The following is a 144179-nucleotide window of genomic DNA, read 5'->3' as shown; positions in this document are numbered from 1 at the left end:
CCAGACAGCTGACACTGAACCACAACACCCCTCTGTCATCACAGCAGACTGCAAACAGAAAGGCCATGAGGGCAAAGGGCACCAGCACCAGTGGAATATACAGACTCATAATGACCAGAACCCTGAGGATATCCACTAATACACCAGCGGTGGTAGCCATGTGGTTGTGTTGATCATCACAGGTAACTCCAACATCTTGTCCCTGGAGGCAGAAGTTGAAAGGGCTGATGTTGGCCTCACTAGAGCTGACCAACTGGCCTTGTAACACGATGAGGGCGTAGAGCTGCTGGGTGAGGATGAAGACGAGGAAAAGAGCCACCGGAGGCCAGCAGCGTGGAGGTCTTCTGGTGCTGTGCTCCATGGTTGAGAGAACCATCACGAGGAGCCTGTAGGAGTCAGTGCACTTTCACTACCTCTTCTTGCCTCGAGTTGGGGTACTGTGGAGAAAGTAAATAAATAAGATAGAGGGGTCTATACTTGGACATGAGAAAAAGTTAAACCTAACATTTTTCTCAGTCTCAAAATGTGCATCAACCAATTACAATCCTGAACGTAGTTGCATGCGATGGGACCAGCTACAATGTAGTGTTCTATCAGATAACCTGCCACATGTTAGCCCTATGCTAACCTCACCAGCTGACAGTGATTTCCTGTAACAAATTACACATCAGCCTATCAAAGATCTTAAAGGCCCAGTGCAGTCAAAAATGTGATTATCCTCTTTCCACACTACGAGGTTAGAATAATACTGCGATTAAGATGATAATGCCCTCAGTGTACGAGCCGTTTGAAAAGACCAACAAAAATTTCAGCACTTTTTGGTGTGATGGAGTTTTGGCCTGCCTAGTGGCCAGTGATGTAGTGCAATTCCTTTAGGTGTTTTCATCAAGCTGTCATCAAGGCTGGCTACTTTGAATGATCTCAAATATATTTAGATTTGTTTCACACTTCTTTGGTTTCGACATGATTCCATGTGTTATTTCATAGTTTTGATGTCTTTACTATTACAGTGGTTCCTCCTTTAAAAGTTGCGTCATACTGCGGCACACCTTGCGGGCTGTTGCAGCATTCCGTGGAACGTTATCTATTTGTCAGCCATTTTTTCTGTTAACGCAAGTTATTGCTAGTTTGACCACCAGAGGGCATCTTTGAGAAGCATTTGGTAGTCTTCCATATTGGCATTACCAGAGAATTTAAGACCTTTTTTTGTAATAACATAGTATATGGGATTGATTTTAAGAAATTTTGCTTAATTAATTTGATTAATATTGTGGTGTTTCTATTCAGAGAAAAACAAAAACCATCAGGGTTTCCATTAGGATGGGAATGGAAAATATGGTGCTGTACAACAGGAGGAAGGATTAGGCTGTCCTTGTAAATAATCATTTGTTCTTAACTGACTTTCCTAGATAAATAATGGAGCGTAAGAGCATAACATTTCTGCACCCTAATTTTCTAATTATTGTCTAGCCAATACCCAAACGGAGATTAAGTGAAAATCAAAATCAAGACTAGTCCCCATGCTTGCCCCAGAGCAGAGCGAAACAGCGCAAAAAAAAAACAGTCCTAACCTCAACATCCTCTTTAAATAAATACCATTTAACAGCACATTACTCAACACTAGTGAGACTAATTTCGCCTACAGAATATCGAAAAAAAAAAAACTGTTTTTCAATGACGTGACTCTCCTCCAATAATTACATTTAGAGGATTGGAGGACACAATTATTATCTATATTCTCAGATATTCTCACAGATCTTAAAGGGGTGTTTATATAATTCTAAATTAATTCATAATTATAAAATCGCTTTGTCTAAAAAGTAACGATATTTTGGAGATTTCATTTTAATTTTAGAGTGAGAAAAAGGCAATTCTTGAACATGGGGTGAGACATTCTCACTAATTTGTAAATAAAGACAGTTGTTATTTCAAATTATTTATTTCAGGAGAAACCTAAATTGATTATTTAGCAGACATCACTTGCTTATGTTCATGAAGACGACGAGCAATCGGCAAAGGCAATCTGCTGGCATTACGGCACAACATCACTCTAATTACAGTCAGAAGACATTTGAAGAAACTTGCATGGACTCATGGAAAGGCTCGGTAAGAAATTATATATATATATATTTTTTAAAATCAGAACATTAACCCTGTGTGTTCGCTTGTTTTGTACTGTTCTGTAGTTTCAACCCTACGATTTGTCTGACAAACAAAGAACTTTGCGTCCTGCAGGCCCAGATCAAAACTTGCGAGACATTCAAGAATGTCATCTTCACAGACAAATCATCCGTGGCCCTTGAGCAATTTTCTCAAAATTGCTACAGAAATAAAGGGAACGATCAAGAAGGTTAACGGAAGCATAAAGATATCGATGAAGAAATGCTGTTTTGAGTTAGATATGTAACACTTTAGAGTACTTAAGCATCGAATACATTACATTGCAAGTTGAGAGATTTCCACAACAGTAGCCGGGCTATAAAAAGTCTATTGTCCTGCTAATAGGAAACATTTGCATGATGTGTTTACAATAAAGAATGTAGCCCAATGTCACACACATTGTGTTTACACAAACTTTTAGAGTTTGAGATTTACAAATGTGCGCTTTCATTATTAGTTACATTGTTTCAGTTCGAACGTGCAGACTTTTTTTCTTTAAATTATTGTTTTATGTAGGATGCTACATTTTTGACCAGTTGCAATTGTAAGTAGGACAAATTTAAAAAATCCTACTTCTATTAGGCTGTTATGCCTCAGACTATCTCAGCCAGTTAAGTTATTTTATATAGGTCTAGGCTCCAAAGAAATAGACTCCAATTAAGCCCTCTTGTTGTTTGTAAAGTAAAATTAAAATGAAGATTGTTGAAATGAAATGCTCAACTGGTGTAGGTTTTCTCCATCTGTTGGTGTGCAACACCTGCATAAAACAAGTTATCTATATTTTTAGGCACCAGCCACTGTTCACCCTCCTATTGATTGTGCTGCAGTTGCCACCAGTTGTTTTTATAAATGGAACCTTTATTTAACTAGGCAAGTCAGTTAAGTACAAATGCTTATTTACAATGACGGCCTACCCTGGACAAACCCGGATGACGCTGGGCCAATTGTGAGCTGCTCTACGGCACTCCCAATCACGTTCGGATGTGATACAGTCTGAATTCAAACCAGGGACTGTAGTAAAGCCTCTTGCACCAAGATCCTGCGCCACTCGGGAGCCATGACAAATATACAGTTGAAGTTGGAAGTTTACATACACATAGGTTGGAGTCATTAAAACTCGTTTTTCAACAACTCTACAAATGTCTTGTTAACAAACTATAGTTTTGGCAAGTCGGTTAGGACATCTACTATGTGCATGACAAGTCATTTTTCCAACAATTGTTAACAGACAGATTATTTCACTTATAATTCACTGCATCACTCTAGTGGGTCAGAAGTTTACATACCCTAAGTTGACTGTGCCTTTAAACAGTCAACTTAGGGTATGTAAAATTCCAGAAAATGATGTCATGGCTTTAGAAGCTTCTGATTGACTCAAATGATGTCAATTAGCCTATTGGAGGTGTACCTGTGGATGTCTTTCAATGCCTACCTTCAAACTCAGTGCCTCTTTGCTTGACATCATGGGAAATTAAAAATAAATCAGCCAAGACCTCAGAAAAAAATTGTAGACCTCCACAAGTCTGGTTCATCATTGGGAGAAATGTCCAAATGCCTGAAGGTACCACGTTCATCTGTACAAACAATAGTACGCAAGTATAAACACCACGGGACCACGCAGCCGGCATACTGCTCAGGAAGGAGATGCGTTTGGTCTCCTATAGATGAACGCACTTTGGTGCGAAAAGTGCAAATAAATACCAGAACAGCAGCAAAAGGCCATGCGAAGATGCTGGAGGAAACAGGTACAAAAGTATCTATATCCACAGTAAAATGAGTCCTATATCGACATAACCTGAAAGGACGCTCAGCAAGGAAGAAGCAACTGCTCCAAAACCGCCATAAAAAGCCAGACTACGGTTTGCAACTGCACATGGGAACAAAGATCATACTTTTTGGAGAATTGTTCTCTCGTCTAATGAAACAAAAATAGAACTGTTTGCCCATAATGACCATTGTTATGTTTGGAGGAAAAAAGGGGGATGCTTGCAAGCCGAAGAACACCATCCCAACCGTGAAGCACGGGGGTGGCAGCATCATGTTGTGGGGGTGCTTTGCTGCAGGAGGGACTGGTGCACTTCAGAATATAGATGGCATCAACAGGCTGGAAAATTGTGTGGATATATTGAAGCAACATCTCAAGACATCAGTCAAGAAGTTAACCTCTCTGGGATCGTTCGGGACGCTAGCGTCCCACCTCGCCAACAGCCAGTGAAATTGCAGGGCGCCAAATTCAAAACAGAAATCTCATAATTATAATTCCTCAACCATACAAGTATTTTACACCATTTTAAAGATACACTTCTCATTAATCCAACCAGTGTCCGATTTCAAAAAGGCTTTTCGGCGAAAGCAGAACATGTCATTATGTTAGGTCAGCAACTAGTCACAGAAAGCATTCAGCCATTTTCCAACCAAAGAGAGGTGTCACAAAAAGCAGAAAAATACACTGCTCAAAAAAATAAAGGGAACAGTTAAACAACACAATGTAACTCCAAGTCAATCACACTTCTGTGAAATCAAACTGTCCACTTAGGAAGCAACACTGATTGACAATACATTTCACATGCTGTTGTGCAAATGGAATAGACAACAGGTGGAAATTATAGGCAATTAGCAAGACACCCCCAATAAAGGAGTGGTTCTGCAGGTGGGGACCACAGACCACTTCTCAGTTCCTATGCTTCCTGGCTGATGTTTTGGTCACTTTTGAATGCTGGCGGTGCTTTCACTCTAGTGGTAGCATGAGATGGAGTCTACAACCCACACAAGTGGCTCAGGTAGTGCAGCTCATCCAGGATGGGACATCAATGCGAGCTGTGGCAAGAAGGTTTGCTGTGTCTGTCAGCGTAGTGTCCAGAGCATGGAGGCGCTACCAGGAGACAGGCCAGTACATCAGGAGATGTGGAGGAGGCCGTAGGAGGGCAACAACCCACCAGCAGGACAGCTACCTCCGCCTTTGTGCAAGGAGCAGGAGGAGCACTGCCAGAGCCCTGCAAAATGACCTCCAGCAGGCCACAAATGTGCATGTGTCTGCTCAAACGGTCAGAAACAGACTCCATGAGGGTGGTATGAGGGCCCGACGTCCACAGGTGGGGGTTGTGCTTACAGCTCAACACCGTGCAGGACGTTTGGCATTTGCCAGAGAACACCAAGATTGGCAAATTCGCCACTGGCGCCCTGTGCTCTTCACAGATGAAAGCAGGTTCACACGGAGCACATGTGACAGACGTGACAGAGTCTGGAGACGCTGTGGAGAACGTTCTGCTGCCTGCAACATCCTCCAGTATAACCGGTTTGGCGGTGGGTCAGTCATGGTGTGGGGTGGCATTTCTTTGGGCGGCCGCACAGCCCTCCATGTGCTCGCCAGAGTTAGCCTGACTGCCATTAGGTACCGAGATGAGATCCTCAGACCCCTTGTGAGACCATATGCGGGTGCGGTTGGCCCTGGGTTCCTCCTAATGCAAGACAATGCTAGACCTCATGTGGCTGGAGTGTGTCAGCAGTTCCTGCAAGATGAAGGCATTGATGACATGGACTGGCCCGCCCGTTCCCCAGACCTGAATCCAATTGAGCATATCATGTCTCGCTCCATCCACCAACGCCACGTTGCACCAGACTGTCCAGGAGTTGGCGGATGCTTTAGACCAGGTCTCTGAGGAGATCCCTTAGGAGACCATCCGCCACCTCATCAGGAGCATGCCCTGGCGTTGTAGGGAGGTCATACAGGCACGTGGAGGCCACACACACTACTGAGCCTCATTTTGACTTGTTTTAAGGACATTACATCAAAGTTGGATCAGCCTGTAGTGTGGTTTTCCACTTTAATTTTGAGTGTGACTCCAAATCCAGACCTCCATGGGTTGAAAAATTTGATTTCCATTGATAATTTGTGTGATTTTGTCGTCAGCACATTCAACTATGTAAAGAAAAAAGTATTTAATAAGAATATTTCATTCATTCAGATCTAGGATGTGTTATTTTAGTGTATAAAAGCTGAAATAAATAACTCTACTATTATTCTATTATTCTGACATTTCACATTCTTAAAATGAAGTGGTGATCCTAACTGACCTAAACGGAATTTTTACTAGGATTAAATGTCAGAAATGGTGAAAAACTGAGTTTAAAAAACGTATTTGGCTAAGGTATGTAAACTTCTGACTTCAAATCAAATCAAATTTATTTATATAGCCCTTCGTACATCAGCTGATATCTCAAAGTGCTGTACAGAAACCCAGCCTAAAACACCCAAACAGCAAGCAATGCAGGTGTAGAAGCACTTCAACTGTATATATATATATATTTTTTAATCTTTCAGAACATTCAAACTTCTTAGGGCTGCAATCCCGTTAACGGGATCGATATGACAACAGCCAGGGAAAGTGCAGGGCGCCAAATTCAAAACAGAAATCTCATAATAAAAATTCCTCAAACATATGTATCTTATACCGTTTTAAAGGTAATCTTGTTGTTAATCCCACCACAGTGTCCGATTTCAAATAGGCGTTTACAGCGAAAGCACCACAAACGATTATGTTAGGTCACCACCAAGCCACAGAAAAACACAGCCATTTTTCCAGCCAAAGATAGGAGTCACAAAAAGCACAAGAAATAAAATGAATCACTAACCTTTGATGATCTTCATCAGATAACACTCATAGGACTTCATGTTACACAATACATGTATGTTTTGTTTGATAAAGTTCATATTTATATACAAAAAATCAGTTTACATTGGCGCGTTACATTCAGTAGTTCCAAAAACATCCAGTGTTTTTGCATAGCCACATCAATTTTACAGAAATACAGCAAACAGTAAAAAATAAATGAATGAGTAGGTGTGTCCAAACTTTTGACTGGTACTGTACATCCATGTGTTTTTATAGCGAAAAGGTGGTCTATACAATATTTAAGTTGATAGTAGATCGTAAAAAAACATTCCTGGTGGCACACACCATTAATGTGATTGACTCGAAAACAACAGGTCATTAACACTCGATTCAAGCATTTTTGTTAAGAAAAACACTGTTCACTGCTGGTCCATGCATATGTGACGAATTGGAGGATTATAATAGTGCATATGAAACATTGTAAGTGTAGGCTTACACGTCTATGTAATATAGCCTATAGTTACAAAAATTATTTAAGTAGCAGTGTACTAATCTGCAAGAGCGGCTCCAACAAGAAGCTCCTCATTAAATGTACTTGTAATCCCCCCCCCAAAAAAAAAGAAATCACCAGGCGCCAGGCTCACAACACTGTGAGCTAATCTTCCAGGGCCCGGTTTCCCGATAGAGTTGGAACAAAAGGCATCTGTATTAGAGGTAGACCGATTATGATTTTTCAACGCCGATACCGATACAGATTATTGGAGGACCAAAAAAGCCGATACCGATTAATCGACCGATTTTTATTTATTTATTTGTAATAATGACAATTACAACAATACTGAATGAACACTTATTTTACCTTAATATAATACATCAATAAAAATCTATTTAGCCTCAAATAAATAATGAAACATGTTCAATTTGGTTTAAATAATGCAAAAACAAAGTGTTGGGGAAGAAAGTAAAAGTACAATATGTGCTATGTAAGAAAGCTAATGTTTAAGTTCCTTGCTCAGAACATATGAAAGCTGGTGGTTCCTTTTAACATGAGTCTTCAATATTCCCAGGTAAGAAGTTTTAGGTTGTAGTTATTATTGGAATTATAGGACTATTTCCCTCTATAGCATTTGTATTTCATTAACCTTTGACTATTGGATGTTCTTATAGGCACTTTAGTATTGCCAGTGTAACAGTATAGCTTCCGTCCCTCTCCTCGCTCCTCACTGGGCTCGAACCAGGAACACAACGACAACACCCACCCTCGAAGCAGCGTTACCCATGCAGAGCAAGGGAAACAACCAATGCAAGGCTCAGAGCGAATTCATGTTTGAATTCATGTTTACTCGCCTGCTTCTGCCTACCACCGCTCAGTCAGATACTTAGATACTTGTATGCTCAGTCAGATTATATGCAACGCAGGACACGCTAGATAATATCTAGTAATATCATCAACCATGTGGGGTTAACTAGTGATTATGATTGATTGATTGTTTTTTATAAGATAAGTTTAATGCTAGCTAGCAACTTACCTTGCTCCATTCTCGTAACAGGCAGTCTCCTTGTGGAGTGCAACGAGAGAGAGGCAGGTCGTTATTGCGTTGGACTAGTTAACTGCAAGATTGGATCTCCCGAGCTGACAAGGTGAAAATCTGTCGTTCTGCCCCTGAACGAGGCAGTTAACCCACCGTTCCTAGGCCGTCATTGAAAATAAGAATGTGTTCTTAACTGACTTGCCTAGTTAAATAAAAGTTTTTTTTTTTTTTAAATACCGATTTCCGATTGTTATGAAAACTTGAAATCATTCCTTAATTAATCGGCCATTCCGATTAATCGGTCGACCTCTAATCCTTATACATAGGTTCGGTTTGCTCCTAGCAGAATTTGGCTAGGCGAAGTGAATGTCTGTGCTCGCAGACTCCCTTAAAATACCCTTGCTTGAAAAATGAAATATTACTGCCGTAGCCAGCACACTTCCTCAAAATAGTCTGATTTAATCTAAGATAACTCAAGAAATCTAATTAATTTCAACGGTTTGCAGAGCAGGTCTTAGTCGCTCAATTTACATCTAACTAAGATGTTTGGTGCAGTATTTCTCAAGTGAAGAAATGTGCATGAAAACTAGTCATCTGCCGTTGAATTAATTGAAGAATCCCTACTGTTGACCAATCACTCACGAAGGGGCGTAGACTTCAGCTACTGAATTCGACAAGCCTCAAAACAGCTGAAGAAACCCCCTGCCGAACACCAAAACGTCATCATAATATATGCATTAACTGTTCTGACTGGAAAGCATACGGTAAAGCTTTAGACTTTTAAGTGTTTTAACGATGCATCTTTCCTGCCCTGGCTGAAGATGTAACCAGTTTTTCCCAAAACACCATACAGGAAGAACGTTTGAAAATCGAAAGAAAGGCAGCACTGCTCTCAGATCATCTTTCTTAATTTAAATCTTACCATAACATTATAATTATTCCACAATGGAGACAGATTGTTCAGACATGATTTTACCTCGTTTTTATCTGAGTTTCTGAGAAATGCTGCATTCATGTCCTAGTCCCAACTAGGAAACTCTGACATTACCAACTTCCTAACTGGTTGTAATTATACACGTGCATTCAATGAATTAGCAAGTCAGAAATGTCTGAGTTCTGACTAGCATGTGAATGCGGAAATGGCACCATAAGGAGGATCCCACATATTTTCTAAACCAAGAGGAGCAACATCACAAGACTTATGGGAACACTTGCGAAGCAGACCAGGGTTTGGAGATAGAGAAGTCAATATGAGAACTGAAACATTCTTCCGCTAATACAGGAGTTGTGTTTGTCCTATCAAATGAGAAGAAGAAAAATGCATCTCCAAATTGAAGCGTAGGACTGGCTCTTGGGCTGCATTTACACATTTTGCCACTATTTGGTATTTTGACCAATCAGGGTTCCCTGTGTAAAGGCAGCCTTAGAGCCACAGTCTGTATGATTTTCAGTCACTTCATAAAAAAAAAATATATATATATATATATGCAATCACTTTATATATCCCTTGAAAATGCCTACCAGGACTATTTGCATTGTCCTCCTTAGCAGTCAGAGACCACTATGATGACGCACCAAACAGGTTTGATGGATCGCAGGAAAAGAGCAGGAATAGGTTTTTGTAGGCCACGGTCCAAGCTATGTCTTCCAATGGTATGACTGCAGTTGGCATCCAAAGATTATCCAACTTGAATAAATGCTTGGAGTTAAGTATGACAGCAGTGGTGTAGTCTATGGCGATATGGATGTCACTTATTATTGCTATCTACATAGCACATTGATGTGACTCACTGCTGCTCTCATTTAGCTATTTGTGCCTTACGGATTGTGGTTGTTGTGGATGGCTGTTCACAAATATAAATATTTGAACCCAATAATGGTTGATTTCAAGAAGTTGACGGCCTAACTTAACGGCCTACCCTGGCCAAACCCTCCCCTAAACCAGACGCCGCTGGACCATTGTGCACCGCCCTATGGGACTCCCAATCATGGCCGGTTGTGATACAGCCCAGGATCGAACCAGGGGCTGTAGTGACACCTCTAGCACTGAGATGTACCGCTGCGCCACTCAGGAGCCTATCAATATTTTTTTTAAATATATTTTTCACAGCCAGTGAAAAATGTGCTCTTACAAACAACTGCACAATGCCGATCCCAGCCTGTGGAATTCAAGTGGGCCTTTTATTGCACAATCTAATTCATGCTGACAAAAACATTAAATCCATAGGCCTAATGGACACATGTTCAAACTCGCACACTTTTGATAGACTTAAAAGGGCAATCTGTAGTTGCTACATCCATTTCTGGACTTGGATATATTTTTATCCATTGCTTCTTGAAGAATATAACTTATAAATGCCCCATGAGCTTAGTTCAACTGTCACACTCCACGAGAACTCAAAATATCAGCTTGTTTTTCTTCAATGTTTGTAAACATTGTAAATGTAAACAATGTATAACATGGTTAAAACAATCATTTTGATATCATGGATGGTCAGTCATTGTATCCATAGTTCTGTCTATTCTCTGAGTGGTTAAATTTCTCCATGCCCATCCCTCAGTTTTTTTTTATTACCAAAACAGAGGTGGGGCGTTCGTCTTGTTATTTTTTAATCTGTGGATTTGCCCTTTAAACAGCTGCATATTATCAAGATATCAAAGCGTCACCAACAAAAAGTTAAACAATAGACCTATAACAAATGCAGAATTCATTTTTCACATGTAAATAGCACTTTCAGAAATGCTCAAAGCGCAGCATTTATTTTTCAACTCGTATCAATGAGCCCAATCAGTCCTCTGTAACAACAAAATCCAAAACAACAGAGTAGGGCTGGCTAATAAATCCTTAGTTTTGGTGTTATGCTCAGGTAAAACAATTAGGCTAATCTATACTTCCAGTCATTCCAATAAACGTTATACTCCTTGATCTTGTAAATATGGAATTCTGATAGACTTTGGTTATTCATGTAAAGATATAATGTAATCGTATTATTATTATATGTAGTAGAAAGCAATAGGTTAGAAGAAGCCTACATAACCAACCCATGTGTCACGTTCGTCATAACGAGGAGACCAAGGCACAACGTGATTGGAATACATTCTTATTTTATTTAACGAAAAACACTTAAACGAACAAAATGACCGTCACATTATAAACAACTAGTTCTGACATGCAACTACACATAGACAATAACCCACCAAACCGAAATGGACAATGGCAACCTAAATTGGATTCCCAATCAGAGACAACGATAAACAGCTGTCTCTGATTGGGAACCAATTCAGGCCACCATAGACCTACATTTACCTAGACAATACCAAAACCCCATAGATAAACAAAAATACCTACGTGTGTCTTCTAATGTCGCTTAAGGGGAAAGTAATCTAAAAGTAGCTGAATGTAATCAGATTACGTTACTGGGTTTGGGTAATCCAAAACTTGTCACTGACTACAATTTTGGACAGGTAAATAGTAACTGACATTACATTTAGGAAGTAACCTACCCAACCCTGGCTATCAATCATGTTAACATTATTCAAGCATGTGATAAAATGCCATATAATAATAGCAATGTAATAAAATACCAATAAAGCTAAAAGGCTAGTGGGGCGTTCATATGCTATTGGAGTTATCGGAAGCTCAGAGTTCATACTGGAAAGTTTCACTTGAACGACCTTCCAAATTGTATTTACAAGTGGGAAACTTGGAGAAAATGTTGTTACCCAAGTTGCCGAGCCGAGTTGTGACGTTTCACCTTTTTAACGGTTTGACAACAAATCGGTTTTTGACAGTTATCAATGTGGATAATGCAGCTAATTTGACCGTATTGTGAATGTTAGGTAAGCTAGCTAAATGTATATAGTTGAAGAATTGGCCCAACCTCAAAAGTACTTAGTCATGTCGGTCTTATGACTTCCCACAAACGCCCCAGCTCAGCACAGCTGAAATCTCATTCTTGTAGGCTAATTAGCTATATACTTAAATGTACCACTTGCATGTAAAAAATGTCCTGGGATAGACTACATACAGTAATTTGTGGCGCTTAAAAAAACCGAACCTGTTGAGGACATATTATGCATAAAATAAACTATAACCGTATGAAATAGGGATTGTATTTGTGTCCGGACAATAAATATAGGCAGAAGAACAATGACATGCTTCAAAAGCTACTTTCACATTATTTAGGCAGGCGCCAAATTCCATAAAAGGATGATCATTGGATTGGGTCCAAGACTCATAACAGAGCAACAGCTAGGTTTAACCGCTGAATTGCATTGATTTCTACGACGGGCAGAAATCTTAGTTTGAGTCAGGAAGGCTTCCTCGCAATCTATACATGTCAGAATGTTGAATAAAATGGCATGCTGCTTTACCGGTTGCCCATGCAGCTGGTCCTTTAGGCCGTGGGCGCGTGAACACAAATCCACAAGAAAGTATAAATACATCCAACTTTTCAAAGCACTGGTAGTGCATTCAGATTTAGATCACCTGGAGCATGAGCACAAGATCCAAATACATGAGACTCATGCATTCCTGCCGAACACATGCACACATCGTTCTGCGCATGCTTCAATGTCGGGTTTCAAAGCAAGTTTAACGGAAATATACTGTGTTATAAATACTTCCATTTAAAGGTGTTACCACATCAAAATAAGGTGTGCATACAACTTACCTAGGTAAATAATAAGGATCGTGAGGCAAGTTGAGGTAGTCAACATCTTTCTTTAAACAATGCTCAGCAGGTGTTAAGAGCACTCAAAGTTGAGCATTAGTGCACTTTCGACTGAACCAGTTGACTGGATTAGTTAAATTTCACTTTGAGAGGTCTCATCATGTGCTAATATTTAGCTTGTGTCAGCTGATCATCATAATAACTGCGTGGCGAACATCAACGGGACTTTCCTTGTAAACAGGGTTTGACTTGGGCTTTAAAGTGGTCCAGCAGTCAAATTGGTGAAATGCTCGCTTGATTTACTTTCACCCAGCCAACTAACGTCAACTTCATAAATGGCCTAAATTTCAACAGTATAGAAGAAACAACACAGAAAAGGTTTGTAGGCCATTCTATGTCCTACACATGAGAAACATGAGCTGTCAGAGCTGCCAATTCTCATGCATTGGTCGTGATATACGCATGTGACCATCTTCTCATGCTCTCACAGCACACCTCTTATATATCATTGAAAATTACTTATTTTATTTTTTTAATTATTCCATTAACTTTTCAACTATGCACCAAATGGTTTTGAAAATCGGAGCATCTGCGCCTGCAATTTAACATAACTAGCGGAATCTCTATCATTGTCTTGTCTTCCCAAAGCACTGTGAAACGAGGCACATTGAAGCATATGACTGGTCAAGTTATGTATTGCATCAAAGTGATTGGATGCATGTTTTAAAGAAACGCTCCATCGAGATTAGAGTGGCGTTGAATGGAGAGAAATCATGTTCCCGCTGAGTTTATAGAACTATAAAAAGAGCAGCACGGCAGCGCTGTTTTATTTACAATGTTGTACAGCATGGACGAAAGTCGATTTAATCCACACTTGAATTAGTCACCTCGTTTGGTGATTGACATTTTGGCTGTGACACCGAAAAGGCAGCAGACAGACCTACAGTAGGTTTTAGCAGGGAAGTTTGGTAGGGTGACGGACCTTATTTGTAACTATGAAACACATTTTGTCAAACAGATTGTAAACCGAAAAGTGTACATTTGATTCTTGAGGGGGGACAATGAATATACAAATAATTTGGTTAGCTGTAGGGACAGATTTATGTGATTTTATCTTCAAGAGATTTTATTATCCCCTCCCAAGTGGCTCAGCGGTCTAAGGCGCCGCATTGCCAGTGTTGCCAACTCCTCAGTAAGGAAAGTAGCTATTGGCTGTCCTAAAAGTCACTAGAAGTCGCTAAATGACGTCATCGCCTAATTTGCATAAATTGGCAATGTGCATGTAATTGTGATGGACGCTGTAGGAGAGAAGAACATCGTCGTGGGAGAGATAAAAAGTGAGTAAAAAACACTCTAAATATGTTTAGCACTACAAATGAACTTTCTTCTGTACATTCTTTTTTTTAATGTCACAATTCCAACCCTCCTCCTTTATCCAGGCTTGGGACCGGCAAAAGTGACCGAAAGAGACGCTCAAACAGAGGGACTTTTTTTTTTTTTGTTGTTAATTTGTTTTTAACCTTATGGTCCACTTAGGAGCCTACAACAAGTCACAGTAAAACATGAACATTTTTAACCATAACATTTTTTGTTGTATACAATCTACATTCACAGTCTAAATGGACCAAAAAAAGACAATAGAAAAAAACTATCAATGGCTATGTGAGAAAATTATGGCAACTAGTCTGGCCCTAATTCAGGGAAATTGTTTTTTTAAAACGTAAGTCAGGATGGGATCAGCATGCGTGAGTCATTTGCAGTCTAGACGCAGCGCGAGGACTGGGCCGCCTGTGAGTGCTAGAGGGGTCTGAATACTCGCTAAATATAGCGACACAGTCACTAAGTTTGGTAACACTTAGCATTGCAATGTTGCGGTGTCATTACAGCCTGGGGTTCATTGACCAGGAGTTCCAATGAGGCGGCACATAATTGTCCGGGTTAGGGGAGGGTTTGGCCTGGGGGGGGCTTTACTTGGCTCCCCATGCTCTAGTGACTCCTTGTGGCAGGGCTGGTGCCTGCAGGCTGACCTTGATCATCAGTTGAACAGTGATTCATCCGACACATTGGTGCAGCTGGCTTCCGGGATAAGCGAGCAGGTGTTAAGAAGTGCGGTTTGGTGGGTCATGTTTCGGAGGAAGCATTACTTGACCTTTGCCTCTCCCAAGCCCGTTGGGGAGTTGCAGCGATGAGACAAGATCATAATCACGAAAAAGGGTGTCAAAAATCTATTTATTAATTTAGTTTGATCAGTGGAATAATTCTCATTCTTAACAGTGGACTAAATAATAGGGTAATTACCGTCAGCAAGAACACTACTGTTATTCCCCACACTTATTTTATTCCACTTCTTCCCAATTTTCCCAGTGTAATCACATATTTGAAATCTGATATGCCTACTTGTGTCTTTGAAAATGAATGATATGAAGCTATGTATTATTGCAACTATTTATGGAAAGTTTTGGATAAGTCTTACAAAAAAAGCATTGGATATGAAATGCTCAAGGAATCAAATATAATTTGACATTTTAGTATTGTGCACAAGCTAGGCAGTAAGTAGGGGGACTCAACTCATAAACACATCATATTTTGTCTATGTCGAGTAAAATGATGGCAAGGATCTTCAACTAGAGGCATAATTACCTTGACTATCCTGTACCCCCGCACATTGACTTGGTACTGGTACCCCCTATATATATAGCCTCGTTATTGTTATTTTATTGTGTTACTTTTAATTTTGTAAATATTTTCTAAACTATTTCTTGAACTGCATTGTTGGTTAAGGGCTAGAAGTAAATAAGCATGTCACGTTAAGGTGTTGTATTCGGCACATGTGACAAATAAAATTTTATAAGTAGTAAGTAAGTAGCTTTGCACGAGCCTTCCCAGTGGGCAAAACCTGGTTGAAAAGATGTCAGTATTACATATTTTTATGAACTTATTCTGGTCACAAACTTGTTGAATTAAAAAAAAAAAAATTTTACGTCTTTTTATTGAACAGCACATGATTCTTCTGACCGCCGTAAGACCAGTTGGTCATAATTGCTATATTATGTAGCCTACTGGTCATAGTTAAAACATCATATCCTGGTAACTTGACTACAGTTTATTACCTGCACTCTTAGAAAAAAGGGTTCCAAAAGGGTTCTACAGCTGTCCCCATAGAAGAACCCATTTTGGTTCCAGGGAGAATACTTTTTAGTTTCCATGTAGAACCCTCTGTGGAAAGGGTTCTACCTGGAACCAAACAGGGTTCCCCTATGGGCACAGCTGAATAACTACTTTAGATTTTAGATAGAAAAAAAGGTGCTAGGAGTGTACTGTAACAATTATTGCCGCGAATAAAGTTGGGCATTGAAAATATTGTTCATTACATTTCTATTTGTTTCCATAATCAACAATTAAAGTTAATCTGCAACACAGTCTTACATTTAAAATAGATCAAGCAATGGCAAAAACAAAAATCGAAATGTTTTTTTCACACATCTGCATACAGTAATTGTTTCATAATTCACCCACAGCAATTGCAGGCATAGAAATACTGGGAATATATAAAGACCCAATGTGTCACGTTCTGACCTTTATTTCCTTTGTTTTGTCATTATTTAGTATGGTCAGGGCGTGAGTTGGGGTGGGCAGTCTGTTTGTTTTTCTATGATTTGGGTATTTCTATGTTTCGGCCTAGTATGGTTCTCAATCAGAGGCAGGTGTCATTAGTTAGTCATACTTAGGTAGCCTGAGTTTCACTGTGTGTTTGTGGGTGATTGTTCCTGTCTCTGTGTTTGCATCAGAGGGCTGTTTTTTGGTTTTTCAAGTTTCTTGTTTTGGTAGTTTGTTCATGTGTAGAGTCTTTATTAAAGAACCATGAATAGAAACCATGTTGCATTTTGGTCCGCCTCTCCTTCAAGTCAAGAAAACCGTTACACAATGTTTATGATAAATAAGAGTGGTAATATGGGGTAGATCCTCATCAAGGACCTCTGCGCACAGAAGGCGATCAGGAGTGTCGTGGCCCCCTTGAAGAGTCGTGTGATGGGTCAGATATGCAGTGAAGAGAATCAGCGCATAACGACTTTATCCATTTGAAAAGTACAAACTAGAAAAGGACATTCTTGAAGAAACTTCGTGGACTCAGCTGGATAAAAGTATTTCCAACTACTTCAATCATTTTGTGGCAGTTGTAGCTTAGATGTCTTTAGAAAATAGTACCTTGCTCATATACTTTACAGTTGAAGTCAGAAGTTTCCATACAGTCAGAAGTTTCCATACTCCATACATTTACACTCAGTTTTTCACAATTCCTGACATTTAATCCTAGTAAATGTTCCCTGTTTTAGGTCAGTTAGGATCAATTTATTTTAAGAATGTGAAATGTCAATAATAGCAGAATCATTTATTTCAGCTTTTAGTTCTTTCATCACATCACATTCCCAGTGGGTCAGAAGTTTACATACACTCAATTAGTATTTGGTAGCATTGCCTTTAAATTGTTTAATTTGGGTCAAACGTTTTGGGTAGCCTTCCACAAGCTTCCCACAATAAGTTGGGTGAATTTTGGCCCATTCCTCCTGACAGAGCTGGTGTAACTGAGTCAGATTTGTAGGCCTCCTTGCTCGCACATGCCTTTTCAGTTCTGCCCACTAATTTTCTATGGGATTCAGTCCAATACCTTGACTTTGTTGTCCTTAGGCCATTTTGCCACAACTTTGGAAGTATGCTTGGGGTTATTGTCCATTTGGAAGACCCATTTGCAACCAAGCTTTAACTTCCTGACTGATGTTTTGAGATGTTGCTTCAATATATCCACATAATTTTCCTCCTTATGAAGCCATCTATTTTGTGAAGTGCACCAGTCCCTCCTGCAGCAAAGCACCCCCACAACATGATGCTGCCACCCCCGTGCTTCACGGATGGAATGGTGTTCTTCGGGCTTGCAAGCTTACCCCTTTTTCCTACAAACATAACAATGTTCATTATGGCCAAACAGTTCTATTTTTGTTTCATCAGACCAGGACCAGGACATTTCTCCAAAAAGTATGATCTTCGTCCCCATGTGCAGTTGCAAACCGTAGTCTTGCTTTTTTATGGCGGTTTTGGAGCAGTGGTTTCTTCCTTGTTGAGCGGCCTTTCAGGTTATGTCGATAAAGGATTCAGTTTACTGTGGATATAGGTACTTTTGTACCTGTTTCCTCCAGCATCTTCACAAGGTCCTTTGCTGTTGTTCTGGGATTGATTTGCACTTTTCGTACCAAAGTACGTTCATCTCTAGGAGACAGAACGTGTCTCCTTCCTGAGCGGTATGGCGGCTGCGTGGTCCAATGGTGTTTATACTTGCGTACTATTGTTTGTACAGATGAGCGTGGTACCTTCAGGCGTTGGGAGATTGTGGACTTGTGGAGGTCTACAATTTTTTTTCTGAGGTCTTGGCTGATTTCTTTTGATTTTCCCATGATGTCAAGCGAAGAGGCACTCCGTTTGAAGGTAGGCCTTGAAATACATCCATAACTCCAATTGACTGAAATGATGTCAATTAGCCTATCAGAAGCTTCTAAAGCCATGACATAATTTTCTGGAATTTACCAAGCTGTTTAAAGGCACAGTCAACTTAGTGTATGTAAACTTCTGACCCACTGGAATTGTGATACATTGAATTATAAGTCAAATAATCTGTCTGTAAACAATTGTTGGGAAAATTACTTGTGTCATGCACAAAGTCGATGTCCTAAACGACTTGCCACAACTATAGTTAACAAGAAATTTGTGGAGTGGTTGAAAAGAGTTTTAATGACTCCAACCTAAGTGTATGTAAACTTCCGACTTCAACTGTACATACTTGCGTCCTTCTCCAACACGGCTCAGTGGCATATTTCGGGACTTTCCAGAGAGCCTGCAACACATCAACCTCCTGAGTTTTCTGGCTTTTCATGACACTTACTGTAAGATAATTATTATTATATATTTTTTACGATTGGCATATTGTGGGCATGCAACACATAACAGTAACGCACAATAAAATATCTTTAACAGTCAGAATCTACTAAAAGTGGTAGCAAGGCATGTTTGCTCCTTTGTCCCTTCATATTGAAGTGGGACATCAATCTGAAACATTTTAAGAAAGATGAAATCAAAATTAGACAGTTGGATAATGAAAATGCTTAACTCCTCTCTAAATGGTAAAATTTTGCTTAATCCTAATACATGTTGTAATATTCAAACCACTTATGATAAACACACCGTTCTATAATCCTGAGGACATTGTCCCGGACAGAGGTTCCCCAATTGAGGACAGCCCGGCAATTAAAGTATGTGTAAAGAGGCAAAGAGATAATAAAATATTATATTGTTCAAAAGTTGTGTCCGTCATATCATTCCTGCAACAAACATTGTTAGAAATGGGTGTAATTTGCAAATCTCTTCATCTTCTCTGCAATTGCACACGTGTGATAGTTTGAATGAGCGACAGAGAGAAATGGGAGAAACTTTACAGGACTCACCTGGGGGAAAAAGGCGAGTTATAATTGTATTTGATTTGCTTTACAATCTTATATTATTAGAAGCTGTGCTATTTCAATTGGATCTACTTACACAAGAGTTCCAAAAGGGTAGAACCATTTTTGGTTCCAGGTAGAACCCTCTGTGCAAACGGTTCTACATGGAACCCAAAATAGTTATATCTGGAACCAAAAAGGGTTCTCCTATGGGGACAGCTACTGTATGATAGCTAGCAAATTAATTAGCTAACTAACGTTAGCCTGCCTAGCTGGAACTTCTGAAGAAGGAAAATGTTTTATTTCTACAATTACCAAAATGTAACCAAACAAAAACAATTACGAGACGTGTTTGTGCATTAGTAGCACAATTTCTAACATGGGATGGCTGAGGATTTTAACAAAGCAAATTTGAGGAAAAGGCTGCTGACGTTCTATCAACATATCGACTATAGTGCTTTGAGAGACTAGTCAAGGATCATATCACCTCTACCTTACCTGTCACCCTAGACCAACTTCAATTTGCTTACCACCCCAATAGAGCCACAGAAAATGCAATCGCCATCACACTGCCCTATCCCATCTGGACAAGAGGAATACCTATGTAAGAATGATGTTTATTGACTATAGCTCAGCATTCAACACCATAGTACCCTCCAAGCTCATCATTACGCTCGAGGCCCTGCATCTGAACTCCGCCCTGTGCAACTGGACTCTGGACTTCCCGACGGGCCGCCCCCAGGTGGTGAAGGTAGGAAACGACACCACTTCACTGATCCTCAACACTGGGGTCCCGCAAGGGTGCTTGCTCAGCCCCCTCCTGTACTCTCTGTTCACCCATGACTGCGTGGCCAAGCACGCCTCCAACTCAATAACCAAGTTTGCAGACAACACAACATTAGTAGGCTTGATTACCAACAATGACAAGACAGCCTACAGGGAGGAGGTGAGGGCTCTGGGACTGCGGTGCCAGGAAAATAACTGCTCACTCAACGTCAACAAAACAAAAGGAGATGATAGTGGACTTCAGGAAACAGCAGAGGGAGCACCCCCTATCCACATCGGAGGGACTGCAGTGGAAAAGGTAGAAAGCTTCAAGTTCCTCGGCGTACACATCATTGACACACTGAAATGGTCCACCCACACGGACAGTGTGGTGAAGAAGGCGCAACAATTTGGCTTGCCACAATTTGGCTTGGCACTTAAAACCCTCACAAACTTTTACAGATTCATAATTGAGAGCATCCTGTCGGGTTGTATCACTGCTTGGTACGGCAACTGCATCGCCCGCAACCGCAGGGCTCTCCAGAGAGTGGTGTGGCCTGCCCAATGCATCACCGGGGGCAAACTACCTGCCCTCCAGGACACCTACAGCATGTCACAGGAAAGCCAAAAAGATCATCAAGGACAACAACCATCCGAACCACTTCTTGTTCATCCCGCAATCATCCAGAAGGCGAGGTCAGTACAGGTGCATTAAAGCTGGGACAGAGAGACTGAAAAACAGCTTCTATCCCAAGGCCATCAGACTGTTAAATAGCCATCACTGCTGCCTATATACATAGACTTGAAATCACTGGCCATTTTAAGAAATGGAACACTAGTCACTTTAAAGTTTACATATCTTGCATTACTCATATGTGTATATACTGTATTCTATATCTTAGTCTATGCCGCTCTGACATTGCTCGTCCATATATTTATATATTCTTAATTCCATTCCTTTACTTAGATGTGTGTGTATGTTGTGAAATTGTTAGATATTACCTCACTGTCGGAGCTAGAAACACAAGCATTTTGCTACACCTGCAATAACAACCGCTAACTAAACACGTGTATGTGACCAATAAAATATGATTTGATTTGAGAAGGAGGCAAGGAGAGAGGATGTGAGGAATCAAGGAAATGCAATTGAGATTCTCCACTTTCCCCCATTCCCTCACCTCCCTCTCAAAGTACATTGGAGGAGAGGAGTGAAGGTTCCTCCCCTTAGGCTACAATGCACTTTCATGGGTTAAACAAGGACAGAGGAAGCAAGAATTTGCTAGCTAGTTTTTAGACCCAGACACACAATGCTTGAAGTGTTTACTGATTATAATGATTTCATAATTGGTTATTATTGTCAATGATTTTGTTGACAGAACCCATTGTAATTATATCAACTATTAAAACATAAAAATGCTATCTTTTTAATTTTTCAGGAATGTTTAGCATGGCTGTAAATGATAAAGAAGTTGACCTGTCAACTAGTCATGACAAAGAAACATGTGGTATCCATGTTTCTTGTGACATGTTTTGTTGTTGCTAGGTGGAGTTACGGTCTTATTGCACCTACAGTGCCTTGCAAAAGTATTCATGCCCCTTGGCGTTTTTCCTATTCTGTTGCATTACAACCTGTAATTTAAATAGATTTTTATTTGGATTTTATGTAATGGAGATACACAAAATAGTCCAAATTGGTGAAGTGAAATGCTAATTACTTGTTTCAAAGAATTAATAAAATTAAGTAAATGGAAAAGTGGTGCGTGCATATGTATTCACCCCCTTTGCTATGAAGCCCCTAAATAAGATCTGGTGCAACCAATTACCTTCAGAAGTCACATAATTAGTTAAATAAAGTCCACCTGTGTGCAACCTAAGTGTCACAAGGTCTGTCACATGATCTCAGTATAGCTCCACCTGTTCTGAAAGGCCCCAGAGTCTGCAACACCAGTAAGGGGCACCACAAAGACCAAGGAGCTCTCCAAACAGGTCAGGGACAAAGTTGTGGAGAAGTACAGATCAGGTTTGGGTTATAAAAAAATATCCGAAACTGAACATCCCACGGAGCACCATTAAATCCATTATTAAAACATGGAAAAAATATGGCACCACAACAAACCTGCCAAGAGCGTGCCGCCCACCAAAACTCACGGACCAGGCAAGGAGGGCATTAATCAGAGGCAACAAAGAGACCAAAGATAACCCTGGAGCTGCAAAGCTCCACAGTGGAGATTGGAGTATCTGTCCATAGGGCAACCTTAAGCCGTACACCTCACCGAGCTGGGCTTTACGGAAGAGTGGCCAGAAAATGCCATTACTTAAAGAAAAACAGTGTTTGCCAAAAGGCATGTGGGAGACTCCCCAAACATATGGAAGAAGGTACTCTGGTCAGATGAGACTAAAATCTTATTTTCTGGCCATCAAGGAAAACACTATGCCTGGCACAAACCCAACACCTCCCATCACTCTGAGAATACCATCGGCAGGGACTGGCAAACTGGTTAGAATTGAAGGAATGATGGATGGCGCTAAAAACTGGGAAATTCTTGAGGGAAACCTGTTTGTTGTCCAGAGATTTGAGACTGGGATGGAAGTTCACCTTCAAAGCAGGATAATGACCCTAAGCATACTGCTAAAGCAGCACTTGAGTGGTAAAAGGTGAAACATTTAAATGTCTTGGAATGGCCTAATCAAAGCCCAGACCTCAATCCAATTGCAAATCTGTGGTATGACTTAAAGACTGCTGTACACCAGCGGAACCCATCCAACTTGAAGGAGCTGGAGCAGTTTTGCCTTGAAGAATGGGTAAAAATCCCAGTGGCTAGATGTGCCAAGTTTATATTGACATACCCCAAGAGACTTGCAGCTGTATTTTCTGCAAAAGGTGGCTCTACAAAGTATTGACTTTGGGGGGTGAATAGTTATGCACTCTCAAGTTCTGTTTTTGTCTTATTTCTTGTTTGTTTCACAATAAAACATATTTTGCATCTTCAAAGTGGTAGGCATGTTGTGTAAATCAAATGATACAAATCCTCCAAAAATCTATTTTAAGGCAACAAGAGGAAAAATGCCAAGGGGGTGAATACTTTCGCAAGCCACTGTACCTATACTTTTATTCCTGTAACTACACATGTGAAGCTGCAAGAAACAATCAAACCATTTTGAACTTTTGACCTTGATGTCACACATTGGCCCCTTTATTTATAGAAAGACCCACATACAATAATTGCACATTGACCCACTTATGTGGCTTGATTTGTGGGCTAAATTTGTGGGCTGAAAATATAGCTGCTTATTTTGGTTTTCAGTCGTTAAATGATTTAGAATTGCTTTCAGACTTTGTCCCAGATACCTAGAACAGTTTGTCTTTATGTGTTCTCCCTCATGTAAAGTAAAAAGTGGACTGTCAGAGGTGGGTGCTGGAAACACTTCCAGAGGTGGGTGCTGGAAACACTTCCAGAGGTGGGTGCTGGAAACACTTCCAGAGGTGGGTGCTGGAAACACTTCCAGAGGTGGGTGCTGGAAACACTTCCAGAGGTGGTTGCTGGAAACACTTCCAGAGGTGGTTGCTGGAAACACTTCCAGAGGTGGTTGCTGGAAACACTTCCAGAGGTGGTTGCTGGAAACACTTCCAGAGGTGGTTGCTGGAAACACTTCCAGAGGTGGTTGCTGGAAACACTTCCAGAGGTGGTTGCTGGAAACACTTCCAGAGGTGGTTGCTGGAAACACTTCCAGAGGTGGTTGCTGGAAACACTTCCAGAGGTGGGTGCTGGAAACACTTCCAGAGGTGGGTGCTGGAAACACTTCCAGAGGTGGGTGCTGGAAACACTTCCAGAGGTGGGTGCTGGAAACACTTCCAGAGGTGGGTGCTGGAAACACTTCCAGAGGTGGTTGCCAAAACTTTTCCAGAGAAGTTTGTCTGCAGATTTGACACATTTCCCGTAGTCCTAGTCCTAGAGGAGTTGGAACTTGATGTTTTATCTATTGTATTGTGGTACATGTTTGCTCCCATCTAGTGTACTTTTTATATTTTATATATGGCTCCCCTGTTCTCACTATTTTTGCCAATTCTTATTCAAGGCTACACATGTTGTGTATCTCTATACTTCTAACCTTAAAATTCATTTTAATATAATATATATATTTCACAATAAAAAAAAAAATATATTGCTTATTGTTGTTTACTATGTACTGTCCACCAATGAACATTCTGTAACAACTCCCTCTTCAATCAGGGTTGATTGGATCATTCAAAAGAATGCATGTTGTGTCATAGTATCATTGTACTCCCTGACTAAGGCCATGCTGCTGAAACATGTCAGAGTTTCATGTCAGACATGAAACATGTCAAAACAATAAAGACATTTTAATTAAATGAAGTGAGTGCCCTAACATAAAAAGTGCCTTGGTCCTCTTTTTTGGGGGTAATTTAAAACCCCTTTACCAAAGAGCACTTTCAACCTACAACGTTCTACTGTATTGTGGCAGTCATGAAACTTTGTCTCACGGTAATTGACCACTAATTAACATAAACATGTTTAGCATCTCCAGGCTCCACTCATACAAGCAGCATACAAGCCTCTGATGCATGCCATTGGAACATCTACATTTAAAAAAGTATAATATATACATCATTTATTTTTGGCAGGTCTAAAGAAACAACATGATATTGTTGGGTTCTGAGAATATGAAAATATACTTATTCATGTCACTGATGGAGTGCTAAGGTTTAGAGGGTCTATACCAGAGGTCAAGGGTTATGGGAGGAAGGTATATAGTGGGTGCAACTAAGCTTGGAATGTGAGTGCAGGGAAGCGGTTACATGTGGCAGGCATTGATAAGGGCAGAGAGCCATGAATTAGTAATGGAGTGGGGTTGAGGTCAGGTCACCTTAAGGGAGAAATAGAAGTTTATGGCCGTATCACTAGTGTCCTGCCTAGCAGTAAAGAACAATGTTTGTACAGATGGGTAGGAAGAGACTCAGCCTAGGAGAAAGGGTTAAATATCAGTGCTTGTGTGAAATGTTTTTTTGTCTGAATTACAGCTGTATCGACCCTTTGGGAAGAATTCAACTTGGTTAAGCTTCTCTAGTGTCCGTGAGTTATTTACTCTGAAAATAAGAACCTAACAATATGAAGAAAATGTGAACCTAACAATATGAAGAAAATGTATTTCAGAAGAACAAAACATGAGTTGGCCTACTGTATGTTGTCTGGCTACAAGCCATGCTGTAGGCTTGTTCACATTTGGCAGACAAGATATTCATATAAGTACAGTGCCATTATTTTATATTATATGATTTTATAGTAAGAAGAATATAATTGAACTTAGCTGAATAAAATAGAATGGATATTTTTCCCATTCCGGAGCGAGTGTGCGCATATGAAGTGGTTATGTTGAGCGTAAATGTGATCATTTGAAGCAGGTCCTATGTGCTAGATTTTTTATTTGGCAAATTTAGTTGTGAATGACACAAACCTTAGAATGCCTTAGAAAAAAAAGATGATATGGGCTGCATGATGCGTTTTATAGGCTATTTAAGCAATACGGCACGATGGGGTGTGGTATATGGCCAATATACCACGGCTAAGGGTTGTTCTTATGCATGACCCTAAGCGGAGTGCCTGGATACAGCCCTTAGCCTGAGTCTGTTATTTATGAAAATAACAAAAATGCCCTATTACTTAGCTATTCAAAATCTAAGTCACAGAAATGTTTAACTGCTGCTCAGAGTCAGCTGGCTGGCTTCACTCTGTCAAAGTACTGGACAGCAGTATTACAGACAGGAAAGAGAGACATTTAGAAACGTAGGAGTAAAATAATGGCATGTTATAGGAAATTTGTCGCAACTACCTTATTGGAGGAGCAATTTTCTCAACAGCTCTTTTTTTCTCCAACTCTATCGATCACCATGTCAGTATCCAGGGCCATTAGGATGCCCTTCTCAGTGGCCATCAGCATGAAGGCCTCTAGGTGTTCTTGTGAGATTGCTCCTGAGTCTGCTCTTGATATACTTTAAGGTAAAGAAACTTTGCTCACAAGCTACCTGGGTAACTGAGAAAGTGAGTAGGAACTTGTATCCAAGGCCGAGAATATGGTGTGCATCAGTCAGCACGTTGTACCGTCTCAGCATCTGGTAACAACACAGTGGACATTCTTTGCAGGATGAGCAGCATTTATTCTTCATTTCCATCAGGGACATCCTCCACTGTCCTGGTCATGTAGTCCTCCAATCCTGAACTTTTCAGTCTTTTCCACTGTACAGCGAGGCTCCTCAGCTCACACTGCAAATTGTCAACAGTTGCTCGGCCATCAAATCGAAGCAAACATTTGCTGAAGCTCTTGAAGGGCCGTCTCTGGAAGACCATTGGATGTTATTTGGGAGAAGTTTCTAGGGTCCAAAAGGGCTAGGTCAGCATATAGAGTGCCATGAGACACAAATCGCCTGTGGATACTATCTGTGACTGTATCCATAATTTGGATTGTGGACTTTATAGGCACTCTCTGCCTCTGTCAAAGCTTAATCTTGAGCCATCTCTCCAGACATGATTTTCTTCTTTCTTGCCCTTTTCTGTGGCAGAGTTGCTTCCACCTCCTTCAACTCTGTGTCCTCATCCTGTTCTTTTATCTTCTTATTTGTAAACTGAACAAATGTATCTGTAGCTGCTTTAATGGTGTCAGTCCCTTCACATGCCTTTTCAGGGTTTCCTGTGTAGCCACAACCATTCGATGGGCAGACAGGATGTCCATCCCACTTGTCTGCAGGTATTTGGACAGTGGTGACGTGTTCTCAAATATCCGAAGAAATATTTGAGCTGTCAGTTTTGTCTCATACCGGAGAAGAGCCTCAGTAAATCGTCTTGCCTTCACCCGAACAGTTGTCTTCATGTTGGCCTGTCCTTGTATGGCTGAGAGTGTGAGGAGTACTTCAACATAGAGACCCTGGTCTGGTTTTCCAAAGGATCCAAAGACCTTCAAAGCACTATCCTTAGCCCACCAGCGTGTTTCTCCGATTGAAGATAGGCGTCTCTGTCGCCTGTCCTGGCTCTTCTTCTCCCACACATCCATCCTTTGGTAGGATTCACGGAGTAACACAGCAATGTCGCTAAGGAGAGCAAACAGTGACCCACTTACTAAGATTTCAGTTCAATTTCAGTTGTCAGACAAAACCAGATTAAGAACATATGCTTAGCACCATACATGCACTTGATTGTGGGACTTTGAGGATAACAGAGTAGAGAAGCCCTTATTCTTGCCCTGCATATTGGATGCTCCATCCGTAGCATTGCCAATGCACTTGCTCATGTCAAACTTTAGTTTATCTACGACATCTGTCAACAACTGGACAATGTACTGTCCAGTGGATGCCTCACACTTCACAACAGCCACAAGCCTCTCTTGTACGACGTCTGTCACATGTGTCACAATGACAGAGCACTGGTCTTGAGAAGTTATGTCCTGAGTTGTGTCGATCTGGACAGAGAACATTCCAGCCTGCTCAATTTCACTTGACATGGTCTCTTGGATAATGCTCTGAATTGTGTGAATGACGGTGTTGAACGTCTTCAACACCGTGTGTGATTAGAGAACCTCTGCCTCTTGCCCCAGACTGATGTAGGTTCTTGCTTTTCTCAATGCATTCGGTGAGATGTTCTTTCAAGCAGACGTCATACTTTCCAAGGCGGTATTATAATCTCCAAGAAATGACTGTGATCGATACTGGTGTCCTCTAATGTATACGCAGCCTCAGACTGCATCCCCCTGTAACTGAGCCCCCATCTTGCCATTGACTTTCACTCTGTCTATGACACGTCCAAGCACCTGCCTTCTCCTGCATACCTGCTCTGTGTGGGCAGACACCTGCCTTCTCCTGCATACCTGCTCTGTGTGGGCAGACACCTGTCTTCTCCTGCATACCTGCTCTGTGTGGGCAGACACCTGCCTTCTCCTGCATACCTGCTCTGTGTGGGCAGACACCTGCCTTCTCCTGCATACCTGCTCTGTGTGGGCAGACACCTGCCTTCTCCTGCATACCTGCTCTGTGTGGGCAGACACCTGTCTTCTCCTGCATACCTGCTCTGTGTGGGCAGACACCTGTCTTCTCCTGCATACCTGCTCTGTGTGGGCAGACACCTGCCTTCTCCTGCATACCTGCTCTGTGTGGGCAGACACCTGCCTTCTCCTGCATACCTGCTCTGTGTGGGCAGACACCTGCCTTCTCCTGCATACCTGCTCTGTGTGGGCAGACACCTGTCTTCTCCTGCATACCTGCTCTGTGTGGGCAGACACCTGTCTTCTCCTGCATACCTGCTCTGTGTGGGCAGACACCTGCCTTCTCCTGCATACCTGCTCTGTATGGGCAGACACCTGTCTTCTCCTGCATACCTGCTCTGTGTGGGCAGACACCTGTCTTCTCCTGCATACCTGCTCTGTGTGAGCAGACACCTGTCTTCTCCTGCATACCTGCTCTGTGTGGGCAGACACCTGTCTTCTCCTGCATACCTGCTGTGTGGGCAGACACCTGACTGTCACTGAGCAGACTTTGAATGTCTGCTTTGGAGGACCTTAAGTATGCCTCAGCACTACTTCTGTGGATGTTGCCCTTCTCGTGCTCTTCTCCCCTTTGGTGAACATGTTTCCAATCTGTCATTCCACTCATAAAAATACTGCTGTCAGCAGGCTTCGCAAATGCCATACAAATTGAACAGTATAACGCATGGCTTTCTTCATTGTATGACCGCAGATTTCCGATTGGTTCCGTCTTTAAAACAGAAAACCCTCTACCACAGAGTTTTTTTGATTTCTGCCAAAATATGTTTTTAGGTCATCTGACAGGGGTCTCTTGAAATAATCAAAAGTTGGTCTGGCATCCTGGCATTCCCTTTGATAAAATAATTTATATGTTTAATGATTAAATAATTCCACCCTGAAACCATAATTGTATGACATTTATTAGAATCATAAAACTATAATCTGATGTGTGTAGTTTTAGTCAGAATTAGAACAAGGACCTTTTGTTCCTTTTTAGTCTGTAAGCAGGGTGCAAGTGTGAAACAAATGATAAGAGGAGCTGTCGACAGACGAGCTGTACTACTGTGTTCCTTACAGGACATTCTGTCGCCACACGTGGAGAGGAGAAACTGTTAGGCTTGCAGAAAATTATGAAACATGTTGCAGATTAAACAATGTATCTGTGTAGTGGAAAAAAACACTGACTGTCTGAGCATGGCGTAGCTTAAGATTTCAACTTGTTTGAGTGTGTTATAAAGACAGTTTGTATTCTTGACTTTGGAATGTTCCTGTGAATAAACATGTTTGACTATTGTAAGCTGGGACTCTTGTCTATCATTCAACCATAATCTTACAAACTCTGGGTTGCAGACTGAGTAGATTAATTGAAGTAAAAATTCTCATAACACTCTTCCACTGACACTGGACTGGGCCTGTCATCTACCCAAAGGTCCTCTCTTCCACTGAAGCTGGACTGGGCCTGTCATCTACCCAAAGGTCCTCTCTTCCACTGAAGCTGGACTGGGCCTGTCATCTACCCCAAAGGTCCTCTCTTCCACTGCAGCTGGCCTGGTCCTGTCATCAACCTCCAAGCTCTCTTCCACTGAAACTGGGCTGGGCCTGTCATCTACCCAAAGGTCCTCTCTTCCACTGAAGCTGGACTGGGCCTGTCATCTACCCCAAAGGTCCTCTCTTCCACTGCAGCTGGCCTGGTCCTGTCATCAACCTCCAAGCTCTCTTCCACTGAAACTGGGATGGGCCTGTCATCTACCCAAAGGTCCTCTCTTCCACTGAAGCTGGACTGGGCCTGTCATCTACCCCAAAGGTCCTCTCTTCCACTGCAGCTGGCCTGGTCCTGTCATCAACCTCCAAGCTCTCTTCCACTGAAACTGGGCTGGGCCTGTCATCAACCCCAAAGGTCCTCTCTTCCACTGAAGCTGGACTGGGCATATCATCAACCCCAAAGGTCCTCTCTTCCACTGAAACTGGACTGGGCCTGTCATCAACCTCCATGCTCTCTTCCACTGAAACTGGACTGGGCCTGTCATCAACCTCCATGCTCTCTTCCAGTGAAACTGGACTGGGCCTGTCATCAACCTCCATGCTCTCTTCCAGTGAAACTGGACTGGGCCTGTCATCAACCTCCATGCTCTCTTCCACTGAAACTGGACTGGGCCTGTCATCAACCTCCATGCTCTCTTCCACTGAAGCTGGACTGGGCCTGTCATCAACCTCCATGATCTCTTCCACTGAAGCTGGACTGGGCCTGTCATCAACCTCCATGCTCTCTCCTACTGAAACTGGACTGGGCCTGTCATCGACCTCCATGCTCTCTTCCACTGAAACTGGACTGGGCCTGTCATCAACCTCCATGCTCTCTTCCATTGAAACTGGACTGGGCGTGTCATCAACCTCCAAGCTCTCTTCCACTGAAACTGGGCTGGGCCTGTCATCAACCCCAAAGGTCCTCTCTTCCACTGAAGCTGGACTGGGCCTGTCATCAACCTCCATGCTCTCTTCTACTGAAACTGGACTGGGCCTGTCATCAACCTCCATGCTCTCTTCCACTGAAACTGGACTGGGCCTGTCATCAACCTCAATGATCTCTTCCACTGAAACTGGACTGGGCCTGTCATCAACCCCAAAGGTCCTCTCTTCCACTGAAGCTGGACTGGGCCTGTCATCAACCCCAAAGGTCCTCTCTTCCACTGAAGCTGGACTGGGCCTGTCATCAACCCCAAAGGTCCTCTCTTTCACTGAAACTGGACTGGGCCTGTCATCAACCCCAAAGGTCCTCTCTTCCACTGAAGCTGGACTGGGCCTGTCATCAACCTGAATATGAATAAAATAGTGTAACAACCCTGGGTTTATAAGTGCAGATATCGACTCTGCTGCTGGAGCATGCTTTTGCGGCACAGTCGATAGCGCGCTGGACTTCGGGCTAGAAGGTCGAGGGTTCGAGACCTGCTCCCTGCGGTTTCATTACATTGGTGTCAGAAGTGATCGGACCTCGCATCCACCACAGTGCGTGTGCTTGGCCGGTGAGCACGTTCCTGTAAGACGTAGAGTCGCAAGCTAGCGCGAGGACGCGCTCTTTGAAAGGAGGGAGTAGTGTAACGACCCTGGGTTTATAATCACTGATATCGACTCTGCCACTCGAGCATGCTTTTGCGGCACAGTCGATAGCGCGATGGACTTCGGGCTAGATGGTCGAGGGTTCGAGACCTGCTCCCTGCCGTTTCATTACAATAATATATAAATGAACTAATAAAAGCGACATTTTGAAAAACTATAACACAGCATTAGCCAACTATTTCATGTCAAGTGAATGAATGACAAGCTTTACTCGCCATTCACACCGGACTGTTGGCATAATGATGAGTTTCAATGCATTGTCTAGTAAGAGGTGAAATAATAAGAACCGTGGCGATGAGGATCATAGCTAGCAAATCACTGTAGCCATATATTCTCCCGCACAAAATATGAATTTGAGAGGGAAAGGACTTGATTCGATTTACAATATGTATACTATTTGCAACCAATGGCTGTATAGACATTAAATAAAATTAGCTAATTAACGTTTGTATATGTCTAATGCAATTTAGCGTTTAGAACGACAAGGCAAAAGCAATCAATCAAGTAAAAGGATACGACAGAAAAATCACTGAAACTCAAGTGATTGCCATTTCCCACAAAATCCCCACAGGACGGCGAAATCTAACATTAGGCATTCAGAGCTTTACTAGGTGTCAAAATTTGAGTTTTTCCGCTGGCCGGTTTGAACACCAGTAACTGTACGTCTTTACTTCAATTCTTTCTTTCTGGTACATTTACACATCAGTAGCTGACCAATAGTATTTGCATTTCACTAATAAATTCTGATATAACATGTTGTATTTGTAACACATTTAGACACATATCTACCGCTTCAGCTGCACTGTCTTTGGCTTCGCTGTCCTCTCCCTCTACTCTTTTACCTGCGAACCGGGTTGTGGCATCTTCCTCTTGCCAGTCTAGCACTTCGATGTTAGTGTCGGTGGCAATGATACTAGTACTACTACTACTACCGAATAAGTCGGTAAGTTTTTTGCATTTGAGTGAAGACTTTTGTCTCTTAACTTTTCAGCCCCACCCTTACGTTTTTTTTACTCTGCTTTTCCATTGTCTATTGTAGCTAGTTTTCGAGCTGTCACTGTCAATGTGGGCAGGGCTAAGGGTTGCATAGACGTTTGTTTTCAATAGACCATAGGGCCTGGGGGAAAGGAGCCGGTTGGCCCGTGTCGCTCAACCTTCAGCCAACTTTTTTATTAGTAGTAAAACATGTATAAGGCAGGACCAATTGGTCCCATGCTGTGTTACAGCCGGCTGTGACCGGGAGACCCATGAGGCAGCACCCAATTGGTCCGGGTTAGGGGAGGGTTTAGCCGGCCGGGATTTCCTTGTCCCATCGTGCTCTAGAAACTCCTTGTGGTGGGCCGGGCGCCTGCAAGCTGTATTCGGTCATCAGTTGGACCGTGCTTCCTCCGACACATTGGTGCGGCTGGTTTCCGGGTTAAGCGATCAGTGTGTCAAGAAGCAGTGCGACTTGGCAGGGTCGTGTTACGGAGGACGCATGGCTCTCGACCTTTGCCTCTCCCGAGTCCGTATGGGAGTTGCAGCGATGAGACAAGACTGTAACTACCAATTGGGGAGAAAGAGGTAAAAGGTTAAATAATTGGGCTGCCTGTGTAAACACATGCATGCACATTAGACATACACAAGGAGACAACATTATTAATGAGGGAAGAGAAGCTTTATACCAGCATATTCAAAACCCATGTAGTACTTCTCAGTGTATTTACAAAACATAAAGAGGTAAAAATAAAAGAATAACAGAAAAAGGAAGAAAATGAACACATCACAAATGGAAACAAACAACCAACATTTGGAATCCAAAAATGTGTAAATGGTCAAATTTAAAAAGAAAAAAATATTCATCTTTCATTATTCATACTTGTGACTTTAAACTAACATTAAAACAAACGGCTCTGTATTGGTGTCCCCTAGTTAATCTTTCCCCTCTCTCTTTCGTTCTCTCTTTCTGTCCATCCCTCCATGTGTTTGATACATAAAGAAGAGGAGTTAGATTTATGAGTTTTAGATCTACGGGAGGGAATAGTAAAATCCTGGACTAAATAATAACGTCATGGACTAAATATTATCATAATAAAACTAACATGGGCTGAGGAGTAGGTTTAAAATAATACAAAACACAGCTATTTTACCTCTACACATACTCTCCAAAATACATTAAGATCACAGTTTTTCCGGATGACAATAATAAATTAATTAAGAGAATGATTTAAATGCATGTTTTTAATAATACCTTCACACAAAAATCCCTACAACCATTGTCACCAATTGCTGCACTTTTAGTTTTCCTTTTTCGTTCAATCTACAGTCTTGCATTCTTTGAAAAATCATAACACATTGCATCCTTTTGACAAGGCAGAAAATAGTTATCTTTCAGACAACCAACTGCTTGCATTTTCTCTGTTCTCTCCATCTCAGATGTGTCATCGTTAGATTGGCAAATCTCTTTGTTTTTAGGTGTTGATGCTCGTAGTCAAGACATAGATATAAGGATGGACATTGCTCCCAGTAAATGATAAGATGTGGCCTTACAGTACTCTCTAGCCAGTACACTTACACAGTGTACAGCTCAACAAACAGGTGTATATTCTCAAACCAATCACCATGCCAAACAAAATCAACCAACCAATAAAAAACAACATTGAACACATGGCCCATACTGTACTGAATGATCTCTCTCAACATAGCACATCAGATTCAAGTGTATGAAGGTGAAAAAAACAAAAAAACATTGGTGAATGTTCACTGTGGGACAAAGATCTCAAATCACTGAAGCTGTTGCCCCTCTCCAATCAAAGACTGTGGTTGCCATAATCTTCATCCAATGAGAGACGGAGGATACCATTAAATAGGCTTTATTCCAGGTTGTTGTATATCCAATGAGACTGAAGTTGTCATCTCAATTCATCCAATCATAGACTGTGGTTGCCATCATGCCCATCAAATCTAAAGACTCATAACGAATGCAGGTGGGGAGCCAGAAAGCTACCTGCTCAGATTTCTTTACACTTGAGGGTTTTCAGTGTCTTTTCCACAAGATGGTGGAGCATGGTACATCTTTCTGTGTTAGCATGACTGAGAGTATGCACAGTGACATACATTTATAAATATACAGAGATTTTTTATTTCCTGGTTTGTTAGAATGGAGGTTCCTTTCATACAGTCTCTGATGGTAGGTGATGAACGAAGCAGAAGGTCACAAGTGTAAAAGTGAGAGGAAACAGAAGAAGAGAACAAACACAAATAGAGGCCAGGGGGAGAACGAGGCCTGGGTCCACTGTCCTGGTAGAGAGGGCACAGAGAGGAAGAGCCACTGGGCATAGATGACATCACGTCCTGTCTCTTCCACCAATCCACACCACTAACTGACCAGCTGGCGGAGCCTTCACACACTCATCGTCATGTTTGGAGAATACTACAGAGAGAGGGATGGACAAAGGGGGTTATGTAAATATTATCAATACTCTTATGAAGCCAAACATCACTTTTTATGGGATGAACAAATAGGGAACACACACTGAAAGTCCCCTGCACACACCTGAGGAGGTTGGTGAAACATTGTGTTGGTAATGGAGCCTTTCAGTGTCCAGGCCCTTTAATATTTATAATCAACACCATGTAAAACATGTATAGTTGGTAGGCTAATGTTCATTTTGAAAGTTGGTAAAGATAATCTTCAGTCCTACTGCTACAATGTGTGTCTCTGGCCCTTTGAATAACTTCTGTGGGTATGAGTATGGACTCACGCTCTCGTTCTGAAAGGGGTTGAGGAAGTTGCCCCCCATCTCGCCGTCATCTCTGGGGGTCCCCGGCTGGTTACTCATACTCAGGTTACCAGGAGAGTTCTGATCAGAACCAATCACACAACATAGAAATATAATCTATCTGTATACCATACATACGCAATAGGGTAGATTAACCATTAACGGTAGTACCAATATTTCAACCACATACAAATCACTACAAAAGTCTGTCTGATAATTGATTGTTGCAAATTACTAATGGTATGGGTTGGGTTGGAGTCTTCTCCTACCTTAGGGAGGCTATCCATGTCACCAGACCCTGGGTAGTTGGGAGAGAGAAGGGCATTACTACTATACAGTCTCAGTAAACACATCAATTGACCCTTCAAAAGACTAGTGTAGTGAGTTAAGAACAAGCTCAAAGCATGTGTGTGTGTGTGTGTGTGTCTGTTTAAGGGTTCTATTCAGCTTCATAGCGTGATTGAAATTCAAAAGGCAATGTTCCTGCTTTAGCACAGACTGCATTCATGGTAAACGCTCCATAAATGCTTCAGCTTTACAAATGGAATAGGGCCCTAAGTGTTACCTAGTGATCCATTCATGTGATGTGGCTCCATTCCTGCCATCCCTCCCATTGGACCGTCTGCACCGGCACCCATTGGAAACTAAAGGCCAAAACACAAGCAAACAGCATTAAACAGTTAAATCACACACACACACACACACACACACACACACACACACACACACACACACACACACACTGATGGTTAAGTTATCTTACATTTGGTCTGTTTCCACCAGGGGGGACTGTGTTGATCATGGTGTATATGTTGTCACCGGAGTTAGTCGAGTCTGACAGGAAACACAGTATACACAACTCATACATACAGTATACATATGTACACACACACACACACATGTATACATACAGTACACAAACACACATCCCCTCAGGTTAAGTACCCACTAGAAACTTGAACATACTATAAGCCAAATAGGCAACTGACTTGAGGTAAAGTCACACTTTAGGTCAGATATATATAGTTAAGTTGTTTCACAGACCAAATCGCTAAAGTCAGTTTGTAACATTGTGAATGCATCCCTGTCTAACCCCACACATACAGTGCCTTGCGAAAGTATTCGGCCCCCTTGAACTTTGCGACCTTTTGCCACATTTCAGGCTTCAAACATAAAGATATAAAACTGTATTTTTTTGTGAAGAATCAACAACAATCATGAAGTGGAACGACATTTATTGGATATTTCAAACTTTTTTAACAAATCAAAAACTGAAAAATTGGGCGTGCAAAATTATTCAGCCCCCTTAAGTTAATACTTTGTAGTGCCACCTTTTGCTGCGATTACAGCTGTAAGTCGCTTGGGGAATGTCTCTATCAGTTTTGCACATTTCCCATTCCTCCTTGCAAAACAGCTCGAGCTCAGTGAGGTTGGATGGAGAGCATTTGTGAACAGCAGTTTTCAGTTCTTTCCACAGATTCTCGATTTGATTCAGGTCTGGACTTTGACTTGGCCATTCTAACACCTGGATATGTTTATTTTTGAACCATTCCATTGTAGATGTTGCTTTATGTTTTGGATCATTGTCTTGTTGGAAGACAAATCTCCGTCCCAGTCTCAGGTCTTTTGCAGACTCCATCAGGTTTTCTTCCAGAATGGTCCTGTATTTGGCTCCATCCATCTTCCCATCAATTTTAACCATCTTCCCTGTCCCTGCTGAAGAAAAGCAGGCCCAAACCATGATGCTGCCACCACCATGTTTGACAGTGGAGATGGTGTGTTCAGGGTGATGAGCTGTGTTGCTTTTACGCCAAACATAACGTTTTGCATTGTTGCCAAAAAGTTCAATTTTGGTTTCATCTGACCAGAGCACCTTCTTCCACATGTTTGGTGTGTCTCCCAGGTGGCTTGTGGCAAACTTTAAACAACACTTTTATGGATATCTTTAAGAAATGGCTTTCTTCTTGCCACTCTTCCATAAAGGCCAGATTTGTGCAATATACGACTGATTGTTGTCCTATGGACAGAGTCTCCCACCTCAGCTGTAGATCTCTGCAGTTCATCCAGAGTGATCATGGGCCTCTTGGCTGCATCTCTGATCAGTCTTCTCCTTGTATGAGCTGAAAGTTTAGAGGGACGGCCAGGTCTTGGTAGATTTGCAGTGGTCTGATACTCCTTCCATTTAAATATTATCGCTTGCACAGTGCTCCTTGGGATGTTTAAAGCTTGGGAAATCTTTTTGTATCCAAATCCGGCTTTAAACTTCTTCACAACAGTATCTCGGACCTGCCTGGCGTGTTCCTTGTTCTTCATGATGCTCTCTGCGCTTTTAACGGACCTCTCACAGTGCAGGTGCATTTATACGGAGACTTGATTACACACAGGTGGATTGTATTTATCATCATTAGTCATTTAGGTCAACATTGGATCATTCAGAGATCCTCACTGAACTTCTGGAGAGAGTTTGCTGCACTGAAAGTAAAGGGGCTGAATAATTTTGCACGCCCAATTTTTCAGTTTTTGAATTGTTAGAAAAGTTTGAAATATCCAATAAATGTCGTTCCACTTCATGATTGTGTCCCACTTGTTGTTGATTCTTCACAAAAAAATACAGTTTTATATCTTTATGTTTGAAGCCTGAAATGTGGCAAAAGGTCGCAAAGTTCAAGGGGGCCGAATACTTTCGCAAGGCACTGTACATCCATTAGCCCCACTCAGGTCAAGGCCCCCCAAACACACACACACACTACCTGCTGGGCTGGGCATTATTGGAGTACCAGGTGGCCCCCCTCCTCCCGGCGGACCCTAAAATGAGAGTTGATAATTGGGAGATTAATGCCTCATAGCAACTACACACCAACAATACAATGCTCCTAATATCTATAAAGACAATACACTATATAGTGCCTTGTAACTAACAGGCAAATACAGACAACCAACTTCCAGTCACATAGTTTCAAGTATCAAGTTTTAATGTCACATGCTCAAATACAGTGAAATGCTTTTCTTGCAGCTCTAATCCCAACAATGCAGTTATCAATAACAATGTAATGCCAAAAATAACAGGGTAGAACAAAACACAAGATATAAAAACAACAAGAACACAATAATGTAAATAAGAATACTATATACAGGGTCATACTATAGAGGGTCATACTATATACATACCACATAACTTCCTGGAGACGCAGAGGAGTAGGGGATCTACAGACAGACAAAGAGAGAGAGAGAGTGAGAAAATAGCATTTCTCTTTATTCAAATCCTCTCTTCAGGAAATGTATGTTTTTGTTTTTTAAATTAAAATATTTGCTGTTTTATTGTTATTTTGGTATATTTAGGTATCTGTCTTGGTGGTTGTGTTAAAGTTTGTTTTTCTGGTTACTCACTGAGTTGGCGTTTTGAGGATTTGGCCAAGGTCTACCCCCACCAGGTCCCCTAAAATATACACACACACACACACACACACTTTAGTTCACTCTGTTCTTACACAGTCCTGGGTTGTTCTATTTCCCGTCAACAGTATTGGCAAGAACACATCATTTAGAGGCCAGAGAAAGGAAGAGAGGACAGCACATCCAATCATAATCAGCTCTGAGGGTAGTGATCGTATCTAGTGACGGATTGAGGAAATATTGTTTTTATAGAGCTCTTGCGTAACCACATCCTTTGGGGGGGAAGAGTTAAAGGACGGTGTGGATTGTATGTTTACAGTGCCGTGTCTGTTCATTGTGTGTTTGTGTGTGTGTGCACATGTTTTTGTGTGTAGTGTGTGTATGTATATAGGGAGGTGCACAATTGGCCCAGCGTCGTCCAGGTTTAGCCGGGGTAGGCAGTCATTGTAAATAAGAATTTGTTCTTAACTGACTTGCCTAGTTAAATAAAAATAAAATGAATACAAATGTACAGTGCCTTTGGAAAGTTTGGACTTTTCCCACATTTCTGTTACGTTACAGCATAATTCTAGATTTTATTTTATTTTTTAAGTAAAAAAATCCTAGGGAATCTACACATAATACTCCATAATGACAAAGTGAAAGGTTTTTGGGAAAAACAGAAATACCTTATTTACCGTATTCAGACCCTTTGCTATGAGACTCGAAATTGAGTTCAGGTACATCCTATTTCTATTGATCATCCTTGAGATGTTTCTACAACTTGATTGGAGTCCACCTGTGATAAATTCAATTGATTGGACATGATTGGAAAGGCACATACCTGTCTATAAGGTCCCACAGTTGACAGTGTATGCCAGAGCAAAAACCAAGCCATAAGGTCGAAGGAATTGTCTGTAGAGCTTTGAGACGGGATTGTGTCAAGGCGCAGATCTGGGAAAGGTTACCAAAACATTTCTGCAGCATTGAAGATCCCCAAGAACATAGTGTCCTCCATCATTCTTTTAATGGAAGACGTTTGGAACCACCAAGACTCTTCCTAGAGCTGGCCGACCGGCCAAACTGAGCAATCAAGGGAGAAGGGCCTTGGTCAGGAAGGTGACCAAGAACCCAATGGTCACTCTGACAGAGCTCTAGAGTGCCTCTGTGGAGATGGGAAAACCTTCCAGAAGGACAACCAATCAGGCCTTTATGGTAGAGTGGCCAGACGGAAGCCACTCCTCAGTAAAAGGCACATGACAGCCCGCTTGGAGTTTGCCAAAAGACACCCAAAGACTCTCAGACCATGAGAAACAAGATTCTCTGGTCTGATGAAACCAAGATTGAACTCTTTGGCCTGAATGCCAAGCGTCACTTCTGGAGGAAACCTGGCACCATCCTTACCTACGGTGGCAGCATCATGCTGTGGAGATGTTTTTCGGCAGGGACTGGGAGACCAGTCAGGATCGAGGGAAAGATGAACCTAGCTGAGTACAGAGAGATGCTTGATGAAAACCTGCTCAAGAGCGCTCAGGACCTCAGACTGGGGTGAAGGTTCACCTTCCAACAGGAAAACAACCCTAAGCACAGAGCCAAGACAACACAGGAGTGGCTTCAGAACAAGTATCTGAATGTCCTTGAGTGGCCCAGCCAGAGCCCGGATTTGAACCTGATCAAACATCTCTGGAGAGACCTGAAAATAGTTGTGCAGCAACGCTCCCCATCCAACCTGACAGAGCTTGAGAGGATCTGCAAAGAAGAATGGGAGAAACTCCCCAAATACATGTGTGCCAAGCTTGTAGCATCATACTCAAGAAGACTTGATGCTGTAATCACTGCCAAAGGTGCTTCAACAAAGTACTGAGTAAAGGTTCTGAATACTTATGTAAATGTGATATTTCATTTATTTATTTTTTTAATATAAATTAGCAAAAGTTTCTTAACCTGTTTTTGCTTTGTCATTATGGGGTATTGTGCATAATACATTTTAGAATAAAACTATAACGTAACAAAATGTGAAAAAGTCAAGGGGTCTGAATACTTTCCGAATGCACTGTATGTGTGTGTAGTGTGTGTATGTGTTTGTGTGTATCGATGACAGAGTGCTCACATGTTCATGCCAGGCATCCCAGGGCCAACGAGTGCATTTAGAGGAGGTCTCATCCCCCCACCGTAGTTCTGGAAAAGAGAAACCCAAGGTCAAACTACTGTAAAGTAATGTACACAACTCAAACAGGATCCACAGGTGGAGAGTAGAAATACTACTATTGTATACTACCACACATAAAAACAAATATATTCACCCACCTACAAACACAAACAGCCAAACATACGCTAATGTTACCGAAGGAGTTTAAACTTACGCAAACCTGGAGATTTCATCCAATCACATACCTGTGGCGCAAGAGGGACCATCCCTCTGGGTGGAGTCATTCGCTGCATGGGCCCGCCCATATTTGGATGCCCTGAAAAAAACAGAGCGCTATCAGCTCGCAGTCCTTGTATGTGAGTAAGACTCTGTGGTGTGTATGTGTGACACACACCTTGCTGTCTTGTGGGGTCCATTCCGCTGGGTAGCATAGGCTGGTTACCATGGACCCCCATTGCCTGAGCCGAAATCGTCATCATCATCACAAAATATAACACAAAATCATTAACATAGAGTAAAGCTAAGGGGCTATACACATAATCATGTCCAAACCTGGTCAAAGAGGGTAAGACAAGACAATATAATGTAGTCAAATAAGATATACAGTGGGGCAAAAAAGTATTTAGTCAGCCACCAATTGTGCAAGTTCTCCCACTTAAAAAGATGAGAGAGGCCTGTCATTTTCATCATAGGTACACTTCAACTATGACAGACAAAATGAGAAGAAAAAAAATCCAGAAAATCACATTGTAGGATTTTTAATGAATTTATTTGCAAATTCTGGTGTAAAATAAGTATTTGGTCAATAACAAAAGTTTATCTCAATACTTTGTTATATACCAGAGGTCAAACGTTTCCTGTAAGTCTTCACAAGGTTTTCACACACTGTTGCTGGTATGTTGGCCCATTCCTCCATGCAGATCTCCTCTAGAGCAGTGATGTTTTGGGGCTGTTGCTGGGCAACACGGACTTTCAACTCCCTCCAAAGATTTTCTATGGGGTTGAGATCTGGAGACTGGCTAGGCCACTCCAGGACCTTGAAATGCTTCTTACGAAGCCACTCCTTCGTTGCCCGGGTGGTGTGTTTGGGATCATTGTCATGCTGAAAGACCCAGCCACGTTTCATCTTCAATGCCCTTGCTGATGGGAGGAGGTTTTCACTCAAAATCTCACAATACATGGCCCCATTCATTCTTTCCTTTACATGGATCAGTCGTCCTGGTCCCTTTGCAGAAAAACAGCCCCAAAGCATGATGTTTCCACCCCCATGCTTCACAGTATGGTGTTCTTTGGATGAAACTCAGCATTCTTTGTCCTCCAAACACGACGAGTTGAGTTTTTACCAAAAAGTTATATTTTGGTTTCATCTGACCATATGACATTCTCCCAATCTTTTTCTGGATCATCCAAATGCTCTCTAGCAAACTTCAGACGGGCCTGGACATGTACTGGCTTAAGCAGGGGGACACGTCTGGCACTGCAGGATTTGAGTCCCTGGCGGCGTAGAGTGTTACTGATGGTAGGCTTTGTTACTTTGGTCCCAGCTCTCTGCAGGTCATTCACTAGGTCCCTCCGTGTGGTTCTGGGATTTTTGCTCACCGTTCTTGTGATCATTTTGACCCCACGGGGTGAGATTTTGCGTGGAGACCCAGATCGAGGGAGATTATCAGTGGTCTTGTATGTCTTCCATTTCCTAATAATTGCTCCCACAGTTGATTTCTTCAGACCAAGCTGCTTACCTATTGCAGATTTAGTCTTCCTAGCCTGGTGCAGGTCTACAATTTTGTTTCTGGTGTCCTTTGACAGCTCTTTGGTCTTGGCCATAATGGAGTTTGGAGTGTGACTGTTTGAGGTTGTGGACAGGTGTCTTTTATACTGATAACAAGTTCAAACAGGTGCCATTAATACAGTTAACGAGTGGAGGACAGAGGAGCCTCTTAAAGAAGAAGTTACAGGTCTGTGAGAGCCAGAAATCTTGCTTGTTTATAGGTGACCAAATACTTATTTTCCACCATAATTTGCTAATAAATTCATTAAAAATCCTACAATGTGATTTTCTGGATTTTTTTTCTTCTCATTTTGTCTGTCATAGTTGAAGTGTACCTATGATGGAAATTAGAGGCCTCTCTCATCTTTTTAAGTGGGAGAACTTGCACAATTGGTGGCTGACTAAATACTTTTTTGCCCCACTGTAAATAGAAGCAGATTCAAGTGAAGGGAAATAAAAAAAAGATGAGGGTACATATCCTATTGTAGCCTGAGGAGCGTGTCTGTGCATCAGTGATCTTACCTGATTAGGTATTCTGAGGGGAGGTCTGGGCCCACCAGGATAACGAGGTGACATGAACGACTGTGAAGGTACACACGCGCAAACAAACACACACACAAAACATACACACAGGGTTACAAGCATGCACACACATACCAGTACACACACAAAGAGAGAGGGGGGATAGAGGACGATAGAGTTAGGGAGAGATAAAGTCTGATGGAAAGAGATAAAGTATATGATAATGAATGCTAGCAATGTTAGTATGACAGTCAGTTATGACACTTCTACACTCCCATGACTAACTACTATGCATGTTTCAGTGTGTTACCTGTAGGATTAACATGTTTGTGTTCTGTGATTGAAATATAATGTTGCTATTGTGTGTGTCTGCTATCCAATGTCTTCACCACACACAATGAACTGTCCCATAAATGTTGGGGTCAATTCAAACTAAACCAAACCAGTTGTGTGTATTCATGGATGCCAAGGGAAGGCTTTGCAAAATATTTGACAAATTCAAAAATAAAAAGGATAAAATAATTTATCTTTAGAATCTCTGTGTTTTCATAATTTCCCTTCAATTCGCAAGTAGCTGAATCTCACCGGAAAAGTCATCCGAGCAAGGGAAACAGCGTCCCTCTGTCTCAGTATGGGTAGCCCATGTATTTGATGCTGTCTGGACCAAAAGAGTATGACTCCATAACATTTGATTGATTGATGCCAGCAAGCATTTGGCTTCCCTTGATAAAAAAAAGTATAAAAGAATTAGCCAATCAGCGTTCAGTTGAGCTCAACGTTGGGTTGTCCTGGCACAGTAAAACACCCCCCAAGGGTTGGCAGTTTGGATTTGGCTTCACACCAATCAAATCACATCCAACGCAAACATTATTTTATTTTTTTATGTTTCTGGGCTGCTTTTGTTGTTGTCCTGTAGTAGCTAGCTTGCTAAAATGACCTTTTCCTAAGACATGGATGGAGATGGGGATTTGAACTTGTGGTTTTGACTTAATTCTCTGTACATTCTCTGTATGATTATGAAGGTGATTCTGATCTAACCATAAATGTATATATTGTGCCCCTGGCCTGAGACAAATTAAGTTCAATATGTAGCCTAGATGTAGACTAGGCTCAAGTTAACTAGCTAGCTAACTTAGCTGGTTCATTGTTGACCATGCAAGGAAGTTAGGCTAGCAAGATATTTTTGCTAGGTAGCCTATGATAACAAAAACTAAAAACATACTGTATGACAAAGGAGTAGACCATTTTGCCAACATGAAAGAGAGGTGGATGGCATTGGTCTACAAGTAGGATGAGTCAACATTTTTTACTTGCACACGCACACACACACAGAAAGAAAGAAATCAGTACCATGGACAGCCACATGATATTTAGGAAGATTGATTGGACTAAATAATTGTTGGTATCTTTAAGTTTGTTTTCACTGTATTATAGCCTAGTTGATTTGATAATGTTTAAGTTGAAATGGTGCTAGAATAGCGCAGGCAGTGCTCCTGTTGTCTTTATGCTGACTTGCGGCAACTCCGTTGTTCTAAAATCAGTAGTTACTTAGTAAACTGTCTAAAACATGCCTGGCTGACCATGCTGTGGGTCATGTAACTGTTTGTTACATGCAATATGTTGCTCTCTGGTTTTGTGATAAAAACAAAAAACAAATGTGTAGTTGAATTTATTCCGCCTCTGTGTGACTTTTGTCTTTTTGTTGTCTCGGCTTTATTGTATATCATGGTGGCATATGAACGAATGGGTTATAGAGAAAATAACACAATTATCACAACATAGGTTGGAATATGGCTTTTTTACTGGCTTGGCTTCCACAGGGATTTTACCCACGCACCGCTATTGAACCAAACCCAACCAATGATGTGAGCTACAGAGAAGCAGTACCATAACACACCACTAGGGAGCAGTATAATAAGACACCACTAGGGAGCAGTATCATAAGACACCACTAGGGAGCAGTATTATACCACTAGGGAGCAGTATCATAAGACACCACTAGGTAGCAGTACCATAAGACACCACTAGGTAGCAGTACCATAAGACACCACTAGGGGCAGTACCATAACACACCACTAGGGAGCAGTATCATTACACACCACTAAGTGGCAATACCAAAACGCAACGCTAGGACGCCGTACCATAACACACCACTAGGTGGCAGTGACATCCAGTTGACATCCAGTCCCTCTGCTACCTACTTTCCTCTCTGTTTGGATCCAAATTAAATGGACATAGACTTTACAACACAGAGATTATCATGTACTATTATGTTTCTTATTGTCTTATGTGTATTTCAGCCCAGGTGTATTTCAGCCCTTGAAAAGGTAAAAAGAGAATAGCAGAGTCTAAGAAATAATATAAGTGTATACAGATGAATTAATATATTATTACATTTATTTGTGAATGAGCAAAAGTGCAAAGAAGTGAGTAAATTAGAGTAAGTCAAAAGACATGAATGAATATGGATTATGGAGCCAGTTGGGTTGTGTGTGCATGTGTGTGTCTGCCAGTCAGTGCCTGTGTTGTGGCTAGTTTGTTTGTTGATTCAAAGCTGCATAGGCATGTGTTGATCATTCAGTTTGGCCTCTGTAAGAATCTCAGGGAGGAACTAGTCTGCTCTGTCTCAGACCCTGATTGGCCTTGACAAGAAATCCTCTTCAAAGACGGCTCCAAACAACAACAATGATTGATTTTCAGCAAGGATCGGGGGACCAGGAGTTGGTGGAAAAGGGTGTGTTTTGACTCAAGTTTGAGATTTCTGAAAAGCTGATCTGAAATATTGCCACGAAGGCTATTGATCTAAGTGTCAGACGTGAGCTACTGAGTTTGACTGTTAATGACATTTAATCAATGCGCTACCAGCCGACTGACTAATGTAATGGAGAGACTGACTGCCTAAGAGAGGAAGCTCATACTGCTCAGACACACACACACACCTGTGCACCAACACACACACACTAACATGCACATATTCAGTACCAGTCAAATGTTTGGACACACCTACTCATTCAAGGGTTTTTCTTTATTTGTATTATTTTCTACATTGTAGAATAATAGTGATGACATCACAACTATGAAATAACACACATGGACTCATGTAGTAACCAAAAAAGTGTTAAATCAAAATAGATTTTAGATTCTTCAAAGTAGCCACCCTTTGCCTTGATTACAGCTTTGCACACTCTTGGCATTCTCTCAACCAGCATCAACAGTCTTGAAGGAGTTTCCACAAATGCTGAGCACTTGTTGGCTGCTTTTCCTTCCCTCTGCAGTCCAACTCATCCCAAACCATCTCAATTGGGTTGAGGTCGGGTGATTGTGGAGGCCAGGTCATCTGATGCAGCACTCCATCACTTTCCGTCTTAGTCAAATAGCCCTTACACAGCCTGGAGGTGTGTTGGGTCATTGACCTGTTGAAAAACAAATGATCGTCCCACTAAGCACAAACCAGATGGGATGGCTTATTGCTGCAGAATGTTGTGGTTGCCATGCTGGTTAAGTGTGCCTTGAATCCTAAAGAAATCACAGACAGTGACACCAGCATAGCACCCCCACACCATCACACCTCTTCCTATTCTTCACGGTGGGAACCACACATGCGGAGATCATCCGTTCACCTACTCTGAATCTCACAAAGACACGGTAGTTGGAATCAAAAATCTCAAATTTGGACTCATCAGACCAAAGGATAGATTTCCACCAGTCTAATCTCCATTGCTCATGTTTCTGGGCCCAAGCAAGTCTCTTCTTCTTATTGGTGTCCTTTAGTAGTGGTTTCTTTGCATTTGACCATGAAGGCCTGATTCACGCAGTTTCCTCTAAACAGTTGATGTTGAGATGTGTCTGTTACTTGAACTCTGTGAAGCATATATTTGGGTTGCAATTTCTGAGGCTAGTAACTCTAATGACCATATCCTCTGCAGCAGAGGTAACTCTGGGTCTTCCTTTCCTGTGGCGGTCCTCAGGAGAGCCAGTTCATCAATTTCATCATAACGCTTGATGGTTTTTATGACTGCACTTGAAGAAACTTTCAAAGTTCTTGAAATGTTCCGCATTGACTTACCTTCATGTCATAAAGTAATGATGGACTGTCGTTTCTCTTTGTTTATTTGAGCTATTCTTGACATAATATGGACTTGGTCTTCTACCAAATACCAGCTTCTGTATACCAAATACCAGCTTCGGTATACCAAATACCAGCTTCTGTATACCAAATACCAGCTTCTGTATACCAAATATACTTCTGTATACCAAATATACTTCTGTATACCAAATATACTTCTGTATACCAAATATACTTCTGTATACCAAATATACTTCGGTATACCACCCCTACCTTGTCACAACACAACTGATTGGCTCAAACATTTTAAGGAAAGAAATTCCACAAATTAACATTTAACAAGGTACACCTGTTAATTGAGGTACACCTGTCACTCCAGGTGACTACCTCATGAAGCTGGTTGAGAGAATGCCAAGAGTGTGCAAAGCTGTCATCAGGGCAAAGGGTGGCTACTTTGAAGAATCTCAAATACCAAATATGTTTTGATTTGCTTTTTGGTTATGACATGATGCCATATGTGTTATTTCATAGTTTTGATGCATTTACTATTATTCTACAAAGTAGAAAATAGTAAAAAAAATGAACAACCCTGGAATGAGTAGGCGTGTCCAAACTTTTGACTGGTACTGTACACAAAAGCAAATCAACTCCCTGCTACAGAGCGTAACGTCCATGTATTGCTAAAACATACACAAATGGAAAGATGATTAAATTAGTCTCTGTGAACATGCAGTGTTGTTGTAAGAGGATGAAGTACAGGTAGCCTCCTCTAACCCAACCAGCACACATACAAACACACAAACAGTTACCATCTAATGCAGCTGGTAGGAGGGTCTGTGGAGGGACATGGGTATTGAAGATGGGCTCTGTTATAAGTACAACTAGCGGGGATGATCTCGATTCTACTTCAATCCAGTCAGTTTAGCAGAAGATTTTTGTTTTTTCTGCAGTTCCATGGTAACTCCCCACTCAACTCCTCTAGCCTCTTCTGCTTCAATTCAAAAAGTCCTGAAGACAAGGGGTTGCCATTAATGACGCATTGGACAACAGTGAGAGTACCTGCCTGGTGTCAGTGGTATCTGTTCTGGCTATAGGACAGAATGTTCTGTTGGTCATAATCTGTAGCTACTAATCTGATAGAAAATGGTTGTCTGTCTCCCACACACACACACAAGATAACACAGCAGGAACTGTGTGGCCACCGCAATGACGCACAGCAATCGGCTGAGTGCCATGTTAAATACTTCCCTGTAGCCCGTTCAGCCAGAGCACAGGGAAGACCCCTTTCTGCTTTATAAATTCAACAATGTGTGTGTGTGTACCTGGAAGAATCCTGGAGGTACAGGACCCACTGGCATTCCCTCTCCTGTGGGAAGGTTCCCAAGGATGGGACTGGGTGCTGCTGCTGCACTCTGGAAGATACACGCACGTGCGCACACACACACACACACACACACACACACACACACACACACACACACACACACACACACACACACACACACACACACACACACACACACACACAGTAAGTGAGGTTAGACCATGGTGGTGGTGGTGTATCAGTGACACACCAATCTAACAATGCTCCAAAGGCATCCAACATCCCACCAACAGGAGACCAAAATAATTGCCACCAATATCCCACAATATCTTGGCAAACTCAACCTCCCAGAACCCTAGTAAAATCCATAATCCAGCGCATGACTCTACTTATTATACAGGAGCAAATCATAACAGTATCCCAGTTTCTTTGCTATCATGTCATGATCAAACGAGCCTCCCTCCTCTGTCTCGGTGGTCTCTTTCCTGTGTGTTTCTGCCGGCCTCCCTGGTTATTTTTACTCCTTATTTGTTTTCCCCCAGACAGGCGGTGCGGGCACATTTCAACACTGCCTCGGACTGCTTCCTGTGCTATTTTACAAACTCCCCAATATTACCAAGTCCCAAACATACCACCAGACAATGGCTATGGGCAGGGAGGCAGGGAGATGGCCACAGACAGGAGCGTATTTAAGGGTAGAGGAGGGAAGCAAAATGCTGGTGGTCTGCAAAGAGGTGTTATCAGTGGTGAGTGACAGTAAAGATAGTTACCGCCCTTCAGTTGTCCTCTCTCTCCCTGTACATTCATCCTCTCTCTCTATCTCTCTCGCTCTCTCTTTCTCTCCCTAGGCATAGACTGGGTGTAAAAAGCTGCTGTGAGACAGACCCAAACTCTCTGAAGTTTCCGCTGGCTGACTTTTTAGGTCAGACTGCAACACAGTTACCCCCTTTCCTCCCCACACTCCCATGTCATCCTCTTTTGTCTCTCCCACTAATGTTTGGGGACAGCATACATATAATTCTTGTTTTGAAATAGCCATTTAATTTCATAAGGTACTGCTCTATGTGTAAACAGAGTTTGTGTACTGTGCTTAAACAGATGAAGGTATGGAATGATGGCTCAGTGGTGGAGAACATTGTTCAGGAAAGGTGTGTTAAATACTTGTGTGTGTGTGTGTGTGTGTGTGTGTGTGTGTGTGTGTGTGTGTGTGTGTGTGTGTGTGTGTGTGTGTGTGTGTGTGTGTGTTCAAAGTAATGCACTCTGGAAGTGTTACTGTTTTTTCCCCCTGCCTCTGTTTCTCCTCTAACTCCGGTTTACCCAGCATGCTTTTCACTCACTGGCAGCCTGGAGGTCTGCTGAGTCTGCTGAGAGTAAGAGAGAAAGAAAGAGCGAGAGAGAGAGAGCGAGAGAGAGCGAGAGAGAGAGAGCGAGAGAGAGCGAGCGAGAGAGAGCAAGCGAGAGCGAGAGACAGCGAGCGAGCGAGAGAGAGCGTGTACCTGTGTTCATGTGCGCAAGAAAGAGGGGGGGAGAGAAATATCTACCTGACCTGCTGACAAGGCAGCCTTTGCCAAATAAAGCAACAAGAAAAACATTACCAAGATATTCCCTGCCCCCACAGCACAGCAGCCTCCTCCATGGGGATAAACAAAAACAATAACCTCCCAGCCCCAAAGCCCCTGCAACACACTACATAGAGGGTCTCTACACAACAAGCTCCCAGCCCCAAAGCCTGTGCAACACACTACACAGAAGAGTCTCTACACAACAAGCTCCCAGCCCCAAAGCCCCTGCAACACACTACACAGAGAGTCTCTACACAACAAGCTCCCAGCCCCAAAGCCCCTGCAACACACTACACAGAGAGTCTCTACACAACAAGCTCCCAGCCCCAAAGCCCCTGCAACACACCACACAGAGTCTCTACACAACAAGCTCCCAGCCCCAAAGCCCCTGCAACACACAACACAGAGAGTCTCTACACAACAAGCTCCCAGCCCCAAAAACACACTACACAGAGTGTCTCTACACAACAAGCTCCCAGCCCCAAAGCCCCTGCAACACACTACACAGAGAGTCTCTACACAACAAGCTCCCAGCCCCAAAGCCCCTGCAACACACTACACAGAGAGTCTCTACACAACAAGCTCCCAGCCCCAAAGCCCCTGCAACACACCACACAGAGTCTCTACACAACAAGCTCCCAGCCCCAAAGCCCCTGCAACACACAACACAGAGTCTCTACACAACAAGCTCCCAGCCCCAAAAACACACTACACAGAGTGTCTCTACACAACAAGCTCCCAGCCCCAAAGCCCCTGCAACACACTACACAGAGAGTCTCTACACAACAAGCTCCCAGCTCCAAAGCCCCTGCAACACACTACACAGAGAGTCTCTACACAACAAGCTCCCAGCCCCAAAGCCCCTGCAACACACCACACAGAGAGTCTCTACACAACAAGCTCCCAGCCCCAAAGCCCCTGCAACACACTACACAGAGAGTCTCTACACAACAAGCTCCCAGCCCCAAAGCCCCTGCAACACACTACACAGAGAGTCTCTACACAACAAGCTCCCAGACCCAAAGCCCCTGCAACACACTACACAGAGAGTCTCTACACAACAAGCTCCCAGCCCCAAAGCCCCTGCAACACACAACACAGAGAGTCTCTACACAACAAGCTCCCAGCCCCTGGCTAAAACACAGAGCTACCACAGGAGTTGTTTTAATTTATTTCTGAATTAAACTGAACGTCACCTCAACCACACACATACCTTTCAAGCTCTCATTAGGAACACAGTTGGTAAGTCTTACGTACGCCAGGTTGGACTGTGTGTGTTTTGTGTGTTACCATGGTTTACAGATTAAACAATGCCATGTGTACACACCAATATCGAAAAACGATATAGAAGAATTTAACAAGATTCTTATATATTCGAACTGGAATGTGTAACTATATGGCAGCAAATACACATACAAGATTCATAGGAGATTATTGTAATATCTGACTTATATGTTGCATGTATTGTATAAAAAAACATACAAAAGACACATACAGTGGGGCAAAAAAGTATTTAGTCAGCCACCAATTGTGCAAGTTCTCCCACTTAAAAAGATGAGAGAGGCCTGTAATTTTCATCATAGGTACACTTCAACTATGACAGACAAAATGAGGGGGAAAAATCCAGAAAATCACATTGTAGGATTTTTAATGAATTTATTTGCAAATTATGGTGGAAAATAAGTATTTGGTCACCTACAAACAAGCAAGATTTCTGGCTCACATAGACCTGTAACTTCTTCTTTAAGAGGCTCCTATGTTCTCCACTCGTTACCTGTATTAATAGCACCTGTTTGAACTTGTTATCAGTATAAAAGACACCTGTCAACAACCTCAAACAGTCACACTCCAAACTCCACTATGGCCAAGACCAAAGAGCTGTCAAAGGACACCAGAAACAAAATTGTAGACCTGCACCAGGCTGGGAAGACTGAATCTGCAATAGGTAAGCAGCTTGGTTTGAAGTAATCAACTGTGGGAGCAATTATTAGGAAATGGAAGACATACAAGACCACTGATAATCTTCCTCGATCTGGGGCTCCATGCAAGATCTCACCCCGTGGGGTGAAAATGATCACAAGAACGGTGAGCAAAAATCCCAGAACCACACGGAGGACCTAGTGAATGACCTGCAGAGAGCTGGGACCAAAGTAACAAAGCCTACCATCAGTAACACACTACGCCGCCAGGGACTCAAATCCTGCAGTGCCAGACGTGTCCCTCTGCTTAAGCCAGTACATGTCCAGGCCCGTCTGAAGTTTGCTAGAGAGCATTTGGATGATCCAGAAGAAGATTGGGAGAATGTCATATGGTCAGATGAAACCAAAATATAACTTTTTTGGTAAAAACTCAACTCGTCGTGTTTGGAGGACAAAGAATGCTGAGTTGCATCCAGAGAACACCATACCTACTGTGAAGCAAGGGGGTGGAAACATCATGCTTTGGGTCTGTTTTTCTGCAAAGGGACCAGGACGACTGATCCGTGTAAAGGAAAGAATGAATGGGGCCATGTATCGTGAGATTTTGAGTGAAAACCTCCTTCCATCAGCAAGGGCATTGAAGATGAAACGTGGCTGGGTCTTTCAGCATGACAATGATCCCAAACACACCACCCGGGCAACGAAGGAGTGGCTTCGTAAGAAGCATTTCAAGGTCCTGGAGTGGCCTAGCCAGTCTCCAGATCTCAATCCCATAGAAAATCTTTGGAGGGAGTTGAAAGTCTGTGTTGCCCAGCAACAACCCCAAAACATCACTACTCTAGAGGAGATCTGCATGGAGGAATGGGCCAAAAAACCAGCAACAGTGTGGAAAACCTTGTGAAGACTTACAGAACATGTTTGACCTCTGTCATTGCCAACAAAGGGTATATAACAACGTATTGAGATAAACTTTTGTTATTGACCAAATACTTATTTTCCACCAGAATTTGCAAATAAATTCATAAAAAATCCTACAATGTGATTTTCTGGATTTTTTTTCTTCTAATTTTGTCTGTCATAGTTGAAGTGTACCTATGATGAAAATTACAGGCCTGTCATATTTTTAAGTGGGAAAACTTGCACAATTGGTGGCTGACTAAATACTTTTTTGCCCCACTGTACGTACGTACATACATACATATACAGTTGAAGTCGGAAGTTTACATACACTTAGGTTGGAGTCATTAAAACTCGTTTTTCAACTACTCCACAAATTTCTTGTTAACTTCTTGGTGACAGGGGGCAGTATTTTCACATCCTGATGCCTGCTACTCATCCCCAGAAGATAAGATATGCATATTATTAGTATTTGGATAGAAAACACTCTGAAGTTTCTAAAACTGTTTGAATCATGTCTGAGTATAACATAACTTATGTAGCAGGCGAAACCCAGAGGACAAACCATTCAGAATAAAAACATTTGGGGGTCACTCTTTTCAATGGTTTTCAACGGGAATCCAGATTTCTAAGGGACCTTATTGCAGTTCCTACCGCTTCCACTGGATGCCACCAGTCTTTAGAAATTGGTCGCTAGCGTCCCACATATCCCAGAGAGGTTAACAAATTATAGTTTTGGCAAGTCGGTTAGGACATCTACTTTGTGCATAAGTCATTTTTCCAAAAATTGTTTACAGACAGATTATTTTACTTATAATTTACTGTATCACAATTCCAGTGGGTCATAAGTTTACATACACTAAGTTGACTGTGCCTTTAAACAGCTTGGAAAACTCCAGACATTCCATGTCATGGCTTTAGAACTTCTGATAGGCTAATTAACATCATTTGAGTCAATTGAAGGTGTACCTGTAGATGTATTTCAAGGCCTACCTTCAAACTCAGTGTCTCTTTGCTTGACAACATGGGAAAATCTAAAGAAATTAGCCAAGACCTCAGAAAATAATTTGTAGACCTCCACACGTCTGGTTCATCCTTGGGAGCAATTTCCAAATGCCTGAAGGTACCACGTTCATCTGTACAATCAACAGTAAGCAAGTATAAACTCCATGGGACCACGCAGCCGTCATACTGCTCAGGAAGGAGACGCCTTCTGTCTCCTAGAGATGAACGTAATTTGATGCGAAAAGTGCAAATCAATCCCAGAACAACAGCAAAGGACCTTGTGAAGGTGCTGGAGGAAACAGGTACAAAAGTATCTATATCCACAGTAAAACGAGTCCTATATCGACATAACCTGAAAGGCCGCTCAGGAAGGAAGAAGCCACTGCTCCAAAACCGCTATAAAAAAGCCAGACTACGGTTTGCAACTGTACATGGGGACAAAGATCGTACTTTTTTGAGAAATGTCCTCTGGTCTGATGTAACAAAAATAGAACTGTTTGGCCTTAATGACCATCGTTATGTTTGGAGGAAAAGGGGGAGGCTTGCAAGCCAAAGAACACCATCCCAATCATGAAGCAAGGGGGTGGCAGCATCATGTTGAAGAGGTGCTTTGCTGCAGGAGGGACTGGTGCACTTCACAAAATAGATGGCATCATGCGGGAAGAAAATTAGGTGGATATATTGAAGCAACATCTAAGGACATCAGTCAGGAAGTTAAGGCTTGGTCGCAAATGGGTCTTCCAAATGGACAATGACCCCAAGCATACTTCCAAAGTTGTGACAAAATGGCTTAAGGACAACAAAGTCATGGTATTGGAGTGGCCATCACAATGCTCTGACCTCAATCCCATAGGAAATTTGTGGGCAGAACATAAAAAGCTTGTGCGAGCAAGGAGGCCTACAAACCTTGATTCAGTTACACCAGCTCTGTCAGGAGGAATGGGCCAACTTATTGTGGGAAGCTTATGGAAGGCTACCTGAAACAGTCTTTGCTAAATTATTGCTTGAGAAATTGCCCTTTGCTAAGAAGCTGTTTGTTTGTTTTTGAAATTTTAATTGAAAAACAATCATGGTAAGGTACATAATTGTTACCTAGAAATGATTTGATATTGAGATAAAAATGGCTGCATTGGACCTTTTAAGTTTTGAGTTCTGAGGTGTTTGATGTGACTGAGGAAACCTGAAGCAGTGGAAACACTCTCACCCCTCCCACTCAGAACAACACCTGGACCTCCTGGCAAACTCATTTGTCATCTAAATTATTCACAGCACCACTCTGGAGGACAGGGTTACACTACACTAACTATATTGTTACAGGGTTACACTATGCTAACCATACTGTTACACTGATCTCAGGACAGTCTAGTATTACACTAAAACCTCAGCATCCATTCTACAGGTTAACAGAGTGACCTTGCATTCCAAACTCCCTATGCCTCTGGTCAAAAAGGTGTTCACACTGTGCTATATATAGTACACTTGGAAAGTATTCAGACCCCTTCCCTTTTTCCACAATTTGTTAATTGTAACTTTATTTCCTCTTCAATCTACACACAATACCCCCTAATGACAACGTGAAAACATGTTTTTAGACATTTCTGCAAACGTATGTAAATAAAAACAGAAATACATTATTTACATAAGTATTCAGACCCTTTGCTATAAGACTCGAAATTGAGCTTAGGTGCACCCTATTTCCATTAAACATTCTTGAGATGTTTCTACAACTTGATTGGAGTACCCTTGTGGTAAATTAAATTGACTGGACATGTTTTGGAAAGGCACACACCTTTCAATATAAGCCTTAGACCGCTGTGCCACTCGGGAGCCCCCATATAAGGTCCCACAGTTGATAGTGCATGTCAGAGCAAAAACCAAGCCGTGAGGCCGAATGGAATACTCCGTAGAGCTACGAGACAGGATTGTGTCGAGGCACAGATCTGGGAAAGGGTACCAAAACATTTCTGCAGCATTGCAGGTCCCCAAGAACACAGTGGCCTCCATCATTCTTCAATGGAAGAAGTTTGGAAACACCAAGACTCTTCCTAGAACTGGCCGCCCGGCCAAATTGAGCAATCTGAGGAGAAGGGCCCTGGTCAGGGAGATGACCAAGAACCCGATGGACACTCTGACAGAGCTCCAGAGTTCCTCTGTGGAGATGGGAGAACCTTCCAGAAGGACAACCATCTCTGCAGCACTCCACCAATCAGGCCTTTATGGTAGAGTGGCTAGACAGAAGCCACTCCTCAGTAAAAGGCAACTGACAGCTCGCTTGGAGTTTTCCAAAAGGCACCTAAATGACTCTCAGAATATGACAAACAAGATTATCTGGTCTGACGAAACCAAGATAAACTCTTTGGCCTGAATGCCAAGCGTCACATCGTGAGGAAACCTGGTAGATCCCTACGGTGAAGTATGGTGGTGGCAGGACATGCTGTGGGGATGTTTTTCTGCGGCAGTGACTGGAAGACTAGTCAGGATCGAGGGAAAGATGAACTGAGCAAAGTACAAAGAGTTCCTTGATGAAAACCTGCTCCAGAGTGCTCAGGACCTCAGACTGAGGAAAGGTTCACCTTCCAACAGGACAACGACCCTAAGCCAACAGCCAAGATAATGCAGCAATGGCTTCGGGACAAGCCTCTGAATGTCCTTGAGTGGCCCAGCCAGAGCCCGGAATTGAACCCGATCGAAATCTGTGGAGAGACCGGAAAATAGCTGTCCAGCGACGCTCCCCTTCCAACCGGACAGAGCTTGAGAGGATCTGCAGAGAAGAATGAGAGAAACTCCCCAAATACATGTGTGCCAAGCTTATAGTGTCATATCCAAGAAGACTAGAGGTTGAAATCGCTGCCAAAGATGCTTCAACAAAGTACTGAGTAACGGGTCTGAATTGTTATGTAAATGCGTATATTTCAGTTTTTTATTTGTAATAAATTTGCAAAATTTCTACAAACCTGTTTTTGCTTCGTCATTATGGGGTATTGTGTGTAGATTAATGAGGGGGAAAACTATATAATTTTAGAATAAGGCTGTAACGTAACAAAATGTGGAAAAAGTCAAGAGGTCTGAATACTTTCCTGAATCCACTGTATAATGTTCCTTCAGAAAGTATTCATACCCCTTGACATTCTGTTGCGTTACAGCCTAAATTAGAAATGTATTACATGTATTTATTTTCTCACCAATCTACACACAATACTCCATAATGACAAAGTGAAAACATGATTTTATACATTTTTACAAATGTATTTGTCTGGGCTTTCACATTCTTGTTCTGAAGCCATTTCAGTGTTGCTTTGACTGTATGCTGTATGTATGTGATCATTGTTCTGTTGGAATGTAAATCTTCGCCCCCAGTCTAAGGTCATTTGCACTCTGAAGCAGGTTCTCATCAATGATTTGCGCTTTTAGGACAAAGACTTAGATGTTTGTCTCATCAGACCACAGAATCTTTTGCCTTATGCAAACTCCAGGTGTGCTGACATGTGCCTTTTTCTCACGAGTGGTTTCTGTCTGGCCAATCTCCCAAACTGCCCAGATTGGTGAAGTGCTGTAGAGATTGTTGTACTTCTGGCAAGTTATCCCATCTCAGCCAAGAAACTGTAGTTCTGTCAGCGTGTTCATTGGGTTCTTGGTCACCTCCCTGACCCATGGTCCTTCTTGCCCGGTTACTAAGTTTGGTCAGACGACCAGCTCTAGGCAGAGTCTGAGTTGTTCCATATTTTTGAATTAGCCACAGGTGGACTCCAATCATGTTGTCGTGAAGTCTCAAGGATGATCAAAGTAAATTGGATTAACCTGAGCTCAATGCCATAGCAAAGGGGTGTGAATACTTGAGAAATTAGATATTTCTGTATTTTAATTTCCAATACATTTGCAAAACTTTTGAAAAAGTAGTTTTTTATTTTATTTGTCATTATGGAGGTATTGTGTGTAGATGGGTGAGAAAAATATATGTAATCCATTTTGAATTCAGGCTGTTAACACAAGAAAATGTGGAATAAGTCTTTGTGAAAGCAAATTAAGTTTGTGTTGAGTTGTATAATATAGAAAATGGACACCTGCCTGCTGGACTGCACCAGTTCCTGTGCCCATTTTTGTTTTCTGTATGGCTTGTATGTTTCTGATTTTAATTAGCATGATGATGAAGTAAAATAGGAATGAAACTGGAGTAACTGAAAACTGAAAGCAAAATATCGAGAACTTAACTGTGGGAATCGATTGATGTTTGGAACTTGATTGCCACGTTTTTTTTGGAGAACCATGTGCCTTAAATGATGGAGTGGCTATGGACACAGTTTCTGTATCCCAATTTGCCCAGGAAGAAAATATGGATATTTCTGTTCAGAATTTTTTTGTCTTTTTTTCCCCGTGTGTCCACTCCGCTGCTGTGCTGAGTGCGCTGCTGCGGCTCCCCACTCCTTCGTCGCATTTGTCTGGTGACTGAGGTAGCCTACAAACTTCACGTTGTAGGCAAAACTGTTCGAACTGTCTATTACAGTCCATGGCTCAGTAAGCAAGAGCGTGATTTCATGTTATTTTTTTCAGGAGGGGAGTAGGCTACATGCAGCTATTTACATGTTGTACACAAAATACATTATTGATGTGATCGTACAAAGTTAGGTTGTCAGTATTGCAAACATAACCACGACACAAAGAGGCAGTCTAGCGATGTAATGTTCTTCTTAGCTAATGAGTTACATGCAGCTATTTACTCTCACCACGATATCGGCATAACTATGGCACCGCTCAGCTGCCTAGAACGTTTGGCTGCCCAGAGGTGGAATGCAGCAAGACAGACACGTAGTCTAATTAGTGATTGAATGTTTTTTTTTTCATCATCATTGCAAACACTGGCTAAACTGTGCAGGAGGCAGACAGCCAAGTAGTGTTCTTTTTCCAGAAACTACGATATGGCAGCAATTATAAAGATTAGCCTACATCATCACACAAAATGTGTAGAGTAGGGACTGCGTCCTGCTTGTGCAACTGCGATATACGTTTCAACAGACGGACAGAGAAAGTTTTCGCCTTCATAATATATATGTTTTGGAATGGTTGTTCAAATCGCCGCAGGTTTTTTTTCTCTCCAGCTGTTCAGAAATGTGAGGCAGAGATAGGCTACATCATCATGGTTCAGAAGAGGGTGAGTGAAGGGAGGGGGAGTATGAGCAGCAGCTATGTTAGAAAAACGAATATGTGTGTAAAAATAACACATGCGCAGAAAGTGATCCGAATCCTTAGCTTTAAGAAAGAGGTTTCCAGAGTGGCGTGGGGGCGAAAACTCCGTAGCCACGGCCTAAAAATGCATGTTTAAAACTGTTCCTTTGTGGTCTGCCTCTACTTCACGCTGCCTGCTCAACCCAGATTCCAAACAACTTGTCAATTCTCCACCCTTTTACATATACTGTATCTATCTACTGTACAGTTATCTAACTTTTTTATCTCTATCCTTCTCATTACTTATTCATCTATAGCTATTCATTTCAATATTTTTCTATTAATTCCTATAGTAGCACTGTTCTGTGCATCTGCATTCTTTGTGTGTATCCAAGTGTGTGTGTGTGTGTCAGGATAGAGTGGCGTTCCTCAGGTGTGTTCCAACACTGGGAGGGAGGAACTCATGTCAGCTGATTACAGAAGAGAATAAAGAGACTCGGATAGACGTGAGTGGAATCCCAACACACTGTGTCGTCTCTGTCTCACTGTCTGGATCACTCTGTCTGACTCAACACTGGCTCAAAAAGCAAAACTGTCTCACTCTGCCTTGCTCTTCTTCTATACTACCTAACTCTCTCACTCTAACCTGCCTCACCCTGTGTGTGTGTGTGTGTGGGGGGGGGGGGGGGGTGTACTGGTCTCAAGGTCACCATTACCACAGGAAATACAAATGACACAGCACAGGAAGGAACTCACTAACAGCTCCCTCCCTCTCTCCTGTGCCCTCGACCCCCACCTTTTTCTTCACTCCCTCCATCCTCTCAAATGCCATTAGTCCACTTCCTGAATGAGAGAAGAGGAAATAGAGAAAAGATGCCCCTCTGCATGAAACACACACACTGATGCACATCTGGGTTTGGCGGGTCTGAATTGATTTGTTGAGGAAAACAACTTGGTGTAAATAAGAGTATCAAGTTACTATTTGGTCATTACTCTGTAGAATAATGGTGTGTGTGGGAACATGTGTGTGTGTGTGGTTGGGGCCGTTCCCTAGAACTGTACTGAGAATGGAAACCAGTAGTGGTGGAAACAAAACGCTAAGACTAAGCCAGGAGAGAAAAGACCGGTTGTGCTTGTCTGAGAGATGAGAAAATTCCTTTGCTTTTACCATGCATTATTCACCATGCATTATTCAACGTCTCCCATGGCGACCAGAGACATTTCAGCATGCTTCACTATTCACTCCTGAGCCAGCGCTCGCTCACTGCCCAACTCACTTTTCAATTTCAAGGCAGAAAGGTTTATAGGCCGACCGCACTTCCTGATTTGACCTCATTTTAGATTTGGTTCATTAAGAAATGCTCGTTGTCATGATGACTGAATTGAAACGTGAGTTGGTTTGGGGGTGTGGTTTGATGTGGGTGTCTCTTGTGTTTTCGCAGGTGGGAAGAGTTACTTTAATTATTTCCTCCATTAACTTCAGCCGGCTGGTGTGAGACCGTGGCAAAATTGGATTGACTTTGGATAGCCTATCGCCGGGGCTAGTTAAAATTACACAATGTAAATGAGACAATATTTTCATGTTGCATATCTTTTAGTTGTCTAAAAGATGTGCTTGGAGAAGCCTAATTACCGTGACTAAACTGTCAGGTGGAATTTGACTGCCTTCATGACTCAAGATCGATGGTGTGGCGGTAATAGGATACCCGCAACAGCCCTACATCACTGCATAAGGTGATTGAACTCCACACTGCTCTCTCCTACCTGGACCAGAGGAACGCCTATGTGAGAGTGCTGTTCATTGACTACAGCTCAACGTTCAACACCATAATGCCCTCCAAGCGCATCACTAAGCTAAGAACCCTGGGACTAAACACCTCCCTCTGCAACTGGATCCTGGATTTCCTGACGGGCCGACCCCAGGTGGTAAGGGTAGGCAACAACACATCTGCCACGCTGATCCTCAACACGGGGGCCCCTCAGAGGTGTGCTCAGTCCCCTCCTGTAATTCCTGTTCACCCACAATGGCGTGGCCATCATTAAGTTTGCTGACTACACAACGGTGGTAGGCCTGATCACCGACAACAATGCGACAGCCTATAGGGAGGAGGTTAGAGACCTGGCAGTGTGGTGCCAGGACAACAATCCCTCCCTCAACGTGAGCAAGACAAAGGCGCTGATCGTGGACTACAGGTAAAGGAGGGCTGAACACGCTCCCGGGGCTGTAGTGGAGCGGGTTGAGAGTTTCAAGTTCCTTTGTGTCCACATCACCAACAAGCTATCATGGTCCAAACACACCAAGACAGTCGTGAAGAGGGAATGACAACACCTTTTCCCCCTCAGGAGACTGAAAAGATTTGGCATGTGTCCCCAGATCATCAAAAGGTTCTACAGATCCTGAACGGTTGCATCACCGCCTGGTATGGCAACTGCTTGGCATCCGACCATAAGGCGCTAATGCTTACGGTCCAGTACATCACTGAGGCCAAGCATCCTGCCATCCAGGACCCTTATACCAGGCAGTGTCAGAGGAAGGTACAAACAATTGTTAATGACTCCAGTCACCCAAGTCATAGACTGCTCTCTCTGCTACTGCACAGTAAGCGGTACTGATGCACCAAGTCTGGAACCAACAGGACCCTGAACAGATTCTACCCCCAAACCATAAGACTGCTAAATAGTTAACCAAATTGCTACCTGGACTATCTGCATTGACCCCTTTTGCACTAACTTTTTTTTACTCTTTACATAAGCTGCTGCTACTGTTTGTCTATCCTGTTGCCTAGCCACTCTATTCCAAATACATTCCAGTGCCTTAAATAAGTATTCACAACACTTGACTTTTTCCACATTGTGTTGTGTTACAGTCTGAATTTAAAATGGATTCAATTGAGATTTTGTGTCACTGGCTTACACAAAATAGCCACTAATGTCAAAGTGAAATTATGTTTATAGATATTTTTACAAAAAAATAAAAAGCTGAAAAGTCTCGAGTCAACAAGTATTCAACCACTTTGTTACGGCAAGCCTAAATAAGTTTATGAGAAAAATATATATTTTATGGACTCACTGTGTGCAATCATTTTTTTAATGACAACCTCATCTCTGTACCTCACACATATATTGTTGAGAAGCTGTAAGGTCCCTCAGACACGCAGTGAATTCCATACACAGATTAAACAAGGGAGGTTTTCCAATGCCTCGCAAAGAAGGGCACCTATTGGTAGATGGGTAGAAAAAAACAGACACTGAACATCCCTTTGAGCATAGTGAAGTTACTAATTAGACTTTGCATGGTGTATCAATACACCCAGTCACTACGAAGATACGTCATCCTGACCAACTGGCCCTCCAAATACACCTCCGCTGTCTTCAACCAGGATCTCAGCGATCACTGCCTCATTGCCTGTATCCGCTACGGAGCCGCAGTCAAACGACCACCCCTCATCACTGTCAAACGCTCCCTAAAACACTTCTGTGAGCAGGCCTTTCTAATCGACCTGGCCCGGGTATCCTGGAAGGACATTGACCTCATCCCGTCAGTTGAGGATGCCTGGTCATTCTTTAAAAGTAACTTCCTCACCATTTTAGATAAGCATGCTCCATTCAAAAAATGCAGAACTAAGAACAGATATAGCCCTTGGTTCACTCCAGACCTGACTGCCCTCGACCAGCACAAAAACGTCCTGTGGCGGACTGCAATAGCATCAAATAGTCCCCGCGATATGCAACTGTTCAGGGAAGTCAGGAACCAATACACGCAGTCAGTCAGGAAAGCTAAGGCCAGCTTCTTCAGGCAGAAGTTTGCATCCTGTAGCTCCAACTCCAAAAAGTTCTGGGACACTGTGAAGTCCATGGAGAACAAGAGCACCTCCTCCCAGCTGCCCACTGCACTGAGGCTAGGTAACACGGTCACCACCGATAAATCCATGATTATCGAAAACTTCAACAAGCATTTCTCAACGGCTGGCCATGCCTTCCGCCTGGCTACTCCAACCTCGGCCAACAGCTCCGCCCCCCCCCCCCCCCCCGCAGCTACTCGCCCAAGCCTCTCCAGGCTCTCCTTTACCCAAATCCAGACAGCAGATGTTCTGAAAGAGCTGCAAAACCTGGACCCGTACAAATCAGCTGGGCTTGACAATCTGGACCCTCTATTTCTGAAACTATCCGCCGCCATTGTCGCAACCCCTATTACCAGTTTAACCTCTCTTTCATATCGTCTGAGATCCCCAAGGATTGGAAAGCTGCCGCAGTCATCCCCCTCTTCAAAGGGGGAGACACCCTGGACCCAAACTGTTACAGACCTATATCCATCCTGCCCTGCCTATCTAAGGTCTTCGAAAGCCAAGTCAACAAACAGGTCACTGACCATCTCGAATCCCACCGTACCTTCTCCGCTGTGCAATCTGGTTTCCGAGCTGGTCACGGGTGCACCTCAGCCACGCTCAAGGTACTAAACGATATCATAACCGCCATCGATAAAAGACAGTACTGTGCAGCCGTCTTCATCGACCTTGCCAATGCTTTCGACTCTGTCAATCACCATATTCTTATCGGCAGACTCAGTAGCCTCGGTTTTTCGGATGACTGCCTTGCCTGGTTCACCAATTACTTTGCAGACCGAGTTCAGTGTGTCAAATCGGAGGGCATGCTGTCCGGTCCTCTGGCAGTCTCTATGGGGGTGCCACAGGGTTAAATTCTCGGGCCGACTCTTTTCTCTGTATATATCAATGATGTTGCTCTTGCTGCGGGCAATTCCCTGATCCACCTCTACGCAGACGACACCATTCTATATACTTCCGGCCCGTCCTTGGACACTGTGCTATCTAACCTCCAAACGAGCTTCAATGCCATACAACACTCCTTCCGTGGCCTCCAACTGCTCTTAAACGCTAGTAAAACCAAATGCATGCTTTTCAACCGTTCGCTGCCTGCACCCGCACGCCTGACCAGCATCACCACCCTGGATGGTTCCGACCTTAAATATGTGGACATCTATAAGTACCTAGGTGTCTGGCTAGACTGTAAACTCTCCTTCCAGACTCATATCAAACATCGCCAATCGAAAATCAAATCAAGAGTCGGCTTTCTATTCCGCAACAAAGCTTCCTTCACTCACGCCGCCAAACTTACCCTAGTAAAACTGACTATCCTACCGATCCTCGACTTCGGCGATGTCATCTACAAAATTGCTTCCAACACTCTACTCAGCAAACTGGATGCAGTTTATCACAGTGCCATCCGTTTTGTCACTAAAGCACCACCTTATACCACCCACCACTGCGACTTGTATGCTCTAGTCGGCTGGCCCTTGCTACATATTCGTCGCCAGACCCACTGGCTCCAGGTCATCTACAAGTCCATGCTAGGTAAAGCTCCGCCTTATCTCAGTTCACTGGTCACGATGGCAACACCCATCCGTAGCACGCGCTCCAGCAGGTGTATCTCACTGATCATCCCTAAAGCCAACACCTCATTTGGCCGCCTTTCGTTCCAGTTCTCTGCTGCCTGTGACTGGAACGAATTGCAAAAATCGCTGAAGTTGGAGACTTTTATCTCCCTCACCAACTTCAAACATCTGCTATCTGAGCAGCTAACCGATCGCTGCAGCTGTACATAGTCTATTGGTAAATAGCCCACCCATTTTCACCTACCTCATCCCCATACTGTTTTTATTTATTTACTTCTCTGCTCTTTAGCACACCAATATCTCTACCTGTACATGACCATCTGATCATTTATCACTCCAGTGTTAATCTGCAAAATTGTAATTATTCGCCTACCTCATGCCTTTTGCACACAATGTATATAGACTCCCCTTTTTTTCTACTGTGTTATTGCCTTGTTAATTGTTTACTCCATGTGTAACTCTTTGTTGTCTGTTCACACTGCTATGCTCCATCTTGGCCAGGTCGCAGTTGCAAATGAGAACTTGTTCTCAACTAGCCTACCTGGTTAAATAAAGGTTAAATAAAAAAATAAAATAAAAATACAGTCATCCTTCCTAACTCAGTTGCCGGAGAGGAAGGAAGCCACTCAGGAATTTTTCACCATGAGGCCAATGGTGACTTTGAAACAGTTAAGAGTTTAATGGCTGTGATAGGAGACAACTGAGGATGGCTCAACAACATTGTAGTTACTCCACAATATTAACCTAAATGACAGAGTGAAAAGAAGCCTGTACAGTATAAACATATTCCAAAAAATGCATCCTTTTTGCAATAAGGCACGAAAGCAAAAACTGCAAAAAACAGTGAGCCCCTAATCGAACCCACAAATGCTTGATGCTCCAGATACTCAACTAGTCTAAAAGGCCAGTTTTATTGCTTCTGTCCTAACATCATTGCAAAAGGGGTTTCTAATGATCAATTAGCCTTATAAAATTATAAACTTGGATTAGCTAACACAATGTGCCATTGGAACACAGGAGTGATAGTTTCTGATAATGGGCCTCTGTTAATGGAACACCTACATAGGCGTACAATCATCTGTTTCCAGCTACAATAGTCATTTACAACATTTAACAATGTCTACACTGTATTTCTGATCAATTTTATGTTATTTTAATGGACAAAAAAACAAGGAAATGTTTAAGTGACCCCAAACTTTTGAACGGTAGTGTATATTTAATCAATTTTGAATTCAGACTGTAACACAACAAAATGTGGAATAAGTTGAGCAGGATAAATACTTTCTGAGGCCACTGTATCTATCTCAATTACCCCGTACACCTGCACACCGACTAGATATTGGAACCCCAAGTTATCATTACTCATTGTATATTATATTTTATTACATGCTATTAATTTTCTATTATTTCTCTATTTTCTTCCTCTCTGCACTGTTGAGAAGTAAGCATTTCACTGTTGTTTACGAAGCATGAGACAATACAATTTGATTTGATGTGTGTATGTGTCGTGTCCTGTGCCATAACAGTCAGTGGGAAACAAACATGTTGAGATGGAAATAAGAGTTCACATGCTCCTCTCAGATCTCTGCTGTTTAGCCAAAATATCCGGCTCAAACTCAGGAAATAGTAAATATTTATCACATTCAGGGTGCACGTCCACAGAGAACCCTTCAGTTAAATAACTTTGCTCTTATCTATCCCTCCATTAGGAAAACAGAGAGAGATGGTTTGGCTGGGTGCATGGGAAATAGGTAGTGAGATCTTTCTTTGACTGTGAATCCTAAAATCAGTCTCAATCTACCTGTCGCTCTTTTTTATAGTTCCTTCTTATTTATAGTTCCACCGTCTGTCTCTCCCTCTCTTGCCATATCTCCCTCTTGTTACATTCCCTGTCTCCTCCCCTATCTCTCCTCTCTTCACTAGTATCACACAGGGTGACCATATTTTAAAATACCCAAATGCAAGACATTGGGACGATTTTGCGGTACATTCAAAAATGTCCTGCAATATCTGGGACTATTTGGCCAAGGAAACATTTCTGGTTGGTCTCAGGGAATGTAAAATAGTTAGGAAGGGAGACTTTTAAAACGGGATTAAGTGAAGTAGCATGTTCGTTCCATGTAAATAATTCCTTTTGCGTCCATCTATTTTAAGTAAAAGCCTGTTATATTAAATGAAGTGTCCTTTAATATAGACTGCATGGAGAATTCAATAAATCAGATTTTTTATATGAATAAAGGCTGGCTAAAGTGTATTGAATATCTATTAGACAATTCATAGTGAAAAAGCAGGTGAGCTGGTCCTAATCTTTTTGGCCATTTTCTGGTGTTTTATGGCAGAAAACTGAGTGACCCTGTTACCCATAGATAGACAGGCTAGAAATGTTAAAGCAATATTCTTTTTTTTTTTTTATGAAGCTTGCATTCAATTGCCACTCCCTGCTGCACACAACAAGTTTCCATTCCCCCTGTCACAAGGAGATGTGGCACTTAATAGGCACTTTTCATATTTAACCTCTTGAGATGGGAACATTTTAGCTTTTTATGAAGTTGAATATGATTTTTATTTTTTTACCAAGTTACACTTCTCAAGAGGCACTGAATTGGTGGAACAACCAATATCAGATGTCAACAATGATTGGAGAAATGTTTGAAGGCCCAGTGCAGTCAAAAACGTGATTACCCTGTGTTTTATATGCACTACATGACCAAAAGGTATTTGGATACCTACTCGTCGAACATCTAATTCCAAAACAATGGGCATTAATACGGAGTTGGTTCCCCCCCTTTGCTGCTAAAATAGCCTCCACTCCTCTGGGAAGGCTTTCCACTAGATGTTGGATTATTGCTGCGGGGACTTGCTTCCATTCAGCCACAAGAGTATTAGTGAGGTTGGGCACTGATGTTGGGCGATTAGGCCTGGCTCACAGTTGGCGTTCAATTTCATCCCGAAGATGTTTGATAGGGTTGAGGTCAGAGCTCTGTGCAGGCCAGTCAAGTTCTTCCACACCGATCTCGACAAACTATATCTGTATGGACCTCACTTTGTGCACGGGGGAATTGTCATGCTGAAACAGGAAAGGGGCTTCCCCAAACTGTTACCACAAAGTTGGAAGCACAGAATCATCTAGTATGTCATTGTACGCTAATTAAAAACATTAAAAACAACCCCAGATCATTATTCCTCCTACACCAAACTCTACACTATGCATTCGGGCAGGTAGCGTTCTTCTGCCATCCGCCAAACCCAGATTCGTCCGTTGGACTGCCAGATGTTGAAGCGTGATTCGTCACTCCAGAGAACTATTGCTCCAGAGTCTAATGGCGGCTAGCTTTACACCACTCCAGCTGAAGATTGGCATGGTGATCTTAGGCTTGTGTGCTGCTGCTTGGCCATGGAAACCCAATTCACGAAGCTCCCGATGAACAGTTATTGTGCTGACGTTGCTAACAGAGGCAGTTTCGAACTCTGTAGTGAGTGTAGCAGCCGAGGACAGACGATTTTTACATGCTACACACTTCAGGACTCGAGAGTCCGGTTCTGTGAGCTTGTGGGGCCTACCTCTTTGTGGTTGAGCCATTATTGCTCCTAGACGTTTCCACTTCACAATAACAGCACTAACAGTTGACTGGGGCAGCTCTAGCAGGGCAGAAATTTGACAAACTGATTTGTTGGAAAGGTGGCATCCTATTATGGTGCCATGTTGAAAGTCACTGAGCTCTTCAGTAAGGCCATTCTACTGCCAATGTTTGGCTATGGAGATTACATGGCTGTGCACTCGATTTTATACACCTGTCAGCAACGGGTGTGGCTGAAATAGCAGAATTCACTAATTTGAAGATTATATATACAAAATTATGTGGACAGTGTATATTTTCCCACTATGAGGTTTGAATGATACTGTGCAATTGTGAAAATGATGATAATGCCTTTTTAGCGTAAGAGCTTTTTGAAAAGACAGCCTGAAATTTCAGCCTGTTTTGGTGGGATGGAGTTTTGGTCTGCCTGGTGACATCACCAGACTGTACATTTGATAATAGACCAATAAGAAATAGTTCCAAACCTTTCTGACAATAACAGCTAGTTTTCAGTTTTCCCCTCCCCACGCAGACCACTCCCAGACAGTTTTGCTTGAGAAATTGCATTTTGACTGAAAACAATCAATCAGTCAGGTACTTAATTGTTACCCATAAATAATTTGACATTGAGATAAAAATGGCTACATTTTGCCTTTAACATCACCAGTACCACATCCTTATGATATACAGTGAGTGTACAAAATATTCGGAAAGCCTTCTTAATATTGGATTGCACCCCCTTCAGCCCTCAGAACAGCCTCAATTCCTCGGGGAATGGACTCTACAAGGTGTCGAAAGTGTTCCACAGGGATGCTGGCCCATGTTGACTCCAATGCTTCCCACAGTTGTGTCAACTTGGCTGGATTTCCTTTAGGTGGTGGACCATACTTGATACACACAGGAAAATGTTGAGTATGAAAAGCCCAGCAGCATTGCCGTTCTTGACACACTCAAACCGGTCCGCCTGGCACCTAGTACCATACCCCGGCACTTAAATCTTTTGTCTTGCCCATTCACCCTCTGAATGGCACATAGACATGGAGCAGGTGTTCCTAATGTTTTGTACACTCAGTGTATATCTTGTCATATGAGTAACGTGACTGCAAAAGAGACCGGTTGGAATGTCAATTCTCATCAAATGAATATGAAGTCTGACTGAAATAATAAAATGAAAATATATTTTAAAAAGTGTTCATTTTTTATTAAATGCGGGATTGTCCCGCACAATCCGGGAAATGTGGTCACCTTAGTCACACTGCTCTCCAGCACAATAACCCAAACAGCCCCTGTACTGTTCCACCACAGGACAATGTTGATATACAGTATGTACTGTACCTGCTCTCTCACTCAGGTAATTGAAGGTGGGTCTACAGCAGCATCAGCAGTAGTTAGGACCCTAACTGACTGCATTCCTTTTATGACTGATGTCATTATCAGCCATCGTAAACATCTCTCAGCCATAAAGCCATAGCAGTATAACACACACTATAATACGAGAGGTGGGTCTGTGGGCAGATGCTGCATCAGATACACCCATCCAGAGATTTATTTGAGTGTAAATGATAGCCACAAAGGGCTAGGAGCTGCACTGAACTGCACTACTCTTCCACAATCTGACCTGGTCTTCCAACGCAAAGAGGAGATAAGAGATTTAGACTGAGCACAGAGGGGAAGAGATTAAAGTCCTAGTGAGGTGGAGTCAATATCAAATATTTTCAGATGGGTGAAAGACACTGTCCTGGGTGGATTCTGTGGTACTATGATACAGTGCATTCGAAAAGTATTCAGATCCCTTCACTTTTTCCACATTTTGTTACGTTACAGCCTTATTCTGAAATGGATTAAGTAAATGTTTTTCCTCATCAACCTACACACCCCATAAAGACAAAGCGAAAACAAAAAGTATTCAGACACTTTCCTATGAGACTCGAAATTGATCTTAGGTGCATCCTGTTTCCATTGATCATCCTTGATGTTTCTACAACTTGGAGTTCTTCTTACCTGCGGTAAATTCAATTGATTGGACATGATTTGGCCTGTCTAGATTTTTATTTATTGTTATTTAACATTTATTTTACTAGGCAAGTCAGTTAAGAACAAATTCTTATTTACAATGATGGCCAAACCTTAACCAGAACGACGCTGGGCCAATTGTGCGCCGCCCTATGGGACTCCCGATCATGGCCGGTTGTGATAAAGCCCGGGATCGAACCCAGGTCTGTAGTGATGCCTCTAGCACTGCGATGCAGTGCCTTAGACCGCTGTGCCACTCGGGAGCCCCCATATAAGGTCCCACAATTGACAGTGCATGTCAGAGCAAAAACCAAGCCATGAGGTAAAGGAATTTTCCGTAGAGCTCCAAGACAGGATTGTGTCGAGACAAGATCTGGGGAAGGGTACCAAAAAAATTCTTTAGCATTGAAGGTCCCCAAGAACACAGTGGCCTCCATCATTCTTAAATGGGAGAAGTTTGGAACCACCAAGACTCTACCTAGAGCTGGCCGCCCGGCCAAAACTGAGCAATCGGGGGAGAAGGGTTTTGTTCAAGGAGGTGAACCCGATGGTCACTCTGACAGAGCTCCAGAGTTCCTCTGTGGTGATGGGAGAACCTTCCTGAAGGACAACCATCTCTGCAGGACTCCACCAATCAGGCATTTATGGTAGAGTGGCCAGACGGAAGCCATTCCTCAGTGAAAGGCACAGGACAGCCCTCGTGGAGTTTGCCAAAAGGCACCTAAAGGACTCTCAGAATATGACAAACAAGATTATCTGGAGTGCTTAAAACAAGATTGAACTCCTTGGCCTGAATGCCAAGCGTCACATCTGGAGGAAACCAGGCACCACTTAACACCTGGCCAATGCTATCCCTAAGGTGAAGCATGGTGGTCACAGCATCATGATGTGGGGATGTTTTTCAACAGCAGGGACTGGGAGACTAGTCAGTATCGAGGGAAAGATGAATGGAGCAAAGTATAGAGAGATCCTTGATGAAAACCCGCTCCAGAGCGCTCAGGACCTCAGACTGGGTCGAAGGTTCACCTTCCAACAGGACAATGACCTTAAGCACACAGCCAAGACAACGCAGGAGTGGCTTCGGGACAAGTCTCTGTCTTTGAGTGGCCCAGCCAGAGCTCGGACTTGAAAACTAATCGGACATCTCTGGAGAGACCTGAAAAAAATCTGTGCAGCAACGCTCCCCATCCAACCTGACAGAACTTGAGAGGATCTGCAGAGAAGAATGGGAGAAAGCTGCCAAAGCTGCTTCAACAGTATATGGAGTAAAGGGTCTGAATACTTCTGTGAATGTAATTTTTCCATTTTTTATTTGTAATTCACTTGCAAACTATTCTAAAAACTTGTTGTATTGTGTGTACAGTCGTGGCCAAAAGAGTCATTTTGAGAATGAAACAAATATTAATTTTCACAAAGTTTGCTGCTTCAGTGTCTTTAGATATTTTTGTCAGATGTTACTATGGAATACTGAAGTATAATTACAAGCATTTCATAAGTGTCAAAGGCTTTTGACAATTACATGAAGTTGATGCAAAGAGTCAATATTGGCAGTGTTGACCCTTTTTTCCCCAAGACCTCTGCAATCCGCCCTGGCATGCTGTCAATTAACTTGTGGACCACATCCTGACTGATGGCAGCCCATTCTTGCATAATCAATGCTTGGAGTTTGTCAGAATTTGTGGGGTTTTGTTTGTCCACCCGCCTCTTGAGGATTGACCACAAGTTCTCAATCGGATTAAGGTCTGGGGAGTTTCCTGGCCAAAGACCCAAAATATTGATGTTTTTGTTCCCTGAGCCACTTAGTTATCACTTTTCCCTTATGGAAAGGTGCTCCATCATGCTGGAAAAGCCATTGTTCGTCATCAAACTGTTCCTGCTCACCCCAGCCTACCCCTGCCCATGTCCTCACCCTGCCCATGTACTCCCCTCCTCACATGGCCCTGTCCACTCCTCTGCCCTCGGTCCTCACCCTGCCCATGTACTCCACTCCTCACATGGCCCTGTCCACTCCCCTGACCTCAGTCCTCACCCTGCCCATGTACTCCCCTCCTCACATGGCCCTGTCCACTCCCCTGCCCTCAGTCCTCACCCTGCCCATGTACTCCCCTCCTCACATGGCCCTGTCCACTCCCCTGACCTCAGTCCTCATCCTGCCCATGTACTCCCCTCCTCACATGGCCCTGTCCACTCCCCTGACCTCAGTCCTCACCCTGCCCATGTACTCCCCTCCTCACATGGCCCTGTCCACTCCCCTGCCCTCAGTCCTCACCCTGCCCATGTACTCCCCTCCTCACATGGCCCTGTCCACTCCCCTGCCCTCAGTCCTCACCCTGCCCATGTACTCCCCTCCTCACATGGCCCTGTCCACTCCCCTGCCCTCAGTCCTCACCCTGCCCATGTACTCCCCTCCTCACATGGCCCTGTCCACTCCCCTGCCCTCAGTCCTCACCCTGCCCATGTACTCCCCTCCTCACATGGCCCTGTCCACTCCCCTGCCCTCAGTCCTCACCCTGCCCATGTACTCCCCTCCTCACATGGCCCTGTCCACTCCCCTGACCTCAGTCCTCACCCTGCCCATGTACTCCCCTCCTCACATGGCCCTGTCCACTCCCCTGCCCTCAGTCCTCACCCTGCCCATGTACTCCCCTCCTCACATGGCCCTGTCCACTCCTCTGCCCTCGGTCCTCACCCTGCCCATGTACTCCCCTCCTCACATGGCCCTGTCCACTCCCCTGACCTCAGTCCTCACCCTGCCCATGTACTCCCCTCCTCACATGGCCCTGTCCACTCCCCTGCCCTCAGTCCTCACCCTGCCCATGTACTCCCCTCCTCACATGGCCCTGTCCACTCCCCTGACCTCAGTCCTCAGGCCAACTGATCTCTGCCCCTGTCTTCCCCACTGCCCTCACTCTCACCCCAGCCCACCACTGAGCAGCTGAGTGCAAACACGCCTCGCCGACATGGCCAAACATGTGTGACATGACACAGCAGCGGAAAACACACTCCTGGGGACTGCTAGACTACAAGCATGATAGTGCAAGAGACCACAGAGGGAGATGGAGAGAGCAAGAAGAGAGAGAGAAGAAAGAGAGAGGGAGGAGGGAGGGAGGGAAAGAGAGATGAGAGGTGACTTCTCTGAAGATAGACATTGTTACAATAAGCTGACTATCTGTTAGAGTAGGTGAAAGACAGACGGAGAGAAAACAGTAAGCAAGCAAAAAGTAGTTATTGTAGAGAGATGTTATAGTTTAACATGATATGAAATTCAGGAAGTTGTAGACAGTGGTTTTACAAATCAGCTGCTAACACAAGCTATCAGCTCTTCAGGTGACATCTCTCTGCTATGGTCTGTGAACTGTTCTCAATGTTAGCACGACTGTCATTAGACAATCACATTCTCATTTTCATTCTGACTAAACTGGTAAAAACAGCTCCATATCTGCTCCCCCACCATCAACAAATATCTCTCTCTCTCTCCTGTGAGTCACTCACACTGCTCCTCAGCTTGGCTTAAAAACAGGAGAGTCGAGGAGACTGGAGGAGAGAAGGGCTCTGTTGCCTGGAAACAGCCTGGGGGTCCCTTCGATCCCCCACACAACCATCTCCTCCACCCCCCCATTGGTCAACCAATCAGCTTGGCACCCACAATGCGCTGAGCCAGGAGATGCAAGAGAGTATGTCCTATTAATGTGCTTATGTGATAAATGCAAAATGTATACACACACAACCACACATTGATCCTGCTCAGAAAAATATATGTAAAAGCAGCTTAATAGAATCAAATGTTACAAACTGAAAGAATCTCTAGGTTTGTGTATACCGTATGAACACACAGTGTAACTGCCAAAATAATGGAAACACTTGAGTAAACGAGGGATACAAAGTATATTGAAAGCAGATGCTTCCACACAGGTGTGGTTCCGGTGTTAATTAAGCAATTAACATCCAGTCATGTATAAAAATGCTTTGCAGGCCTTTATTTTGGCTACCATGACAATACCCCCATCCGCAGGGCACAAGTCGTCACTGAATGGTTTGACGAGCATGAAAATGATGTAAACCATATGCCATGGCCGTCTCAGTCACCATATCTCAACCCAATAGAAAAATTATGGGAGATTCAGGAGCGGCACCTGAGACAGTGTTTTCCCCCACCATCAACAAAACCAAATTGTACGTGCGTACACATGCATACACACACACACACACACTCGCATTCAAACGCACACACGCATATAAATAGTGCCACACATGCACACAAGCGCACAAGTAGGCCTTGCTGTTTTGATTTTTGTTGTCTTTTTATTTTTTTACATTGTTGTTTTTTGCTGTTTTCCTTTATATTTGTATTTTTTCTCTTTTGTTCCGTTTGTTGGTACACTGGTGGTGGGTTTTGGTTGGGTTGAAGGGCGACGCTGGCTTGGTTGGGGGGGGTCTTTGATGGTTGATGGCCTGACGGTTGGGAGCTTAGGCCGATGGCCGAGAGGTCGCTGGTTCGGGTCCCCGTTTCGCCTGGGTGGGGGATCTGTCCTTGTGCCCTTGGGTGGGGGGGGGGATCTGTCCTTGTGCCCTTGGGTGGGGCGCTTGACACTTTTTTGCTCCTGTGGGTCCCTCTGGATGGGAGTGTCTGCTAGATGACTGAATGTAATGTAAATGTTGAGCGGCTTCACTGCAGGTAGATTGCATCTTTTAAAAATCAATAATAAAAAAACAATAATAATAATAATTTAAAAAAATTAAAACAAATTATGGAATTTCTTGTGAAAGAATGGTGTCACATCCCTCCAATAGATTTCCAGATGATATAATCTATGCCAAGGTGCACTGGAGGTGTTCTGGCTTGTGGTGGCCCATCGCCCTATTAAGACACATTAACTTGTTGTTTCCTCTATTGAGGCAGTTACTTGTATGTGTGTGTTCTTTCTAAATACATTGTGTCCTGGTAAGTACCCTGTGATGGCATGATTGGGGAATGTAATAAGGTGATGAGGCCATCACAGCCACAGAAATGCACTCTGGTAGGCTTGTACTAACAGGCAGGAAAATACAGGCACACACACAGACATTGAGAGTTATTGGAGGGATTCCTCACGAAACCCAGACATAAAAAGACTATTATTTGAGGGATTTTCACAAAATGTAATTCATAAAATAATCATTTGAAGGAAGGATTGTTGATATATATTCAACATTTTTTCTAAAAGCATTATTGAGAAATAATTGATAACGTTTGCATATTTATGACATTTTGGCCTTACCCAGGCCTCCTTAAAGACTCCATAGTGTTTCATCTGTAGGTGTTACAAAGCAAACATTGGTGTCATATGAAGCTTTACTGCTTGGTCTGTAATATGAGTAGTATTTTGGATTTCAATAACTTTTTGTTTACATAAATGTATGAATATTGAAAAATATGAACATGAATATTGATTTCATTTTATATTTGGCAAATGTTTCCATATATTGTTGAACATAATATATTATAGGGGAATATACATGTTCCAGAATGGGATCTCTGCCAGTAGAGTTATGATCCAATTTGGAAGCATTACCAACAGAGTGAATGTGAAAATGGATTCAAAATGGTTGCCATCTTCTGGTGATTTGCAGGATGTGCAATGATAAGTAAAAGAAAGGATGTGATTGGTTACTATACATTGCCTACTATACCAAATTCTCAAAAGTTGGGCCGTAAGTTTAAAACTAGCACAGATCCCCTTTGATATTCCTGTAGTGTATTTTATGTTCAATATTTAGTTATATTTTTTGTATCGACATCAAAATACTAACTCATATCACAGAGCAAACGGTAAAGTTTCATATGACATCAATTTTTGCTTAAAGGAGGCCTGAGTAAGGCCAAAACGTCATAAATGCCAACTTTAATCAATTATTTCTCAATTATGCTTTTACATTTAACATTTGTATCTATGTCAACAATCCTTTCTCCAAAGGCCTATTCTATGGTATTTGTTTTCTCTGGGTTTCATGAGGAATGACTCATTGACTGTTTGCTTGTGGGTGGAGTGTGGAGAGTAGTGTCACTGTGTGTGTGTGTGTGTGTGTGTGTGTGTGTGTGTGTCTGCCTGCATGCGTGCGTGTCTGCCTGCGTGCGTGCGTGTAGGGGACAGGGTCATATCAGGACATGGGTGTTTCCAGTTAAACAGAGCAGTCCCTTGTGTTCAGCTACCACACCCTACTTTCCCTGGATCCCTGGCAGAGGCCCTCAAAAATACCAGTCTGTGTCTGTGTGTGCGTGCATGGGTGTAGGGGAGGAATGGGGGAGAAAGAGTGTGTAGAGATAGGTGGAGGGAGGGTAGAAAGGGGGTGTGGGGCTTGAGCAGGTATTGGAGTTGGTTGAATATGTATGCATGCGTGTGTGTGTATGTATCATTCCTGGCTCGTGTGTCTGTCTATGCACGAGTAAATTAGTGTGTCTGTATGTGTGAGTTCTTGTACTTCGAGAGAGATCGCTTCGTCAGAGGTTGCTTTGTGCTTGATCTGCTCTCCTCCCTAACAGCACAGTGTCAGAGCTAACATCCCCCAGTGATGAAAAAAAAAGTATTTAATTTAACCTTAAATTTAACTAGGCAAGTTAGTTAAGAAAAAATTCTTATTTATAATGACGGCTTACCCCAGACAAACCCGGAAGACGCTGGGCCAATTGTGCACCTACCTATGAGACTCCCAATCACGGCCGGATGTAATACAGCCTGGATTCAAACCAGGGACTGTAGTGACGCCTCTTGCACTGAGACGCAGTGCCTTAGACTGCTGCGCCACTCGGGAGCCTGCCTGATACCACAGGCAGGTTCCCCACCCCACCGTAGCACCTAGCCTTGCAGCCTGAAGCCTGATTGGCAGTACAGACTAAAGGGAGAAAAGCTTAGAATGGATATGACTTTTTCGTAGCAGGTTAGGAGAATTTACACAGCAGGCTAGGATAATTAACGTATAAGGTTAGGAGACTTAGGTTAAGGTTAGTAAAAGGGTTAGGGTTAGCAAACATGCTCTCCTAACCTGCTACGAAAATCCCCTTCCTGTCTTAACTGTACTCCTTCTAGTTACAACCCTGATTGGCACTTGTTCTTGTCTGACTGAGAAACAGCCTTTCATGCTGGATGAGCACTCTATTCACACAAACACACAATACTATTACTTTTATTATTACGTGTTTTACTTTTCTATTATTTGTATCTGCAAATGTATGTATGTGAGCAAGGATTTCACTGTTAGTCTACACCTGTTGTTTAAGGAAGCATGTGACGAATCAAATTTGATTTGACATACACACACAGTTGAATTTATAAAGCACACGCACAAAACAACCAACAGCTGAGGAACTCTTTATATTGTACTGTACATACATCCTCACACACATACACCAACATATACACACACACACGCATAGCCTTTGTAAAATATGCAATTCTCCAATAAGAAAACCAGTGTTTAAATGCCAGTTTCTACCCAAAATTGTGTGTGTGTGGTGGGGGCTTTGTTAACATGCTTGAGTTGCTTTTACAGGTCTTACAAGCAATTTCATGCTGGCATGATTCTCTTTCCATCCTGTTTAATTTGCTCATGTTTGTGTTCAACTCCCCGTGATCACAAAGAAATTAGTTCTGATAATAGTGTGATATCAATAAAGCAGAACAAGAATAGACCATTGTTTCAAAAAGGTAGGGGGATTAACTTGATAGAAATGGGATAGAAAACAGCTAGATGAGTGGTGCCTATAAGAGCTGGACAAGGAGGCAGGATTAGCTGGCAAGAAGTAGGGTAGAGTTTAGTGGTGTCTACATAGCCTGGCCTGGCTTGCTAGGCTTATAGTGGTACTCTGCATGATGGAGATTGGAGACACAGCTACAAACGAGACTAGTACTTATCATGGCTCTAAAAAGAGCTGGATTAAATGTTAGAAAATGGGTCAGAAACTAGAGAGGTGAGTGATGCTACATGGTTCTCTTTCAGGCCCAATCCAGAGATCAAACTAATATGATGAGTGGATTTGACACAATATCTTTTGTGAAGGGGCCTTTTTCGAACATTTGCTAAAAACCTGTATGCTACCTAGCCAGCATAGATGTTATCTGCATATGAGAGTTTTGACTGTATGACTGTATGACTGTTGTGGACCTGTTATGGGAGAACATTGGCACAGCATTATAGTGTCACCACATAACACTGAGAATCATCCCGCTTCTTTGTTACCTTCCAACCTCTCACAGAATCATCAGGAACAATCTCACTGACCTGCGTGGATAGAAGTCTTATTCTTAAAAGCAAGATTATTATTGTAAACGAAAACATAACAGTGAATTCAGCTTACTGCAGTGGCCTGCCCAGTCACTAGATCTCAATCCAATTGAGCATCTGTGGGAGGAGATGGAACGAGCTAGAGATCCACTCCCAGCCAACTTGACACAACTGTGGGAAGCATTGGAGTCAAAATGGGCCAGAAACCCAGTGGAACGCTTTCGATACCTTGTAAAGTCAATGCCCCGACGAACAGGCTGTTCTGAGGGCATAACGGGGAGCAACTAAATATTAAGAAGGTGTTCCTAATGTTTTGTACACTCAGTGTAAATTGGCATTCCAGCAACTTTGAGGAAAAACTGTTATATCAGCGTTGTTCCTGTTGTTCACACGCATATCTGCCCTGTCATTGCCTAGAATGTCCCCTTAGGGTTCCTGACCTCTCCCGCCTGCCTTCTGCCTTTCTGGACATTTATTCCCATTGTTAGAGCGGTCAATCCAGTATCTTGTCAATATATAGATAATCTGATCACTATCACTAGCTAACAGGGAAAAATAGCTACATAGCTAACTCGATTCTTACATGTACTACTAAAGTTAAAAAGCATTGGATTGGTGTAAACATGGGCGTGAGAAAGTTTCCTTCATCCTTATTTTTGCTCCAGTCTCAGCGCTATTCTTTTTAAATCCAAGTCACAATGAGACTGATTTAATCATTTAAACTTAATCCATCACCTTATGTATTACTGCCCCCCAGTTGAAAGTAGTGACATCCCAAAAAACTATACAACAGAAATGGCTCCTAGCCTCCCACGCATGCTTTCCGCCCCAACACTAAAAGTGAAAATAAAAATATAAAAACTAAATAGAAATAGTTTTATACAACTAAAAATAAATCGAAACGAGCAAATACAGTGTGAAAATGAACTGAAACTAAACTGAATTTGAAATAAAAAATAAAATCCCAAAACTATTATAACCTTGTTTGAAAGACAGAAAAGCAATATTCTGTGAGTTAGCTTCTAATTGGTCCATTTCCGAAATGATAGAAATAATGTAAAAATAGCTTGTTTTGATGACTCCGTGTCCCTCCTCGAATGAAATTTGCTCATTTAGCATGGAGAAGGCAATTTAAAAAGCACTTAGCAGAACTGTAAACGTTGTTTCCCTGGCTGAAACACCCAGACTGAAGATGAAATCAATACAGCAGGACTCTTCATTCATCACTCTTTCTTCCCTCACTTTTCCCTGGAGTTCCTGGAATACCGGCTCACGTCAGACACATAATGTATACACTCACACACACAGTTGCGCATGCAAGCACACACACACACAAAGTACACACACAGACACACAGATAATACAATAGTATAGTAATACAGATGGAGAAAACCATGGAATGAGCTGAGCACAGGAAGTATCTTTAAAGAACTGACTCAACTCTCTCTATCCATCTACCTCCCGAAAAGTAATTAGCTATCTGAAAAGAATTACCACAAATATGCTTGATTACATCTTTATCGGCCTCAAAGTCAGACGATTGAAACAAATGATGAACCGCATCAAATCAAGGTGTTTTCCTTTTTCAATAACGCCGACCCTAATGGTCTCCCTATCTCTGTTAATTGAGCTGTGTAAAGTATCTACAGTGTATCTGTGTGGTAGATTGGTTCTGATTGCATCTCACAATCACCGTTAATTGAAAGTGACCCTGGCTAATTACAACCCACAGATTACATCCAGAAGAAGAACATGGACAAATTTGTGCCAATTATTTTGCTCACCACATGCATGCCTGTACTTAATTGATGCATTTACTGAAAGTAATAGAAGAAGCTGAAATTGTGGAGTTTTCTAACGATTAGTAATTGTGTTTCTCTCTATGAAGTTATGTAGTTAGACTGTGTGGTGTTGTTACCAGTAAGATTTAGAGGAGGCAGGATGAAGAGGGAATAGGCAAGATGGATTCCTCTCTTCCTTCCATTCCTTCCCTCTTTCTGTGACTCAGATTCATGCTGCCTCTGTCCAGCCCCCCCCTCCATCTCCATCTCCCTCCCACTTTCTCTCTTCGTAGCTCTCTCCCTTTCCATCCCCCACTCTCCCCCCTCATTGTCTCTCCCTCGCCTTCCAATTTCCATTCCTCACTCTCTCACTCCCCCCACCCCACCCTTCTCTCTCTCAGGGCTCAGAGGTCGGGCCGCCCTCCAGCGCTCCTCTCCCCAGAGCCACGATGACAACACAGCGCTGCTGCTTAGTTTCCCAGGAGCCTATTCACCACACATCATCACCAGAATCAGAATCATCTTCCTGCACACACAAATACACGCACACCTCTTCCACGCACTCCACCTCACACTGTGCACCGTGACCCCACCTCCCTATCTGCCTCCAACTACACTGAGAGGGGGTCTGTGGGGGGAGTAGTTGCCCACTAGGCCTGCAGCGAGAGAGAGGAGAAAGCAAAAAGCTACGACCTGTGAACTCTCAACAATGCGTCTCAATAAACCATGCCACACAAAATCTGACGAGTCAGACTGGCTCCAGAGAAAGAACAACAACTTCAAAAAGCAGGAGACCCCTCCACCTCCACCTTCACCTCCACCTCCACCTCCACCTCCCTCAGGCGAGAGAGAGAAAATAAGTGTTTATACACATCCCAGCTCAGGCTCTGGACATGCTTACATGACTTTCCCTGTTACGACCGAGAGTAGTCTGTTCTTTTGACCAATTGATTGGTCAACATTTTTAAATGTGTATTTGTCTATATGTAGACACACCCTATGTTTGAATAAAATCAACTATATGTAGGCTACTTTGCCTGATGCTTTATTAAAGAACTGCAATTAAAACCAGAAGAAAAAAAACCTGTTCCCGTCCAGACCCTCCTCCTCCTCACGCTGCTGCTGGCCTTGGCAGATTCTGCCGTTATGCTCCTGAAGTTGCCGGTAATAGACCACACCAGCGGTCGGCAACCTTTTCCATTTGGAGTGCCAAGTTATCGTACCATTCCTACTAATCTGCATGCCAGTTATGATTTTCATATGCACATTGTTGTGGAATAGTTTCATTTAATTTACAATAAAGTTGTCATATCTCAAAATCTATGTCCTGTGGTTAAATCCATCTAAATGAAAATGATACAAATGTAAAAGTACATTTTATTGCCATTGCCAATATGTAAAAATAGCCTTCATAACGCCAATAAATAAAAACATTGCAGCCAGCCAGGTAGAAAATATCCTGATAAAAATAAATATCCTATAAATCACATTGGCTATGCATGGTCTGTCTGAAACGAACTTGAAACATTGTATCCACTATTAACTTGGGTCCTGCCTGAAGCTGGTGCTAGCAAACTTGCAACATTGTATAAAATATTCTGGGCCCTCAGTTTCCTGCACCAGTGAGCTCCAGACAGACCGACATAGCTGTAGGCTATTTGCGCAAGGATAAGAAGTAATCAGGTAGCCTTTTTTATGACATTTCCATCATCAGAGCATAACATTGTTTCCCCTTTCATGCTGACTGGTTATCGAAAGGGAGAGAGTTGGAAATATTTTTAAAATAGGCTACGTTAAGGAACTATTGTCATTCTCAATGGATGTAAAAACAGACTTGCTTTTAGAGGCGAAGAAAAAATTGCTGTGAGAAGTTTCACAGTTTCACAGGCTCCTGAGTGGCGCAGCGGTCTAAGGCACTCAGTAGTAGAGGTGTCACTACAGACCCTGGTCCAATTCCAGGCTGTATCACAACTGGCCGTGATTTGGAGTCCCATAGGGCGGCGCACAATTGGCCCAGCGTCATCCGGGTTATGGTTTGGCCGGGATAGGCTGTCATTGTAAATAAGAATTTGTTCTTAACTGACTTGCCTAGTTAAATAAAGTTTAAATAAATAAATATTTATTTATTTATTTAAGTAATGGTGAGTTAAGACAATCCAAAATAGTATCAGATCCCCAAATGGGCACATTTATGAGCCTACAGGTAGCCCAGGTAGCCTAGGCCTAGTTCTATGCGTAATCAAGTGCGTGTTCCAACTCAAGATTGACAGGAGCGCTCCAAACAAAAGACAATTAATAAATTGACAACTGGTAAATGGGAATGAAATAAACCAAAATGTTTTCCTCACAAGTTTAGCATAGGTTGTGCACTCTGCAAACAATGTGTCCACTCCTAGAATGAAAAACGGTAAGACTGTAATAATAATATATTAAACGCATTAACATATATGACCGTAACCAAACAAACATTGTAGATTAGAAATGATGAAAATTAACGGTAAATGTGTGCCATCCCCGGGGCCTCCACAATGGATTAGTCCACTCAGAGAGGCTTGAATCAGACAGGTGTACCAGGCAGCCTACATCCAGCCGCTAAACTCCTATACATTGTACATCTATTGAAAAATACTGTCAGAACACTGGTTAGCACCAGTGTGGGGCAGCAGTAGGCACCAGTGTGGGGCAGCAGTAGGCACCAGTGTGGGGCAGCAGTAGGCACCAGTGTAAGGCAGCAGTAGGCACTAGTGTGGGGCAGCAGTAGGCACCAGTGTGGGGCAGCAGCAGGCACCAGTGTGGGGCAGCAGCAGGCACCAGTGTGGGGCAGCAGTAGGCACCGGTGTGGGGCAGCAGTAGGCACCCGTGTGGGGCACCAGTAGGCACCAGTGTGGGGCAGCAGTAGGCACCAGTGTAAGGCAGCAGTAGGCACCTGTGTGGGGCAGCAGTAGGCACCAGTGTGGGGCAGCAGTAGGCACCAGTGTGGGGCAGCAGTAGGCACCAGTGTAAGGCAGCAGTAGGCACCAGTGTGGGGCAGCAGTGGTTGAGGACGGGGTGAGGTAATGTAATGTTGATGGTGACTCACATAGTCATGGAAGGCCTTGGCCTCACTGGAGTGCTCACATGTTTCTCTCCTCTCTGGGGCTGCACAGTACAGGTCCCAGAACACACTGCAGCACAGGGAAGGCAGGGAAGGTTAGATACATAGAGGTTCTGAACAAATAAAAATAACAATATCTTTATCAGTAGCAACGTTATCATTCTGATTATTCCAGAATGTTACCAGGGCCCGTATTCACAAAGCATCTCAGAGTAGGAGTAGAATAGCCAGGTCCCCATGTCCATTCATTATAATCTAAAAGGGAAAACTGATTCCAGATCAGCACTCCTACTCTGAGACGTTTTTTTTTTATACAGGCCCAGTAAGGTCGATTGATAAGTCATTGTCATTTAAAACAAGTTGTAATAGAGAAGAGAGGAGGATGAAGATAAAGGAGAGGGTGAGGGAATGGAGTGCAGGATGTAGTACTGTACTCACCACCACCAAGAGTGGAGGAACCCTGGGGGCTCTCCTAATGTGATGTTCTTCTCCCATCGGATCTACCCAAGAGACAGACAGAGAGAGAGAGATAGAGAGAAAGGTTTCAAAGGTAAATAATGTGTCAGGTGTAGACCCCATTGTACTGCAACTGAAGTCCTCAAGTATGTGTGTGTGTGTGTGTGTGTGTATGTGAGCACATGTGTATCGTGTACTTTAAACCTGACAGAGCCCATTGTTAGTTGTGGGGCTGTTCTTAAAGACATGTACCAACCTGAGAGGCCAATCTGTCCTTTGTACAGGCCACACACGGTGAACCCTGAAACACTACTGTGTTTGCTTTGCCCCATCACTATCTTTCTTTTGCTCGGTCTCTCTCTCTCTCTCTCTTTCAAACCTTAGCATGCCATCTCCTGTGCCTCCACACAAGGTCAATGCAAGCAGTAACATCATCCTCTGGACTAAACCTGATTTATGGACACACATACACACACACACACACACACACACACACACACACACACACACACACACACACACACACACACACACACACACACACACACACAGGAAAGCATGCACACTTGCGAGCACGCACACACACACACACACACACACACACACAGTAAAACCATGTGATTGAGTGGTGGTGTAGAGTGGATGTCTACGGAAACTGTACACAATGGGGCGACTGTCATGGTATTGTTTAGGCTGGCTCTGAGAGTGACATCACCCTGCTGTAGAAGGTTTGCAGCATGACTCAACTCCCCTGTTAACCTGACTTTCCCATCCTTCTCTCTGTCAGTCTCTATCTCTACTTAGTTGAGGAGCCTATTTGAAATAAACAACTACAGTCATAGCGTGAACATTCTGTTCATCGTAGCCAATGTTTGACAGCATCAACAGTGAACAGTGAGCACCATCCAACTAACCCATGTTCCCTCGGCAGCAGAAGAAGTGGTCTGTCTGTATTTGGCCAATCTGAGGTTGGGTTGTGGTTGTGTTGGGTCTCAGCCTGGAGGTGTCAACAGACGTGCATGGTAAACACAGCTCTATGGAGTGGCTAACAGCTATTTTAAGCCTTGTTCCTCTCCTGCCCTCTACTCCAGTAGGAGCCATGGTGGGTTGGGTAGTGTAGGGGGATGGGAGGGACGGCTGTGTTTACACACATCCCTCTTTCAGCTAATGTGCTCGGCTCCCACACTCAACCACACCGCCTCCCTCTCTTCTCCTTTCATCTCCACCATCTCCGGAAGACAGACGGAGTGATATGCCATGGGATGCCAGAGAGGAAAGGGTGTATGTATTTGTGTGTGTCCGTGTGAGGGGGGAGAGGGGGGTGGAGCCAGCTGATGCATCCTCTATCGCTTTTTTCTTTCTTTTGCATTTTAATTTAGAGTGATTTGGAGAAAATTACTGGTTTCAACTTTACCTGCATACACACAGAGACACAGAGAGAGAGAGAAACCTGCCAGCTAGGTGGTCTATCGTAACTCTCTGGGCTGATCCCAGTAATGGAGGCTAAATACTGAACCCCCTACTGCCCTGCCAGCTCAGCACTCCTCACTAATTCAATTACACACACACACACAATAGGAGGCAGAATCAGCCCTACTCTAGGAGAGTGGACACACACACACACTTACCTCTGAGAGGAAGGTCTGTGCTGACTTCTGTGCCCCTACGTGCAGCAGGTACTCATACACATAGAGAGCTAACCTGCACAGAGAAACATAAGGATGACATGTTAGTAGGATGATTACCAGAGTAAAGTAGTGTGGCCACACTAGGCTGTGTCAACTGCATAACACAATTCGACCTATCCTGTTCAATTCCAACCATTTCAACTTTGGGCCACATGAGACAGAGCTTCTATACCCTCGACAGACTCTGCTAAAGCTGAAAACACGCAGGCAGTAGAAGAACAAACAGCATGCTGAGATGAGTTGGCACAGAGGGAACACACAGGAAATGCCTCTGTTTTACCCCAGGCACTCTATACCCCCCCCCCCCAAAACACTGTGCTTTTCCCACACTGGGAATTCATTACACACTTGATTCATTAATTCTTTACTCTGTACTGCTCTGTTGATCAAACTAACTTGGGGGGCAGGCAGGTGGTCTACCTGATCCACAGATACAAGATATCCATTGATCTGTCAGGGATCAATGCAGGATCAGTCAGTCTCTTAACCGTACAATTCAGGCTTGGCTGGGTCTCGGGAGTTACAGAAGCGTAGAAACATGGATACAGTCTAGAGCAGCGGTCTTAAACATAAGGCCCGTGGGCTGGATCCGTCAGCCAGCCCATTCAATCCAGCCTGTGGGGGGTTTGAGGAAAAAATAAATAAAACATTTATACATTTTTTTACGGATAAAAACAATCCCAATTGACAATGAAATTACTCAAACCAATGTCCATAAATGAAAGCGCCCATTGCCGCCATGGTAGAGAGCGAGGTTCTTGTCAACATAATGCAACCATCTTTTTGACTGCTGAAAATGGTACGCAGCCTCATCTGGATGTGTCCAAAGTTCAGCATTCACCTTCTGTCAAGCCGTCTACGCATACAGTTTGACGCATACGTTCGATAAATCCAAGGTATGTACCACACAGAACATACCGCAACTGCCTCTGCAACGCAACGCTGCAAGGCAAACGCACTGTTCCATTGGAAATGAATGTACTTCTGGTGTACCAAAATGCAAAAACACCGTCGGTGTGATCGAGGCGTAAGTCCGGCAAGCCATATACGTTTTTCGTGATCAGTTAGGTTCAAGGAAGAATCATCAATCAGAAGAAGTGTAGTTAGTGAAAATGGAAATCTGTTTCCAGAATGTGGGGTATTTTGGACTTAGAGCCTCTTCACACTTACTACACTTTTCGTAAAAATACCGTTGGCTAGACAAATGACTCAAATGTGAACTTGCAAGACATCGCCCGACATTTGCCCTCCTTGAAGCAGACAGAAAAGTAAACAGAATTGTCTCGTTGAGCCAACACTCCTACAGTATAAATGGTAATAGCAGAGCAATGTTTTTGAAACAGCTGAAATGTACAGCATGTTCAATTCTGGAAATTGTTGCCGTATCGGCCGGCTGCACTGAGCCACACAGTGGTGTAGTGTTGGGTATAGGTCAAACGCAGGTATACACCATATACCCACTTATTTTTCCAGTGGGCATTGCCTACACCCACTTCTTAATCCCCACTGATATTTATCAAAGTAGTGTAGTGAAGGTATACGCCCGTATCAATTAATAGGGTTGATGGAACAGATCGGAATGTTTAGCTTAGTGTTGATAAACTATTATTTTTTCACATTTTAGGCGCAGCAATGTATACACCGCAGTAGGCCTACGTGTGAAAGTTCCAAAATGCAATTTGCGAGAAAATACTGTTCTAAAATGCAAGCGGTTTCATGGACAGAGATGGACATATCCGTTAGAAAGCGGGTGGATTTAGAGATGCAACAACTATCATGGGTTGCTAATATGATTCGAATAATGCCTTCGGCTGCTAGGCAATGAAAGAAAGTTGAAAGAAAACCAATAGAACAGGAGAAAGCATATGAGTAAGTCTATAAAAATGATTGCCTCCACGTTTCTATGGTGGGACTTTGGCTATAGGCTACTTTGTCACAAGGTAAGACATGCCTCATAATATAAAGTAAAATGTCTATGTTTCAACAGGAAAAATAGATTGACGCTAATGATAGGCCTAACCATCTTCAGGTAGATGGAAAGGCTTTCCCAAAAACCTTCTCTATTAAATGTTAACTAGCTACAATGTAGCCAATGCCTACCTGGCAGAATGATATCATGATGATGATAATTTGCATCAATCCAGTGACCATATATTTTGCAAACTCAATCTCATGTGCTACAGAAACACCGTTAATCATACAAGAGTCCGAGGTGCCTGCATACTTTAATGAAAGGCTACTCTAAAAAAACACATTTCTTAATTTTTTCCCCAGACCTCAAAAGTGGTCTCCTGATGTGGTTTAATTCGAGTGTACCCACTTCTCCAGGCACCACTACACGACTGGAGCCACGTAAAACTATGGAAGCCCATCCCCACCACCAAAAATATGTCAAATGGGATATATTTTTTCATTTGTAACATTGTGGTGATTTCAGGAGGTGGTGGGGATGTTTCCTGGGTCCCAGAGTTTTTCCTAATCTGGTAGCTCCTTAGACTCTCCTTCATATCTCGTAGTGGGAATAGGGCCTTAGAAGTTCACTTGACTTTTCTCCCTGGTGAGGGTAGTATGAAAACTCACCAGCTCTCTGGATGTGTCCCAAATGGCACCCTATTCCCTTTATAGTGCACTACTTTTGACCAGAACCCTGTATGCCCAGGTCAAAAGTAATGCACTAATAAAGGGAAAAGGGTGCCATTTTGGGTGCATCCTGTGTCTGTGCCCTGCCATGCAGCGTAGCAGGCAGCAGCATAGCGTCTCCTCAGTCTAGACGAACATCTCAGACTGGGACAAAAATAAACCCTCCAGACACCTCTAGTCTACCTCTCTGAAGATGATGGACTGCACATCTCTCCAGACTCTCTCTCTGTGCCTCTTGCCCTCGCTCGCTTTCTCCACCTCTCTCTTCGCCTCTTTCCCTCACCTCTCTCTACATCTCTTTCTCTCTGCCTCTTTCCCCTCGCTCTCTCTCCAATTCTCTCATCTATCTTGTCTTTCTCTTGAGAGGCCTTGTGTTTAATGATGAAGGGATGAGGTATGAAAGGAGAGCACAAGGAGCAACACAGTGTCTGCAGCAGGCGGCGGAGTGGCGTGATGTTTAACCACAGAGAAGACAAAGCTTTTCACAGGGACAAGGTTAACGCAACGACGTTCCATGAATAAAACATGGCGATGTTCTTAAGGCTGCGTCTCTTTCTATCTCTGTCTGTACAATACAATATACTTTATTGATCATTTACACGGATATTCATTTTGTGAAGTCAGCATACAAATACACAGACAAAAACATAAAACATGCAGTACGGAAAACTGGAAAGTTAGTACACAAGTCACACATATTAATGTCTCCGCGGCCTACTGTCCGACCGTATATTGGTCCCTGCATCTGGCCTATGTCCCACTGTTCGGCCTAATGGCCATCGGCATGAAACCTCTCTCTCTCTCTGAAATATGATGGGTAATCAATATTACGCTGTGACTCTACTGTGTGGCCCTAAGAGACACATCTGCCCATTGACACAAGATGACAGAGGAGACAAGAGGAGAGGAGAAGGAAGAAAACCAAGGAAAGAGAGAAGAAGAGATTTTAAAAAAGGATGGGAGAGATCTGGAGAGGTGAAGAGAAGAGTGGGGAGAAAGGGAGATGAAAGGAACAAGAAGAGGAGAAAAGGCTAAGTATAAAGAGGTGCTAATTCCCACAGCGGTGTTTCTACTGACCTAAGAAACGCAGGTTTAAATGCGCTGAGGCTTGGCAAAAATATACCTATAAATCACACTTATTAAAATGGCCCTGTCTGTTCCTCCATTATTGTGTGGAGCTCTCTCTCTCAATTCATTTCACAGGGGTTTTGTTGGCAAGGGAAAAATGTTCACATTGCCAAAGCAAGTGAAAAAAACTATCAACTATAGTGAGAAGACACAAAACAATGACATACTTTGAATTTTATAGTAAATATTGCACTCAAAAAGGTTTAAAAAGATAGACATTTCAAAATGTTATATTAGCAGCTATTTACAGTGTTTTAGCAATGTGCAAATAGTTGTAGTACGAATAGTAGGGGAAGATAAATAAACAGATAAAATATTGGTGGTATTTACAATGTTGCTCCAGTGGTGCCCTTTTCTCAACGGGCCACAACTGTTGCTGCTGTGATTGCACACTGTGGTATTTCGCCTAACAGATATGGGAGTTTATCAATGTTTGATTTGTTTTCATTTTTGGGGGTCTTTGTGCTCTGTGGGAAATATGTATCTGTAATGTTGTCATACATTTGGTAGGAGTTTAGGAAGTGAAGCTCAGTTTCCACTTCATTTTATGGGCAATGGGCACATAGCCTGTTTTCTCTCGAGAGCCAGAGGCGGCCTCTCTCAATAGCAAGGCTATGCTCACGGAGTCTGTACATAGTCAAGGGCTATGGGTCTTAATTGTGGGTCAGTCACAGTGGTCAGGTACACTGTGTACTCTTTGTTCAAGGCCAGATAGCATTCCAATATGGTCAGGTTTTTTTCCGCTCTCTCTCTCACACACACACACACACACACACACACACACACACACACACACACACACACACACACACACACACACACACACACACCAGTGGCGGTCGGTGCCGGTTAAGATCAGAGAGGACAATCTTTTTTTTTATGACCGTGGCATTATTTCTATTACAGCATTTTGGGTGACTGTCATTCATATTCCATTCACACAGCTCAATGTAACATTAACAGGTTCAGGATATGAAACTAACTTTCCCTATACCCATCATGAGGTTGCTACAACCTAGCCTACGAATGAAAGTATACAACTTAGGTGCATAGGTCAAGAGAAAAATTTGAGTCATCAAGGTGACAGACAGTGACACATTCCATACCGCCTTGTACACTATTGCCTGCATCTAGCTGATACAGGGTGTAATCATTAGTCCAAACAGTTGCAAACAAGAGTTTCTATTGGCAAATTCAGGTATGTTTATCCCACACACACAGTTCACTTTCATAGCAGCCACATAAGAACAGGATGATCACTTTGCTCATTGTATAATTCCGTCTCGCATCTATGACTATGCACTCTCGTTCTCTCATCTTCTACCTTCACTTGTGGACTTCAGTCCTGTGCTTAGCTCCATCCCATTTTTATAAGTCTTTGCTGATGTCCAAGCGACCAGCATGCTTGAAAATAAGGAGGCAGTTACCATGATGTGATGTGTTGGATTTGCCCAAAACATAAAGCTTTGCATTGAGGCCAAAAAGTGTATTCCTTTGCCTTGTTTTGTTTTTCAGTATTACTTTAGTGACTTGTTGCATACAGGATGCATGTTTTGGAATATTTATATTCTGTATATTTTTATTCTTCTTTTCACTCTGTCATTTAGGTCATTATTGGGGAGTCAGAACCATGTTGTTGAACCATTTTCAGTTCTCTGTAGCTGTTTTAAAATCACCACTGGCCTCATGGTGACATCCCTGAGCAGTTTCTTTCCTGTCCTGCAGCTCAGTTCAGAAGGACGACTGCATCTTTGTTGTGTCTGGGTGGTTTAAAACATCATCCACAAAATAATTATTAACTTGACCATGCTTGAAGAGATATTCAATGTCTGATTTGCTATTGTTACCCATCTACCAATCACTGCCCTTCTTTAAATCAAATCACATTTTATATGTCACATGCGCCGAATACAATGCTTACTTACAAGCGCTTAACTTATTTGGGACTGTGGAGCAGTATTGAGTAGCTTGAATAAATAAGGTGCCCAGAGTAAACTGCCTGCTACTCAGGCCCAAAAGCTAGAATATGCATATAATTAGTAAATTTGGATAGACAACACTCTGAAGTTTCTAAAACTGTTTGAATGATGTCTGTGAGTATAACAGAACTCATATGGCATGCAAAAACCTGAGAAGAAAAATCCATCCAGGAAGTGGGAAATCTGAGGTTTGTAGTTTTTCAAGTGATAGCCTATCCAATATACAGTGTCTATGGGGTCATATTGCACTTCCTAAGGCTTCCACTAGATGGTAACAGTCTTTAGAACGTTGTTTCAGGCTTCTACTATGAAGGGGGAGCGAATAAGAGCTGCTTGAATCAGGGGACTGGCAGAATGACATGAGCTAAGTCACACGCACGGCTCATAATCATCCTAAAGATTGATTATATACATCGTTTGACATGTTTCTACGAAGTGTAATGGAACTGTTTTGACTTTGTCTGAACTAAGTGCCCACGCCTTGTGAATTTGGATTTGTGAACTAAATGTGCAAACAAAAAGGAGGTATTTGGACATAAATGATGGACTTTATCGAACAAAACAAACATTTATTGTGGAACTGGGATTCTTGGGAGTGTATTCCGATGAAGATCATCAAAGGTAAGTGAATATTTCATAACGCTATTTGTTGGTTGGAAAATGGCTGTATATTTTTCTGTGGCAAGGCGCTGACCTAACATAATTGCATGGTGTGCTTTTACCGTAAAACTTTTTTGAAATCTGACACAGCAGTTGCAGTAAGGAGAAGTTTATCTTTAATTGTGTGTTTATCACTTGTATCTTTCATTAATGTTTATGATGAGTATTTCTGTAATTTGATGTGGCTCTCTGCACTTTCACCGGATGTTTGTTTGAGACAATGCTTTTCTGAACATAACGCACCAATTTCAAAGGAGGTTTTTTGACATAAAGATTAACTTTATCGAACAAAAAACACACATATATTGTCTAACATGGAGTCCTGGGAGTGCCATCCGGTGAAGATCAAAGGTTAGTGATTAATTTTAACGCTATTTCTGTCTTACAGTGGGGCATAAAGTATTTAGTCAGCCACCAATTGTGCAAGTTCTCCCACTTAAAAAAATGAGGCCTGTAATTTTCATCACTTCAACTATGACAGACAAAATGAGGTAAAAAAATCCAGAAAATCACATTGTAGGATTTTTAATGAATTTATTTGCAAATTATGGTGGAAAATAAGTATTTTGTCACCTACAAACAAGCAAGATTTCTGGCTCTCACAGACCTGTAACTTCTTCTTTAAGAGGCTCCTCTGTCCTCCACTCGTTACCTGTATTAATGGCACCTGTTTGAACTTGTTATCAGTATAAAAGACACCTGTCCACAACCTCAAACAGTCACACTCCAAACTCCACTATGGCCAAGACCAAAGAGCTGTCAAAGGACACCAGAAACTAAATTGTAGACCTGCACCAGGCTGGGAAGACTGAATCTGCAATAGGTAAGCAGCTTGGTTTGAAGAAATCAACTGTGGGAGCAATTATTAGGAAATGGAAGACATTCAAGACCACTGATAATCTCCCTCGATCTGGGGCTCCACGCAAGATCTCGTATGTATGTATGTATGTATGTATGTTACTTTTTTAGGGGATACATAATATTAAAGGTTAAGGCCAGCATCACAGAACATCCTCTTCACTGTTGATGTTGAGACTGGTGTTTTGCGTGTACTACTTCAAGTAGTACTTGATGATCCGATAAATGGTTGATTTAGGTGCAATCTTACTGGCAGCAATATCCTTGCCTGTGAAGCCCTTTTTTGCAAAGCAATGATGAGGGCACGTGTTTCCTTGCAGGTAACCATGGTTGACAGAGGAAGAACAATGATTCCAAGCACCACCCTCCGTTTGAAAGCTTCCAGTCTGTTATTCGAACTCAATCAGCATGACAGAGTGATCTCCAGCCAGGGCTGAAATGCAGTGGAAATGCTTTTTGGGGATTCAGTTCATTTGCATGGCAAAGAGGGACTTTGCAATTAATTGAAATTCATTTGAGTATATGCAAAGGTAGGGGGCAGCATTTGGAATTTTGGATGAAAAGCGTGCCCAAATTAAACTGACTGCTACTCAGGCCCAGACGATAGGATATGCATATAATTGGTAGATTTGGATAGAAAACACTCTAAAGCTTCCAAAATTGTAACAATAGTGTCTGTGAGTATAACAGAACTGATTTGGCAGGCGAAAACCTGAGAAAAATCCATTCAGGAAGTAGGATTTGTTTTTGTTTTGTAGTTTTCTATTCACTGCCATTACAGTATCCATTGACTTAGGAATCAAATTGCAGTTCCTATACCTTCCACTAGATGTCAACAGTCTTTAGAAATTGTTTCAGGCTTGTATTCTGAAAAATGAGGGAGTAAGAGCAGTCTGAATGAGTGGACCCTGAAGTGTCACAGACTTTTTCATGCGCGTGACCGAGAGAGTGCCTTTCTTGCTTACCTTTTAAATTGACAACGTTATTGTCCGGCTTAAATATTATCGATTATTTAGGGTAAATACAACCTGAGGATTGAATATAAAAATCATATGACATGTTTCTATGAACTTTACGGATACAATTTGGATTTGACGTTTTTGGCTATAAAGAGAAACTTTAACTTCGAGACAGGGGGCGCTCTTTTAATTTTTGGATAAAAAACGTTCCCGTTTTAAACAAGATATTTTGTCACAAAAAGATGCTCAACTATGCATGTAATTGACAGCTTTGGAAAGAAAAAACTCTGACGTTTCCAAAACTGCAAAGATATTATCAGTGAGTGCCCCGGAACTAATGCTACAGGCGAAACCAAGATGACATTTCATACAGGAAATGCCCCAGATTCTGAAGGCGCTGTGTTCCAATGTCTCCTTATATGGCTGTGAATGCGCCAGGAATGAGCCTGCACTTTCTTCCGTTTCCCCAAGGTGTCTGTAGCATTGTGACGTATTTGTAGGCATATCATTGGAAGATTGACCATAAGAGACTACATTTACCAGGTGTCCGCAGGGTGTCCTGCGTCGAAATTATTGCGTAATCTCTAGGTCCATTTGCGTTCCATTTTCTTCAGAGGAGAAAGTCAACTGCCACGAATGATTTATCATCGATAGATATGTGAAAAAACCTTGAGGATTGATTCTAAACAACGTTTGCCATGTTTCTGTCGATATTATGGAGTTAATTTGGAAAAAAGTTTGCGTTGTAATGACTTAATTTTTGGGTTTTTCCTTACCCAAACGTGATGAAGAAAACTGAGCGATTTGTCTACACAAATAATCTTTTTGGAAAAACTGAACATTTGCTATCTAACTGAGAGTCTCCTCATTGAAAACATCTGAAATTCTTCAAAGGTAAATGATTTTATTTGAATGCTTTTCTTGTTTTTGTGAAAATGTTGCATGCTGAATGCTAGGCTAAATGCTATGCTAGGCTATCAATACTCTTACACAAATGCTTGTTTAGCTATGGTTCAAAAGCATATTTTGAAAATCTGAGATGACAGTGTTGTTAACAAAAGGCTAAGCTTGAGAGCAAATATATTTATTTCATTTCTTTTCCGATTTTCATGAATAGTTAACGTTGCATTATGGTAATAAGCTTGAGGCTGTATTCACGATCCCGGATCCGGGATGGCTAGAATCAAGAGTTAAGGAACAAATCAAACATTTATTGAGTAAATTAATGTCTTCTGAGTGCAACCATATGAAGATCAAAGGTAAGTGATTCGTTTTCTCTATTTCTGACTTGTGTAACTCTTCTACCTGGCTGGTTACTGTTTGTAATGATTTGTCTGTTGGGCGATGTTCTCAAATAATCGTAAGGTATGCTTTCGCCGTAAAGCCTTTTTGAAATCTGACACCGCGGTTGGATTCACAAGAAGTTAATCTTTAAACCTATGTAAAATACTTGTATGTTTTCTGAATTTTTATAATGAGTATTTCTGTATTTGAATTTGGCGCTCTGAAATTTCACTGGATGTTGGCCAGGTGGGACGCTAGCGTCCCACATACCCTAGTGAGGTTAAAGGAACAGTCAACTTAGATGTCCTGGCCAACTTGCCAAAACTATAGTGTGTTAACAAGACAGTTGTGGAGTGGTTGGAAAACAAGTTTTAATGACTACAACCAGTGTGCATGTAAACGTATGACTTCAACTGTACTATATCAATTTTACATACACAATATACATTTAGTTTGTTTTCAGTTCCATCCTTCAGCTATCTTCAACCCTCCCATCTAACTCTGAAGACCAGTTTTGATTTCTAGCTGCCATATACAACTTATCTGATTTGTTAAGCCAAAGTTTACTCCTAAACTAATAAGGCTTGCCTAAAAAAAGGGGGGTGAATTCTTCTGCAATGACTATACTTTAGTTATTTAATTTGTGATAAAGGAAGCAAACACACCAAAAGCTCTTAGAATTACTCAATAAACTCCCAAAAATGACTCTATTTTCAGTAGCATTTATCCTTGCTCTTGAAATTAGCCTATTGAAGACACTGTTATCTTTGTTTCCCACAGGAGCTGCACTAGCAATCTACTTTGACCAATCTGTGAAGCCAATGATCTCCACCTTACATTAATCACGGTGAATCAAGATTGAAACAGGATCAAGTGTTTGTCTCGTCTATATGAGTGTGTGTGTGCGTGCATGCATGTGAGTGTGTGTGTGCGTGCATGAATGTGAGTGTGTGTGTGTGTGTGCGTGCATGTGAGTGTGTGTGTGTGTGCGTGCATGTGAGTGTGTGTGTGCGTGCGTGTATATGAGTGTGTGTGTGCGTGCGTGCATGTGAGTGTGCGTGTGCATGCGTGTATGGGACATGGCCTCCTTCAAATTCAAGTATAGTCCTCAGCACTCACATCTAATTAAATTCATATGTTGGTAGCATGCTCCTCTGAGTCTACAGTAGTGCAGCAGAAGTCTCCAGGAGGCTCAGCAGCCAGGACCAGGCTAGCTGTAGCTTAATGAAGTCAGGGAGCTGAAATGCTGCTGATTCTCCATTTTCCCTTTTTCACTGAACAGCACTAAGAGAGGAGGAGATGAGAATTCTTGCTGTTTGGGCAGACCTCAGCACCTGGGCCTGTGAAGTTACCCTACTTCATAGAATCAGCTTATGAGACCAGCAGATCACTGCTAATCAATTTACTGCCACTGTAATCACACCTGGAGTTAGAAATCAAAAAAGACAATTCATTTGGCACTTAACTATTAAAGATGAAATGGAAATGGACCAAAAGTCATTATGTTCCTGATAGTGTATCAGCACCTGTGACAAAACACAACATTATCTGTAAGACATGCTCAATATGAGTGCAGGTGTACTGTATGGGTCAAACAGACTTGCAGCTACCCTTTGACCTTGTCCAGGAAACAAGCTGATTTGTCATAACACTCTTAGAAAAAAGGGTTCTAAAAGGGTTCTTCGGCTGTCCCCATAGGACACAAAATCATCATGCGTACCCGTATCCATACCCACACATGCAGTCAGAGCCGGTCTTAGCCTTTTGGGGGGGCTACGGGTAATTTAGTTGGGTGTCCCCCTTCACCTTGCGAGCAAAACATTTTAGCAGCTCTCCTCTTGACAGCGGAGAGAACAAATATACGTTTTAGAGTTAATTTCCTGCAATTCTACACATGTCATATGCATAGAGAAAGTGTTGCAGTTTTAAAGAAAGTTTGATGCAATTCTGCACACTTTGCCATGGGGTGGAGAGAAATGTTTGCAGTTTTAATATGATATCTGATTGAGAGTGACTAACAAAATCAATGGGGACCACCTGCTTTCTACAAGTTTAGATAGATTGGTAAGTTAGTCTAACCACTCAATGTCAACTATCAGTGACTGACATAACAAGAGAACTGCTGATGCATAACCTAATAAAGAAATTGCACCTTGTGTATTCTACTATTCTAACTCTCAAAAGTAAGTTGAGACCCCGACGGACAGATGGACGGACAGAAGGGGGGGGGGGGGGCAATTGATCCGCAGGCCTACAAAAGGGGGGTCTCAACCCTTTTAGGTTCTAGATAGCACCTTTTTTTCTAAGAGTGTAGAGCAGACAGTGCTGACTGGTGATGGACAGAGAGGAATTGGATCCAGAGATGGAGAGAGAGTAAGAAACAAAGGAAGGGAGAGAATGACAACAAAAGGAGAGAAAGAGAGATCCCAGTACCACAGCTGTAGTACAGCCTCCAAAAGGAGGATACAGCAGTTTCGGAATGGTGACAGTTAATCTTCCACAGATTTGCAACAGAGATGAAAGGTTCTGGTAAGGAGAGGGAGAAGGAGGTGGGGGGATTAGAGGAAGAGAAGACAGACGGGGGTCTGAAGGAGGGGGTTAGTGGGTGAGCCACACAATTAATACTCCTGAGGTCTGGAAACGTTAATATTCTAATAGTGACGGATCTGACAGAACAAGCACCGGCCTAGCCAAGCACCCCTGCTGTGCCCTCCTTCTGCAAATTAACACAAACCCACACTGGAACAAGCAAAAGAGAAAAGTAGGCTCTTTCTCCTGCCTTTCTCCCAAATACACACTAGAAACACAAATACAAAGACCTTCAGGAGAATACAACGGATTGCATTTCTGCAGTATGGAAAATACTGGGGGTGGGGGGGGTGGGGTAGGTTTTGTCATGACCTCTTCACGACTGTCTTGGTGTGCTTGGACCACGTTAGTTTGTTGATGATGTGGACACCAAGGAATTTGAAGCTCTCAACCTGCTCCACTGCAGCCCCGTTGATGAGAATGGGGATGTGCTCGGTTCTCTTTTTCCTGTAGTCCACAATCATCTCCTTTGCCTTGATCACATTGAGGGAGAAGTTGTTGTCCTGGCACCACACGGCCAGGTCTCTGACCTCCTCCCTATAGGCGGTCTCGTCGTTATCGGTGATCAGGCCACTTGTGTCATCAGCAAATTTAATGATGGTATTGGAGTCGTGCCTGGCCATGCAGTAATGAGTGAACAGGGAGTACAGGGGGGACTGAGAACACACTCCTGAGAGGCCCCAGCGTTGAGGATCAGCGTGGCGGATGTGTTGTTACCTATTCTTACGACCTGGGGGCGGCACGTCAGGAAGTCCAGGATCCAGTTGCAGAGGGAGGTGTTTAGTCCCAGGGTCCTTAGCTTATTGATGAGCTTTGAGGGCACTATGGTGTTTAACCCTGAGCTGTAGTCAATGAATAGCATTCTGACATAGGTGTTATTTTTGTCCAGGTGGGAAATGGCAGTGTGGAGTGCAATGTATCATCTGTGGATTTGTTGGGGCGGTATTCAAATTGGAGTGGGTCTAGGGTTTCTGGGATGATGGTTTTGATGTGAGCTATGACCAGCCATTTAAAGCACTTCATGGCTACAGACATGAGTGCTACGGGTCGGTAGTCCTTTAGGCAGGTTACCTTAGTGTTCTTGAGCACAGGGACTATGGTGGTCTGCTGAAAACATGTTGGTATTACAGACTCGGACAGGGAGAGGTTGAAAATGTCAGTGAAGACACTTGCCAGTTGGTCAGTGCATGTTCACAGTACAAGTCCTGGTAATCCGTCTGGCCCTGCGGCCTTGTGAATGTTGACCTGCTTCAAGGTCTTACTCACATCGGCTGCGGAGAGCGTGATCACACATTCTTCTGAAACAGCTGGTGCTCTCATGCATGTTTCAGTGTCATTTGCCTCGAAGCGAGCATAGAAGTACTTTAGCTCGTCTGGTAGGCTCGTGTCACTGGGTAGCTCTCAGCTGTGCTACCCTTTGTAGTCCCTAAAGGTTTGCAAGCCCTGCCACATCCAACGAGCATCAGAGCGGGTGTAGTACGATTAGATCTTAGTCCTGTATTGACGCTTTGCCTGTTTGATGGCTTGTCAGCGGGCATTTTTGGGATTTCTTATAAGCTTCCGATCCTTGAAAGCAGGAGCTCTAGCCTTTAGCTCAGTGCAGATGCTGCCTGTAATCAATGGCTTCTGGTTGGGTATGTACAGTTGAAGTCGAAAGTGTACATACACCTTAGCCAAAAACATTTAAACTCAGTTTTTCACAATTCCTAACATTTAATCCAAGTAAAAATTGCCTGTCTTAGGTCAGTTAGGATCACCACTTTATTTTAAGAATGTGAAATGTCAGAATAATAGAAGAGAGAATTATTTATTTCAGCTTTTATTTCTTTCATCACATTGCCAGTGGGTCAGAAGTTTACATACACTCAAATAGTATTTGGTAGCATTGCCTTTACATTTTCTAACTTGGGTCAAACGTTTCATGTAGCCATCCACAAGATTTCCACATTAAGTTAGGAGGAATGGGCCAAAATTCACCCGACAGAGCTGGTGTAACTGAGTCGGGTTTGAAGGCCTCCTTGCTTGCACAAGATTTTTTAGTTCTGCCCACAAATTTCTTATGGGCTTGAGTTCTTTGTGATGGCTTTGTGAGGGCTTTGTGATGGCCACTCCAATACCTTTACTTTGTTGTCCTTAAGCCATTTTGCTACAACTTTGGAAGTATGCTTGGGGTTATTGTCCATTTGGAAGACCCATTTGTGATCCAGCTTTAACTTCCTGACTGATGTCTGGAGATGTTGCTTCAATATATCCACATCATTTCCTGCCTCATTGTGCCATCTATTTTGTGAAGTGCACCAGTCCCTCCTGCAGCAAAGCACGTCACACAACATGATGCTGTCATGGTGTTCTTCAGCTTGCAAGCCTCACCCTTTTTCATCCAAACATAATGATGGTCATTATGGCCAATCAGTTCTATTTTTGTTTCATAAGACCAGAGGACATTTCTCCAAAAAGTATGATCTTTATCCCCATGTGCAGTTGCAAACCGGAGTCTGGCTTTTTCATGGCAGTTTTGGAGCAGTGGCTTCTTCCTTGCTGAGCGGCCTTTCAGGTTATGTCGAAATAGGACTTGTTTTACTGTGGATATAGATACTTTGTACCCGTTTCCTCCAGCACCGTCACAGGGTCCTTTGCTGTTGTTCTGGGATTGATTTGTACTTTTCGCACCAAAGTACGTTCATCTCTAGGAGACCAAACGCGTCTCATTCCTGAGCGGTATGGCGGCTGCATGGTCCCATGGTGTTTATACTTGCGCACTATTATTTGTACAGATGATCGTGGTACCTTCAGGCGTTTGGATGAACCAGACTTGTGGAGGTCTACAATTTTTTTCTGAGGTCTTGGCTGATTTCTTTTGATTTTCCCATGATGTCAAGCAAAGAGGCACTGTATTTGAAGGTAGGCCTTGAAATACATCCACAGGTACACCTCCAATTGATTCAAATGATGTCAATTAGCCTATCGGAAGCTTCTAAAGCCAGGCACAGTCAACTTAGTGTATGTAAACTTCTGACCCACTGGAATTGTGATAGAGTATTTCACTCTGTCTGTAAACAATTGTTGGAATAAATTACTTGTGTCATGCACAACGTAGATGTCCTAACCGACTTGCCAAAACTATAGGTTGTTAACAAAAATTTGTGGAGTGGTTGAAAAACGAATGAAATTTTTTTTTGTTGCCCTTTTTCTCCCCAATTTCGTGGTATCCAATTGTTTTTAGTAGCTACTATCTTGTCTTATCGCTACAACTCCCGTACGGGCTCGCGAGAGACAAAGGTTGAAAGTGATGCGTCCTCCGATACACAACCCAACCAAGCCGCACTGCTTCTTAACACAGAGCGCATCCAACCCGGAAGCCAGCCGCACCAATGTGTCAGAGGAAACACCGTGCACCAGGCAGCCTTGGTTAGCGCGCACTGCGCCCGGCCCACTACAGGAGTCGCTGGTGCGCGATGAGACAAGGATATCCCTACCGGCCAAGCCCTCCCTAACCCGGACGACGCTAGGCCAATTGTGCTTCGCCCCACGGACCTCCCAGTCGCGGCCGGTTACGACAGAGCCTGGGCGCGAACCCAGGGTCTCTGGTGGCACAGCGAAAAACGTGTTTTAATGACTCCAACCTAAGTGTATGTAAACTTCTGACTTCAACTGTGGGGAAGACATCATCAATGTACTTATTGATGAAGCCAATGACTGATGTGGTGTACTCCTCAATGCCATCGGAGGAATCCCGGAACATATTCCAGTCTGTGCTAGCAAAACAGTCCTGTAGCTTAGCATCTGCTTCCTCTGACCACTTTTATTTTGATCTAGTCACTGGTGCTTCCTGCTTCAATTTTTGATTGTAAGCAGGAATTAGGAGGATAGAATTAAGGTCAGATTTGCCAAATGGAGGGCGAGGGAGAGCTTTGTACGCATCTGTGTGTGGAGTATAGGTGGTCCAGAGTTCTTTTTCCTCTGGTTGCACATGTAACATGCTGATAGAAATCTGGTAAAACAGATTTAAGTTTCCCTACATTAAAGTCCCCAGCTACTAGGAGCGCCACCATTGGGTGAGAGTTCTTGTTTGCTTATGGCAGACTACAGCTCATTCAATGATGTCTTAGTGCCAGCCTCTGATTGTTGTGGTATGTAAACAGCTACAAAGAATACAGGTGAAAACTCTCTCGGTAGGTAGTGTGGTCTACAGCTTATCATGAGATACTCTACCTCAGGCGAGCAATAGCTCGAGACTTCCTTAGATATCATGGGGCCGCCCCCTGTTCTATTCTGCCGGTACATCGTATGACCACCCAGCTGTATGTTGAAAAACTAACATCTTATGCTTCAGAGTCGTACAGCCACGACTCTAAAGCATAAGATGTTACAGGTTTTCCATTTCCAGTTGGTAGTTTAATCTCCCGCGTAACTCGTCAATTTTATTGTCCAAAGATTGCACGTTTGCCAGCAGAATGGAAGGAAGTGGGAATTTATTCGATCGCCTACAAATTCTCAGAAGGCAGCCAGACCTTCACCCCCTCTTTCTCCGCCTCCTCTTCACGCAGATCATGGGGATCGGGGCCTGTTCCCGAGGAAGCAGTGTATCCTTCGCGTCGGGCTCATCAGTGTTGTGAAAGGGAAAAAAAGGATTCTGCTAGTTCGTGGTGAGTAATCGCAGTCCTGAAGTCTAGAAGTTATTTTCAGTCATAAGAGACGGTGGCGACAACATTATGTACAAAATAAGTTAAAAAAACAAGTAACAAAACGCAAATAAACAAACAAAAAAACACCTAAAACCTCTACCATCCTCTCCGGTGCTATCTTACATCTGTAGGGTTATTATGAGCGTTTCAGCATGAAATATCCTGAACATTTCTTTTACACACTTTTATTTAATTTAATATGTCAATATGTCTTTTTTGGAAATGATTTGGGGCCAAGCAGGTGGCAGTTGTGAAAAAAGACAATTGTTGGAAGAGTTGCGGAGTTAATTGAAAGTAATGCTTTTTTCATGTTTAGGTTATTTTCTCTTGAACCATATGGTCTGTCCATGAGTTTCTAATGGATATAAAAAAGTAATACTACCATAGATTACCTGTAACTTTGTTAAATTACCGGTAGTTTTGCAACCCTAGTCAATAAACACACAAACAATGAGAGATGTAATAGTGAAATTAGAGAAGGACATGACTGTTATTAAATTGACACAACTTTAGGGATAATCTCCTCTCCTCTGAGGCGTCCCAAAAACAGCATGAAGTAAACACCACAGACTGGGAAAGACTGGAATGGCCCAGGGCCTTCATGTCATTTACAGCCATGTGTGTGTTCCAAATAGCACCCTATTCCCTATACATTATAGTACACTACTTTTGACCAGGGACCATGGTGCTCTGGTCAAAAGTAGTGGTCGTTACAGGGAATAGAGTTCAATTTGGGACACACCCTTACACGGAACCCAAACCGGCTGCGAGCGTGCGCCATCGTGTGCTGCTATCCTGCATACATTTATTTTGCACCCCCAGACCAAACGCGATCACGACACGCAGGTTAAAATATCAAAACAAACTCTGATACCAATTTAATTTGGGGGCAGGTTGAAAAGCATTAAACATGTATGGCAATTTAGCTCGTAATATTATCTTGCACCTGCTAGCTAAAGTTAATGTGTCCTATTTAGCTAGCTTGCTATTGCTAGCTAATTTGTCCTGGGATATAAACATTGAGTTGTTATTTTACCTGAAATGCACAAGGACCTCTACTCTGACAATTAACCCACACATAAAACGGCCAACCGAATCGTTTCCAGTCATCTCTCCTCCTTCCGCGCCTTTTCATCGTTTAACTTATATGGTGATCGCATCTAAACTTTCATTGTATTACCACGACTACCGGCAAAACAGTTCATCTTTCATTCACCCACGTGGGTATAACCAATGAGGAGATGACACGTGGGTACCTGCATCTATAAACCAATGAGGAGATGGGAGAGGTAGGACTTGCACCGCAATCTGTGTCAGAAATAGGAATGAGTTCTATTTTAGCCCTTTGCGTCGCAGACGCTCGCGAGCAGTGTGGGTGCAATAATTGAATAACAAGGATTTCTACATTTATTTTGCGACGCTCGCGCACTCAACATGTCCGGTCTGGTCAGCATGTTAGAGAAAGGGATCAGGCTATAAAGGAGAGCAGCAATGAAAGTAGAGGACGGGATCAGGCTTTAAAAGGAGAGCTGAGCAGCGATGAAGGAATGAAGGGAGAACAGGGCTGAGGACGGAGTGCAGCCTTTGTGCTCAGCCAAAAATGTTGTCTGATTAATCAGAGCCCAGCAGCAGGGCTTTATGTCCCATTACAAGGCTCTAAATGTCCTGACTTCATTCATAGAGGGGAGTATCTTCAGCAGGGAAGAGGCTCTGCCAGATAGAGAGCAAAGTGGCAGAGAGGGAGAGGACAGGGGTATTGAGCTACAATAAACAACCACAACTATAGAACCATTACAATGGTGAATCATTGATCTAATACATAGAGGGCTGCACAACAACCGCAAAACAACACCAACAACTGGTAAACGTATATACAGTGGAGCAAAAAGTATTTAGTCAGCCACCAATTGTGCAAGTTCTCCCACTTAAAAAGATGAGGCCTGTAATTTATCATAGGTACACTTCAACTATGACAGGCAAAATGAGAAAAAAAATCCAGAAAATCACATTGTAGGATTTTTAATGAATTTATTTGCAAATTATGATGGAAAATAAGTATTTGGTCACCTACAAACAAGCAAGATTTCTGGCTCTCACAGACCTGTAACTTCTTCTTTAAGAGGCTCCTCTGTTCTCCACTCGTTACCTGTATTAATGGCACCTGTTTGAACTTGTTATCAGTATAAAAGACACCTGTCCACAACCTCAAACAGTCACACTCCAAACTCCACTATGGCCAAGACCAAAGAGCTGTCAAAGGACACCAGAAACAAAATTGTAGACCTGCACCAGGCTGGGAAGACTGAATCTGCAATAGGTAAGCAGCTTGGTTTGATGAAATCAACTGTGGGAGCAATTATTAGGAAATGGAAGACATACAAGACCACTGATAATCTCCCTCGATCTGGGGCTCCACGCAAGATCTCACCCCGTGGGGTCAAAATGATCACAAGAACGGTGAGCAAAAATCCCAGAACCACACGGTGGGACCTAGTGAATGACCTGCAGAGAGCTGGGACCAAAGTAACAAAGCCTCCCATCAGTAACACACTATGCCGCCAGGGACTCAAATCCTGCAGTGCCAGACGTGTCCCCCTGCTTAAGCCAGTACATGTCCAGGCCCGTCTGAAGTTTGCTAGAGAGCATTTGGATGATCCAGAAGAAGATTGGGAGAATGTCATATGGTCAGATGAAACCAGAATATAACTTTATGGTCAAAACTCAACTCGTCGTGTTTGGAGGATAAATAATGCTGAGTTGCATCCAAAGAACACCATACCTACTGTGAAGCATGGGGGTGGAAACATCATGCTTTGGGGCTGTTTTTCTGCAAAGGGACCAGGACGACTGATCCGTGTAAAGGAAAGAATGAATGGGGCCATGTATCGTGAGATTTTAAGTGAAAACCTCCTTCCATCAGCAAGGGCATTGAAGATGAAACGTGGCTGGGTCTTTCAGCATGACAATGATCCCAAACACACCGCCCGGGCAACGAAGGAGTGGCTTCGTAAGAAGCATTTCAAGGTCCTGGAGTGGCCTAGCCAGCCTCCAGATCTCAACCCCATAGAAAATCTTTGGAGGGAGTTGAAAGTCTGTGTTGCCCAGCAACAGCCCCAAAACATCACTGCTCTAGAGGAGATCTGCATGGAGGAATGGGCCAAAATACCAGCAACAGTGTGTGAAAACCTTGTGAAGACTTACAGAAAACGTTTGACCTCTGTTATATACCCTTTGTTGGCAATGACAAAGTATTGAGATAAACTTTTGTTATTGACCAAATATTTATTTTCCACCATAATTTGCAAATAAATTCATAAAAAATCCTACAATGTGATTTTCTGGATTTTTTCCCTCTCATTTTGTCTGTCTGTACCTATGATGAAAATTACAGGCCTCGTCTTTTTAAGTGGGAGAACTTGCACAATTGGTGGCTGACTAAATACTTTTTTGCTCCACTGTATAGACCTATTACGCTACTAAACCGTGACATAAAAACATAAAGGTGTTTGGGTGGGTACGCTCTCTCTGAGAAGCTGTGTCCTACAGAAGGCTCAACCCCAAATCACTTTATTATGTTTAATCTGGCTCAATGCAACTAATCCCTTTTCTCTTTTCATTAGGGGCACATATTGTCTTAATGAAGCAGCAGAGAGGAGCAGGACAACCAGGAAACAAGTATTACGCTGAATGCATTGTTAGCCCCATGCTGAGACTGCCTTGCTGTTATTAGGGGAATTCTCCTCACCATTTTACAAATAGATTGGGAAAGACCTCATTGGCAATCTCTCTCTCCGTCTCCCTCTCACAGACACACACACAGGCAAACACACACACACACACATTTAATACACTGGGGAGGGACACCGAGACAGAGGAGCAATGAGAAAGAAACTGAACGTGGATGAAATAGAGAAGATGAGGAAGACCACATTTAGGAGAGATAAGATGTGTGCTGATAATATTGACGGAAATATATGGTAATACAAAGTAGTAAAAGAGAGAGATAAAGACGGCGATAGAGAGGGAATGAGAGAGAGAGAGAAGGAAGGATGGTAAATGATTAATGATGAGGGGATGGCAGGCAAGGTCAGAGCAGAGCATGGAGGAAAGGAGTGATGATGCAGCCAGTGAACAAAACCTACGGACAACAAGACTAACATGCTGGTCAGGCACTCTCATACCATACTTAAAGGACAATGTGTCTCCCAAGCCATACTAAACAATAGGACATTCAGTCACAACATAAACAGTGGAATCTGAGGTAAATAAGTGCTGCTGTCAGTGAGTGTATGATGAATATCTAGTCAAGTCCATGCACTACACAGTATGTCACGCTATAGTGACATTATCACATAGAAAGTTGTACCTTGGTCACATAAACAAACTGGCAATCTCAAAGGGCTTATGTCGTTTGCCTCACCTCATAACTTCTGTAAAGGACAGTAATGTGCATGTACGCAAGCACCCACATACGCACGCAAGTACACTTACACACACACACACAGAGGTTTTTAGACCACTCTCCATCAGTTTGGCAACCTGTTCTGATTGTCTTGTAGCAATGTGGCTGTAACGGCCCTCCAGTGAATTCCCAAATGTCTGTAGCTGTCCGTTGATGCATTTCTAATTGGCATTTCTGCTGATAGTCACGTCAGATCTATATTCTCCATTATCCTATACCCACGTCCCCATAGACTTCTCTAATGGCTTCTCCTCAAGGCAAAGATATGAAGGAACGTTTTATTGTAATATAAACTTGACTCTCATTGAGTCTTTGTATAATCTGAGGAGAGTTTGAGAAGTAAAACTTCCAAGTTGAAGATTAACATAGCACACATCATAATCCCGCTTTAGAAGGGCCTGAGTGAGGAGAGACACAAGTGTTTATCTGTCTATGTTCTCTGTTTTGTCTCCACAGAGAGGGGTCTCGCACTGCTTTACTGTGTCAATGTTTGTATGGCGCTTTATCCCTCTCACTTCCAGCAAACATGTTAAACCCCTCAGCAGTGAAGGCCTGGCCATGTGACAGAGATACAAACAGAGGGCTCTCTAAACTGGCCTAACAGTCCTCCCTGGAAGAACACCAGTCACAGTGAACACAGCCAGGTCACACCAGATCAAACTCACAGTAGCTGATAAAAACTATTATTAAGGTTATCCATACAGTCACAGCGTTGACACAATATATACAATGTCAACATGAGCTTCTGTGTATTATGTCAACATGCGTCATAATCATCTCAACAATTTGTAATTTCATACAACAATGGACTACAGTACACAGAGGGCCCTGGCAGGCATGTAATATTGCAACAAACTAGAATTCCCAGTCAAATATAACCCCTCAGGAGAGGAATTTTGAGAGTAAAAACATGTTCCTCCAGTCTTGCGTACCAAGGTAAGTCAGAAGAATGAAGTTCATATCCGGTGTGGAGCTCTGTGTTTTTTGGCGCACCTCAGAGCGTCCCTCCTGTTTGCATTTCATTAAGTCCTGAGCCCCCACCCCACCCCATCTCCTGGGGTCGCTCCAACTCAGGCCAAAGGTCACGCAGTCACCATTCACAAAATCGTCACTCAGGAGAGACAACAACGATAAGGTGTTGAAGGGATGATGAAGTGACAAATATACACTTATCCTCTTCTAAGTTGGCCTGGTGTTGTTACACTGCCTCCTGTTACAAATGACACTATGACAGCTTATTATTTGTTTCTGCAGAAGACGACTAATGTACAGTGCAGAGGCTACATTGATGCATGGCACATAAAGCACGGGACCAACGCCCCAGTTTATTAGAAGCACTGTAACAACCTACCCTTACTCACAACCAGTGGCGTAGTGCTATTGTGTTATAAAAAAAATAGTTGCAGGAGCATTTGTTTATTTTTTTATGACGTCATCATTTCTCAGTCAAAGTTTGTTACCGACAGATGTAGCCTATTTAATATAATTACAGAATATGCCTCAATGCATCCTCCAATTGCAACGTCTGCCTATGCCCACACATTGTTGTCTCAAGAAAATGTTCTATTTTTAATACCCTCAAACACCAAGTAAGGCATTGCTATTTCAAAATTGGCCATCATTACTGTCGATTGTGAATGATAATTCTTCCCATTTTACCGGTAAAATGTTCAAACTCCAAAACTGCATCCCAATCATGACTATTCAGCTTCAAACGAGCTAACCATCCTAAAGTCTCATAAGAAATGAGCGAGGAGGTGTTTTTGGTGTAAGACTAATATAGGCCTACTATTCTATTATATTCGGTTCTGTTGTGTAAAATTCTAATTAATCATGAGACCTATGTGATCTTGCAAGACATGCACTTTTAATCATGAGACCTACAGTCGAAGTCGGAAGTTTACATACACCTTAGTCAAATACATTTAAACTCTGTTATTCACATTTCCTCACATTTAATCCTAGTACAAATTCCCTGTCTTAGGTCAGTTAGGATCACTACTTCATTTTAAGAATGTGATATGTAGATTGAATGATTTATTTCAGCTTTTATTTCTTTCATCACATTCCCAGTGGGTCAGAAGATTACATACACTCAATTAGTATTTGGTAGCATTGCCTTTAACTTGTTTAACCTGGGTCAAACGTTTCAGGTAGTATTACATAAGCTTCCCACAATAAGTTGGGTGAATTTTGGCCCATTCCTCCTGACAGAGCTGGTGTAACTGTGTCAGGTTTGTAGGCCTCCCTGCTTGCACACGCTTTTTCAGTTCTGCCCACACATTTTCTATAGGATTGAGGTCAGGGCTTTGTGATGGTCAGTCCAATGCCTTGACATTGTTGTCCTTAAGCCATTTTGCCACAACTTTGGAAGTATGCTTGGAGTCATTGTCCATTTGGAAGACCCAATTCCGACCAAGCTTTAACTTCCTGATTGATGTCTGGAGATGTTGTATCAATATATTCACATAATTTCCCACCTCATGATGCCATCTATTTTGTGAAGTGCACCAGTCCCTCCTGCAGCAAAGCACCCCCACAACATGATGCTGACAACCATGCGTCATGATTGGGATGGTGTTCTTCAGCTTGCAAGCCTCACCCTTTTTCATTCAAACATAACGATGGTCATTATGGCCAAACAGTTCTATTTATGTTTCCTCAGACCAGAGGACATTTCTCCAAAAAGTACTATCTTTGTCCCCATGTGCAGTTGCAAACCGTAGTCTGGCTTTTTCATGGCGGTTTTGGAGCAGTGGCTTCTTCCTTGCTGAGCGGCCTTTCAGGTTATGTCGATATAGGACTTGTTTTACTGTGGTTATAGATACTTTGTACCTGTTTCCTTCAGCACCTTCACAAGGTCCTTTGCTGTTGTTCTGGGATTGATTTGCACTTTTCGAACACCAAAGTACGTTCATCTCTAGGAGACAGAACGCATCTCTTTCCTGAGCGGTATGATGGCTGCGTGGTCCCATGGTGTTTATACTTGTGTTACATTGTTTGTACAGATGAACGTGGTACCTTCAGGCGGTTGGAAATTGCTCCCAAGGATGAACCAGACTTGTGGAGGTCTACAACTTTTTTTCTGAGGTCTTGGCTGATTTATTTTGATTTTCCCATGATGTCAAAGCAAAGAGGCACTGACTTTGAAGGTAGGCCTTGAAACACATCCACAGGTACACCGCCAATTGACTCAAATGATGTCAATTAGCCTATCAGAAGCTTCTAAAGCCATAACATCATTTTCTGGAATTTTACAAGCTGTTTAAAGGCACAGTCAACTTAGTGTATGTAAACTTCTGACCCACTGGAATTGTGATACAGTGAATTATAAGTGAAATAATCTGTCTGTAAACAATTCTTGGAAAAATGACTTGTGCCATACCGACTTGCCAAAACTATAGTTAGTTATCAAGAAATTTGTGGAGAGGTTGAAAAACGAGTTTTAATGACTCCAACCTAAGTGTATATAATCTTCCGGCTTCAACTGTACATGCAAAATAGTTATCAATATAATAACAAAACATATTTGGTCTTCAAATATTTTTTTTTTTTGTATTTGACATTCAGTTGAATACCTGAAGTCTAACCAAAATGTCTGGATTCCATAGATTTTCTGTCTCTCATTATACAAATTGTTGATGTGCTTTACAACAGTGCTTTAGTTCTAACTCCCTTAGTGGCACCTCTACGGGATATACTCTACTACCTGTAGCACCCTTTTACCAACCTCTCTCTTCCGGAAGGTTTTTCTCCTCCACCAAATCAGTACCGATCAACTCTTTCACTACTGCTTTTGGAACGCCAGATTCCACTTTAATATCGTAATGTTTTTCAATAATGACCATATTCCCTTTCGTTCAGTTATCTACCTTTTTCCAAAAATGCTTCCAACTTCAAGTCCATGGCTTTAATTGTATAACCCTGTGTGTTTATGTAACTTTTGAAATGATTCCCCTGAAAAACACTTGAGTTTTAATTTATTTAACTAGGCAAGTCAGTAAGAACAAATTCTTATTTTCAATATGCCCTAGGAAAAGTGGGTCAACTGCCTTGTTCAGGGGCAGAACAACAGATTTTTACCTTGTCAGCTCAGGGATTTGATCTTGCAACCTTTTGGTTATTAGTCCAATGCTCTAACCACTAGGCTACCTGCCGCCCCAGGTATCGTATAATGAGTATCTTACTCCATTATACATCCGTTACATTTATCAGAACTGTATTTTTGACCTTTTATCAATTTTGATGACCGTTGCTACAACTAATTAACACCGGTCTTCCCTTTGTGGTCTAGGATTAAAAGACAAACATGAAAAGCACCATACACTACAGCCTGTGAGGATTGCAGTAGTGCAACTCTACCCTAGAGTCTAATTCCAAGCATGCATCATCATCATCTGTTCAGAATTAGCTGGTCATGAAAGGAGAAGCCCTCCCGCCATCGTCAGAGACAGACCCTTTAAACAGGAGCCTGCGAGCATGGCCAGGGCAACATGTCGGCTCAGTGGTCTGTGTCAATGTGATAGACTACCAAACGCCCCCGCTCTCTCTCTCTCTTAAGAACATGAGCAGCAAACCACCCTCGTCTAGCTCCTTCCGGAAAATAACAAATGAGTGGAACTGCAATTAAGAACGGAAAAGTGGGAGGGGACTCAGCGACCCCCTGTCTTTTCTACTGTTTCTCTTAAAGACAGACAAAACACAATGTTGAGGGGCTTGAAAATGAAAAGTAGTTCTACTTCATTGTCATTGGTTCAGATAGGCTTTGGCCTAACATGGGAGACAAAAATATTCTTGGCAAGGACAACAGGAAATACCAGCTTATCAGACAGGGAGAGGTGAGGATCTATTTGAAGAGGTGACCCTTCTAGACAGCTCCATTATATATACAAATAAATTCATTTAAAGGAGTATAGTATAGTCCCTGGTCAGGATGACCTGAATGGACAGAATGTTGACAGCACTGTAGGCTATGTGAGTCACAATGAAAGGTCAATGATAACTTGAGACAAAGTACGTCACAGTCTGGCATTGAATGTCTTAAACACATGCTTACACAGCATGAGGGCACACAAACATGGATGCACGCACACACACACACAGAGAAACGCTGGTCTATCCTCCCTCTTGGTTTTGTTTATGAGCGGTGAGAGAGCCCGGTGTGTTCTCTACCGTCGCCGGCCTCCTCGTCTTAGAATGTCAGACCTAGAATGGGTCTGCCAGAACGTTTTCCCGCTAGCGCCGGAGCTTCATGAATTCCAGAGCCTATTGTTGAGCTCACACAATGTAACATTCCACACTACCACCAAGAACACCCTATACAGAAAGCTGTGAGGCGCTAGCTGTTATACGTAAGGTTGTTCCAATACCGGTAGGTTACGTTCAGCGGCACAATTAGATCATGGCAACTGAACTATGTGACGAATATGGTGATAGCAATAATACTACTAGGTCTATAGAACCCTATTTCAGACACTTGAAATGCCCATATATAACCTTATTCCTGTACTACCAGTGATATTGAAGATTGAAGCAAAGGTTTCTCACAGACAACAATACCCAGTGTTGCCCAGCTCTGCACTGAAATATGTCTATGATGTCATCCATCCCTCTCCTGCTTTTCTCTCTGATTGGGAAATAACATTATGTGGATCTTATAAATGCCAAGCAGACTCTGCCAGCCATTTAAGTCCTGGACAGGAAAATATACAGCCCTGCATGCAGGAGGGAGAAAATGTCTTATAGGACTTTATAGGGTTCAGTGGCAGTCATATGTATGCTGTAATATAAGAGGAGGGGGTAAGAAGGTACATTTATGGATGATTAAAATGAAGAACTTTGTGGCCTAACACTCAAACACAGAGGAGGGAAATGAGAGAGCAAAAAAAAGACAGAGAGACACAGTGAGAGAGAGAGAGCGAGCGAGAGAGCGAGAGAGAGAGAGAGAGATACTGAGGCAGTTCCTAAGCCTGGCCGTCACGCATGCTTAACCTTGCGCTAGCGCCTGGGCAATGTGTCTTGCATATCAATGATGGAGGAAATATCAGAGGATACAGGCCTGCAACCTCCACTGCTGCAGGAGACACAGGGAAAGAGAGAGAGACACACAGGGAGAGAGAGAGAGAGAGAGAGAGAGAGAGAGAGAGAGAGAGAGAGAGAGAGAGAGAGAGAGAGAGAGAGAGAGAGAGAGAAAACAGGAGCTCAGCAACAACAGCAGTATAGCAGTATAGAGGTTGCCAATAGAGGTCTAATCATAGACACACACGCGCGCACACAGCATAAACATTGAACATTCTTGACAGACACACCGCAACTAAATAGAAATGTGACATGCTAAATAAGAAACACACATTAGAAGAGACATGAAGATCTAATTAAGAAGAATAAAAGCTAAATAAGCAAACAAGTGAAAATACAGATAACTGTCGGTTTCCCTGACTGACCTGTGTGTGTGTGTGTGTGTGTGCGCGCACGCGCATTTACACCGCTGCGTTTACTTCTAGTCTGTTCTCAGGTTACAGGACATGCTTACCGTGGTTACTGGGCATTTAGTGTCACCAACTGTGGTTACTGGGTATTTAGTGTCACCAACTGTGGTTACTGGGTATTTAGTGTCACCATGGGCAACACAAAACTTTCTGCCAAAACCACGACCGCTAGTACCGCTAACTAACAGGATGGTGAACACGAGACATGGAGAGACTGTTACACTCGAACAGACTATAATTTCTCTCCATCTACTACATCTGTCACTCTCTCTCTCTCACCCCTCCCCCCCCTCCCCCCCCCCCCACACACACACACACACACACACACTCAAAGTGAGGAGTTACAGGATGCAGAGAGGAGGAGAGAGTCAGAGTGTGTCTAATTAAAACAGCCGTGTTCTGGGACGCCCCCGGGGTCCGGAGGGATGTGCTAGGTGATAAACTCAGTCCCCTTCTTTTGAACAGAGAGATGATAGACTTTCAGGATCCTTCTCCATCTTATCCCTCCTCCTTTCATACTCTCTGATAGAAACGGAGGGCTTGTGTCACGTCCGGAGGACCCCGAGGCGTCCTCTGGGGATGCCTGATGAGATGTGGGGTGCTTTTTGCTGAGTGACACATTGCCTCCCTGTTCTGTGTGTCGATCAAGGGCTGGCTCCCTGTTAGAGCTCAGTAAGACGCAGCTGCTTTGATAGTTGCTGTACATCTTTAGCAGGGAACACGATCAAAACAAGGAGGGCTCTCTACAGATAAAAGAGGACTTTAGGAGGCTATACAGCAGTCTAACGTTTTCTGCCAAAGCCTTGTCATGCTGTCATCACTGCTATTTGCAGAGGCTTTGTGAGTATGTTAGATACAGGGTTTTTCTTTTACTTTGATCTTGTAATCCGAGATTGGCGCTAATCTGAGGGACCGGTGGATTAAAACATTTAGACAATCATGGCTTTCATAGTCTCTCATATCTGAATGACAACAACATTGAGTGGGTGACAATTCTCTCTGTTGTTGTTGCTTCTCACTTGAATTCCCAGGAGAGCAGATAAACTATCAGCACTACAATCAATACTGGAGTTGAACTGAAGTACCATTCATAAAGACAGCCTGTCAGACAGATGGGGTTTGTTGTGAGGGGGATGAACCATATGGGAAAGTGGTGGTCTAGGCAGACAGGAGCTCAGACAGGCTTACTGGATGGACAGTTTACCAACAATATGTTCTCCACTGATCTAGCAGAGATGAGTTTAACTGATGCTCAAACCCTGTGTCTTCTGTATGGTCTTTCACTGATGTTTTCACATGAGTTCTGTCTGGACCTTGGCCAGCAGAACCAGGTGTGGTCACCTCACAGTGTAAGCGATCTATGTGTAGGAGATGTGTTTTAAATGCTGGGGTCTGATGAGCAGCCATTAGAAAGCATCAGACCATGAAACCAGCTCCCCTCATCTGACCATAACCGCACAGAGAACATTTCTTCACTTATTTTTTCTTTCTCACGATCATTCACCTACATCTCTCTTTCTTACACACTCACCTCTCATTTTCTTACATATACGTTCTCTCCAAATAACTCAGATTGAGCACTCAGCGTCTTTCAATTGGTTTCAATTTGAAACATAAAACAGGTAAACAGAGCCAGAAGAGTGGCAGCCAGCAGGAGGCTACATAGCTAAAACAGTATATGATGTACAGTGCGGCCTACAGTAAAGATCCTCAAGGTACCCTGAGCAGCTCCTGTGGTGTATTGTGATGTCTCAGTGCGGTCTTATGAGTCACTGTGACAGCCAGATAGTAGCAACCAGAACGGGCTGTTGGGGAGGATAAACACTCGAAACATGCACTGCTCTGCCTCAGTCGGAGCAATGCTGCGTCGGCAGCTTCCTGCCAGGAGCGGGAGGTGTCTCAGGAATGAGGGGAGAGCCAGGTGCCTGTCACTAAGCCAGGAGATAGAAACTGCGCGTGCGCGTGTGTGTAACTATGTGACAGGCCACGGTCCAAGTTGAGGATCCAGAGGGAGTACAGTCAGTACCCTACTTGTTTATTTGTTTGCATGCTAATCTGCAGAGGCAGATGAATAGAACAAGGAGCACGGCTGAGTCACCAAGCAAAACCTCAGTCCACAAAATAAGCTTACCAAGCAACATTGACTATCCAGCAAGCGTGGATACAGCTTTATCAATGGCCACATTTCAATCACAATTCTGCATCACACAAGTGCCATGACGCTCTGATCAACAGCAGATATTGAACTCAACCAAGGAAAACCCCTGTTGGTTTTACAACAGGTTCTTCCCTAAGCAAATTATACTAAGAAGGGAACAGTGTACCGATTATACTAGGAAGGGAACAGTATACCGAGGGTGGAGTGTTTCAATTGCATTCTCTTGTTTTCAAGGGAAGAAAACTTGGTTTATAATCATGTAACCCTGGGTCTCACATTTTCAAACCTTTTCAAACTGAAACGGTACTGAAATTCTATTGGCCTACGCAAACATTTCAAGATATGTTGAATCTTTCTGAAACCGGCATGGAGAAGTGCACGACCCTGGTTTGTCCTCTCAGAACAATTCCTGCACACAGTCAGTGGTGCTGGGCTGTCACTTGTCATTATATCAGGCAAAGAGAGCGAGAGCAAGAGAGAGGGGGGGTTACGAAGAGCAGGCAGACTCCACAATCACCAGCACCAACACGTTGACACCTGTTTTATTCACTTTACTATAGCAAAACACAAACACACCTCTACATAAGAAAATGCATTGAAGAAGCACAATTGTCCCCGCATCGTCTGGGTTAGGGGAGGGTTTGGCCGGTGGGGGGCTTTACATGGCTCATCGCGCTCTAGCGACTCCTTGTGGCGGGCCGGGTGCCTGCAGGCTGACCTTGGTTTCCTCTGACACATTTGTGTGGCTGGCTTCCGGGTTTGGTGGGTCATGTTTCGGAGGGTGCATGACTCCACCTTTGCCTCCCGAGCCCGTTGGGGAGTTGCAGCGATGAGGCAAGATCGAAATTGGGAAGGAAAAAAAGCTAATTACGGACTTGAATAAGCATATTTCTCCAAAACTCTTGACCTGAGTCTGCACAGAACTGCCAAGACCTCGGATCAATGGAGACAATCAAGTTTTTTAAATCTTGTATCTCTCGACACATTCATGAAAATAGCCATGGCCTCTAAACCTTCCAGTTGCCTACTGGACTCTATTCTAACTAAACTACTGAAAGAGCTACATCCTGCGATTGGCCCTCCTATGTTGAACATAATAAATGGCTCCCCATCCTCCGAATGTGTATGGAACTCACTAAAAGTGGCAGTAATAAAGTCTCTACTGAAAAAGCAAAACCTTGACCCGGAATTGTTTTGTTAACCTTTTTGGGATATTCAGCATTTCACTTTTGGATGAATAGCGTGCCCAGAGTGAACTGCCTCCTACTCTGTCCTAGATGCTAATATATGCATATTATTATTAGTATTGGATAGAAAACACTCTGAAGTTTCTAAAACTGTTTGAATGATGTCTGTGAGTATAACAGAATTCATATGGCAGGCAAAAACCTGAGAAGAAATCCAAACAGAGAAATCTGAGGTTGGTCGATTTTCAACCCAGTCGCTATTGAATTCACAGTGAGATATGGATGAAGTTGAACTTCCTATGGCTTCCACTAGATGTCAACCGTCAAAATGGCTGTGTGTTTTTTTGACTTTGCTATGACCTAACATAATCATATGTTGTGCTTTCGCTGTAAAGCATTTTTAAATCGGACACGATGGGTAGATTAACAAGATGTTTATCTTTCATTTGCTGTATTGGAATTTCTATAAAATATTTTTGAATTTCCTATATTGAATCTCTTATTTCTCTCAAAACATTTTTTAAAAGCTGTTCGTTAGCAACTCAGTGCCTTCCTGAAGAAAAATGATGTATAAGAAACGCTCCAGCCTGGTTTTAGACCCCATCATAGTACTGAGATTGCACTCGTAAAGGTGGTATATTACCTTTTAATGTCATCAGACCATCAGTCTGTCCTCGTGCTTCTAGACCTTAGTGCCGCTTTTGACACCATCGATCACCACATTCTTTGGAGAGATTGGAAACCCTAATTGGCCTACACGGACATGTTCTGGCCTGGTTTAGATCTTATCAGTCAGAAAGATATCTGTTTGTTACTGTGGATGGTTTGTCCTCTGAAAAATCAATTCTAAGTTTGGGTTTTCCTCAAGGTTCCGTTTTAGTAATACTATTGTTTTCAATATATTATACCTCTTGGGGGTGTCATTCAGAAACACAATGTCAACTTTCACTGCTATGCAGATGACACACAGCTGTACATTTCATTGAAACATGGTGAAACCCCAAATTTGCCTACCCTGGAACCCTGTGGTTCAGACATTAGGAAGTGAATGGCAGCAAATGTTTTACTTTTGAACTCGGACAAAACAGAGATGCTAGTTCTAGGTCCCAAGAAACAAAGAGATCTGCTGTTTGATCTGACAATTAATATTGATGGTTGTACAGTCGTCTTAAATAAAACTGTGAAGGACCTCTTCGTTACTCTGGACCCTGACCTCTCTTTTGATGAACATACTGTATAAAAAATAATATTTCAAGAGCAGCTTTTTCCATCTTCGTAACATTGCAAAGATCTGAAACTTTTTGTCCAAAAATGATGCTAATCCATGCTTCTGTCACTTCAAGATTAGACAACTGCATTGCTCTACTCTCCAGCTACCCAGATAAAGCACTAAATAAATTCAGCAAGTGCTAAATATGTCTGCTAGAATCTTGACTAGAACCCCAAAATTGCATCATATTACTCCAGTGCTAGCCTCTCTACACTGGTTTCCTGTTAAGGCTAGGGTTGATTTCAAGGTTTTACAGCTAACCTACAAAGCATTACATGGACTTGCTCCTACCTATCTTTCTGATATGGTCATGCCTTACATACCTAAACGTACGCAATGGTCACAAGATGCAGGCCTCCTTATTAAAGCAGGGCTTTCACCTATAGTGGTCCATTTGTATGAAATGCTCTGATGATGTGAGATGTCTTTACTGAAGACTCATCTCTTCAATAGGTCCTATGATTGAGTGCAGTCTGCCCAGGGGAACGAAGTTGAACGGCAAGGCACTGGATTGACAAACCAACTTTGCTGTCTCTGCCTGGCCGGCTCCCCTCTCTCCACGGTGATTGTATGCGTCTGACCTTGTTATGGGGGCTGAATCCCTGGCTTGATAGTGCTCTCCCATACTGTCCCTAGGAGGAGTGCATCACATTGTGCCAGGCTTTTATCACTATACTCAACTTGAGTGGTTGAATCACTGACGTGATCTTCCTGTCTGGAACACACTTCCCAGATAGAATTATAATTTTGGGATAGGCACACCCGGAGGTCAGGCCCCCCAGATAGCATACGAACACGTCATAAACCATGAAATACATTTTTATAATTACAGAAAATTAGCTTAAAAAACTGCAAAAGTTTCTCAGCCTCACAGCAAAATGTATAGAATCGCAGGAAATTATCTCAGAGATTCTTGAAAGTCGGGACAATCCATGTCCAGCGGGGAAATTATTTCTTAGTAGTTGAAAATGTTTGATTTTGTTGCATTATTTTGGTTTACAATGTACATTGAGGGGAACAGATTTGTTTTGGGAATGTAAAAAAACCCGTTGGTAATGCCCTTGTCCGGATCAAAGGATCCCAATATCAAACTCTCCAAAATCACTCTCGAAAACAAACTAATGTATAATGTATATTAACAATAATGTATTTTAACTGAAAAATGATCTTATGTCGTGAAGTAGTTGCAATTGCCCTTTTTGACTTATTTATCTCAAAACTGGACTTAACACAGCGCACATCCAACCCGAAAGCCAGCCGCACCAATGTGTCGGAGGAAAGACCTGGCAACCGTGGTTAGCGCGCACTGCGCCCGGCCCGCCACAAGAGTCGCTGGTGCGCGATGAGACAAGGATATCCCTACCGGTCAAACCCTCCCTAACCCAGACGACGCTAGGCCAATTGTGCGTCGCCCCACGAACCTCCCAGTCGAGGACGGTTACGACAGAGCCTGGGCGCGAACCCAGGGTCACCCGGGAGGCCCTAAAACTCGTTTTTCAACCAATCCACAAATTTCTTGTTAATAAAGAAACTATAGTTTTGGAAAGTCGTTTAGGACATTACTTTGTGCATGACACAAGTAATTTTTCCAACAATTGTTTATAGACAGATTATTTCACTGTATCACAATTCCAGTGGGTCATAAGTTTACATACTCTAAGTTGACTGTACCTTTAAACAGCTTGGAAAATTCCAGAAAATGATGTCATGGCTTTAGAAGCTTCTGATAGGCTAATTGACATCATTTGAGTCACTTGGAGGTGTACCTGTGGTTGTATTTCAAGGACTACCTTCAAACTCAGTGCCTCTTTGCTAGACATCATGGGAAAATCCAAATAAATCAGAAAATAAATTGTGGACCTCCACAAGTCTTGTTCATCCTTGGGAGCAATTTCCAAACGCCTGAAGGTACCACGTTCATCTGTACAAACAATAGTACGCCAGTATAAACACCATGGAACCACACAGCTGTCATACCGCTCAGGAAGGAGACGTGTTCTGTCTTCTAGAGATGAACATACTTTGGTGCGAAAAGTGCATATCAATCCCAGAACAGCAGCTAAGGACCTTGTGAAGATGCTGGAGGAAACAGGTACAAAGGTATCTATATCCACAGTAAAACGAGTCCAATATCAACATAACCTGAAAGGCCGCTCAGCAAGGAAGCCACTGCTCCAAAATCGCCATAAAAAAAGCCAGACTATGGTTTGTAACTTCACATGGGGACAAAGATCGTACTTTTTGGAGAAATGTCCTCTGGTCTGATGAAACAAAAATAGATTTTTTTGGCCATAATGACCATCGTTATGTTTGGAGGAAAAAGTGGGATGCTTGCAAGCCTAAGAACACCATCCCAACCGTGAAGCACGGGGGTGGCAGCATCATGTTGTGGGGGTGCATTGCTACAGGAGGGACAAGTGCACCTCACAAAATAGATGGCGTCATGAGGATCATGAGGAAGGAAAACTGTGGATATATTGAAGCAACATCTCCAGACATTAGTCAGGAAGTTAAAGCTTGGTCGCAAATGGGTCTGCCAAATGGACAATGACCCCAATCATACTTCCAAAGTTGTGGCAAAATGGCTTAAGGACAACAAAGTAAAGGTATTGGACCATCACAAAGCCCTGACCTCAAACCTAGAGAAAATGTGTGGACAGAACTGAAAAAGCGTGTGTGAGCAAGGAGTCCTACAAACCTGACTAAGTTACACCAGCTCTGTCAGGAGGAATGGACCAAAATTCACCTTATTGTGGGAAGCTTGTGGAAGGCTATCAAAACTATTGACCCAAGTTAAACAATTTAAAAAGGCAATGCTACCAAATACTAATTCAGTGTATGTAAACTTCTGACCCACTGGGAATGTGATGAAAGAAATAAAAGCTGAAATAAAACATTCTCTCTACTATTATTCTGACATTTCATATTCTTATTCATTCAAATACATTCAATGTATTTGGCTAAGGTGTATGTAAACTTCAGACTTCAACTATATAAATATACATACATACATACAGTGGGGCAAAAAAGTATTTAGTCAGCCACCAATTGTGCAAGTTCTCCCACTTAAAAAGATGAGGCCTGTAATTATTCAACTATGACAGACAAAATGAGAAAAAAAAATCCAGAAAATCACATTGTATGATTTTTAATGAATTTATTTACAAATTATGGTGGAAAATAAGTATTTGGTCACCTACAAACAAGCAAGATTTTTGGCTCTCACAAACCTGTAACTTCTTCTTTAAGAGGCTCCTCTGTCCTCCACTCGTTACCTGTATTAATGGAACTTGTTATCAGTATAAAAGACACCTGTCCACAACCTCAAACAGTCACACTCCAAACTCCACTATGGCCAAGACCAAAGAGCTGTCAAAGGACACCAGAAACAAAATTGTAGACCTGCACCAGGCTGGGAAGACTGAATCTGCAATAGGTAAGCAGCTTGGTTTGAGGAAATCAACTGTGGGAGCAATTATTAGGCAATGGAAGACATATAAGACCACTGATAATCTCCCTCGATCTGGGGCTCCACACAAGATCTCACCCCGTGGGGTCAAAATGATCACAAGAATGGTGAGCAAAAATCCCAGAACCACACGGGGGGACCTAGTGAATGACCTGCAGAGAGCTGGGACCAAAGTAACAAAGCCTACCATCAGTAACACACTACACCGCCAGGGACTCAAATCCTGCAGTGCCAGACGTGTCCCCTGCTTAAGCCAGTACATGTCCAGGCCCGTCTGAAGTTTGCTAGAGAGCATTTGGATGATCCAGAAGAAGATTGGGAAAATGTCATATGGTCAGATGAAACCAAAATATAACTTTTTGGTAAAAACTCAACTCATCATGTTTGGAGGACAAATAATGCTGAGTTGCATCCAAAGAACACCATACCTACTGTTAAGCATTGGGGTGGAAACATCATGCTTTGGGGCTGTTTTTCTGCAAAGGGACCAGGACGACTGATCTGTGTAAAGGGAAGAATGAATGGGGCCATGTATCGTGAGATTTTGAGTGAAAATCTCCTTCCATCAGCAAGGGCATTTTTATTTTTTATTTTATTTAACTAGGCAAGTCAGTTAAGAACAAATTCTTATTTTCAATGACGGCCTAGGAACAGTGGGTTAACTGCCTGTTCAGGGGCAGAACGACAGCTTTGTACCTTGTCAGCTCAGAGGTTTGAACTTACAACCTTCCGGTTACTAGACCAACGCTCTAACCACTAGGCTACCCTGCCGCCCCATTGAAGATGAAACGTGGCTGGGTCTTTCAGCATGACAATGATCCCAAACACACCGCCCAGGCAACGAAGGAGTGGCTTCGTAAGAAGCATTTCAAGGTCCTGGAGTGGCCTAGCCAGTCTCCAGATCTCAACCCCATAGAAAATCTTTGGAGGGAGTTGAAAGTCCGTGTTGCCCAGCAACAGCCACAAAACATCACTACTCTAGAGGAGATCTGCATGGAGGAATGGGCCAAAATACCAGCAACAGTGTGGAAAACCTTGTGAAGACTTACAGAAAACGTTTGACCTCTGTCATTGCCAACAAAGGGTATATAACAAAGTATTGAGATAAACATTTGTTATTGACCAAATGCTTATTTTCCACCAGAATTTGCAAATAAATTCATTAAAAATCCTACAATGTGATTTTCAGGATTTTTTTTCTCATTTTGTCCGTCATAGTTGAAGTGTACCTATGATGAAAATTACAATTTTTAAGTGGGAGAACTTGCACAATTGGTGGCTGGCTAAATACTTTTTTGCCCCACTGTATATATATATATATATTCTAGTCATGGCTCATCCTATATAACTACTGCCGTAAACACATTTTAAATTCATATACTGTCCATACACACCATTTAGGCATGGGCGATATACCGTATATACCGAGGTATTTGGATATAGCCACGGGATGGTTTTTCAATACCAAAACTATTTATATGAGGTTTTTCAACATAAATAGCTACAAATATTACAATTTAAGTAAATAACTGCAGTCAACTTGTGCAATATGTTAGGAGATGAAACAGATAGCGTTCTTCATTTCACATTAGGAAGCTTACCAAAGTTCCTCAAAACAGTTGAGCCAGTCATGTGTTTGTTTGTAAATAGCACAATGGGAGAAAGTGGGAGCAGGTGAGTCCAGCTGTGCATTGAAAGTCAATAAAGTGATCAGGGACATGCAACTATAGTTTTTCTTAAGTTTTCCTTCACTTGCTGTCTCTGCCTGGCCGGCTCCCCTCTCTCCACTGGAATTCTCTGCCTCTGACCCTATTACGGGGGCTGAGTCAATGGCTTACTCACGCTCTCCCATAGTTCCTGACCTCGGGCTTGTGCATGGGGAGATCTTTGTGGGCTATACTCGGCCTTGTCTCAGGGTAGTAAGTTAGTGGCCTGTTGATATCGTCTCTGCCTGGCCGGCTCCCCTCTCTCCACTGGGATTCTCTGCCTCTGACCCTATTACGGGGGCTGAGTCAATGGCTTGCTCACGCTCTTCCATCCTTCCTGACCTCGGGCTTGTGCATGGAGAGGTCTTTGTGGGCTATACTCAGCCTTGTCTCAGGGTAGTAAGATAGTATTGTTGATATCCTTGTGGGGGCTTTGCTTTGCCAAAGTGGGTGGGGTTATATCCTGCCTGTTTGTGCCTGTCCGGGGGTGACTTTGGACTGGGCCACAGTATCCCCGACACCCCCCGTTTCAGTCTCCTGTATCTATGCTGCAATAGTCTGTGCCTGGGGGCTTGGATCAGTCTGTTTTATCTGGTGTAATTCTCCTGTCTTATCTGGTGTTGTGTGTGATCTTAGATATGCTCCCTCTAATTCTCCCATCTCTCTCCCCTCCCAGAGGACCTGAGCCCTAGGACCATGCCTCAGCACTACCTAGCCTGACATCTCCTGGCTGTCCCTGTCCCTAATTCACCTGGTCGTGCTGCTGACCCAGTTTCTGCTGTTCTGCCTGCGGCTATGGAACACTGACCTGATCACCGGACTGCTTCACTTCACAGAAGTTCAACGCTATTTGGCTGGCAGCCACACAACTACATTTTTGCATGGCAATCATATTTATAATGTGTATCATATAAAGAATACAGCCAGCTACATTTCTTAATGTTTTGCTTAAAGTTAATCTTGCATTTTACCGGAGAAAGGTAGGTTGGCTACACCAAGAAATGTACTGGAGAAAAGTAGCTACACATCATTCAGAGCGCTATTTAAACAGGCACAAATGACCTAAAACTAATATTAGGGGAGATAGATGTCAATTTTTTATGAGTAGCTAGCTAACAATTATTTGTGTCTAGCTAACAGTAGTAGCTAGCCAGTTAGTCCTATTGACTTATTATGGGGTTGCGATCTACGCTACGTTGTCAAAATGAACACTTTCATGTATTTATTAACATATCAAGATAAAATATTGTAGTCAGACAACATATGAAATGTGAATAGGCAATATTTCATTCCGAAGTCTGTATTTTCTCTCGCTTCAACTCAAATAATGTCCGCCATTGATTTCACAAAAATTGTATTGTTCTTTTTTTTACGTGGTTGTATTATATTTCTTTGCACACTTTCCATCGATGCTTCAAAATCCCCCCCCCCGTGCTCCAATGTGTGTGCTCAGAGCACAGTAGTATGCATTTTTCAAAACACCCATTGGGTTAGCTTTCTTCCGTGTTTGAGAAGTCAAAGCCCTTCAGATGAGTTTTGGGGAGCTTTCCACAAGCTTCCCACAATAAGTTGGGTGAATTTTGGCCCATTCCTCCTGACAGAGCTGGTGTAACGGAGTCAGGTTTGTAGACCAAGGGACCTAACGTGTTCCAGGAAAACATTCCCCACACCAGTACACCACTGCCACCAGCCTGTATCAGGCAGGATGGGTCCACGGACTCATGCTGCTTACGCCAATTCCTGACTCTGCCATAAGCATGACGCAACAGGAACTGACATTTGTTGGACCAGGCAATGTTTTTCCACTCCTCAAATTGTCCAGTGTTTGTGATCGCGCGCCCACTGGAGGCACTTCTTCTTGTTTTTAGCTGATAGGAGTAGAACCCGGTGTGGTCGTCTGTTGCAATAGCCCATCTGACAAGGATCGACGAGTTGTGCGTTCGGATGCCATTCTGCACACCACTGTTGTACTGTGCTGTTATTTGTCTGTTTGTGGCCCGCCTGTTAGCTTGCACGATTCTTGCCATTCTCATTTGACCTCTCTCATCAACGAGCCATTTTTTTCAGTAAACCCTAGACACTTGTGTGGAAAAACTCCGTTTCTGAGATACTGGATACTGTGCGCCTGGCACCGACGATCATACCATGCTCAAAGTCGCTCAAGTCATTTGTGTTGCCCATTCTAACGTTCAATCGAACAATAACTGAATGCCTCGATGCCTGCCTACTTTATATAGCAAGCCACGGCCACGTGACTCACTGTCTGTAGGAGTGATACATTTTTTTGTGAACTGGGAAGTGAGTGTATCATATATCTCGTTCTGATATTTCTTAATTTGTTTACATTTTTGGGATTTGGGTGTATTGTTTTGCATTGTTAGGTATTACTGCACTGTTGGAGCTAGAAACACAAGCATTTCACTGCACCTGAGATAACATCAGCAAATATGTGTACATGACCAATAACATTTTATTTTATCTGTCTTGTGTCGATAAGAACAGCTGGATGTAATGTCACACCTTAAAAAACACATTTTCTACATTTTTTAAATATCTAATAAAAATTATGTGGTTGAAGGGTTTCTATTATCCTATTAGGAAAATTGCGCATTAATAAGGTGGCGCAACAGCCTGTATGCCCTGCCCACAAATGTTTTATTCTTCAGGTAGCCCGCAAAAGACAGCACAGATAGAAGGCAAGAATCAGGTGCGTCATTTTGTTGAAATTATGTGGAAACAACGTTGATTCAACCAGTGTGTGCCCAGTGGGGGGCTTCCTGTGGTTTTACACTACACAGTAGTACTCAATTCCCGCCACCAATTACGCTTTTGGTTAGGCCTGGTCCTCAGAGGCCTTGGTTTGTGAAGGGAAAAAAGTTGCACAAGGCTTATAAGGAGAACAGAGCAATAGCTCCATTCTTTCTCTCTCTCAAACCATTCATTTTGTGAGATCACTTGTACAGTCACATTTTGAATTTCATAAGCACGAATAAGAATTATATGGAAAAGGATATGTTTCAAATCGATAAAGTTTCTATTTCAAAGTGACGAGATGCGCATCGTGTGTGAGTACTATTTCTCAAAACGAAGGATAATTGGTTAACACTTATATTGGGCTCAATTTCAAAGGGAACATTGTTAGTATTATAAACTTTGAAACAACTACTTCCTAGTAGGCTACAGAATTAGAGAAGGGCTGTTTCTCTGAACCTCAAGCAGTATTTTCAACCAAGCCTGTTTCTCTCCCGAGCCATTGGCAGCCTGCCTGTCTCAGACTCTGACCAGCTGCAGCAACCTTTCCTCCTTAATTATGTTTAGAACACACATTTAAAGGCCAAAATTGTATGGGGGGGGGGGGGGGGGGGGGGGGCACTCATCATGTTTATACAACCTAATAGTCACACTAAGAATGCTTCTAGAACCACCTTTACTGTATATTTTATTTAAATTGGGAAAATCTACAAAATAAATTAATAGTAGCAGTTCATTCAATTGGTGGAGGTGAGTGTGCATAGGATGTTCCCCCATGATGAAAGGGCGCCATGACTGAAAACGTTTGGGAAGCACTGATTTGGATAATGATCAGCACAAATACAGATGGGCAACCACATGCTTCAGCCTATTTATTTATAGAGCACTGATACCTGGTAGGGACTGCTTTTTCATCAATAACTAGGGTAAGGGGAGGGCTCGGGTATCACTAAATCAATCAAACATTTTGAAGCTGAGCCATTTGCTTGTGCTTTGCTGCTAAGATCATAACATGGTGTCAGAAGTTCTTCAACCTCGTCAAATATAAAACAGAAGAGATTATTTCACATAAAATGTTTCTTAAATTGTCGGATTTTAAAGTGACGGAAAGTAGCTAACAGTTTACTGCTCTCTCATGTCTCTTCATTGAGCAGCCCAAGCGGAGCCGTTGCTATGGATACTCACACTCAGAGCGTATGTGTGTGCATGCATGCAGAGTGCATGCATGCAGTGTGCATGCAGAGCGAGCAGCCTGCGTGCAGGGAGCGATTTACAGACAGAAAGGTGCAGTTAATGGATTTACTAACGGAGGAACATATTTCTAATTTCGGGTTTCGGGCAGGGCCAGACATTTAACCTTTTCACATGTCAGTTCGAAATATCTCTAACGGTCGCCCCAGCATGTGTTGTTTTATGCACCTGATGTCAGAATGCACTCACTGTTCCAAAATGTGATTGTTACACAACAGGCGCTGCCTGCTAATTATCTATAGGCTGTGTTTGATCTTGTCAATTTCAAATTATTTTCTTATAAGTTTTCATTTGAATTGAGGTGTGTTACGCCTAATCATTGGTCTATTAAAATAACATCAAATTGATCCAAAATACAGTGTAGACATTGTTAATGTTGTAAATGACTATTGTAACTGGAAATTGATGATTTGTAATGGAATATCTGCCTAGAAGGTCAGTATCCCGGAGTCGCCTCTTCACTGTTGACGTTGAGACTGGTGTTTTGCAGGTACTATTTAATGAAGCTGCCAGTTGAGGACTTATGAGGTGTCTGTTGCTCAAACTAGACACTCTAATGTACTTGTCCTCTTGCTCAGTTGTGCACCGGGGCCTCCCAGTCCTCTTTCTATTCTGGTTAGAAACAGTTTGCGCTGTTCTGTGAAGGGAGTAGTACACAGCCTTATATGAGATCTTCAGTTTCTTGGCAATTTCTCGCATGGAATAACCTTAATTTCTCAGAACAAGAATAGACTGACAAGTTTCCGAAGAAAGTTCTTTGTTTCTGGCCATTTTGAGCCTGTAATCAAACCCACAAATGCTAATGCTCCAGATACTCATCTAGTCTAAAGAAGGCCAGTTTTATTGCTTCTTTAATCAGAATAACAGTTTTCAGCTGTGCTAACACAATTGCAAAATGGTTTTCTAATGATCAATAAAATTATAAACTTATTATCTAACACAAAGTGCCATTGGAACACAGGAGTGATGGTTGCTGATAATGGGCCTCTGTATGCCTATGTAGATATTTAAAAAAAAAATGTATCTGCCGTTTCCAGCTACAATAGTCATTACAACATTAACAATGTCTACACTGTATTTCTGATCAATTTCATGATATTTTAATGGACAAAAAAATGTTATTTTCTTTCAAAAACAAGGACATGTCAAAGTGACCCCAAACTTTTGAAAGGTAGTGCATGTATTTTTTTTTTACCTTTATTTAACTAGGCAAGTCAGTTATTAAGAACAAATACTTATTTACAACGATGGCCTAGGAACAGTGGGTTAACAGCCTTGTTCAGCGGCAGAATGACAGATGTTAACCTTGTCAGCTCAGGGATTCGATCTAACTTTCGGTTACTGGCCCAATGCTCTAACCACTAGGCTACCTGCCGCTCCATTCATCCATCCATCCATCCATCCATGTAGCACAATGTATTTACAGTCTTATTCACATCTTTTCAAGTACTGGTGACAAATAATGTATTCTGAATATTGAATAGATTGTAATGAACACCTATGATGTGTGTAAAATACATTTATGAAGCTTGTACTGATTATAATGAGCTATTTGCCAGCTATGTGTGGTGCCATGTTTCTTTATATAAATATATATATTTTTTTTAAACCCTTTTTCTCCACAATTTCACGGTATCCAATTGGTAGTTACAGTCTTGTCCCATTGCTACAACTCCCGTACGGACTCGGGAAGCCAGCCGAACCAATGTGTCAGAGGAAACACTGTACACCTGGCAACCGTGTCAGCGTGCATTGCGCCCGGCCCGCCACAAGAGTCGCTAGTGTGCGATGGGACAAGAACATCCCTTCCGGCCAAATCCCCCCCTAACCAGGGCGACGCTGGGCCAATTGTGTGCTGCCCCTTGGGTCTCCCAGTCGTGGCCGGCTGCGTCAGAGGATGCTCAAACCAGGATCTCTAGTGACACAGCTAGAACTGCGATTCAGTGCCTTAGACCACTGAGCCACTCGGGAGGCCTTCCGCCATGTTTGTTGACATTATACAATGCATTTTGGGTGTCACATAAACATCTGTCAGACCAAAGATGTTATAATGAGGTGTTAGAATGGTTCACTCTTCTTTCGAGTAAACTTCCGAAAGTGAATGAAGGGAATGATCGAAGACGACACACCTCCTTCAACATGAATACAGCAAACAGACCAAACTCATCTTGTCTCCTCTTTATTATCTTTGGTTGACGCGAAAAAACAAACATGGCGATGCGCACAAACTACCCAAATAGTAATTGCTATAAGCCAAATCATATTGTGGTTTCTGTCAGCTGAGAGTTATCTAAATATGACCGCTTGTGTTAAGTCAATTTTTCCTCAGTTAGCGCTAGGACAAATGTAGCCTATATTTTCCAGTTTGATGATTTTTGTGTTATGCTATCGCTACTTCTGTGAATGTCGGAACAATCAACCAGAAGAAGGCACAGTGATGCCGAAACGATGGAGATTTACCCAATAAATTACTGGGAGTTTATATATAGTGTGCGACTATTTTTATAGCTTATTCGCTGTTAGTTAGCACCTCTACATAAAATCATTTTTCCCTGGGTGTGAGCCAGCTCGTGTTTTTATTCTAACATTGCATCCAAAAATAAACTGGTCACATTCAGGACTTTGTAAGGACTCTGTTTGTGCAAAATGTTTCTGCGAAAATAACAGTGTGGCCAGCTCAAATGCTGACTGCTGCGTCAATCGAAACTGGACGTTCTAAAGAAGCGTTCTAATCACACAGGTTTGAGTGTACGCTGCAGGGACCGCTGTAGAATGATCACACCCGTTTGTTGGTACGTGTGAAAAGGTTACATTTGTCAGAAGCAATCGGGCCTGGGTAGGTTAGGGCCTTGAATGTCTCGGGTGTGGGTAGGACTCTGGCTTAAAATTCAGGGCTCTATGCTGTGCAGGGCTCTATACTGCATCAGTCGGACTACAGGTGATAATGCTTATTGCTAAATAACACACCAGCCTGATAACATGGAACATTTTAGGCTCAATTTTGGAGCCTAAAATTATCATTTTAATGGTGTCACCATAATTTAATTTGTATTCATTTTAGAGTAGAAAAGTCACCAAGGCTGCGTTCAGTATGAAAAAACGTAATGCAATATTCAATTAAATGGAAACTGTGCTGTTCTGAACGACCAGTTGAAAAACCAGTTGAAAAAACAGGGTGGGGTTGTGTTGTGGGTTAAAAATGCACCACTATCCTTCAAATACCACACTCATTTCTTCAAGCCACAACCCCCTCACATCCGCCAAACGGAGAAAACGTAGGCTACCTCAAAGTCTGTTCAAAAACGTTGAAGAACATTGTTCAGTACAAGCCATTACACAACGTTCAATTGAACACACCTCAGAACTGACTTTCTCACAGTCGTTCTACAAAATAATTGCCAAGCGTAGTTACCTTCTGAGCTGTTAGTTAGACCAACAGTTTAAAGTAATATATACATTATTAGTATTTCAGTTGTGGTTAGGATACATTCTAAATTAACCAGAAACAACCATTTTACATTTATTAATTTATTTTTATCCTGGGTTGGGAGCCCTTAACCCCCATGTAAGGGGGTTGACCCCCTGGAGAATTTACTAATATTAGCAATAGTCTAATAATTTCCATGTGCCTATGACAAAAGAACCCACCCCTGTCGAACAGATAAAAATGTATTCGATCTTTAGAAAATCTACTGTTTCCATTACACATGGTCACATTTTTTCTTCCAGACTTCAATTCAACCAGTGTGTGCCAAGTGCCTGGGTTAATAGAAACCTGCCTAATGTAACCAAGTTCTCCTGTCTGTCTCCCGGGAAACTGTTTCTTCTTTAGACAAGATGTGCTCACTCAACAGAGACATTCATCGAAATAATTCTGAGGCTACAGAATGCATAAAATGATGTTAAAAAAATATATACATCTTTGACAGAAATTACATTATGTTGTAGGCTATTTTGACAGAAATTACATTATGTTGTAGGCTATTTTGACAGAAATTACATTATGTTGTAGGCTATTTTGACAGAAATTACATTATGTTGTAGGCTATTTTGACAGAAATTACATTATGTTGTAGGCTATTTTGACAGAAATTACATTATGTTGTAGGCTATTTTGACAGAAATTACAATTGAAAAGCATTGGTGTCAATACGTTAATTATTTGCTCAACTGAAAAAACACATAAGTTGCAATGTGCATGTATTGTATAACCCTGTAGTTATAACATGTTTTTCGAAAATGTACATAAACATATTGTTTAGGCACCTTGACCTGTAGGCTACGCTAGACTATGCAAGTAAAAAGTCAGGTAATGTTAATGATAGCTTAATAATGATGACACATTAGGCTATGCTGGATATTTAATAGTCTGTCTGTCAGCTGCTGCGAGGTACTGTAGCATGCAATGGTTCGGTTGATTGAACTAACAGCGATAGTGTCACCTGCTTGTCAACTTAATGCAAAGACAACTTCTACTCACAACAATATGCACGACTTGGGCATGTAAGCGTGCATAAAGCTCCACTGAAAAACTTGAACATAACAGTTGCCTAGGCTTTACAACAGCTACCTCTACAGACAGTATAATGTTTTTGCATACTATATAGCGAAATAACGCTAAACTGACAAACTGTAGATTGATAAGCATTGCTGTCAAAAATATAGGCTATGTCGCAGAAATACTAGCCTAGTATAACGGTAAAAGGTGTCCTATGAACCACGGTCATGTAAGTCGGCTAGCCTCGTGCATATATTATATTTTCCCATGATGTTCTATTGTAATCTTTCTTGTTATTTCCAGAATTTACAAAGAAATTGACATGGTCAACTTTTAAAGCCGTGCAAAGCCTCAATCATGCCTTTATGAGTCTCTCTCTTGCAACGTCTCTCTTCTCCGACAGCAGCTCCGTGTGACTGACCCGGACGTTCATTAACTTTCTCAATCCTCCCTCATTGCTGCGGTTTCCCCCCATAAATAAAACTTACTTTTCTCTGGCTTGGCTGTCGGACGGCACGTTGTTACTCTTGCCTTTGGCGTACATGCTTGCAGAGAGCTCCGATTGTCACGCACCTGTCAACCCATCACAACCTCCCCGAGTACAGCCCCATCACCATGGTGACACAAGCAACGTCGCTTGCCATTGGATGTCCTTATATTTGAGCACACCCATTTTGTGTGGTAAACGGCAGTGACTGACAGTTTGCTGGCCACGCCCTTCGTTAGAACTCCCCAAGAACCTCCCTCCTTTCCCTCCCTTCCCTCCCTCCTCTACATTATCTCTATCTCTCTGTTTTTCTCTCGCTCCTAGCTCTCTCTCTCTCTCTTTTTCGCTCTCTCCTTCCGTCTGCCTTGGCTGTGTGTGCCGCTCTCCCTGGCGCTTGCGCTCACATACACGCACACACACACACACACACACAGAGAAGCACACACTCACGCACCTTCACACACTCGCGCACGCAGACACACATCCACAAGCACTCAAGCATGTACACTCTCTATCACACATACACATACTCTCTCGCTATCTCTCTTTCTCTCACACACACCCGCACTCCTCCCTCCTCCCTCCATTCTACTCTCTGAGTGCAAGGGGGGATTTGAAACAGTCCGAGAAGGATTTTAAACGACTGGCTGCCCCTTTAATAGACAATCCCCCCCTCTACAATCACACCCGGCGCGCAGACAACGCAATGCGCAAACAACCATCGCAAATATGAACTGGAATTACATGGGTCTATTACAGAGCCAATGTTGAACTTGGGAATGGGTGTAGAATGGGAAGAGACTGACAGAGGTGAGAGATCCAACAACATTCTGTAGTGTTGTATCCCCTCCTCTTGTGAGCCAATTACACACAAATTAAACTAAACAATGAAATGCATCATTCTCACAATGGCAATATTTGAAATAATCCACTTTAGTAAACTAACTCATTTGTTGTCTGTGCTGTTTTCTGTTTAAGGCAATAGTGTAGATCACTCCACCCTCTTAGATGCCACAAGTTGACACCTTGTGAATTACTGTAACCGGGAGCAACAGAACCTGGACTTATTTGTTCATTTGAGTCCCCTCTCATCAGTTGATTATCAATGGATTTGTGTAATACAAAATCTTGCTATATCTTCCCATTTTTATTTGTGATTTAGACAGCACCGATTCTTCTGTAGAGGCAGTAAAGTACAAGGAGGCATCCAGTCTGAAACATGTGTTGCAGTATGTAGCCTGAGCTGTTGCCAGACAATTGAATGTTAATTTTTCAACGATAAGCCGCCTCCAACAGCGTTTTAGAGAATTTGTCAATATGTATGGCGTTGTGTGGGCTAGCGGTTTGCTGATGTCAACATTGTGAAAAGAGTGCCCCATGCTGGTGGTGGGGTTATGGTATGGGCACGCATAAGCTACGGACAATGAACACAATTGCATTTTAGTGATGGTAATTTGAATGCACAGAGATACTGTGACGAGATCTTGAGGCACATTGTCGTGCCATTCATCCGCTGCCATCACCTCATGTTTCAGCATAATGCACGGCACCATGTCGCAAGGATTTCTACACAATTCTTGGAAGCTGAAAATGTCCCATTTCTTCCATCGCCTGCATACTCACCTGACACGTCACACGTTGAGCATGTCCAGGATACTCTGCGTCGATGTGTACAACCTCGTGTTCCAGTTCCCGCCAATATCAAGCAACTTGCACACGATGCACCCGAGCCACTGTCTGTTCACCCCGCTATCATCCAGAAGGCGAGGTCAGTACAGGTGCATCAAAGCTGGGACCGAGAGACTGAAAAACAGCTTCTATCTCAAGGCTATCAGACTGTTAAGCAGCCATCACCAACATAAAGTGGCTGCTGCCAACATACAGACTCAAATCTCTGGCCACTTGAATACATCTTATAAATGAATTTAATAAAGGTATCACTAGTCACTTTAAATAACGCCACTTTAATAGTGTCTACATATCCTACATTACTCATCTCATATGTTTATACTGTATTCTATACGATCTACTGCATCTTGCCTATGCCGCATGGCCATCGCTCATCCATATATTTATATGTACATATTCTTATTCATCCCTTTACATTTGTGTGTATAAAGTAGTCGTTGTGAATTTGTTAGATTACTTGTTAGATATTGCTGCACTGTCGGAACTAGAAGCACAAGCATTTTGCTACTCTCGTATTAACATCAGCTAACCATGTGTATGTGACCAATACCATTTGATTTGATTTGATTTGACTTCACACAGCCATTGGAGAGGAGTGGGACAACAATCCACAGGCCACAATCAACAGCCTGACCAACTATGCGAAGAAGATGTGTCGCGCTGCATGTGGCAACTAGTGGCCACACCAGGTACTGACTGGTTTTCTGATCCACGCCCCTACCCCTACTTTTTTGAAGGTGTCTGTGACAGATGTATATCTATATTCCCAGTCGTGTTAAATCCATAGATTAGGGCCGAATGAATTTTTTTCAATTGACTAATTTCCTTATATGAACTGTAACTCAGTAAAATCTTTGAAATTGTTGCATGTTGCGTTTATATTTTTGTTCAGTATACTTTGGCAGAGATGAAATGCTAAGTTATGCTGACCGCGAGCTAACACCCAGGGTTCACTTCACTGTCATGGTGTACTTATCGTAAATCCACTGAGAGACAGTGATGGCTTTCGTTTCAATTCAGTGCCTCTGCAAATTTGGACCTAGTATATAACTGAAAAATGTAAAGTGCTGCATCCCAACGGGTAGTCTCTGGAGAAGGACTGCTCCTCCTGTGTTTGTGTGTGTATGTGTGTGTGTGTGTGTGTGTGTGTGTGTGTGTGTGTGTGTGTATGTAATCAAGGGCACAGAACAGGGCAGCAGTGTTTACCCTTACATAAAGCTCCGGCGATGTGACCCAGTTGGAATGGATGCACACTGTCTCTCTCACTCCCTCTCTCTGTATCTCTCACCACTTTCTGCTCCTCCTCTCGCTCTCATCACCCTCTCTCTCTCTACTCTTGCTGTATCTCTCTCTCCCTCTTTCTGCCCCGCCTCTCTCTCTGCACCTTCTCTCTTGTCCCTCTCTCTGTTAATCTCTATTCTTCTTTGTTCCTCCTCCTCCCCTCTCTTTCTCGCTTTCTCCCCCCTCTCTCTCTCTCTCTCTCTCTCTCTCTCTCTCTCTCTCTCTCTCTCTCTCTCTCTCTCTCTCTCTCTCTGTTCCTCTCTGTTCCTCTCTGTTCCTCTCTCTCCATCTCTGGTCCCCCCCTCTTTCCCTCCTCTCTCCTTCCCTCTCTCCTTCCCCCTCTCCTCTCTCTCCTTCCCTCTATTTTTCTCCCTCTCCTCTCTCCACTCTCTGTTCCTGTCCACCCCCCTCCCACCCTCCCCTCTCTCTCTCACTATCTCTCTGTATCTAGTGAACCTCATCCCCCAGGAGAGAGACGGCGGTTCTATTTCAGACTAGCAGAACTTTCGGTTTTGGGATGAGTCCCTTGGGGGCTGATCGCCATGACAACGAATCACAGGCGACAACCGTGTGTTTGAGAAGATAGAAAGGAGGAGAGGAGGGTTTAGGAAAAAGGAGGAGGTGTGTGGGGTTCAGATTATACTGAACAAAAATATAAACGCAACAAGCAAAAATGTCAAAGATTTTACTGAGTTACAGTTCATATAAGGAAATGAGTCAATTGAAAATCTATGGACTGGGAATTCAGATATGCTGTAAATCTGTAAATCACAGGTACCTTTAAAAAAAAAGGTAGGTGAGTGGATCGGAAAACTAGTCAGTATCTGGTGTGACCACCATTTGCCTAATGCAGCGTGACACATCTCCTTCATATAGAGTTAATCAGGCTGTTGATTGTGGCCTGTGGATTGTTGTCCCACTCCTCTTCAATGGCTGTGCAAAGTTGCTGGATATTGGGAGGAACTGGAACACTCTGTTGTACACGTTGATTCAGAGCATCCCAAACATGCTCAATGTGTGAAATGTCTGGTGAGTATGCAGGCCATTGAAGAACTGGGACATTTTCAGCTTCCAGGAATTGTGTATAGATCCTTGCGATATTGGGCTGTGCATTATCATGCTTAAAAATGACGTGATGGAGGCGGATCAATGGCACGACATTGGGCCCAGGATCTCGTCACGGTATCTCGGTGCATTGAAATTGCCAGGGATGAAATGCAGTTGTGTTCATTGTCTGTAGCTCATGCCTGCCCATACCATAACCCCACCAAAACCATTGGGCACTGTGTTCACAAATGTTGACATCAGCAAACCGCTTGCACACACAACGCCATACACGTGGTCTGCATTTGTTAGGCCGGTTGGACATACTGCCAAATTCTCTAAAACGAATTTGGTAGAGAAATGAACATTCAATTGTCTGGCAACAGCTCTGGTGGACATTCCTGCAGTTAGCATGCCAATTCCATGCTCCCTTAAAACTTGAGACATCTTTGGCATTGTGTTGTGTGACAATACTGCACATTTTAGAGGTGCACCTGTGTAATGATCATGTTCTTTAATCAGCTTCTTGATATGCCACACCTGTCAGCTGGATGGATTATCTTGGCAAAGGAGAAATGCTCACTAACAGGGATGTATACACATTTGTACACACAATTTGAGAGAAATAAGCTTTTTGTGCGTATGGAACATTTCTGGGATCTTTCATTTCAGCTCAGGAAACGTGGGAAAGGGAAAGGGGGATACCTAGTCAGTTGTACAACTGAATGCCTTCAAATGAAATGTGTCTTCTACATTTAACCCAACCCCTCTGAATCAGAGAGGTGCGGGGGGGGCTGCCTTATTAATTGTCATCCACGTCTTCGGAGCCCAGGGAACAGTGGGTTAACTGCCTTGCTCAGGAGCAAAACAACAGATTTTTACCTTGTCAGCTTCGGGATTCCATCCAGCAAAACTTTGAGTTACTGGCCCAAAGCTCTAACCACCAGGACCAAGACTTTACATGTTGCGTTTATATTTTTGTTCAGTGTATATACAGGTATATTTGGAGAAAGGACAGCAAGAGTTAACAATATTTAAGGCATGAGTAAATGTTTTGCTTCTGCCAAGGGTCAAACACTTATGTAGTAATGACTCCCACTCAGGTTCACAAATCATTAGGCCGAATCACCAGAAAATTGTTAAATGTCCCTCTGAAAACAGGTGTGTGTGTGTGTGTGTGTGTGCGTGCATGCATGTGGGTTTGCGTGTGTGTGAGAGAGTGTGTGTGTGGTTATCAGTGACGCATCACTGCTATCACAACAGCTTGAGGGCAGTTAGAAAGGAGAGACAGAAAGTGGGAAGGAGAGATAGAGAGATATAAATAAGGAAGAAGAGATAGAGAGATATAGATCAGGAGGGAGGGAAGGACGGAGGGATCATTCTCTGCCCTCACTGTCGAGATGGCTCCTGTTAACAATGTGCTGCTCTGATCTTCTGACTGGTAATGAACAGCTCCTCTCTACAGAGTTCACCTCCATGTCCACCTGGGCTGTTGAGTGGCTTCTACAGAGGGTACTAGAGAGGAGGAGATTGTGGGAAATCGAAGGGGATCACCATAACCCCATGGAGGGGGCCTGGGCAGAGTCCCATAGAGGCTGCTGGGGTAATGGTGTGAAACCTGGCATCTGCAGATATACTCCATCGCCTGTGCCTTAGCTTCCTTCCCATTGACTGGCCCTGTGTAATCCCTGAGCCTGCAGTTGATATCAGAGCTAAGACCCAGCACGTAACACTACAGCTCCAGTTACTGCTCAGAACACAACAGCCACACTGGAAAAGAAGCCATCCGCTACAGAGAGCGAGAGAGTCTCGGTCCCAAATTGTATCCTAGTAGGGCTCTGTTCAAAAGTAGTGCACTTTGTAGGTAGTAGGGTGCCATTTGGGACGCAGACACAGAGGGTGTGATGCCCTGCATGGAGACTTACAGTCACAATGTGAAGGGAATGTTCAGACTCACTCCGATCCCAATCACACACTTACTGTAAATGCTAAAGATTGTATAGCAGAGGAGGCTGGTGGGAGTAGCTATAGGATAACGGACTCATTGTAATGGCTGGAATTGAATAAATGGAACGGTATCAAACACATCAAACATATGGAAACCACATGTTTAACTTTGTTCCATTTATTCCATTCAAGCCATTACAATGAGCACGTCCTCCTATAACTCCTCCCACCAGCCTCCTCTGGTGTATGGTATATTGATGTTGAATCATGCTGTGAACTTAGTACAGATGTACAAAAGGTTATATGTTGAGGGTTCAATACTTTACTTCAATACAATTGTTACCTAGTTCATTTTGGACTCTTCTGCAATAAAGAAGAAATATAGTCAAATTTAGTTAAACCACCTTACACTGTGTTTGGGGTCAAACTAACAATGACATTTTACAATAGCTCTATTCCATTATAATTCTACCATGATGTACTAAGCAATGGTAACAGGCACCAAATGCAACAGTGAAATTGACTCGCAGGATTGTTATTGAGAAAAGACCCAAATCGTCAGTGTATCTATATTTGGACCACTTTATCTTACCCACCAGATTCTCCTCCTGAAATGACATGGGAATAGGCAAATAAACAACGATGTGAACAGTCTGGGACATGTTGTCTCTCTTCTTTCTCCACTCCCTCCCCCCCTCTCTCTCTCCTCTTCTACTCTGTCTTTCTCTGTCTCGCTCTACCTCCTGTTTTTTCTTCCTTCACATCCTCTCTGTTTGTTTCACTCTCCCTTACTCTTACTATTTACCTCAGCATGATTCGTTTCAGTGTGCTGGGGTGACCTGCAACTGCAAAATGAGAGCCACGGAAAGTTGTGGGGGAAAAAAAGACAGTGAGTGAGAGAAAAAATCTCTGAAAACTGAGCCCACCATCTTCTACATGCATTGGTAGATTGAGTATTCATCGAGATAAGAATCTGATATCATGTATTTTCATGGAGGTGTGAGTCTGTGCACAGGATCTGGGGCAAATTATTTGTCATCTTTCTCTCTTCCTCTCTTCTCTCTCTCTCTCTCCATCCAAGGCCTTTCCTTCCCCTTTGGTTTCCACCAAGCCACAGTCTGCAGAACCCAACCCACGGTCTTGTCTGAGGTCATCTATTTTAGGGTGTCTAGACGCTTCAGATTTGTCACAATTACGACAACTTTTTAATTTCGATTTGGGGAACCGCTACACGTCAGAAAGCTGAGCTGCACCAGGGGCACAGACCAAGACGCGAACACAATGGATCTGTCATCTGTCTTTCAGAAACTGCTGCAACATTTGGCAAACAGCCCTTATTTAAAGAGAGGGTAGATATGTGACCATATATTTCCTCTGAGAGTGACTGTTAGCAAGGATGCCAATTAGCAAACCATTAAGTGTTCACATGAAAGAGCTACTGGGGAATAATTTGCACTGAAGTTTACAAGAGCTTCAGGGTCTGTAGATAATTTAGAGTGAACAATAACACACCTTGTCACACAGTGTCTTTATTTGGTTAAACACACACGAGACACAATGGAGAACGTGTCATTGTTTATTTTTAACCTCCATGACTGGATTCCGGGACCGATGTTTGCTCAGTTCAAGAATGCTGGCACAACCTACCTAAGTGTTAGGCAAGGTGTATGTTAGGCAAGGTGTTAACATATTAATCAACTGACATGAATAGGTTCCCACTGGGCAACAAAAATGTTGAATCCACTTTGTTTCTGCGTCATTTCAATCCAAAAACATTGAATCAAACTGATTGGATTTGCAAAAAGTCATCTACTTATGAAAATGTACAAAAAAATGTTTGCAAAAAATCCAATGACATGGTGAAATGTTTTGTTGATTTCCCATTGAATTCACCTTATTATTAAATGTTGAGAGGAGAAAGTATTAGTTAGTACTATAGTACAATATAGACAGGTATCTATAGAAGAAGATAGTAAAATTATTTCACAGGGCCTCGGCCTCAGTACTGGCAGCAAGGTTTTCAGGCAATCTGCAAGGATCTCTGTGTTCTGCTGGAAGTAGAAGTTCCAGTCTGGGGCGTGTGGAAACTGCCGGCTCTAAACAACATTTGCTGTTCTCCCCTCCCCCTTTCCTCCTTCTGACCGGAAGCTCCTCCTGTTTGCAGCCAGAGTTGTTTTCTTTTTCTGAGGACGGGAAAGTCACAGCCAGGGCTTCCTGTTTGCGACTGTGTTCATGTTGGTGATTTGTATTAGATTGACAGCATATAGTATGGGTAAGCGTCGAACAGTGTGCGGAGAAAAACACTTCTTAATCAGTTTAGGTCCAAGAAAGGTACTTGGATGTGTGCATGTTTTTACCTCTAAAAGCACCCATGTTTTGATATTCCACAGTACAATCGCTGCCTGCCTGTGATGTGTGGTTGTGGTAACAAAGGCTGCAGATTGATATGTGAAACATTCCTGAGTCATTTCTGGTAGCAAGTTCAAAATTAACTGTGACTTGCTGGATTTTGTCCCATGTTGTGAAATGGTCATAGACCGAAGTTCCAGGGAGACTTCTGTATCCATGCCCGAGCCATAGAAAAGCCAGAGATGGGCAATAACTTCAAAAGAGTAATATCGTATCGTTACTGTCTGTCTTCTGTTTACACAGTTATGCAGCCTTCAAAAGATCAACCCAGTGACCCCAGCTCTTTGTTGCTGTCTGTGCTCACTGATGATTTATAGGATACTGTCTGTGTGCTGTATGCCGTTTGATTTACTGAAATACCAAAAACCAATGGATTCAACGATTCTAACATATAGAAACCGACACAAGAGAGCATCCTTGAGAACTTCCTTGATAAAGTTCTGTTTGGAGGAGTAGCCCTACTGTAAAGTCTGTCAAGTACAGTCTGTCTATAAAATGCACATGTTTGACCTGTCTGCATTCTCAGCTGCACAGTGTAGGCAATCTGGAGAAGCCATTTTGAATTCCCGCCCCTTTAGCGTGAAGTGTTATTACCTGCGATTGGGGTGTTTGGGAAGAACCTTAAACTCAGCTCTCAACAGTGTAAACAATGTATCATCAGGTCTACGTGTCACATCTCCATCACACTGGGTGTAAATGTGCTTTAACACTTCCCAACCATTTCCAGTGTGGTTTATTAGAGTGTAATGATTCTCTGTAGGCGGTTCCCTTTCTCTGATCAGCATTTAACAGCACTGGGGTTGAGGGGGTAGCATTAGTGGAGGTGCTGCTGCTTCTTTCTGGTTCATCATGTTAAGTATAGCATGCTAATTAAGCATCTGTTTAACAAGATATTATTGTAGGTCCTCTAGTGTTGCTGAACAGATGTTCAGACATCATTGGGACAACATGACTTTATCTCTAAGGGAATGGAAACCTCATAGTGTTTGCTGTTTATGGCCATATTTAGCACAGAAGTCATACATCATCTGATCATCTACGTACTGATAGAAATCACTATCTGCATTTTCAATTTGTTTCATTTAGTAGACGCTCTTATCCAGAGCAACTTACATGGTTAAGTGCCTAGCTCAAGGGCACAACAACTGATTTTTCCCTTACTCAGCTCGGGGATTCAAACCAGCGACCTTTCTGCTACTTGCCCAACGCTCTTATCCGCTAGGCTACTTGCCACCCTATCTAGGCTGCTAATATGTGTTGACAGTCTGTCAATATGGATTGGTAACCTAGGAATGGAAATCATAGACAGATTGCCTTGAGGGAATATTCTTGGGAGGGGTGAGGTAGCAAAGTTTGAGATTGTACTTTTGAACCCATAAGGCTAATAAGTATTGTAGGGGTTGGGATCGAAACAGAAGATGAACTTCTGTAGACTGCAAGGAAGATAATATCAAAAAATATTCTTCTTCTTCTAAGTATTAAACAGCTACATGTGTTGATCCATCTCTGCTGATATCCAGAGGCAAATCAAATCTTGGTCTTACTATTATAATGTATTTTTTAAAAATTGTATTGTTACACTTTGGGTGAAAAGCTAAACCTCCCTTATTAATCATGTAAAACAGCGTATTCCATGTATCGGTGGAGCTAATTTTCTGTCTTGAAAAGGCCAGTTGAACAGAGGTGGAAAAACTCCCTTTACAATTAGATGTATGCACAGCCTTCTTCTGAATTCCAGGCAGGTTTTCTGTTGGTGAAATTCCTGATGATTTGAGGCGTTCCAAGCGTGCGCTGGGTGCTGATGTGCCCGACGGAACATTGGAGTGCAGGCTGGCAACTGCAGAGGATTCTGGGTAATAAAGCTGCAGATGAGTGTGTGTGTGTATGCGCATGTCTGAGTGTGTGTGTGTGTGTGTGTGCACGCGCATGTCTGAGTTAGTGTATCCTCAGTCACAGCTGTTCCTTGTCTCTCCTCTGTCTAATGTGATCTTACTGACAGACATTCTCCTCAGTGCAGATGTCTACTACCGACAGGCCAGTGCCTGTGGGTGTAGCTCAGGTGTGGCTGGAGGTTACCCAGGTTAGAGTGCCCTCTGGCTAGGCTAACGTATTTCTCCTTTCCCCCTCTCCAGGCCAGGATAATGGATCGGTGTGGATGGAGGTCAGGAGGGGAAGTTTTCCCTGTTTTCTCTTCTCCTCCTCTATAACTGGACCTACAGTTAGTCTGTCTGGACGTTCATCTCTGGAAGCTTCCCTTTTCCCCTAACGTAAACAACATGGGGCACCAGAAGTCTTTCAATGGATAAGGTGGTCACAGTCTGGAGTTCAATCGAATCCACCAATGCTACGTTTACGCAGTAATGTACTACTGCCTGCACACACGCTTCTATTCGATTGACTATGTATTCCTTTGCGTCACTTTACTATATATTTGTAAATACAGTGTAATAAAGTCCATTATAAAGTCCATTATAACTACATACTACCTCTCTTATTACTTCTAGCACTTGTTAATTTTGACTACACTCATTTTATTGTTTTTATTGTTATTGACTAATGTATTGCACTTCTTGCACCTGCAGTAAACTGTGTATGTGACAAATAAAATTGGATTTGATTTCTTGTTCCGAAGAAAGTGAAAGCATCAGAGCCCAAGACCATTCTGTGCTTGTATTTGACCAGGGGGAAAAGAGTCACTGTATAAATCCAGCAATGCGGGTTTGATTGAATCTGGTTCTGGAAGCATTCATGTCTTTCAGATGAGTGGGTTTACTACCACCTGTTTTTTACTATCCTTAGTGCCTGCCTCTCTATGTGATCAAGTCCTTTTCCAATCAGGAAACTTGTAAAACTTGAGTAAGGACAACAGTTCTTTCAATTGGGTGATACCGTCTCTATCTGCAGTTACTCATAAAGTAACAGCCTAAGAGGCTGAGGAGGTGGGCTGGATTTGATTTCAAGGATCCCCAGATGGAGCGGTGGTTGTAAAATGACAGATTTGTTTTGAAACAGCGGGAAAACTCAAAGCGAGTAGTTGACCTTGCTTCCATGTACACTCCACGCAAGTTGTGTAGTACTGATATACTGAACGTTGTTTGTGCATTTTGGAACACCAAAATGTGTGTGCATGTGAGTCTGTTTGTAATTTGTTTTGTGAAGTGCTAATGAATAACAGTTCCGTAGGCTACACACGCCCCCCCCCCCCCCACACTCACTCACACACACACTCTCACACACCATAAAAAATCCTAACATACCAACTCCTTGTTTACTGAATGGAATAAATACCATCACATGCCAGGATCATTTTCCCTTGGTAACTAAAAACATATGTGCAGACAGGCCAGTGTTGACACTTCCTACAGTAAGGTCTGTATTCCTTCATTCATTCATACACTTTCTTATGTTCTCTTCAGCAGTCAGCCTATCATAGTCAGCTAGGTAGGCCATCCAATATTAATCAGGTTTAAATAGAGATGTCTGCAAATACAAAAGAACTTCAGAGATAACAAGAATACATGTGCACAGACAATTGAAAACACATCAGTGCTTTCTGTGGACATCCAGTAGAGGAGAGAGAGAGCCAAGAGATTCCATGGCTAGGGAAGCTGGCTCAATACAGGTAAAGGCTGTCTCTATCTCTATTTCCATGCATGCCCCCCACACACACACTGGAGTGATTAGCCCCAGAGAACAGAGGGAGAGGCCTTTACCCAGAGTTCACCACAGTCAGCCCAGCTGCCACTGGAAAATCGTGCCAATGCCGCAGCAGAAATGTATGTGTCTTGTATGTTTTTGCACATCCACTTCCCTTTGTGTGTGTGTGTGTGTGTGTGTGTGTGTGTGTGTGTGTGTGTGTGTGTGTGTGTGTGTGTGTGTGTGTGTGTGTGTGTGTGTGTGTGTGTGTGTGTGTGTGTATGAGAGATATACCCCACCGCCTAAAAGCGATAAAGAGGGAGTGCTATTATTTTCTGAAGCACACTCTAGACTCTAGCTTTTAATGACAACTAACCTCGGGGGCATGACAACAACGTGATTTCGAGGTATGGCTACGCGAGACTAGATGACAACTAACAACCTGAGAATATGAACAACTGACAACACAAGTACTTTTTCCATTTCATTACCGAATTCACACCTGGCTTG

At 42.7% G+C, this 144179-nt stretch overlaps 1 protein-coding gene and 1 long non-coding RNA gene across 2 annotated transcripts; one reads left to right on the top strand and one right to left on the bottom strand.

Annotated features, from left to right (window-relative positions):
• Positions 1–33008: 33008 nt before the first annotated feature.
• Positions 33009–131805, bottom strand: LOC109881430 (single-stranded DNA-binding protein 2). Its single transcript, XM_020473570.2, has 17 exons — positions 131665–131805; positions 85095–85167; positions 83449–83510; positions 82996–83080; positions 48331–48420; positions 42943–43002; positions 41047–41110; positions 40898–40968; positions 40614–40681; positions 38519–38567; positions 38300–38335; positions 37882–37936; positions 35895–35965; positions 35697–35775; positions 35401–35429; positions 35114–35212; positions 33009–34782 (listed from the first exon to the last, which is right to left on the bottom strand). Exons 1-17 carry the CDS (start codon positions 131718–131720, stop codon positions 34753–34755), a joined length of 1077 nt encoding a protein of 358 aa, XP_020329159.1. The 5' UTR covers positions 131721–131805; the 3' UTR covers positions 33009–34752.
• Positions 131806–139790: 7985 nt separating this feature from the next.
• LOC109872220 (uncharacterized) lies at positions 139791–142669 on the top strand. Its single transcript, XR_002252422.2, has 3 exons — positions 139791–139896; positions 141772–141886; positions 142166–142669. It is a non-coding gene; the product is annotated as an uncharacterized LOC109872220 (long non-coding RNA).
• The last annotated feature ends 1510 nt before the right edge of the window (positions 142670–144179 follow it).

Source organism: Oncorhynchus kisutch, linkage group LG3 (genome assembly GCF_002021735.2).
Source record: "Oncorhynchus kisutch isolate 150728-3 linkage group LG3, Okis_V2, whole genome shotgun sequence".
NCBI classification, from domain to species: domain Eukaryota; kingdom Metazoa; phylum Chordata; class Actinopteri; order Salmoniformes; family Salmonidae; genus Oncorhynchus; species Oncorhynchus kisutch.
Note: the sequence above shows the minus strand (reverse complement) of the source record. Positions and strands in the feature narration are given on the sequence as shown.

Excerpts from the sequence above, each read along its gene's own strand:
- LOC109881430 (XM_020473570.2), bottom strand. The coding sequence starts at position 131,720 with ATGTACGCCAAAGGCAAGAGTAACAACGTGCCGTCCGACAGCCAAGCC. Across the intron at positions 38,336-38,518 it reads ATCCTCAAAACGCCAACTCA|ATCCCCTACTCCTCTGCGTC; the intron begins GTGAGTAACCAG and ends GTCTGTCTGTAG. Across the intron at positions 35,966-37,881 it reads AATAATGCCCAGCCCAGCAG|ACTCGACTAACTCCGGTGAC; the intron begins GTAGTGTGTGTG and ends GTTTCCTGTCAG.